At 31.7% G+C, this 121,896-nt stretch overlaps 4 protein-coding genes and 2 long non-coding RNA genes across 12 annotated transcripts; 3 read left to right on the forward strand and 3 right to left on the reverse strand.

Moving 5' to 3' along the window:
• The first annotated feature begins 3,911 nt into the window (after nucleotides 1–3,911).
• LOC139487992 (uncharacterized) lies at nucleotides 3,912–5,372 on the forward strand. Its single transcript, XR_011655908.1, has 2 exons — nucleotides 3,912–4,106; nucleotides 4,549–5,372. It is a non-coding gene; the product is annotated as an uncharacterized lncRNA (long non-coding RNA).
• A 35,970-nt stretch (nucleotides 5,373–41,342) lies between these two features.
• LOC139487994 (glucose-induced degradation protein 4 homolog) lies at nucleotides 41,343–53,059 on the reverse strand. 2 transcript variants are annotated; one of them, XR_011655909.1, is made up of 6 exons: nucleotides 52,856–53,045; nucleotides 51,057–51,224; nucleotides 50,660–50,761; nucleotides 49,179–49,309; nucleotides 44,564–44,802; nucleotides 41,343–44,292 (listed from the first exon to the last, which is right to left on the reverse strand). XR_011655909.1 is itself a non-coding variant. In XM_071273289.1 (5 exons), exons 1-5 carry the CDS (start codon nucleotides 53,030–53,032, stop codon nucleotides 44,739–44,741), a joined length of 642 nt encoding a protein of 213 aa, XP_071129390.1. In that variant the 5' UTR covers nucleotides 53,033–53,059; the 3' UTR covers nucleotides 41,343–44,738. The 2 variants fall into 2 exon arrangements, 1 of the variants encoding a protein (XP_071129390.1); XM_071273289.1 differs by having other exon boundaries at nucleotides 41,343–44,802; nucleotides 52,856–53,059.
• A 15-nt stretch (nucleotides 53,060–53,074) lies between these two features.
• Nucleotides 53,075–61,355, forward strand: LOC139487993 (ATP synthase mitochondrial F1 complex assembly factor 2-like). The gene is made up of 8 exons (XM_071273288.1): nucleotides 53,075–53,217; nucleotides 55,283–55,327; nucleotides 56,211–56,356; nucleotides 56,725–56,822; nucleotides 58,642–58,722; nucleotides 59,632–59,744; nucleotides 60,391–60,506; nucleotides 61,182–61,355. The coding sequence occupies exons 1-8, from the start codon at nucleotides 53,118–53,120 to the stop codon at nucleotides 61,320–61,322; spliced, it is 840 nt and encodes a 279-aa protein (XP_071129389.1). The 5' UTR covers nucleotides 53,075–53,117; the 3' UTR covers nucleotides 61,323–61,355.
• An 8,774-nt stretch (nucleotides 61,356–70,129) lies between these two features.
• Nucleotides 70,130–80,944, reverse strand: LOC139488020 (dynein regulatory complex subunit 3-like). Of its 2 annotated transcripts, none has more exons than XM_071273330.1 (11): nucleotides 80,837–80,944; nucleotides 77,689–77,886; nucleotides 77,047–77,163; nucleotides 76,378–76,544; nucleotides 75,429–75,575; nucleotides 74,664–74,783; nucleotides 73,813–73,925; nucleotides 73,298–73,472; nucleotides 72,790–72,921; nucleotides 71,596–71,790; nucleotides 70,130–70,713 (listed from the first exon to the last, which is right to left on the reverse strand). In XM_071273330.1, the coding sequence occupies exons 2-11, from the start codon at nucleotides 77,864–77,866 to the stop codon at nucleotides 70,462–70,464; spliced, it is 1,596 nt and encodes a 531-aa protein (XP_071129431.1). In that variant the 5' UTR covers nucleotides 77,867–77,886; nucleotides 80,837–80,944; the 3' UTR covers nucleotides 70,130–70,461. The 2 variants fall into 2 exon arrangements, with proteins under 2 accessions (XP_071129431.1, XP_071129432.1); XM_071273331.1 differs by having other exon boundaries at nucleotides 77,689–77,871; nucleotides 80,831–80,938.
• A 96-nt stretch (nucleotides 80,945–81,040) lies between these two features.
• Nucleotides 81,041–117,848, forward strand: LOC139488019 (target of Myb1 membrane trafficking protein-like). 5 transcript variants are annotated; one of them, XM_071273325.1, is made up of 18 exons: nucleotides 81,041–81,194; nucleotides 83,088–83,172; nucleotides 84,068–84,152; nucleotides 84,990–85,136; nucleotides 88,013–88,147; nucleotides 88,581–88,637; nucleotides 89,362–89,391; nucleotides 97,862–98,047; nucleotides 106,583–106,661; nucleotides 106,958–107,109; nucleotides 107,729–107,840; nucleotides 108,338–108,434; nucleotides 108,755–108,827; nucleotides 109,727–109,750; nucleotides 111,046–111,078; nucleotides 113,263–113,328; nucleotides 114,035–114,077; nucleotides 114,699–117,848. In XM_071273325.1, the coding sequence occupies exons 1-18, from the start codon at nucleotides 81,137–81,139 to the stop codon at nucleotides 114,836–114,838; spliced, it is 1,602 nt and encodes a 533-aa protein (XP_071129426.1). In that variant the 5' UTR covers nucleotides 81,041–81,136; the 3' UTR covers nucleotides 114,839–117,848. The 5 variants fall into 5 exon arrangements, with proteins under 5 accessions (XP_071129426.1, XP_071129429.1, XP_071129427.1 ...); XM_071273328.1 differs by lacking the exon at nucleotides 111,046–111,078; XM_071273326.1 differs by lacking the exon at nucleotides 109,727–109,750.
• On the reverse strand, nucleotides 92,044–95,255 carry LOC139488021 (uncharacterized). The gene is made up of 3 exons (XR_011655913.1): nucleotides 95,115–95,255; nucleotides 93,411–93,450; nucleotides 92,044–92,228 (listed from the first exon to the last, which is right to left on the reverse strand). It is a non-coding gene; the product is annotated as an uncharacterized lncRNA (long non-coding RNA).
• Nucleotides 117,849–121,896: the final 4,048 nt, after the last annotated feature.

The raw sequence follows: 121,896 nt of genomic DNA on the forward strand, positions 1-121,896 counted from the left end.
TAGTTCAGACTGAGACACGTGTTACATGAGGCTGGTTTGTTTACAAATAATAATGTCACGTGATCACTCACTGACGTCACAATTTGCATCGATCTTGCAGTACACTAGACAGTTCGCTCAAACAGTACCCATTATCATGCAACGCAAATGTGATTGGTTATCAAATAATACAGAAATAATGCATGTACAGTTTTAGAAGAAATTAGTTCATCAAATAGATTAGATTTTCACTTTTGACACGAATAGGTCGGGTTGACATTTCTGTCATCGGGGATAATATTGAGATAAATGGGATTAAACTGACCGTCAAAGATGTCTAGAGAAGCACATCTGGAGAAATTTAAAATAAATAAGCCATACTTACCAAAATTACTCTATATTAATAAACCCAATGTCAGTGAAATTTCACAATGATTACGATAAACAATTTTGATACTGACGATGATGCTGGTCACGGTTAAATTGGCGCAAAAAATATTCTTACTCCTATTGCTTTACGTAATAAAGTTTGTATAGAATTGAATTTGACTGAAGTTCAGCATACATAAAAACGTGGATATGCAGAAGCATGACAATATATTACTGATAAAGTGTGTATATATTTCTGTAAACGAAGTTGCCTGTATACTTCACTTGAGCGAAAGGATATCTCTATTTGTGAATCGGTTTATTAACCCTTTGAACCCAGGATCGAAGTTCAAGATGTTAACATATTAACGGAAATGTTTTGGGTTGCTTTTACATCATTGAGGCCATCTATTTTCATTGCGGTGTTTCACATATTTCGAATGGAATTATAGAAAAAATAGAATGTTGTTGCCAGAATCAAAACAGAAAATGATGAACACTTGATTATTTTTAGCAATACATAAATTGGATTGAGGGTCTGTGTATTCACATTATTTGTAAAACTCTCCTTACTCCTGTTAAGCGTGTGCTTTACATCGAGGCTTGCTATGCTTTACATCGATGCCACAGTGCTTCAACCAATCAGGGAATGTGTTTAACTGGGCATTCGACCTATTCCAACTCAGATTTTTGCACATTTTAATCCAAATTATAGAAAAATGGAATATTGTTAGTAAATATAAAATAGAAAATGATGAATACTTTTAGTTAAAGATGAATTGAATGGGGGTTCTGTGTATTCACATTATTTGTATAACTCTCCTTACTGATGCCATATTTTGGAATTTCCGTGACCTAAATGGTTCGCGACGATTAATATTTTTATATAGTATAGTAATTAAACTTCAAAAAGTAAATCGGTTTGATTGAAGTATTATACGACAGCTTCACTGTTGTGCCTTTAAAATACACCGGTCTATACTGCATGTACAAACTATGCTAGAGGAAAAACGATGATTTTTCAGTGTTATTTTTAACCCTTTTCAGATGCATAAAGCATTATATTTAGGATTATTTGGAAATGCCCTTAAATTGTATGAAGATCAAGAATACATTTGTAACTGTATTTACCAATTTCATTCACAAATTATTTCTAGAACGGGTTTGTTGTGACGCCTCCGGGTGTGGGAGCTTCTCGCTGCATTGAAGACCCATTGGTGGCCTTCAGCTGTTGTCTCCTCTATGGTCGGGTTGTAATGGGTCTTTCCAGCATAAGCAATTTCACAGAGCAAAATATAATGAACATGTTTACTTTTATATAAAGTTTCTTTAATAAGGGAGTTTATTAGTAAATTGAGTTGTTTTCGCATCACTTAAGTAATGTGCAGTGGCTGATTCAGGGGAGGGTTTTCAGTTGGAACCACCCCTTTTTTGGGGTGATCAATACAATATACAATATTACAATACAATACAATATTTTTTTTATATTCCAAATTAAAGGGCCCATTAAGAGCATAACATTAATTACAACATGACATAAACATTACAGAGTGATTAAAGAAACATAAAATAATAATTGAAATTCAAATGCATGAAGAAAGGATCAGTGGTCAAGGGGATGCATTTGAATGGGTACATGGTTGGACCCCCCTTTTCACAAAATGGCTGGATCCGCCCCTAATGTGTTTCAGTTTAAATTAGAGTAACTGAGAGAGATCCAACCATTTTTTAAAAGGGGGACCTCACCCAGGATAAGCATAGGCGGATTTAGTAATTTTTCAAAAAGGGGGACCTAATGTAAATTGAGTTTTTTCGCATCACTCACTAAATAACATAGGTCCGAGTAGTGTGCAGTGGCGGATCCAGCAGTAGGGTTCCCGGTTGGAATCGCCCCTTTTGTGGGGTGATCAATGCATTTGAATGGGGACATGGTTGGACCCCCCTTTCAAAACGGCTAGATCACAGGGGCTTGTTACAATTGCCGGGTTTACTATCCATACGAACCCCTAAAAAAACACTTGTTTTTTTAGGGGTTCGTATGGATAGTAAACCCGGCAATTGTAACAAGCCCCTGTGGCTAGATCTGCCACTGATGTGTTTCAGTTCTGACTTGACTAGCTGAGACAGATCCAGCCATTTTTAAAAGGGGATCCTAACCCAGGACAAAGGGTCAGTTCCAACTGATATCCATATCCAAATGAATTGATCGTCAACAAAAAAGGGAGGTTCAACCTCCGGAATCCCCCCTCCCCTAGATCCGCCACTGACCAGAGACTTGATCTGTTAATGTGTACAAACCTGACGTAAAATTATGTACTATTGAATAATAAATAATATCACATTACCTCCAAAAATCAATAACTGTTACAGTACATTTCACATGTTTCAATAATCCAAAAACGATGTTTATGTAAGAAGTTCCCGCGCAAATGTCATGTGTTACCGAAACGGGAAACGCACAAAAGAATAGACCACTTTCGAGTTCATCCGTCACCGGCAAAAACTCGTCAATTATGCACGCCTTTATGACGTCATTTACCAGATAGAGGGGGTCGCCTGTATCCCTGCACTATTTACGTTCATCAAGCGTCTTAGTGATCGTCTTTGTGCAGGATAAACTAGAAATAATGGTTGCTCTGTAGGTACTTACTGACAATTCCCTAATGACAGCAGTGTTGATTGTCAATTTTGAGAATTCAATTTGCCGAACAATTCGTATAATATAGAATTATAGTTTTCCAACCACTCGCTCAACATTGGAAGGGAAGTGACGACGCCCCAAAACGCACAAATGACGGTGATAAAAGCGCGTATAATTGACGAGTTTTTTCCGGTGACGGATGAACTCGAAAGTGGTCTATTGTAGGTGCATGTTGTCATTCGCATTCCGATTAATTTACACAGTTCAATAAAATATATATGTTAACATTATCTATATTGGTTCTGAATTTAGTTACTAGATCAGAAAAATGATTTGTTTCTCGCAGACAACACAAAATAATATACATATTAACTCGACACTTAATCTAAACATCCCTACAACAAAATGGGACGACCAAACAGATTTCCTAATTTTGATAAAGGTGAAATATGTAGAATAAGAATTGTGCACTCTGGAATAAGATCATAAATAAAGCCCCATATAAAGTGTAAACCAAAAAAAAAATAATGTATGAAATCATTGTTTATTACATCTGCTTGCATAATAATATTGAAGTTGAAACTAACAACGATCAGGTGTATCCTGTCAACCCCTGAAAAACATAATATTGTCTTCTTGACTACTTCCGCAAACCGTGGTCTGGTAAAATGATATATTGTTATAGTGTATGTTAATTATAGAACCGACTTTTTTTAATTCGTTGTTTCTTTCATTTTAACATTTGTGTGCGGAATTCGTGGCGTGTTGCAGAATGAAAATCCGTCCAACTTCTCAAGCGAGTCTAACGTTAACTTCATGCATGGTGAAATTAGGTATTGTCCATCTTTGTTCAAATGTAAAAATCAGCCTATACCATTTTAAAATAACAAAACTAAATAATATATGAAAATATTGTGGATTAATTCAGTGTGCAATGATCAACCCTTTAAATTGTACATGGCACAAGTACACTTTTGTTCTGGCGTTTGAAGAACTTTTTCTGAGGCACCGCTGCTGTTTATGACGTCGTATGGGAACAAGTGAACAAATAACGTAACAATAAACAATTATGCAAGGTTGGAAACCGAAAATACAAGAGGCTGTGTTTGAGTAGTAGGTGAGTTATTTAGTCGCGATAGCCTTGGTTTTGACTTGAAAATGGACCACTGCAACATTCATATTGTAAAGTAAAGTTAACTTGGCCGTTATTTACGCAACTTCCATTCCCGGATATTTATTTTCTCTTTATTGTCTGTTTTATAGAGTGTTTCAATTCCCCGCCTTCTGTTTTTGACAAGTTGACAATATATCTCTACCAATTATCTTCATGTTTCGAATTACTGTCATTTGTATTGCTCCACAGAGAAACTAGTCAATAACAGTAAAATGAACAATTATCAAAATGACGCATATATGAAGCTGTATAATATTTTAATAAAAGAGAGTGCTCTGGTCATGTATATGTTTTTTACTCATTTGATCCTTTTGATAGATATCAAAATGAACATAATATAAACTTTTGCAAATTGCATTTATATTTATAAATATCTAAATTTTAGAAATGATTCAAAGAAAATGACACACAATCATGTTTATTATTATGGTGGATGTTATCCTGTTCAAACCAGACTTGTTTCACCGAAGCAAGCATCGACATCGACAGATCTGCGGGACGAATCAAGTGATGGAACTAGTATGGATATGAGAAATCTTAATGATTCGGAAACATACAAAATGGCCAGTTATCATCAGAATAGACTACAAAACTATAATGAATTTCAAGAAGAGCCAGCACCGAATAATCCGAGTTCCTGTATGGATAACAACAAGCGTGTGAAGTTAACCCACATGCCACGAGATTCTAATGGTTCATATGAAACTTCAACTCAAAGTAGTTTTTCTAGATCAGACGATAGTGATATGGAATTCGAAATTTATCACACTTCCCTCCTGAAAAACGCATTTGCACCATGTCCACTTCAAGTTCCTCTAGAGGACAACTGTTTTTGTCCGCGTGCAACATCAACACCAACAATGTCACCAGAAAATCCCAAAAGTCTTTCAAACCAACCAATCAGAACAACAACGCAGAGAAAACCTGCTAAACGTAAATTACAATTCTCTTCCGAAGATGACGAAGCAGTGTATTACTTACAAGCAAAATATTTCAACAACCATGAAAACTGATAGTATTTTTTTAGGTGAACAATTTATTTAAAGTTTTTTAAACAACAAATCATGTAGAAAATTCAAAATAATTTGGAAAAAATGATGGTTCAAATTTATATTTTGTATTCATATTTCATAGTATTTATACATTTTTAATGCTCTAATGAAGTGTAATTTTATGTATATTGATATATATTATATTTGATATTTAAAATAGTGTCTTTCTGTTTATCGCATTGCAAAAAGGCGGATAAAATCACCACTGCTTGGAGAAATGAAATCATGACTGATCAGTTATTTCGGGCATATTTTATAACGTCACAAATTATCAGATAGCAATTATTTGACATGAAAGTGACAAATTGACAACTTTGATCCCTAAAAATGTAAAATTAAGTTACTTAATAAAGTTCTAAAAGTGATATAAATATTAAACGTGGTGTCGAAATTAACCTGTCATCATAAACAAAAATATGAAAAAAGCCATCGACACTTCGATGCTGTTGATTTCGGTGCAATATTCCAAGTATATTGATTCCTTTAAAATTTTAATACTAGAATCATCTTAACGAATTTTAAACCTAATTCTTAAAGAGCTATACAGAGACCCCCCTTTTTTAGTGTCTGACAATTTGCCTCACAGAATGAGAACCACATAATTCATTTGCATCATAGTTGAGTGTTTGCAGTGTGTAATAAGTTTTCAATATTTCTGTACAGGTATCAAACGACAGTTGACATTTCACTCTGCTGTTTCGCTATAGTCGTCGTCGGTATATTCCCAATATGATGAGCCAGTAGAGGAGGTATACGATGACCAATCAGAGTCTTCAAAACTACTTGGTTCTTCGTCAATTTCTGAGAAAAAGCGCGGGGTTTCCGAATAATAATTAGATTCGGCGATTGGAGAATTAGAAATGCTGGTTGAAGCAAACTGAGACGTTTTATCTTTCATACTTTCCAAAACTGCTGTAGCTGAAGGTTTTGTAAAAGTTGAAATTAGATCCATCTCATTTTCTCGTGTTTCGTTTACCACATTCTCTAATTTTAACCTATTTGTAACAGATTTTGCACTGCCATTTCTTGAAAGTGAACTGTGTGGTTTTATTGCACTGAGCCTTCGTTTATTCAAATCCTTTATTCCTTTCCCATCGCTATGGTTCCAGGTAGGCATACTATCTTTTCTGAGACTAACAAGAAAGCTTTTTCTTAATTTCCTACTTTTCTTAGTACTATCAATATCCGGTGCTGGTTCAGATGAAAGAGCTATGGCGCTTTTGATCATTTCTAGCCTATCATTATTGAGAGGTGGAGAGCTTTCCTCATGGCGGGAAACAACAGACGGACATGAACGTTCAAAATCTTCTTTCCATTTTCCGATAAAGATATGTCTATCCTCTTTTGGCAGTTTAAGAATCACTGACAATGGTACAGATGTCTGATCCTTCTGTTTGGTTTTCTCATATTTCTCTTTTCTTTTGTATTGGTCGTGAATAGATGGAAGAGGAGGAACATCTGAGAGTCTTGAAAATACCGTCGGTGTAGAAAATGAGTCATATGTGCACGTGCTTCTACAAATGTCGGGAAATACACATTTCTGTTTCACACGACCATCTCCCACTAGATCAAATCGCTTTGTGCCTCTTCTAGCAGCTCTCGCTTCTAGTCCATTAAAATGTATCGTTTTTTTGGATTCCCTCAATGGTAGAAACTCGCTATAATAAACGTTATAAATCTCTTGTTGTACTCTGTTCATGTTTCGTTTGCAAATGTTGTCCAAATCGTTTAAATTGTTCTGCAAATATCTAGCATGTACCATGTTTCTATGATGGACTCGTAATATTTTCTCACTCCCTGCCATAAGATCAACGCTTTTGTTTTTACTTAAAGACTTCATATTAACTAAAATGGTACCAAAAAATTCGTATTATTGATAATGTTTACATTTAAATGCTCTGCATACATGTATGTTAATAATGTACACATTTCTCAAACGATTGTTAATAAGAATAACTGTGAATAATTTATCAAGTTATACCACTTTTGTTTATTATAATAGATTAATTTTTCACAATAATGTTGTTCACACATTTAGCAATACACAAACCAGACAGCAATCCTGATCTTAGTTAAATCACACCATATAGGAGAATTAAAAAATCTTCATATAAGTTGACGCAGTATAACTTCTGTTAATGACGATAAACACATAATCTAAGATATCATGAGTGTAAGAAGAAACATCGTAACTTTAACCAAAATGCTTTACTGTCGACTTGTTTATCAATAAATACAGGAATCTTTTCAAACAATAGATATCCTTTATATATCGTCCTTGGTGTCACCCATAGCCAAAACAATGTCACTCTTAACTGCCTTGAGATGCATGCATATAAGTAAATATCCGATATGGAAAAGGACATATTGTAATATTGAAAATAAAAGGATGTTGTATAATTCGTAACACCAAACGCGGCATAACGCGCAATGAAAAAAATTAAAAGCATGCAGAGGAAAGCGCTTTTATTACTGTTCTTCATCTGAAAGCCACAGTGAGCCATTCAATTTGGAGCCAAAGCTCTATCTCACCACATTACATGTTCAACACGGTCCATTGAAGCAATAATTTTAACTGAACTGTTTGCATGATGTTTGTCATGTTACTTAGCTGTGGGTTATTGTTGAAAAATCGTAAATCATATCTGGCAAAGAAGCAGATGCATAAGAGTCGCTTAGTTATCAAAAGTATGAATACGCCTTTACCGTGTAAAAATAAAAGAGCAAACATCTACGGACTCCACAAAGAGCGAGATGCAAACTTTGTTCGTATAAAGGAAAATAAAGGATGATATATATCAGTTCTTGACACAAAATCATTACACGCACATAAAATTCACTCAAGGCAAAGGAACATCACTTTTCTTAATGCTGTTCTAAGTATCAATGTCTAAGTGTTTACCAACTATTTTAACCTTAGCTACAGCATTTTCTCACTATTCGGGTCTAAATACTTATCATTTTTATCACACTAGGCTAATACTGCGAATAGTAATTTTGTATGAAGCTATTTTCTTATTTTAGTGGAATAAATATACATGTATATATATATATATATATATGTGTGTGTTTCATTTGTTTGCTAGCAGCTTTCCCGTTAGCATGTATGAAATTTGCCACTGTACGTTAAGCAATCAACAATCAATCATTTGTTTACGATAGAGCGTATCACAAACTCTGGTATATTGAATACTCGGTCAAGGTTTGTCATCGAACAAAATTCATCAATGGAACTTATCGTAGGAAGCATGACAGATGCCATTTGTTAAACATGTATTGCTTGCCCTTCCGAATCACATATGTTCTGACATTAGACGGGTTCTGTTTTGTATTTTGTAGACTGTATCTTTTCTTAATAATTTTGTCTATACATTTTCAACTAGCCTATGACATTTAGTGATAGTTTAATCGGGCAATCGAAAATGTCAAAACTGTAAAACTTATTTGGAAATTTATTGGTCGTGTACATATTTCAGTGGCGGATCCGGAAATTTTCATGAGAGGCCCACTGACTGCCTAAGGTAGCATAACACAGTTAGGAGTTTAGTTTCGCATTTTGGCCCCGTGAATTTTTCAAATATGAAAGTTATTGTGTAATAAAATTCATGTTTAGACAGCTGAGTGCTAATTTAGCCTTCAAAGATGGTTAATAAGTGCATCAAGATTATTTTTTACATGATTTATGGGCTATTTTCTGTTTGACAATCCGTATTTTAATAGCTAGACTGGCCATCAACACGAAGTTTTTGACGCAATTTTACAAAAAAAATGAGATGAAAGACATATGATTTTCATTGGATTTGGTGAATGTTATATGTACACAGTTTCAGAAAAGATACTGCTTCAAGCGATTGAAATTCCATCTCCCCCCCCCCCCTTTTTGCACAATTTTAAAAACAAATAAATGGAGATTGTTGCCATGGATACACCTAAAAGAAATTATATTTTACCATTTAATATACTGGATATAAAATCTATGGAAGATTCTGATTACATACATATGCACATATATGACACAAACAGTAAGCTTGATATTGCAAGAAAGCAATGAAAAGGGGATGGTAAAATTTATAAGGGCAAATTATAATATTTTTTCCTAACTGTTTATTGCTACCTGAGAGGGGTCCGCTCCAGTCATGCCTCATTGATTCCCTATAAAATCAATAAAAAATTGTCACACAAAAAGGGGGAGGGCACACTATGCCCCCCTAAATCCGCCTCTGTTTTTCGTATTTGGGATTTAATTTCTCAAAACTAAAAACGAATGCATGCAAATATTAAGTCATATTTTGTATTCACGCAAATGGTATTACAGCGTAAATTTGTGTTAAAACTGTTCCTGTATAGAAAATATGAACACTTTAATAGCAATAAGGGAATATCAAAACTAACCGATTATTCCGCTGCAAAATGGATGATTAGCGTGAGAATCTATTAGTTCGTTTATTAACTTTAAAATGAATATTGCTGTCATTTTCATTTTACTAATGTGCTTTTATTTCTCTGAACAAAGAAAACCAATTACCAACGGCAGATCGTTAAATTAGTTCCTGTTGAAGGTAAACAGAACTTTGTTACAGGTATTCTTATGAATAAATATACAACAGACAGAGCACTGTTATTAATATAACAAGAATAATCCAAAACACTATTCCGTTATCCTGTATTGATTCAGTTGATACATCGATCTTTGTTTTCTCCTCTATTTCTAAAGGCATCTGTCGAACTGGCCTCTGGCGTCTCTGTCCTCTCATTTGTTTCAATGATGCTTTTATTCTTACGTAATCGTTGAAAGTGATGCTACTCCGACGTCGGTCTCGACGGAAATATTGTACTGACGAATCTGTTTCATTCCCGTTCATATTGTAATGTCTTTCCTGAAAAAGATAAAATATAGATGATATATGTGAGAACCTATTTAGACCGAAATGGCTGTGTTTGGAAATTTAAGTCTAATAACTTCCTTTTCTCTATGGAAGAAATTAAATGCTTCGTGTCATACTTTCTTAATTGAAATATCGATTCATGTGTTATTTTGTTTTTTGTTTTCATAGATGATTAATTGTTGTTTGATTGATATCCAGTGGCAAATATCTCATACATTTTCAGAACGAAAAAACAAACACTGACCTGTCCCCATGTGAGGTACTCAACTATTAAGACTAAATACTTTTAAAAAAAATCCAGAGGAGATAAAAACATTTAAACACATGTATACTCATTCAAAACCATGTATTTTTTTCAGTCTAGTTAATATAAAAAAAGAAGATGTGGTGTGATTGGCAATGAGACAAATCTCCACAAAAGAACAAATGACACTCATTAACAGCTATATGTCACCGTACGGCCTTCAATAATTAATTTAGCAAAGCCCATACCGCATAGTCAGCTATATAAGACCCCGAAAGTGCACTAATGACATATATATAGGAGATTTTTAAAAATTGGCAGGTATGTAATTAATAATTTGATATTAATAATAATAAAAAAAACAATAATGGGTTCTGTAAACAGGGTCTTATTTTATACTTTCATGAAAAGAAAGATGGACCTTCTACCAGCATACTAGTTTAAGCGCTTTTGTTTTCCATATACCGTACACCACTGTGGTCAGCACGTAAAAACCACTGATCATCGTATAGACATAGAATATTAAAGGAAAATATGTCAAAGAAATCAAGAATGGGTATAGTAAAAAAATCATAACAAAAAATAATACAAAAATATGAAAAGAAAGATGGACCTTCTATCAGCATACTAGTTTAAGCGCTTTTGTTTTCCATATACCGTACACCACTGTGGTCAGCACGTAAAAACCACTGATCATCGTATAGACATAGAATATTAAAGGAAAATATGTCAAAGAAATCAAGAATGGGTATAGTAAAAAAATCATAACAAAAAATAATACAAAAATATGAAAAGAAAGATGGACCTTCTATCAGCATACTAGTTTAAGCGCTTTTGTTTTCCATATACCGTACACCACTGTGGTCAGCACGTAAAAACCACTGATCATCGTATAGACATAGAATATTAAAGGAAAATATGTCAAAGAAATCAAGAATGGGTATAGTAAAAAAATCATAACAAAAAATAATACAAAAACAATTAACACTAAAAAAGGAGTGGTACATGACCCTAGCGTTTGTTGAAATAAGTTGAAAAGTAAACTACCTTCCGTGCAGAGTAACAATGTCGACATTTGTTTTTGTATCGGTAAAAGGCTGTTTAAAGCTATAATATGTTATCTTTTTTTATTGACTCTAACCTTAAACATTTTAATTATGCATTATATTTCATGTTTTGTTATAAAACTTTTTTTGTTGTTGTTTCTTCGCTGATGTGACTTTTTGTTATCATTGCAACTAAATCTCTTAACAATATTAGTAAATTTTCATTTAAAAAAAGCCGATGTTATTATATAATAACATAAAATTCCTGCTAATTAAAAAACATAAAACTTTCTTACCACTGTTACATTCCAATATACTTAAGGCTTCCAAGAATAAATTCCATTGTGTCGAGAATATTTAACAAACAAAGAATTTAGTAAGTATGGCGACAAGAATTTAATTAATCTCGGTTCCATCTCTCTCTTTCTGACCTTCCTGATGTAAACAAAAAGCACTTACGGACACTCGACTGGCAGTTAAAGGAATTCTCTTGAATAAACACACAGAAAACAGATGAAAACTATTAATAAAACAAATATTATCCAAAACATAATTCTATAGCAATCTTCTTTGCTTCGTTCATTTGGAAATATTCTCCAGTTCGATTCAAAAGAGAGGTACCGTGAAGGTCCTGTGCGTCGCTGATCCTTCATTTGTTTTAGAGAAGCTTTTATCCTGACATAATCATTCCATGTGATACTGCTTCGCCGCCGCTCGCGACGAAAATACTGTACAGATGCCTCCGTTTCGTTTCCATTCATTTTGTGCACCTAGAAAGAAAAACTATTACATCAGTAATGTATCATTAAATTTCAAAGAGTTCCAGTGTAAACAGAAAATTAGAATGAGGTAATTAAAAGTAAGTGTAGACTTGTACAAACTAAGTCATGTTGCCCTTTTATGTCCTCTGTTCAATGAATGCACTTGTTAATAGTAAGGATCAAATACAGCATCTGAAGTACCTGCAAAAAGTGATAAAAAAAGATTTTCATGTAATGTTACTTTATTTTGTTTAACAATCTCAAAAGCCTTATATTAAACTGTTTCTAGAAAATGTTCAAGATTTTCATAAGCCTAACATGGTGTACCTGTAATGTTACGATGTTAATACATACTCTTCTTTTTCAATTGGAAGCATAACTGAACTGCAAAGTTTTTATGACTCAGAATTACAAGAAAATAAAATTAACAGTATAAAAGAAGTTTAATAAATTATTTTTTTATTTTCTATTGTTCCATTTTTACAAATGAAAACTCCTTTTAGATAAAAATTCACGAATCAGCTTCGTGGTGGTCGTTGTTAACTAGCATTTAAATGCTAAACTAATAAAAACCGGATGTGTCTCTAGACTGGATCCTGTTTCTAGACAAAGACAAATGCCGTTTTACAGTTATACCAAGCTACTTAATCTGAACATTCCGAGTATGTATTAGGTATGATAAACATAATTAAGAGAGTCATGAATTGTTCTGATAACAGTAATTTTATATGTCTGCAATCAGTTTGTTATAATTGTTACTTATTCAAAGACCTGAACTATTGGATAAATATTAGAATGATAACACGAACTGGTTGGCAGTTAGGAATATCCGTTTAACAATTGATAGCGCATATGTTCCTCATGTCGTAACTACAATCCCGTTCCATTTTCACAAATGTGACCTACCGAATTAGACTTATTACCTTGTTTGTACTAACACGAGCAACATGACGGGTTCCACATGTGGATCAGGATCTGCTTGCCAGTCCAGAGAACGTTTTTGGTGGGGTTCGTGTTACAAAAATGTACTTTTTTTTTCTATGCGGTGTTTTGTGTACAATTGTCTGTTTGTTTGTCTTTGTTCGCTCTTTTACATAGCTAATACGGCAAGTAAAAAGTCCACTCTGGCGACACTACAGACAATTCAAACGTACAAACGACACATTTAAAAAAAGAAGCTTTCAGTGAGTATTCTTCTTCAAGATTAAGAAAATAGATTCTATTCAAGTCAAAAGTGTAAAAAAAACCTCATATTTTATTGAAACAAAGAATGATGTATAACTACACGAAGGTCATATATATATACGTAGAGGGAGCCTTAAAAAAAAGTCAAAACCGTTATATGTTAACCCCGCCACATTTCTATGTAAATGTAAAAAGTCAGCAGCCTATATAATGGTTGCTATCATATTTGTTTTTTGTTTGTTTTTTAGCATAGTTATCTTGCGTAAAGTATATACATTTTGTCTTACCGTAACATTTTAAAGCTTTGTTTGTTCATTATTGAAGGCCTTTTCGGTGAATCAACTTCATTTAGACTCCAAATGATAGCTGTCTTATTGGCAATCATAAAAATAGTCATTATTTGTTATACTAACGGATAGGCAACAGGTTAAGGTTTTTGTTGTGTTTCCCCACACCTTTTTTTTTTTAGTTTTATATTGGAATACATGCCTCTGTCGTTTTATATCAGCATATTGGCCAATCAGATGAATTTTCTCATTAATCACAATTTATGTACTCTAGTCGATCAATTTTAAACGTATGGACAGTTAAAGATTGAAACAATATAATCATTGACCAAACGTTTTAGGAATACAAAATAAAATGACTTACCTTCAACGTAAATTACAATAATTCTCTGAAAAATATCTGCCTTTCCAAGAGTAATATATTTGTTCCTTTAATATTTCCTCACTACGCCCACGCTAAGACAAAGCTAATCATTGCAAATTCTATTTCCCCTCCGTTGTTTCATATCAAACTATGTAAATTTGTAAATTGAAACTGCTGTTTGATTTAATTATTATAGAATGGTGATGCCATATCTCTTTCCAAAATATTAACACCAATGGGAAATTAAATTAATTGATTATTGATTGATAAAGTCATAAAAGTAGTAGAATTGTATCTTGATCTCTGCACATTTTGTCAATGAAAGTAGTTTTAACCTTTTTTTTTTTTTTTTTATGAAATTGAGTTTTAGTTTTGCAACACACTGTGGAAGTTGTGTCTCATATTTTGCATTTCCGTGATGATAATGTAGAAAAAAAGAAATCTTTTTTTATTCCAAATGTTGAATCTTTTAATTCTGTTTTTTTTTTTTTTTTTTTTTTTTTTTTTTTTTTTTAGCTTTTTTCGTTTTGTTTTGTTTTGTTTTGTTTTTTAATTTTTCGTTTTATTTTGTTTTGTTTTAGGGCAAGGTAAGTTTATCGTATTTTTATTTTTTAGATAAGATAAGATAAGTTTAGTTGAGTTTTAGGTATGGTTAGACCAGGTTAGTTATAAAGTTTAGTTTTAGTTAAGTTTAGTTTTAATTCAGTTCAGTTTAGTTTTAGTTAAGTTGACGTTTCATGTAATTTAGTTTTGTTTACTTCTAGTTAAGTTAATATAGTTAAGTTGATATATAAGTTGATATTAGTTTAGTTTAGTTTAGTTTAGTTTAGTTTAGTTTAGTTTAGTTTAGTTTAGTTGATATTAGTTTAGTTTAGTTTAGTTGATATTAGTTTTGTTTAGTTTAGTTTAATTTATTTTAGTTTAGTTTAGTTTAGTTTAGTTTAGTTTAGTTTAGTTTTAGTTAAGTTAACGTTTCATGTAATTTAGTTTTGTTTACTTCTAGTTAAGTTAATATAGTTAAGTTGATATATAAGTTGATATTAGTTTAGTTTAGTTTAGTTTAGTTTAGTTTAGTTTAGTTTAGTTGATATTAGTTTAGTTTAGTTTAGTTGATATTAGTTTTGTTTAGTTTAGTTTAATTTAGTTTAGTTTAGTTTAGTTTAGTTTAGTCTTTCTGACAACATTTCCCTTCATCTTCTGTTATTGATACCGCGTAGATGTAACACATGTTGTAATACAATCACGGAACATGCATAATATATCGGTTATCGTTTTTTTTTACTCACTGATATCGCAAAAGAGGGACAAAAGATACCGGAGGGACAGTCAAGTTCATAGATTGAAAATAAACTGACAACGCCATGGCTAAAGATAAAAAGACAAATAGACAAATAAAAGTACACAGGACGCAACATAGAAAACTAAAGACTACGCAACTATCAGTCACGAGTCACCCTTGTTGGTGATAGAGAGCGGTAAACGAGCTAAATAAAGAGCGTTAAATTGTGACGAGTCGCTAATATTTTACGATGTCAATCTGTAGAAACTCCGAAATAATTTTGTCGGAAATCGAGACATATAGATAGGGAAGTTGAAGACCTGGATGTTTTATAATCTGTATATAGAAGCCTCAAATTATTAATTTTCTGTTAGTCGTATGTCCATTTTCTTACCTCTTTTCATGGTTCAGTGTCTACTCGAGAGAAAAAAAGTTAAGAATTTAGTAATGTTAATTTCTCTTTTAGTTTGAGTAAAAAGATAACTATATCAGGTATGTGCGAACCTTGCAAGGCATCATGCCTGTCAGAAAGTTTTCACTTGACCTTGACTTCATTTCATGGGTCAGTGAACACGGTTACGTTTTCGTGGTCAAGTCCATATCTCAATACCATATCTCAGTTCTATAAGCATATCATATTTCTGTATGGAATGATTGTAAGGTATTTATGTTCAACTGACATGTGTCATCTTATCCTGACCTTTTAATGGTTCGGTGGTTAATGTTACGGATTTTGTTTTGTGTTCTGGCCTGGGTTTTTGTGTGTGTTCTGTATGCAATAGGTCAACAATATTTGATGTATGAAAATATTCTGCGATGAACATGTCAGTCTGGCAAGTTTTATTTGACCTTCACCTTATTGTCACGGTTCCTTGCTGGATGTTAAGTTTTTGTGTTTTTTATCTGTTTTTTTCTTAAACTATAAGCAATAATTATATCAACTAATTTGGTGTAAGTAATGATTGTTAGGTGTTTATATCTGTATTGCAGGTATCATCTGACCTTGATTTAATTTGCATGGTTCATTGGTCAATGTTAAGTTTTCAAGGTTAAGTATGTTTTTAAAATACCATATGTAATAGATCAAATATATGAAATGCATTGATTGATTGTAAGGTGTCCATGTCTGTGTGGTAGGGTTCATCTGACCTTGACCTCATTTTCATGGTTTATTGGTCAATATAAGGTGTTCATGAGTTGGTCTGTTTCTTGTATCTATTAAAGCAATATAAGTCAACTATACTCGATGTATGGAATGATTGGAAGGTGTAATATTTTTTCTGGCTTGGTTTATCTGACTTTGAACTCATTTTCTTGGATCATGTAAAGTTAATGAGGTACTTGTAGTAAGCTATATATTTTTGACTATCAAAATAAAATCGATGTTCAGTAAAGCAGTCGAGACATTCTTGTGTTTACGATTACGGAGAAAATCGTATAGTTGTATTACAATCGTCCTATTATGTGATATATTAGTTCCAAATATTTTACCATATGATCCACGTTTAACACACATTGTTTGTCACGATATACGGGAATATATTCCCAACAAAATAGGATAAATGTCCCAGAATTTAGTACCATAACTATTATGTGATCAATCAGTTTAAAGAATAAGCATTCATAAGATTGGATTTTTTGCACTGCGGACAATCCTTATGTCCGAACACTTTCTTTAAAATATTGGAAATAGGCATTATTTTTAGCTCACCTGGCCCGAAGGGCCAAGTGAGCTTTTCCCATCACTTTGCGTCCGTCGTCCGGCGTCCGTCGTCCGTCGTCCGTCGTCGTCGTCGTCGTTAACTTTTACAAGAATCTTCTCCTCTGAAACTACTGGGCCAAATTAAACCAAACTTGGCCACAATCATCATTGGGGTATCTAGTTTAAAAAATGTGTGGCGTGACCCGGCCAACCAACCAAGATGGCCGCCATGGCTAAAAATAGAACATAGGGGTAAAATGCAGTTTTTGGCTTATAACTCAAAAACCAAAGCATTTAGAGCAAATCTGACATGGGGTAAAATTGTTTATCAGGTCAAGATCTATCTGCCCTGAAATTTTCAGATGAATCGGACAACCTGTTGTTGGGTTGCTGCCCCTGAATTGATAATTTTAAGGAAATTTTGCTGTTTTTGGTTATTATCTTGAATATTATTATAGATAGAGATAAACTGTAAACAGCAATAATGTTCAGCAAAGTAAGATTTACAAATAAGTCAACGTGACCGAAATGGTCAGTTGACCCCTTTAGGAGTTATTGCCCTTTTTAGTCCATTTTTTACCATTTTTAGTAAATCTTAGTTATCCTTTACAATAATCTTCTCCTCTGAAACTACTGGGACAAATTAATCCAAACTTGGCCACAATCATCATTGGGGTATCTAGTTTAAAAAATGTGTGGCGTGACCCGGCCAACCAACCAAGATGGCCGCCATGGCTAAAAATAGAACATAGGGGGTAAAATGCAGTTTTTGGCTTATAACTCAAAAACCAAAGCCTTTAGAGCAAATCTGACATGGATAAAAATTTTCATCAGGTCAAGATCTATCTGCCCTGAAATTTTCAGATGAATCGAACAACCCGTTAATGGGTTGCTGCCCCTGAATTGATAATTTTAAGGAAATTTTGCTGTTTTTGGTTATTATCTTGAATATTATTATAGATAGAGATAAACTGTGAACAGCAATAATGTTCAGCAAAGTAAGATCTACAAATAAGTGAACATGACCAAAATGGTCAGTTGACCACTTTAGGAGTTATTGTCCTTTATAGTCAATTTTTAACCATTTTTCGTAAATCTTAGTAATCTTTTAGAAAAATCTTCTCCTCTAAAACTACTGGGCCAAATTTAACCACACTTAGCCATAATCATCATTGGGGTATCTAGTTAAAAAAATGTGTCGGGTAACTCGGCCAACAAACCAAGATGGCCGCCATGGCTAAAAATAGAACATGGGGGTAAAATGCAGTTTTTGGCTTATAACTCAAAAACCAAAGCATTAAGAGCAAATCTGACTGGAAGTAAAATTGTTGATCAGGTCACGATCTATCTGCCCTGAAATTTTCAGATGAATCGGATAATCGGTTGTTAGGTTGCTGCCCCTGAATTGGTAATTTTGAGGAAATTTTGCTGTTTTTTTTGTTATCTTGAATATTATTATAGATAGAGATAAACTGTAAACAGCAATAATGAACAGCAAAGTAAGAACTAAAAATAAGTCACTATGACCAAAATAGTCGATTGACCCCCTAAGGAGTTATGGCCCTTCATAGTAAATTTTTAACAATTTTCTTAAAATTTGAAGATTTTCAATAACATTTTCCACAGAAAGTACTCTTATAGATAGAGATAATTGTAAGCAGCAAGAATGTTTAGTAAAGTAAGATCTACAAACACATCACCATCACCAAAACACAATTTTGTCATGAATCCATCTGTGTCCATTGTTTTAATATTCACAAAGACCAAGGTGAGCGACACAGGCTCTTTAGAGCCTCTAGTTTTTGTATTGGAAAGAAATACCCACTTCCGAAACTGTGGTCGCAACAGCTCTAAACCCATTGGGTGCTAGTTTATGCATTAACGGTGAGATATTGGATGGAACTGCATTTTGATGAAATCACATTTGTTACGAAACTATTCACAAGGTCCAAAAATGTTTGTCTGATGAAAAATGCCATAAATTAACTTAGTTGGAAGGTGGTATCAACTTTTTATGATTTGTAGGATGAACATTTATGAGTAGCTTGACACACGTGCGCTTAAAAGAGGGACAAAAGACACCAGAGGGAGAGTCAAACTCATAGATAGAAAATAAACTAACAACGCGATGGCTAAATCAAAAAACAAACAGACAAATAATAGTACAGAAGACACAACATAGACAACTAAAGTCTAGGCAACACGAAACACCAAAAATTGGGGTGATCTCAGGTGCTCAACTAGGGTAAGCAGACCCTGCTCAACATGTGACACTCGTCGTGTTGCGTATGTTATTACAAATCCGGTAAATAGTCTAATTCGGTAGGTCACATTCGTGCAAAGGGAAAAGGTATTGTAGTTACGACATAAGGAACATATCCGATATCATCTGTGAAACGGTTATTCCATAACGGTCAACCAACTCGACGTGATGGCGTCCGTAAAATTTACGAAGGGATGATTTCAACTTCACCATTTGGAACTCTTGGTTTAATAGCTTCATTGTGAGTAGCAATCATCCTCTATCAAAAAAATCATGATAGGAAATACAAGCCCGGAAAGATCGTATCAATTGGGAGATATGTACTCCATATGCAGACGCTACTGGAATGTTGCTACATAGAAATTGAAAGTTCACAATTGGGAAGCTGAAATCCTCGCTTTTGTCGTAAAGTTTTGTTTTCAACCAACCCTCATTGTCAATTTCTAGATGTAAGCCAAGATATGAGGCAGACTTAGCTGTATCTGTAGTATCCTTTATCCCCAGTTCGATGGGATAGATTCGTCAACATAGTCTCCAAATTTTTTATTATTTAGTGAGAGAACATCATCTATATAGCGGAACGCAAAGTTAAAGGATATTGCAAACTTCTTATCTTTCTTCCTAAGAAGTTCCTGTATGAAGTCAGCCTCAAAATAATAAAGAAACAAGTCGACAAGAAGAGGGGCACAATTGGTTCCCATTGAAATTCCGACAGTCTGTTGAAAATCACGTCCTCCAAACGTAGCAAATATGTTGTCAATCAAGAAATCAAACATCTTGATAATGTCAGTTTCAGAGAATTTTTGGTTTGAATCAGAGTGATTCTTTACTAAGTCGGTCTTATCCCTCCCCAAGACAAGATACTGGTATCTACGTTGGCCATTCTTTTTTAATGAATCAAAGTAATACCAACTCTTTTAGTTTGTCTTATAGTTTGGAATGGGGAATACTTTTGTAAAGTGTAGAAAAGTCAAATGTTTTAATACTATTGTAAGATGAGAGAGTCTTAGATTGTATGTACTCTAAAAGATCTATGGAAATTTTTAGTATCCACATCTGATTCACGCCACCTCTAGAAAAGGCAGTTTCACAATAACTTTGGAGTCCGGCTTTGATTGCTGATAAAATAGATGTTAATAATTTAGAAAGAGGTTTCGTGGAGTATTTGGAAGAGCCAGCAATATACCGTTGTTTGTAAGGACACTTATGTAGTTTAGGTATCAAATACAGTGATGAAAGATCCAGTTCTTCATATTTGGTTGAAATTCCAAAGGAACATAGAACAGACCTATGATTATCCAGGATTTCCTTTTTGGTAAGTGTCGTGAGGGTATATATTGAGTTTCCAAGTGAATTGTCAATACCTAATTCATTTATCAAGCAGTTTATGTAATGATATTTACACACAAAAACGATATTGTTTGGGGCTTTATCTGCGGGGACAACAACATATTTGTCATGGAGGTAGGACAAGTGTTTTGCAACATTTGCATAAACAAAAATCTTTAATTTTCTTAATTCGGATTTGTATTAACGACCTCACAGCCTTAATCCATTTGGAAAGAGTATCAACGTCTTCTTTCTCGCATTTAGCCCATTGCCAGGCATAATCCTCGATTGAAACCATTAGTACGTTGAAGTTGATTTGATGGATTTAGGCTCACGATATTTCGGACCTTTGGATAACAAATTTCGTAGAGTGTGACAGAATGAAAATTATCTAAATTTTGATAGCGGTTTTATTAGTTTCAAAACTCTTATATGCATTCAGTTCTGAAATTAAATATTTTGTAAATTACTTTTAGTACGTAAACCAGAAGGTGAATCCTGCCGTTGAAAAAAACCCCAATAAAAATCCTTATAAATAAAAGGCGATGATGGATATATTTCTATGAAACAATCCAGCAAAATCCAAGGCAAACGACTTCTCGAGAATATCATACGGTTTACAACAATAGACAATAACAAGTGTGTCGCAAACTGTCAATTACCATGGTTCTAGAAATGTTGTGAATAAGTTTAATAGAATATGTCAATGTTCTGTCATCTGTTCTGTTCATCATTTCCGTTTTATTGCTGAAGGACAAAACACATTTAGATACCTCTTAAAGATACTGTCAAGGTTCCATATTCAAAAGATCCACGTGCTTCGGCGTTAAATAATTGTTTTAGCACATAAATCTCAATTTCCAAGGGACATTTGATTGTTTTTGTAAAATAAGCTTCGTTGAAACGGCAGCAACATAATCGTATACGGAATCAAGCAATAGATACGGAATATAACTGGCTTATACACGTTAAATGGAGAAAAAAACCATTTGATTGTCATAAGTTATTATCGTGGCCAAACACAAAGCAATAAAGCAATAGACTTACATTTATAGAACGAATTTGCATTATAAAATCAAGTCCTTAAAGACTTCCAGGAAATACGTCTCATATTTCACCATAGTGTCACTGCATAATAATGCTTCCTGACCATTGATTGAGCAGGGTAGATATTAAGTAAAACGTCTGATTGTTAATTTTACTCACCTGTCTATTTTCCATCAGCGTACTTTAGTTCAGAATCTTTATATCGAACATCAATATATACATATAATATAGTATCTAAGTATGATTAAACAATTAAACTACATTGGAAAATCTTTATCCTACCAATCGTTGGGACACTTCAGTGTTTATTCCATACATCTAATTCCATAGGTTATGTCAGTTAAAAGCTCATTAGAGCTTTTGTTATAATAATGCTTGTTTGTATACTATGTCGACTCTAAGTATAGCTTATTTAATAGGGATATCTGTTTGGGATCATGGAGATATGAAATTCACATAAGAAACACTGAAGTATTCATTGTCTAGCATTATATCATTGACTTGTAACCAATCTAAGAACAATAGCATGTTCAAACTGAATTACTCTTACTATTGCGACAGTTGTCATCGTTACTTTATCTGAATGTGTTTTATTTTGTTGATTTAGATAGAAGAGTTTTAAAATTGTGAATTCTTGCATTAAAAGTGAAGATGTTTCGTGTTTTTTGCAGAAAATAAAATATACCACACTGGAGACCATAGGTTTCTTTTCTAGTTTCAGATCTGTAGGTTATTTTTTTATAGGTGTTGATATACAAATACCATTTGAATGTATAAATGATGTTCAGAAGGTTTTGATATTTAACATTTTTTTCTTTGTTGTTCTTTGCTTAAATACTAGGTATTATAACATTTTATTTGTACAGTGGCGAAGCTATAAATATTGGGTTTATGTTGCCGACTTTACTTTTTTTCTGTATTGTACTTTTCTTGAGGAAGTGTTGTTATCGTCATTTTTTTAGCCATGGAATTTAACGCGTTTCTTTCGACTTACGATTCTTAATTACTCCCTAGGGAACCTTTTAGTGTGTATTAATATCGTTTGTCCATTAACCACATTCGTTTTTTTATAAAGATTGATGGCCTTTAGATCTGCCACTTTTATTCAAGTAGAAGCTTTTCTGAATAAAAACATATTTCGCATGAATATGTTTCACCTTAGGAAAGGTCAATATGCGATATTTAATGAGCCCAACACGTTTTAGAAATATGAAACACTATTTAACATTAGCTCAAATAAAGGCAACAGTAGTATACCGCTGTTCGAAATTCATAAATCGATTGAAAAAAACAACAAATCCGGGTTACAAACTAAAACTGAGGGAACGCATCAAATATAAGAGAAGAACTACGACACATCAGAAACACAACATTAAAATATAACACACACAGATACGAACTATAATATAACAATGGTTATTTTCCTGACTTGGTACGGACATTTTAAGAAAAAAAATGGTGGATTGAGACTTTCAGCAAGTTTACATAATTCTGTAACATTTAAAAGATATTCAGCGCTACAAAAAAACTCATCATAGATACCAGGATTGAAATTTTTCTATTTGCGACAGACGCACGTTTCGTCTACAAAAGACTCATCAGTGACGCTGAAATGAAAAAAAAAGTTAAAAACACTAAATAAATAATACTTCAACATAATATTTGGTTTATGATTGTGAGGAACCAAAATTCCTAAAGGTTTGCCTAATTCATCAAATAATACAGTGTTATTACAATTTTGTATATGTTATATGTTGTGAAATTTTGCATTGACGAACATGTATTGCCAAAATGAAATGTGGTCTTCCTGAAAGATGTCTAGCTCTTTTTTTTCATGGAAAGGGTTGAGATTTCAATGAAATAATTGAGTTATTAACAACGGAAACCTCAGTATTGGTTAACTTTTATGTTATATTGCTTTGTTTTTTGTGGACTCTGATTGTTACACGATGATGACTGCTGTACCCATTTTTTGACTATTTTATTTATTATGTCTGTTTAGTTCACGCCTCATTGTAAATATAACGGAATTTGATGAGACTGTCATCAAAGTGATTGGTTGAGCGCTATAAAACCAAGTTTAATCCACCATTTTCTACAGCTGAAAATGCCTGTACAAAGTCAGGAATATGACAGTTCTTGTCCATTCGTTTTTTATGTGTTTTGTCATTTGATTTTGCCATGTGATTATGAACTTTCCGATTAGATTTTCCTTTGAGTTCAGTATTTTTGTGATTTTACTTTTTTCTGATAATTGTATGCACAACAGACACGGGCGATGAATAGAAACCTGTCTGTTAATAAAGAACCTGTGATGACCTCTAAATTACTTTTACTTGTTTGTGATGACTTTTAGGTTGCCGTATAAATGAAGCAAGCTAATTTTAGGTTGTGTATATAATGTCTTTTTTTTTCTATCTATTTTTGAAATCCTTAAACAATTCTTTGAGCCGTCTGTAATCATATGTAATTTGGTTACAAGTTCAGGAATACCATCAACTAATAGTGTTACAAGCCCGAAGATGTGAAGTTGATACTATCTGTAAGTTTAAGATTTAGGAGTGAAGGATCGTTTTGTCTAAATTGCTTTGGTTTGAAATCAATTCTGGGTAAATTATATCTCTTTGAATTTGGACAGGACTTGTCCAGAATGATACTTAGCTTCAAACTTTATCATTAGGCATAGAAGCCAGATAAATGGTACAGACTTCCTCAAACTTTATTATTAGGCATAGCAGCCAGATAAATGGTACAGACTTCCTCAAACTTTATCATTAGGCATAGAAGCCAGATAAATGATACAGACTTCCTCAAACTTTATCATTAGGCATAGAAGCCAGATAAATGGTACAGACTTCCTCAAACTTTATTATTAGGCATAGCAGCCAGATAAATGGTACAGACTTCCTCAAACTTTATCATTAGGCATAGAAGCCAGATAAATGATACAGAATTCCTCAAACTTTATCATTAGGCATAGAAGCCAGATAAATGGTACAGACTTCCTCAAACTTTATCATTAGGCATAGAAGCCAGATAAATGGAACAGACTTCCCCAAACTTTGTATAACTGTGTTATTGGTTGTATTTAAAATTTAATTTTTCTTTGCCCTTCTGCTATCATTTTTTATTCTACTCATGATTTTGTTAACATGTGCACATCAAGCACAATCATGTTCATACAAAATGTACAAAGGTCAACTCTTTTACACACACACATACACGAAAAACCCATCTAAAGCATTCTGTTCTAAAATCAACTGTTTTTTCTAATTATTTTTTTATAGTTTTTATTCATATAGGAAAACATCCTGAGTACTGTACTGAAATTTAAACAGATTTATGATCTTTGCTCTTCCACTTATTATGATGATGTGTGTGTTTTTGTGTTTTTTCTAAGTCTGATATATTAGCAGTGGGCTTGACATATATTGTGGGCACTTGTCAACCTATTTGGGTTGCTGCTTTGTTGCAGTATATCCCAAAGTCTCGTACTTTGTTGTGAGCAAAGTGTTTTCATGATTCTGACTTTCCCTCCTGTTTTGAAATAAGCATCTATCTTTTCTACATAGTCTTTTTCTGTAGATTTAGATATGTATACAGTTATATTCATTTCTATTTCTGTTCCTTTTCTTGTACTGAGAATTTGACATCCTCGTTTTTGAGTTCACCTTGGTTCCTTTTCTCATTTTTTATATAAAAAAATTACACTGTATCTCTATCTTTTTTGTTATAATTTAGGAGTTTTTTATTTCAAAGATAATAAACTAGAGGCTCTAAAGAGCCTGTGTAGCTCACCTTGGGCTATGTGCATATTAAACAAAGGTCACAGATGGATTCATGACAAAATTGTGTTTTGGGGATGGCGATGTGTTTGTAGATCTTACTTTACTGAACATTCTTGCTGCTTACAGTTATCTATATCTATAATGAACTTGGCCCAGTTGTTACAGTGGAAAATATTTTGTAAAAATTTACCAAAATTTACAAAATTTAAGAAAATTGTAAAAAATTGACTATAAAGGGTAATAACTCCTTAAGGGGTCAATTGACCATTTTGGTCATGTTAACTTATTTGTAGGTCTTACTTTGCTGTACATTATTGCTGCTAACAGATAATCTCTATCTATAATAATATTCAAGATAATAACCAAAAGCTGAAAATTACCAATTTAGGGGCAGCAACCCCAAAACGGGTTGCCTGATTGGTCTGAATATTTAAGGGCAGATAGATCTTGCCCTAATAAATAATTTTATCCCGTCAGATGAGTTCTAAATGCTTTGGTTTCAGACATATGAGCCAAAAACTGCATTTTACCCTATGTACTATTTTTAGCCATGTCGGCCGGGGTCATCGTACACAGTTTTTCAACTACATACCCTAATGATGATTGTGGACAAGATTGGTTAAATTTGCCTTAGTAGTTTCAGAGGAGTAGAATTTTGTAAAAGATTACCAAAATTAACGAAAAATTGTTAAAACTTTACTATAAAGGGCAATAACTCCTACAGCGGTCCTACATGTTGACTTCTTTATAGATCTTACAATAGGTTTAGAGGAGAAGAATTTTGTAAAAGTTAACGACGACGGACGACGACGACGGACGACGGACGCCAAGTGATGAGAAAAGCTCAATTGGCCCTTCCGGTCAGGCGAGCTAAAAATAGTACAAGCTTACTTCTTTTTTTATTCATATAACAAATGTCATGTTTAATGATCACATTACTTTAACGTACATTTATACATAAAATGATAAAAAAAAAATGCAACAATGAATTTAATTCATAAAATCACAAAATCTAAGGAAATAGCAACGTTTCATTTTTACAATAATAAATAAAATTCTAAAAGATGGTAAAAGTAAGAATGTTATGTGTGCCAATTAACAGAACATGTATCCTCAAGTACAGTAATTACATTTGCCGCTAAATGTGTTCATTTCATTGATACATTAAATACATTAAATACATTAAATACATTAAATGCACAAGACAAACTTAATTACCAGTCAGCATTGTAATCTTTTCCTCTTTTTGTGACAAAACACATGACCTAAAGTTAAAATAAGGTTACAAATTTCTAGCTTATCCTAGTTGGTTGGTTGGTCTCTGACGTTAGAGCTTTTTTAGGAATAGAATACATAACTTGGTTTCTGACATTGAGCAAGAACATACAGTGCTGATTTTATCTGGGACCTATTGGTTCCAGATTTTATACATTAAAGCTAACTTACTCTTATAAACATCTAAAAAGCCCTTTTAATTTGCCTATCAATCATCAATCTTGAAAAATAATAAGTAAAATATACTTTGAGGATCTAAACCTCTCTTGAAACTTATTGTTGAATTTATTTCTGAGGGGAATGCTTTATGACAATATTTGTCCAATATACATGTAGCATAATATCATGACTCTTATTATCTGTAAATACTTATGGTTCCCATAAATTGAATCATCATTCATTATGCATGACTGTATCAGTGAAATCCCTCTGATTTTTATTCAATTGCAAGATCGTAATGTATGACATTAGATTTATACTACATAGTAGTCACAATCTATTAGTATAGGTACATAAGGATAATTTCATTGACAATTTCCCAACTTAAATCGAAATTTAGAAAAAAAAAAGTATTTAGAACACTTTGCAAAATAAAATGTGAACAAAAATCAGATATTTCCATGAAAGAAAAATAATAAAACAACACTTAAGATCAAGATGAGATATTGTATTTCACTGAAGACCTATTATGACTAACTAATGATTATTTGTCTTGCAGATAATCAGTATTCTGTATAACAATATCCGACAAGTAATACACTTAATATTTGTGAATAATTGATAAACTCATCTTATATAATCTAAAGATCTTTTAACAGGTTACAATGAACTCAAAAATCAATGCTCAGGCTTCAGTGTAGAACCATCATACACAGTTCATAACCTCTGGTTTCTTTATTGTGATTTTTTATATTTAAATTTTCTTTTCTTAAAGATGTTTGTTCCTTTATTTTTTGAATTTTTGCCAGATTTTCGGAATCCTCTGGTTTTATCCATGTATTGCCATTAAAAGAATTGCCCACCCCTACTTTTCTTTTCATAATTTTATTACATAAAGTTTAATAAGCCATATTTCAAAATCTTATAAAATCCTTGTTATTTTTTCGTATTTTTTTTTAAACAAAAAATGTGCCAATGATAAGTGTAAGAAAAATCTAGAGAGAATTATTTCCCGCCAAATTTTCAACGGCTTATATCTCGAAAACGAGACCCTTCATTTTTTCTGCTTTTTTAGTTCTTTATTCATATACTATCATTTCATAACAGTCTTTTAAAAAGCTTGTTATTTTTAAACAGAGTAGAGAACATCCTTAACATGGAGTAAAAAATCCTTGGTGTTTTTTCCATACAATACAATGTAAAATATTTTGCCCCATAACACCCATTTATTTTTTTCATATAAGACTTAATAGACCTTAATAGTTCATGAAAGGTCATTTACCAAAATTTTAGAAGATTCTTGATTTTCTTTCTTTTGTTTTAAGATCCAAATAATACCAATGCAAACATAAGGTAAAAGTCCGAGTCAGCCTTTTCCCGCCATATTTTAAATCTGAAATATCTCGAAAAGGAGGTCCATGACCTATCAATATTTTAAGCTTATTTTTTTCCTTAACAAATGCTCTACCGGCTTACAGTATCAATTTTTAATTCTTGATTTATTAATTTCCACCTAACCTCACCAAAGTACATCCTTAATATCAGCATGATTGTTATTAATTTGTTATATTTTTGCGTTCAGGGTTCACGCATATTTATTAGTTAGAAATATGGTCTATGGAGGAATATTCGGAAACTTTCTTTTTGTTCATTCGGAACATTTTTTCTTCTTATCTGTATAAGCATCCTGCAATTAAGAGCACCTCCATACGGGGTATTCAATATATTTAAAACATGGCAATAAAGAACTTTACACTGATTGCTCACTCACTTATATGACATATGATAATAAAATATACAGTTGAAAATCTTTATAGAAAAAAACGAAATAGCTATCCATACGTATAATTTTTAAAGAATAATAATGATTCAAAACATGGACACATGTACCTCAGTCTTCCAAACATTCATAAAATTCATTTAGAAATAATTAATGAGGCATTTCGAACTGGTCAACTAGTATGATACAATGTACATTAATTAATGTTCCTTACGACCGATAATCAATAGGTGTTACTCTCCCACGAGATGGATTGAGATTGAGAAATTATTTGACCTAATATAAAACCATTATTGAAGAGGCATAACTTTAGAATTGAATTCTAGATACAACGGATTTCATTAATAAAATAGAGTTACACACAAGATAAAAAGGGAATGCTTTCTTATTGCCTATGATCTAACGTAAATGTACACAAATATGATCATGGTTATATCATTTAAAAGAAACTGTTATCAATGCAGTAGAATAAATTGATGCACAAGAATATCCTTTAAAGATTCCCAACAAAAAACTTTAACTGCATTTGTTAAATTATTTCTAAGAAACAATGAATGTGGGTTTAATGGACAGTTATACAAACAAGTTATAAGAGCGCCCATGGGTGGTATATTTTCACCACTATGCACATATATGCATCAAATTAATGGCAATTTTTTTTATGCCATACAACGATAATAAGCAAACAAAAAAAAACAGGCTCCTGATTTCGGACAGGTATATTAAGTATACATGTAGAAGCAGCAAATTAAATGTATTTGCTGGATCAAAACCCATTTCTTATGTGGAACAGGGTTTTACGGCATGCACAAACAAATGATAAGTAAGTTGCTTTTGTCTGATTGGTAGGAATAAACATTCCATATTCTAAGAAGCAAAATAATCGTACTTAATCGTTTAAACCCGCTACAAATGTTTGCACCTGTCCTTAGTCAGGAATCTGATGTACAGTAGTTGTCGTTATGTAGTTCATACGTGTTTCTCGTTTCTAGTTTTTATATAGACCGTTAGTTTTCCCATTAGAATGGTTTTATACTAGTTTTTTTGGGGGCTTTTTTTTTAGCTTGCTGTTCGGTGTGAGCCAAGGTTCTGTGTTAAATGCCGTACCTTGACCTATAATGGTTTACTTTTATAAATTGTTACTTGGATAGAGAGTTGTCTCATTGGCACTCATACCACATCTTCCTATATCTATCTAATATGGTTTATTTTCACAGAAAAGTAAATAAAATGGCTGTTGGACTTAGGTGAAATATTACCTATACCAATAAGAACCCTAGAAGTGTCATCCATTGGTAGTATTTTGACCTTTCACGTTGGTAAAAATAAATATCGAAATACCCAAATTGTCCTGATTTACAATGAAAAGAAAACACAGATGATAATGAAAACACTGAGGTATAATTTACAATTCAGTTGAAATAAGATTTGCATAAAAAAAAAGTTCTGAGGTTCACGTATTGCCTTTTTTTTCTAAAAAAGCAACTTGTTTGGTCGTCTAAGAATAATATGGGATAGGTGCTCCTTTAGGTTATTAGGTTTGTGGAAACTATATTTCCAATGTCTTTAAGTGTGTCATTATACTTTTTGCTAATTAGACGAACAAATTTGTTGTAAATCAAAGAAATTTTATCTCTGCAATTTTGTCAAATTTTTTAGAGTCATGTTATAGACTAAAATCTAATGAGTTCATGTATTTACCAATTGAAAAAGGTCAAGACATGATAAGTAGCCTTCATTTAATAACAAAATCAACTTAATTTTGAACTGACTAACGATTTTCTCAGTCATTTATTATTGACCAAATTCCAACCTGCATATACCTTTTTGTTTACAAGGATACATACAAAGCAATCCTGGAAACACACGAAAGCTTCCTTAATTTTTATTTTTCTCTGCAAATCAGAGTTATATAACACACTTTCTATTCTATAAAAACCAGAATACATGTCCTTGTCGAGTACCAATATATATTAAAACTACACTGGTAGGTGGGTTACATGTAATAAAAGTAACGATACCAATTTTCTTGCACCAGATGCGCATTTCGACAATACATGTCTCTTCAGTGATGCTCGTGGCCAAAATAGTTGAAATCCAAAGCTTATATAAAAGTTGAAGAGCTATAATCCAAAAGATCCAAAAAGTATAGCCGAATCCGTGAAAGGAATCAGAGCTTTGCATGAGGGTGATACATTCCTTAATTATAATAATTTCTAATATTTTGTAACAGCAAATTTTAATAACACAAAAAGTCCGTATTTCATGCCAGTACCGAAGTACTGGCTACTGGGCTGGTGATACCCTCGGGGACTAATAGTCCACCAGCAGAGGCATCAACCCAGTGGTAGTAATAAAAGTAACGGTACCAATTTTCTTGCACCAGATGCGTGTTCGACAATGCATGTCTCTTCTATGTAAATGTAAATGATTCTAAATATTTTTTAAAAGCCTAGTTATCCAAAAATTCTTAAGGGTTCCGCGGAACCCAGTGTCTCGCCTACTTATGCTGTTAATTGCAGGCTCAACAAAAGAGGAATAAAATCAATAAAAATATTCCTCTTGATATTATCTTATGATTCTAAGAAGCTTCTGTCCAAGTTTGGTAAAAATACAGTATGTTTTGAAAACTTTAACTGCAGACTGTCTGTAACGTAAACTGGAAGAAAAACTAAGTCCATTTATAAGTAAAATACAGATACACAGGTACAAAATTTTTTACAAAATTTTCTTATAGATACTAGCTTTTGATCATAAACAAGCTTCTGTCCAAGTTTGGTACAGGTCCAAAATAGTATAAGAAAGTTATTAAAATTTTAAAAACTTTAACCACAGAGAATGCGTTGTTTTCTTGCAGAAAATCTAAGTCCATTTAAAAGTAAAATACACAAAAAAATTGGATTTATTTGTTAACAAAATTTACTTCTGGATACTATGTTATGATCATAAACAAGCTATTGTCTAAGTTTGGTACAAACCCAGGATAGTTTTAAGAAAGTTATTAAAATTTCAAAAACTTTAACCACAGAGTGAATGTTGTTTCCTGGCAGAAAAACTAAGTCCATTTTAAAGTAAAATATGGAAAAATGGAATTTTATTTTTCCAAAATTTCCTTCTTGATACTATCTTATGATCATAAACAAGCTTCTGTATAAGTTTGGTACAAATACAGTATAGTTTTAAGAAAGTTATTAAAATTTCAAAAACTTTAACCACAGAGTGAATGTTATGTTTCCTGGCAGAAAAACTAAGTCCATTTATAAGTAAAATACGGAAAAAATGGAATTCTATTTTCACAAAATTTACTTCTGCACACTATGTTATGAACATAAACAAGCTTCTGTCCAAGTTTGGTAGAAATCCAGTTTAGTTTAAGAAAGTTATTAAAATTTCAAAAACTTTAACCACAGAGTGAATATTTGTTGACGCCGCCGACGACGCCGACGCCGACGGAATGTAGGATCGCTATGTCTCGCTTTTTCGACTAAAGTCAAAGGCTCGACAAAAATGTTAGTTCGATTTTGTTTTGTAACGGAACACATTTGCCAAACATTAAATAATTCTGAGGTTACCCATGAGTTAAACCCTAAATAACAGACTCGCCTAACAAAACAACAGTTCTTAATATAAACAATGTAGATACATATAAGACAAAACAAATAAGGGTTCTAAATATTTGTACAGTTCATGTGTAGTTTATAGTTTAGTTTAGTTTAGTTTAGTTTACTTTGGTTTAGTTTAGTTTACTTTGGTTTAGTTTAGTTAAGTTTAGTTTCGTTTCGTTTAGTTTAGTTTAGTTTAGTTTAGTTTAGTTTAGTTTAGTTTAGTTTATAAGAATGATAATTCAAAGAGATTTGGTATATCTTTCTCAAATATGCTTTTTATCGTTTGATTGTTTGTGTTGTTGAATTTGCCGTCTTTCTGACAACATGTCCCTTCGTCTTCTGTTATTAAAGCCGCGTAGATGTGACACATTTCGTACTGCAATTACGAAATATGTATAATATTTATATAGAGTTTCGAGTTTTCTACACAAATTGCTTCATTAGATAATGTAAAGTCTTACTGTTTAAGTTTGTTTTTAGATATTATATGCGATAGGTCAGCTATATTTGATGCACGAATTGATTGTAACGTGAAGCATGGTTCAACTGACCTTGACCTCATTTTCATGGTATAATGGTTTTATTAGTTAGTCTGTTTCTGCAACTATATTCGATGTATGGAATGATTGTAAAAGAGGGACGAAAAATACCAGAGGGACAGTCAAACTCATAAATCGAAAATAAACTGACAACGCCATGGCTTAAAATAAAAAAGACAAACAAACCAACAATAGTACACATGACACAACATAGAAAACTAAAAAATAAGCAACACGAACCCCAGGTGTACATGTACTATTGGTTTGGTTTATCTGACTTTCAACTCATTTTCTAAGAAATATTGGATCATGCTAAGTTTAAGCAAACTTTGTATTTTGGACTATCAACATAAAATCAATGTTTTGTAAAGCAGGCGAGACATTTCGGCGAGTATACACTTTAGTATTTACGATTACAGACAAAATCCGATCGTTGTACCACAATGAATCGTACTATTATATACCACAGCAGTTCCAATTATTTGACAATACGATCCAACTTGCACACCCATTTTTTGTCACGATATTAGATGATATATTCTAAACACAATAGGATTTTAGTACCACTATTATCATGTTATCAATCAGTTTAAAGAATAATCCGTCATAAGATTATTTGCAGCAGTCATTTCTAATGTCCGAAAACTTTCTTTCGAATATTGTAAATGTGCCATACTGGGATATATTTACTAGATTGGAAGAAAGTACCCACCTATGGTATCGACAGCTTTAAAAACCCTTCGTGTTCTAATTTATGCCTAAAAGTGGAATTATATCGTGATAAGATCAGATTTCTGGCGAAACTATTCATAAGGTCTAAAATGTTCGTCTGAATCTTATCAAAATGCCATACATTTACTAAGTCAGAAGGTTGTAGCAGCTTTCGTATCCCTATTTCGAGTATTTTGATGTTCATGGGAAGCTTAGATTGTGATTTTATTCATAACAATTAGAAAATACTACTTTTGTGATATGATCGGATTTCAGGTGAAAACATTCAGTAGGTCGAAATTTGTCGTAAAATCTGCTAAATATGCGGGTATTTTTTCTTATGATAGATAATAAAATCATATCGAATTTGGAACAAAAAGTCTCAGAATGATTGTTATTTTCTGTTTCGAAAAAAAACACTAAAAGGATAAATAGACAATAATAGTGCATTGACTTGACATATCAATGATATAAGGATGAGGCTTAGAAACGGGGAAATGCGAGGCTGCAATCTAAAAAAAACCATTTTCAATTGTTTTTTAATGCGTTAAGGTTATTTATTTGATTTAAATATTGGGGAAAATACCCTTTAAAAAGGCCTCACATCATGCTCGCGGAGAAATATACAACACAATGAAATTTACATTTACCTGTTGAAACTAACACTCGATGGTGAACGAAATCGTTTGAGTATGGACTTAAATATCAACCATAAGCATAAAACATAATGATTTATCGGTTACAAACAAAAAATATTAACAAATTAAATATGTTTTTCCAATAATTACAAAAGAAACAATGTTGAGTCGTTCCACGCATCGTTGTATACATTTGAAACAAGAACAGGTTGAAGAGGTCGTATGAATAATTCAATATTATTTCGGCAATTTCTATTTAAATATTCATGAGGAAAAGTGATATCGGGTCAGTGACTGTATATGACATAGACATATACAGTCAACGCATTTTGACTGCTTAAATAGAACGAGTGCAGTATAAAATAAAATTATCAACCTTATGAAGTGAAGTTAGCAACCAGTGCAGATGATTTCAACACATTCATGATTGAGGGAATATCTTCAATTCGATAGGACCACACAAGGAACAACAAATGACGCAACATTAAAGAAGGAAAACGTGATCTAAGTAATAACGGTGAAAGGGTTAAAGTTTATTTTGACTCACAAAAGATAACTTTAAGGCATTGATAGGAAATTTCAAATGTATATCATTTGAGCGTTGCAGGTTGTAAATTATAATGTTAAATGGGGTTTCAAAATTGAATCCATACTGTACCAGTACCTTTGTGGTTAATAAATTAGAAAAAAGTGGTAGGAAAATGTCTAGGATATTGTACGCTGACTGTTATTGCAAACTTTAAATACTGATTGCTATATAACATAAAAACGAAGTCTTATGACAGATTAAAGGCACTCAAACTGTTCAGAAAAAAACCCACAATATTGAAGAACTGACAAATGAACAAAACCTTATTTATTTATCTTAAGTTTTATTTGAAAATAATCAAAGAAATACAAAATGATGTAAAACAAGCAGGAAACATGTCATAAACGGAAACTCCATCTTCATCCAACAAATAGCAACAGAAGCCACCAAAAGGGACATCTTAGACGGTGGCGAAATGACATTTAACATATGACGTGCATATGCTAGTAATTATGAAGGGATATATACAAGGTAAAGGATATATCGATTCTTTCAAACTATATGCCAAGCAATAGAATGCGACAGGTGTTCCTTTGGGCACAATTCAGTCAAGGGGAAAATGGTATAGAGATTATATTCCGAATCTTTTGTCAAAAGAGAGAGGCTATGACAAGTGAATTCTTAATTTAGAACTCACAGTTGCAAGTCTTTCCATATCCCAGTATCTGCATTATCAACAATAGGCATGACACTCCACAGATACATTACTGGTTAGGAAAATTCAGACTAAATCCAAAAAAATATTCGGACATTTTATACATCAGTACCATGAATCTGCGGTCATTTATGATTTTGAAAGAAAATGATACTCCATGACGACCCCCCCCCTTTTCCATGGTGTCTCGCATTATAAAGAACTTAAAAATGTATACAAAAATACAAAAATACTCATTAGTCAAATGTATCTATTCAGTTTACTGTTAATCATAGAAGACCTCTAAACACCTAGTACAATTTCTATCAGCCATTCTGTTTGTTTTTTATCCAAGTACCCTAGCATTTCATACCTAGGATCCAGAACTGTAAAGACATGCCCTCCATAACAGAGAATATATGGCATATTTCATAGAGTTTGATAAAAAAAATAACAATCTGAATGTTTTCGCAAGAAATCCGATTCTATCATAATAGTATATGTATCTAATAGCTACAATATTAAAACATTACCAAGGATCCTATGATTTTAGAACTATCAATACACGTGTTCGGAAGAGGGTAGTCTCTTTCAATTTCGAGAATAAGACATATTTTTAAGATTTAGACGAAATTTCTCGTTTAAGCAACTTTTCCGACAGTAATCCGATAAAATTATCCAATAGGAACAAATTAAAAACATTACCTAATATCTAATATATGCATGTGTGTGTTGTGGTTTTCGAAATTATAATTTGTAATTTCTGTTTTATATTTCTTGAAATTTTATATTTTTAAAATTGCTGGATAGCTTGACACACGTGCGTTTTAAAAGTGCCACAGATTGAAAATGATGAATGCGGTTTTATTAGTATGAAAAACTTTTATATGCATTCAGTTCTGAAATTACATATTGTGTAAACTACTATGTAAACCAGTGAAGAATGCCGTCGAAAACAAACAAAATCATATCATAATAGATAAGTGGCGATGATGGATATATTTCTAGAAACAGCAACCCAGAGAAATAAAAAGCAAACGACATCTTAAGAATATCATACAGTTTTTAACAATAGACAAGTCAAAAAAGAGGGGGACAGATACCAGAGGGTCAGTCAAACTCATAGATTAAAAATAAACTGACAATGACATGGCTAAAAAATAAAAAGACAAACAGACAAATAATAGAACATCAAGTGTCGATACAATGTGTGTCGCAAACTGTCAATTGCCAGGATTCTAGAAATGTTGTGAATAAGTTTAAAAGAATATGTCAATGTTTTTACATCTTTTCTGTTCATCACCTCACCTCACCTATCCTCTTCATGCCGGTCGGCATTTAAGGTCCGATTTATTGCTGAAGGACAAAACACATTCAGACATAACTGAAAGACATGGTCAATGTTCCCTATTCAAAACATGACCATGCTGCAACGTTAAGTTATGGTTTTAGCACTAAAATCTCAATTTTCATGGGACATTTTTTTTTATAGAAAAAAAACTTTCTTGTAACTAGCAAAAGAGCACCAACATAATCGTATTTAAGGAATCGAGCAACGGACACGGAATTTTACTGGATTAAACACGTTAAATAAATCATTTGATTGTCATAAACTATTATCGCTGCCAAACATAAGCTATAAACTTGCATTTATAGAATGAATATGGTATATTCCATTATCAAATCAATTCCTTAAAGGCTTCATGGAAATACTTCTCATATTTCACCATAGTGTCACTACAGAATAATGCTTCGTGACCATTGATTGTGCAGAGTAGATATTAAGTAAAACGTCTGATTGTTAATTATTATACCTCACCTGTCTATTTGACATCAGAGCTGCGTACTTTAGATCAGTATCTTTATATCGAACATCAATATATAAATTCTTACATATTATATAGTATCTAAGTATGATTAACAATTAAACTAAAATCTTTATCCTAACCAATCGTTAGGACACTTCAATGTGTATTCCATAGGTCATGTCAGTTAAAAGTTCATTAGAGCGTATGTTATATCCTTGTTTGTATACTACATGCCGACTCTAAATAAAGCTTATTTAATAGGTGGAGGTCTGTTTGAGATCACGAAGATATGAATTCACAAGAGAAAAAGTGAAGTATTTATTGTCTAGCTTTATATCATTGACTTTAGTAACAATATAGCATGTACAAACAGAATTAACCAATCTAAGCAGCACAATAGCATGTTCAAACTCTTATTATTGCGACAGTTGTCATCGTTACTTTATCTGAAGATGTATAATATTGTTGATTTAGAAAGAAGAATTTTAAAATTGTGAAATCTTACCTTTGAGGTGAAGAGGTTTCGTGTAATATACAGCAATGAAATATAACACACTGGTGACAAAAAGTGTCTGTTTTAGTTGCAGATCTGTATTTTTTTTATAGGTGTTATTACACTAGTACTAGTTTGAACGTAGAAAGTAAAATCATGTTTTTTTTAAAGGAACTCTTCCAAGGAACTTTAACTTGAACGGAATAGTATTAGAAATAGTGAAAAGTTTTAATTATCTAGAGATCTATTTGGAGAGGAATGAGAATTTTAAGAGAGCGAAGCAGTCCGTAGCCAATAAGGCTACTAAGGGTTTCTTTGAGGTTCTAAAATTAGGCAGAAACCACGGCCTTGCAATTAAACGCAACTCGAATTATTTGATTAAATGATAACGCATATTTCACGCACAGTATTGGAATTCAGCAATAACGAAATAATAGAAAAAGTCCACCTTGAATTTTGCAAATTGCTTCTGCATTTAAAATCTTCTGCACCATCGGATATGATATATTGCGAACTTGGAAGATATCCTCTAGAAACATTTAAGATCAATCTATTCATATCAGAAGAATCACCAAAAGCTGTAAATTACAAAGTATTCAAAGATAGTTTTAGTTCGGAAGTTTATTTAGATATTTTAGGTAACAAAAATCTTTTTGCAGATTTAGAAAGAAAAATCATAGGTAACCTATTGAAGCTAGTAGATCGTATAATATTAGAAGACAAAAAAGAAACTGTACTATTCGTGGATGAATATCACTTTGTTTTGGAATGTCAATTTTTTTAACAGGAGTGGAACAATTAGATACAAAAATATAGTTATACCAAACCAAATAATATAAAGACTAAGGCTTGTTTGCTCTGAGTTGAAAATTATCTGGTTAGAATGTTCTTGCACGCTGGGGTTATTGCATATACAATCTGATGCATTAGAGTTAAGAGCTAATTGATTTTTAGACTGACTTACTTCTTTGATGAACTTCTCAATTTTCGTTATTCCAATTTGAATCTCTAACTCGTATCTGTCAACTTCTTCAATTTTTTCGTCGAGTTCTTCTTCTTCAATAGATTCTAGAATCTTCTCATTGAGGTCGGACAATGTCTTCTGCTTGGTTTTGATAGGCTCCATCATGGATCTGAGGTTGACAACATCTTGTTGCGGTTCTTCTGTCGGGTCTCCTTTTTTCAGTATCTTTATTACTGCTCGTCGATGTGCGGCTCGTACTGTTTTGAGTTTCGAACTTATCTCTAGTTGTGGTTTTCGTCACGGCACCAATATCTTGAGGGTTATTAACTTTGTAGTACTTGTTGACGAAAATAACGTCTTGCTAGTTGAGATGCTTTATGATCTGAAGAAACATGTCACGCATGCACATCCAAACACCTTTCCAGGCTTAATCTAGTGTGAAGCCACTACTGTTATTTTTTGTAAAATGTCTTGTACTAAATGTATTTATTAAATGTTGTATACATTGTAAATAACGTACATATGTGTATTTCTCTACACCTTGTCAAATTGATGGTTTAAATACTGAGAATAAAGATATAATTTATAAATATTGCCTGGTAGGTTTGTTTTCATAAGCACCTTTTCAGGCAAATGTTGTTCTTTTTAAATTCTGGGTATTTTAACATTAAAATTGCACTGTGGTAAACTACAAATGTTTGTTTTATGTTGGCGACTTTTTTTTTTTTTTTTGTATTGTTTTGTGTACCTTTCCCGAGGATGTTGTTTTCGTCTTTTTTTTAGTCATGGTATTTAACGCCTTTCTTCGACTAATGATTCTTAATTATTCCCTAGGGAACCTTTTAGTGTGTATTAAGATCGTTTCTCCATTAACCACATTCGTTTTTTTTTTTAAGATTGATGGCCTTTAGATCTGACACTTTTATTCAAGTAGAAGTTTTCTGAATAAAAACATATTTCGCATGAATATGTTTCACCTTGATAAGGGTCAATATACGAAAGTTGATGAGCCCAACAAGTTTTAGAAATATGAAAACCTATATATATCATTAGCTAAAAGACTTTTTTCCAGCTAGTTTACATATATCTGTAACATTTAACCGATACTCAGCGCTTTGGGACAGTGTTGTTACAATTTTGTATAATTTTGCATTGAAAGACATATACTGCCAAAATGAAATGTGTTGATCCTGAAACACAATGTCTTGCTTTCCAGGGAAAGGGTTGAGGTTTCAAAGAAACAATCGAGTTGTCACGCACCTGTTCAACAATGGAAACCTCGGAATTGGTTAACTTATATGTTTTATTGTTTTTTGTTATTTGTGGACTTTTGTGCTGAAAACACAGAAATTTCTCCGATGAATGTATGCACAATAAACACAGGCGATAAATATAATGACTATATAACTTTATAAACAAAAATGCACAAGCTGAAATGTATCGCTTTCTTTACTAACCATTGATTCTATGTTGATAGTCCTTAATACATAGATAAAGCTTTACTACAAGTATCACATAAATTTAACATGATCCAAGAAAATGAGATCAAGGTCGAATAAATCAAACGAGAAGTACACCTTACAATCATTCAATACAACAAATATAGCTGACCTGTTGCTTATATTATCTAAGAAACAATCTTAACTATGCAAACTTAACATTGTCCAATGAACCATGAAAATGGGTTCAAGTTCAAATGAAACCTGCAAGAAAGACATATACATCTTACAATTCTTCCATACAACAAATATAGTTGACCTATTGGTTAAAGTTGAAGAAAAACAAACTAAAACACAAAAACTTTACACCAAGCAATGAACCGTGAAAATGAGGCCAAGTTCAAATAAAACCTGTGAGACTGAGTGAAAATATTTCCACACACCTATTATCAAGGATTTGTATAGTGGCACTATACAAATCCTTGCTATTGCATATAGTATTACAAAAATAAAGACCAAACTCAAAAACTTAAGCCTGACCACTGAGCCATGAAATGAGGTCAAGGTCAGATGACACCTGCCAGTTAGATATGTACCAGTTCACCTTTCAATCTTTCCATACACCAAATAAAGTAGACCTATTGCTTATAGTATCTGATATATGGACTTGACCTGGAAATTTTAACCTTTTTAACTGATACATGAAATCAGGTCTAGGTCAAATGAAAACTGTCTAAAACGCATGAGAACCTTGCCAGGAACACACATACTAGATATAGTAATATTATAACACATACTGTGGATTCATCAATTTTCGTGGGTACATGTACCAATTTTTGTGGATTGCGGAAACCTTGCATTTATGGAATATGTGATTTCGTGGTTATGCCAAAGTCTAAATACAACTTTATAGAAATTTGTATCTCGTTGAACATCAAAATTTGTGGTTGACTTGTACCCATGAAACGTTCAAAAATTGGTATCCATTTAATAATAATGAATCCACAGTAATAAGATAGAAATTTACAAAATTTTTATCTTTTTTACAAGTAGTCACTAATCCATGAAAATGAGGTCAAGGACAATTGACACATGGCAGACAGAAACGTTGTATCATAAGGCTACTATATACAAAGTATAAAGCATCCAGTTCTTCAATCTTCGAAAATATAAAACTTTAAAGAAGTAAGTTAACACCACCGCCAGATGACTATCCCTGTATCAAGCTTTCTGTGACAAATTTTATATGTTTAAATGTGGTATTTCCCTTACTTTATTGTTATGATTGTAGGGTTCCTGAACATAAAAAAAGTACAAGATTACTTCTTTTTTTATTACATATAACAAATGTCATGTTTAATGATTACATTACTTTAACGTAAATTTATACATAAAATGATAAAAAATGCAACAATGAATTTAATTCATAAAATAACAAAATCTAAGGAAATAGAAAGGTTTCATTTTTACAATAATAAATAAAATTCTAAAAGAAGGTAAAAGTAAGAATTTTGTTTACTGATTAACAGTACATATATCTTCAAGTAGGGTTATCATATTTGCCATTTAATCTGTTCATTTAATTGACATGACATTAAATAAACAGACCAACAAAATTACCAGTCAGCATTGTATTATAATATTTTTCTATTTTTTTGACAAAACGACAGTGGTCTAAATTTAAAATCAGGTTATAAATTTCTAGCTTATCCTAGTCGGTTGGTTGGCCTCTGTAAGAGAGCCGTATTAGAAAGAGAGTACATAACTTGGTTTCTGACATTAAGTATGAACAGACACATATAATACATTAAAATACAGTGCTGATTTGATCTGCAACCAATATTTTATATATTAGTCCCAGATTTTAAATATTAAAGCTGAATTCCTCTTATGTACATCAATAAAGCCCTTCTTATTTGCCTATCAATCATCAATTTTGAAATATAGAAAAATAAAAGTATACTTTGTGGATATGAAGCGTTTTCGAAACTTGTTGATTATATTTCTCAAGGGGAGAATGAGCATAGTTTAGTAATGCTTTATGACAATATTTTACCAATATAAATATAGCATAATATCAAGACTCTAATTACTGTTAAATACTAATGGTTTCCATAAATTGTATCATCATTCATTATTTATGTATGTATCTGTTAAATCCCTTATTGTAGTCCATTAATTGTCTGATTTTCATTCATTTGCAAGATCGTAATGTATGACATTAGACTTATACTACATAGTAGTCACAATCTCATAGTATATATACATACGAATAAAAAAAACTATGAATTACAAAAGAAAGCAGAGTATTAAGATCACTGACACTAAATATGCAATCTTTATGGACAATTTTCCTAACTTAAATCGAAACTTAAAAAAAAAAATAGAAAAATTTGCAAAAAAAATGTGAACAAAAATCAGATATTTCCATGAAAGAAAATAATAAAACAACACTTAAGATAAAGAGGAATTATTGAATTTCACTGAAGATCTATTATAACTATGTTATAATTATTTGTCTTGCAGCTAATCAGTATTCTGTGTAACAATATCTGACAAGTAATACACTTAATATTTGTGAATAATTGATAACTTCATCTTACATCATCTATAGATCTTTTAATCTGTGTACTCTACTCAAAAAATCAATGCTTGTGCTTCAGTGTAAAACAATCCTAATAAGTACATCGACCTCTGATTCCTTTATTATAATTTTTTTATATGCAAATTTTCTTTTCTAAACATGGAGTTAAAGATTGTTTATGTCCTTTAATATCAACGTGATTGATAATTTATCTTCAGTATTTTTTGGTCTAATAAGAATAATATCAGGCAGGAGCTTAATGTTTTAATGTGTGCCATTATACTTTTTGCAATTTAGATAAAACAAATTTGTGGTAAATAAAAAAAAAACCAAAAAACAGTAAAATATTTTATCTTAGCCATGTTGTTAAATTTTTCAGGGCCATAGTATAGACAAAATCTAACCACAAGTCATGGTAAGTTGCCTTTATCTTACTACAAAATCAACATAATTTTGAACTGACTTAAGATATTCAGTTATTGATTATTGACCAAGTTTCAACCTGCATCAAACCTATTTGTTCACAAAAGATGAATATAAAGAAAGCTTGAAAGCTTCCATAATTTTCTTTTTCTCTACAAATCAGAGATATATTTCTCACATTCTATTCTACAGAAAACAAAATATATGAATTTGCTGACCTTGAAAATGGTTTTTGTCTAAGATAATAGCACCAATATATTAAAACTACACTGGTAGGTGGGATTCATGTAAATGATTCTAAATATCAATAAATAGCCTTATTATACTTAAATGTTAGTTCATTTTTGGTGTAAATGAACACATTTGCTGAACATTACGGTAAATAATTCTGAGGCTATCCATGACCTTCTGATTACAGACTTGCCTAACAAAACAACATTTCCTAATTTGAACTATGCAGATTTGTATTGATAAAAAAAAGTGTTTTTTAAACAAATACATAATTATTGGTTGCTTCAAATTATAATTCAGGAGATATCTCAAATAACTTTCCAAGTATAAAAGAATATACTTTATATTAATTTATTTTGTAATGTAAAAGATTGACGGTGACATTTTTTAAAACAATGTAATTTTCTTTTATTAAGTCACATAACAGTGTTTTCTTTGCCTAAATAAAAGAAGAAAATTGTGCACAGCCTGTAAAAGATCATTAAATCATTACCTTATTTTTTTTTAATTAAAAGCATAATATGAATTTTGGTTACCGGTAAGTACAAAAAATCTTTTGTATTTTGTTAATACTCCGATACTACTTTAACATCCTAAAAGAATCATTTTACCATGTTTACTACACACTGAAACAAGTGTCATACTTCAGAGAACAATCGTTTTTTTTCCCATTAGTACTATCTGTCTAAAATGTACATTTGTATTGGCATTATAAGGGTACAAAAATTGATTAAAACTGTTCATCTTAATAATTTAATATGCAATTGAACTATTAATCAAGTTTCAAAACCATTTGAAAAAATAAAAAAAAGAAATAATGAGTTTTATCAGCACTTAGCCGTCTCTTTGGTAATTGAAATGCTGATTAAATACCAAATTAAACAAAATTTGGCAAATATAGTCTTCTCCCTATAGCAACAAAAAAATTTACTTCATTTAAATTATGAATTGAACACCAATAAAAGAGTGTACTGCAAATTATTTTTTCACCCCTGGAAACAACACTGATAATTACAAATTATCGCTATTTTTGTGCATTTTTCCTTTGATCTTTTTTTGTGATAATTTTCATATGCTACTCGCTTAAGATGGAAAATTATCGCTAGAAACTAAGCATGCACGTGGCGTTGCTAACGAAATTGACATGAAATTGACAACGTCGTCATAGGTAAAATAGCGATAAAAAGATTATCATTGTTCATCTCAACTCGTTTGCCTTTCTCGCTTTCGCCGTCCTGGCTCAAGCGAGAAAAACAATCTCGCTGAGATGATCACCAATAATCTATTATAAGTACATTTGTAAAAAGGTTGCATGTTAATAATATACATACACTAGCACTTCTCATAGTTTCAACATTTTTTGCAAAAATTAACAAAACATATTCATATAACATGTTTAGCATGTGCATTTACCATGCCATGTCCACCATAAATTAAATTAAATAACAACTTTAACTTGTTAATAGATTATCATCTGAACTGGTAGACTGGTATACTGTGGTCTGGAACATGAGTTAAATTCAGGGACTGAAACCTAAAAAAACAAAATATATAATATAACATTGATCATATCGTACTTATTAAATGTAAAATATTAAGAAACTTGGATTATATAAGGGCTGCAAACAGAATTACACTTCATTGTGTATAACACATGTCGACAAGGCCGTAACTACTATTGAGGCAAGTGACTGTTTTTTTGTGTGTGTGTATTTGTTTGTGGTAATTAAATATGAAATATAGTAATTTGTTGTTCTGTCTCAACCTTAATTTCTATAACTTGTCATCAATCCTTTAAAATTATTTTTCCGGGTATAACTTGGCATCTCAATGAGTGATGTTTCTCGATTACATTAAAACCTAGTAACGGTAATCATCATTGATCTCTCGTTAGAATAGGCTCTTGCAGAAAAAGAATAGCCATACTGAAGGTGAGGAAGGAATAATTTAATAAACTAACTGATGTTTGTGATCACAACAGGGGTTAAGAGTTTGAGTATTGAATATAACGTCATTGGAACTAATCCAAAATCTATAAATAAACTGAAAAATCAAGAAGTGGGGTATCGCACTGGTGCAGTCCTGTCTTTTGTATTCATTTCTCCGTTTCACCAACTTTATCTGCTCTCTTTACAGGTAAACAAAATATAAATAATATGAAACCTGCATAAATTAGTTTTATCAATATGTTTCTTTAACCTTAAAAATTGAAAAAAACATCCTGCATTCCAATTTGACCATTTATTGAGGGACGGTAGGACCTTTCAAACGGGATTTTGTCTTTTCTAATTCGGGACTATTGAATTTTGTGTATTTATATTTGGGATTTCAGGATCAAACCCCCACCCCAATCCCTAATTTATAGATTATAGATCTAAAATATCTTACCACTGACTATATTTCCATAAATAACTTGAAATCCCGGACCTACATGTAAACAGCTTATACGCAAGTCAGATTCCCCTGTACCCTGACCCATATCATACAAGTAAACTAACTCTAGATAGAATCATATGCTTCTTTTGTAATTTCATAGGGTTGTAAAAGCTTTGACCATGTGCACATTTTTAGAATGAAGCGCTTTTTGCGCTTCATACAAAATGTACTTTGGTCAACACTTTTCCTTAACACCCCAATGAATTTACAAAAAGAAGCATTCAATTCTTAAATAAATTTAAATAAAATTTGGTGTAAATGTCTTTACATATGAAAAATTTATATAAAAACTGTCCAAATTTAAAACATTGTCAAGCTCTCTGGAAATGCCCAGAATGAAGGATTTTGCACCCTTCATTCCATACCCTGCCATAATTTTTCAATACTTTTGCATCACTGAAATAATAGGTGTAGTTACGGCCTTGGTTGATGTATCAAACTAGTATACTTCTGAATTTGTGCACAGAAGTGCAGAATTTTAACTGTAAGAAAACTATAAGAAGTCTACTCACCACTTGACTACTGACATTTTTTAACTAATTTTTATATCTGTTCTAGCTCTTCATTTTTGATGTTCAAGTTTATCTCTTTCTATATTTAAAATTGTTCAAAATAGTAGACAACACCTCAAAAAAATGGGAAATAAATCGGAAATGTGTCCATAAGACACTGATGAATCCCCTACTATCATACAATGTTATAGAGAGACATAACTCAAAAACTGTAAAAGTCAGGAGCCCCAAAATTGAACTTGAACTGAGTTTTGTGGTAATTAGCTTTGTGTACATTTCCTGACATTTAGTTGAGGCATTCAAAGTAAGAGAACAAAAACGAAAAAATCTAGCAATTTTTTCTTTTGTGAAGGGGCATAACCCTAAAATGGTAAAAGTGACTCCACCAAATATGTAACTTGATATGTGTTTTGTTGTTATCAACAATGTGTTTTAGTTTCATAACGTTTGGTTAAGGCAAACTAAAGTAAGAGTACTGAAACAAAAAAATTAGCATTTTTTTTCATTTGTGAAAGGCATAACTCTAGAACAGTAACAGTGAAACCCCCAAAATTCAAAGGAGTAGGGCAATAAGCCCTGTATTTTGCCCAAAAATTACTGCAAATCTAAAAGTTATCATACATATTTTTAAATTACTGTACAGTATCTAAGGTACAAGGTATTAAGAAAAACAAAGCAATTTTGGACATTGAACAAGTTACCATGGAAACAAATCATGACTTAATTTGCATAATTTGTAAAATTTCCTGATTTTGTTTGTTTTTCATCAAACTTTTAAGTATATTTTAGATTAAAAAAAAATTGTGCACCCAAGAAACAACTTTATATATGGTGAGATTTTGTCAATAATTATAATAAAGCTTCTGTTAAATTATTTTGTTTTTTCTTGGCTGCGCACGTTGTTTCCACAACAGAAATAAAGATAAACAAGAATGTGTCCACAGTACACGGATGCCCCACTCGCACTATCATTTTCTATGCTAAGTGGACCGTGAAATTGGAATAAATTCTCTAATTTGGCATTAAAATTAGAATGATCTTATCAAAGGGAACATGTATACTAAGTTTCAAGTTGATTGGACTTCTACTTTATCAAAAACTACCTTGACCAAAAACTTTAACCTGAAATTTGCACTATCATTTTCTATATTCAGTGAACCGTAAAATTGGGGTCAAAACTCTAATTTGGTATTAAAATTAGAAAGATCATATCGTAGGGCACATGTATACTAAGTTTCAAGTTGATTGGACTTCAACTTCATCAAAAACAACCTTGACCAAAAACTTTAACCTGAAGCGGAACAGACGGACGGACGAACTGACGCACAGACCAGAAAACATAATGCCCCTCTACTATTGTAGGTGGGGCATAAAAACTGCATAAATTCTGTATTTTTCATCATTTTTGTGAAAACAGTACATATCATAACGTAATTGTGACGTCATCACATATAAATCTTAATGATTTTCATTGATATTTCTTGACCCTATGCATTTCTTTACATTATGTCTCACTTTGAAAAAGTTATAAAACATTTTATTTTCTTGGGCCAAAACCAGACCTTAATACCCCTACTCCTTTGATCTGTATTTTGTGGTAATAGACATTATGTTAAAGTTTGATAACATTTGGTTGAGGAAAACTTAAATTAGAGAATGGAAACAAAAAAAAACAGCAATTTTTTCATTTGTAAAGGGGCACATCTCTAAAATGGTAAAAGTGACGCCAACAAAGCTACAACTTGCTCTGTGTCGTTTTCATAATCAGCAATGTGTACAAGTTTCATAATGTTTGGTTGAGGCAAACTAAGTTAGATAACAGAAACAAAACAAAAATCAACAATTTTTCCATCTATAAAGAGGCATAACTCTAGAACAATAAAAGTGACATCACCAAAATTTTAATGTGGTCTGTGTTTTAAAGTAATAAGTATTATGTATAAGTTTTATAACATTTAGATTAGGCAAACTAAAGTTAGAGAAAGAATACAAAAATGTTTGCAACATATCCATCTTTAAAGAAGCATTACTAAAGAATTGCAAAAGTGATACCACTAAAATTCAAACTTGATCTGTGTTTTGTGGTAATAAGCATTATGTTTCAGTTACATAACATTTTGTTGAGGCATACTACAGTTAGAGAGCGATAACAATTTTTGGGACGTAAGTACAGATGGACAAGGGTAAAACTTAACGCCCTATCCATACGACGGGGGCATAAAAAGTGCAATATCTCCTTCAATCTGAATGACATGTATATAAAAGATCTTTGATTGCTGTCGTCTTTAATTTCTACACTTTGAAGTTTCTGGCTATCTATCATAGTTTTCAAAATATACATGTAATGGATAAAATTGGTAAAAAATCATCAAGAACTCTAAACAACAAGTAAGCTGTCAATTCATGTCATATGTATAATAGATAGACCTTGACTTTTTCACCACTTTTTTCTGAATATTCTTATCTAATGTATGGAAGATAGACCTTGGCTTTCTAATCACTTTTTTAATCTATTAAGATTTTTTTAGATTTATGGTGATTATTATTCATGATGACAGTGCTGGTAAATAGACAGAATCAACAGTCACATATCTTCAACTTGATACTCTGATTGTTGCCAACTTTGGTCATATTTGCCCAAGAGTTTCAGAAGAGTTTTTTAAAAGTTAATTGAAGCCAAATGCCAAATGACGACAAAAGTTCAAACTAGCCATTTGGATAAGGCTAGCTGAAAACAAATTTTGTATTGTTTTTTGTTGTTAGGAAGGTTTTTAACTATTTTTTTTCATATATGTTTAATTTTCACAAGATTTTAGATATTTCATTGTCTCTATTCTACACAGGTGCCTTTAGTTTTACTTAAAACTATCACCAACAGAAACTAAGGACATATAAAATTATCCATTCAAATTATTTCCCAAAAAGTGTATCTTTTTTATATCTCTTATAAAAGAATACTTACCATTCAGAACTTCTGTGATAGTAGTAACCTTCAATGGATGCCAGAGATTTTTGGAAACAAATATAGTAAAAGCCAGCAAAAGATGCACCAGTTATGTCTTTGACTGTATGGTCTGGAACCAAAAAATGCTCCTAAAATGGTAAGACAAAAATCATGGATGAAATACTTCTACTTTTCAATCAAATCAGAAATAAAATGTATCCAAACAGCTTTTCACACCTTTCACCAATACTATTTAACTATAATGAAATTTGTGATTTTTTTTTAAGTCTTCAGATTTTAAAAGAACCAAACATATATGTAACACTATAGAATTCTATCCAAAATTAGAAAAAAATCTGTTTTTTTTTGTTTAAATTAATTACAACTTATATATCATTGTATAATTTGTCTGCATAATAGTAAATTCTTGAAATATATAAAAAATATATAAATATTTCCATAAGAGTTGCACCATGAGCGGATGATATGCCCTGTTATTCAGTGGTTGTCATTCATTATTGTATATCATATTTGATTTTCATTTGTTGTTTTGTTCATAAATCAGACTATTAGTTTTCTTCTTTCCTCAGTTTGCATTTTGTTATGTAAGGGCCTTCTACAGCCTGCAATGCAATATTGGTTATGCTCCTTGTTGAAACCTGTACAGTTGCCTATAATTGCTTAGATCCACTTCATTTATTCTCTGGTGGATAGTAGTGACATTGGCAATCAAACCCCTTCTTCTTATTTCATGATAACTGCAAAAGGTGTTTATATTTTGGCGTTAATATTGATTCACTTATAGGGTCTTTGCATTGGAACTAAACACATTTATTCAAAACCAGTTGTTGGCATGACACGGGTTATGTTCTTCTCATATATGTTATGATGGTATGATACTAAACCCCTAATGGGAAGGATTGTGCTTGATATACATATGATGAAATCATAATCTTCCAATCAGTTTAATTGTAGTCTGGAGCTGGCATGTCAGTTAACTGCTAGTAGTCTGTTGTTATTTATGTATTATTGTCATTTTGTTTATTTTCTTTGGTTACATCTTCTGACATCAGACTCGGACTTCTCTTGAACTGAATTTTAATGTGTGTACTGTTATGCGTTTACTTTTCTACATTGGCTAGAGGTATAGGGGGAGGGTTGAGATCTCATTAACATGTTTAACCCTGCCACATTTTTGCGCCTGTCCCAAGACAGGAGCCTCTTGCCTTTGTTAGTCTTGTATTATTTTTAATTATAGTTGCTTGTGTACAATTTGGAGTTTAGTATGGTGTTCATTATCACTAAACTAGTATATTTTTGTTTAGGGGCCAGCTGAAGGAAGCCTCCGGGTGCGGGAATTTCTCGCTACATTGAGGACCTTTTGGTGACCTTCTGTTGTTGTCTTTTCGATGGTTGGGTTGATGTCTCTTTGACACATTCCCCATTTCCATTCTCAATTTAATTGTTTTATAAACTCAACATAATGTTAAGAAGCTTACCTTCCATCTCATAAATACAAAATCTGTGTTGTTTAATTCTTCATAATCAAAAGAATCAGAGTTAAAATTCTTGGCAAATGGATAAAAAGATAAAAACTTCCCCTGAAAGTATTAAAAATATTACATGATTATGATATGAGAAGAATAAAAATATGTTAAGAAATAGTAGATGCTGGAATGATATTATCATTTGTTTCAAATAATTACTGATAGAAAGGAAGTTTGAAAATGTTTTTAAAAATTACGAAAAATATTGGATTTTTCAATTCATTTATTTAAATAAAAAAATATAAAAGATAACAAGGGCAAACAATTGTGAACAGCATATGCATATTGCACATTGATGCATGCAAAGCTTTTTGTTCATTAAAAGTCATTATATTAATTAATTTATTACCCAATGTTTTCTGTCTACTTCTTCATCAGCCTCCCATTTCCTGGTAAGAAATGGATGTTTCTTACTGATTATCTCCCCTTCAAAGAATGTTGTCAATGTTGGGTATTCCTCTGTTAGGCCGTTTATCTTCAAATAACCACAGAGATAAGAATTGTCCATATCAACATACTGAAAAGAAAAAATAATGTTAAATATAAGGCTACATTAATAGGATTAAATTTATGTTGTATTTTTGGTTAATTTATGTTGTATTTTAATTAGGTTAAATTTGTGTTGTATTTTTGGTTAAATTTATGTAGTATTTTTGGTTACTCTCTATTTAAAAGCTTTTCCAATGCCTAAAACTTATCAAGTTGTATTTTCTTTTTTTAAAGCTCAGGCAAATTAACTTAAGTGTTAATGGTCCTGGTGCCTGCAGTTCTGGCATTAAAATTGATTTCGTAATTTATATCACATTTTTCCCCAATTTTTGTTTTTGTGAATCTTTTGGCAAATGTGGCTGTGTATGAACCTAATTTTTTTTAGTACAGACAATCTGAAAAGCTGGGGAAAATTATGGCATGGACTCTAGATAACCATGGTTTAAATACATTTTATGTTTAAGAAAATCAAAAATTTGATTTTAAAGTGATTTTTTGAAGTCCAGACTCCTATAGAAGATGCCATGAAATAAAATAAATTTGGATGTTTTTCAGATTTGGAAATCGCTATACATATAAAAGTTCAATTTTGCATATTAAGAATTATCTCCCTTTAAAAAATTTGAATGAAATTTTAATTTCTCACATATCATAATTTGGTAGAGAAATTCCATACTAACTTTGCAGACATGGCAAATGAAATAATTAAATACTTTTGTGTAAACATTTGCCCTAAGATAAGTTTTAAAAATTATTTCAAAAATTATATAGAAGTACTTCTTAGAACTTTATGTTGGCAAACTTTTTGTTTTCAATTCCAAATCAAAATTTTCAAAAGAAGAACATTTGTACAGCCTATTGTGCATGCCCCATAATATATTTAAGCTCAAACTTTGACTTACAATGTACAAAACCTAATACTTGTCTATATAAACCTTTGGTGAGCCTTTATGTGGTTTGCAAATGAAATGAATTCTAGCTTAAAAAAATAGAATGTGTTATATTTGTATCAACTAAATCAGGCTTTAAAAGTCATTTCCCTTTGGAAATGCACTTCCAGACAACAGCTGGGAAGCACACATTTCATAATAAAAATTGCCATGGGAGATAACTCTGCAATTTAAGTTTCTGTTGTATTATTGAGTTTATATGTGATAGCCAGATCAAGCAATAAATAATGCATCTCATATGAACAGAACCTGATTATGATAATAAGCTAAAGTTTTAAAAATATTGATATTTGTTTTTTTTTAACTGTAGTAGGCACAACGGCCAGAATGGTATAATTTATTTGGTGCAAAAATTTTCTGAAAAAGAACTAGTGAGAGCCCTAGTCCTAACAATTATGACGTCTTGTCTTAACTTTAACTTTGATGTGATGAATGCCAGAATGGCTTTTTAAAAGTATTTTATTTTTTTACTATGACATGCATATGTCTTGAAAGGCTACATACATGTATTTAAATTTCTTGCTGGACCTCTTCAATTCAGCTCCCTGTTGATGGCTGTACCTTGACCTTAAAAGGTAAACTTTTTACTTATTCTGACTAGGATGGAGAATTGTCTCATTGGCACTCATACCACATCTTATAAGTTCTTAAATATCTAGAAACTGAGAATGGATTTACAGTAGAAATCATTTACTATTATTTTCAATACCTGTAAAATAACTTCTACATCATAGCAATTGCCTTTGCTTTTTTGGTGTCCCTGAAACCTTGATCCATTGTACAATAGACTGGTGGTTATTCCAGGGAGGTTGCTATTCGCAGGAGGTGGTGGGTCAAGCTTTACCGGCATTGTTTTGGCATTCCTGTAAATTGTCAAAATGGACATTTCTTTTGACACCGGTGATTGGTCGGATTATTGTTTCCGGATTTTTTCAACCAATCACAGAAAGTTTAACATATTCGTTTAAAAAATGGCTGCGCCCATGAGAATTTATCATTCAGCTGTCAAAAGTTTCTTAAATGTATCAAATTCACATTGCACTTGTTCTGTGAGAAGATTCAACCCAAGAGGCATGTACATTTCAATGTCAAACAACACTAACCATATGAAATCACAATCCAAATAACAAAATTAGCTTCCCCCTTTTTAGAAAATCAATGTTAAAAACTGATATTGTTAGTACTATCTGTTTTCTTTTTATGCATTATAATTACATTTGTTCTAAGAGGCTTAGGGCATCAGTAGTTTGAATTACGTTACATTGAGAACATGTTTATTTACGTACGGTTAGCATTCCAATGGGAACCAAATGAGCTCCTGAGCCTCCTCTTTGTTTCAAATCAATCTCTGGCCCATACCAAACCAGGTTGATATGGCCAATTTCTACAAGTAAAATAGGGTTAACAAGCTTTAAGAAAAAAATCCTTTGTAAATGTTTAAATGAAGGTCATCGGAAATTTTGACATTTAATTTATTCATATGTTATTAATACTAAGTTACAATGTACTAAGAAAACATTTTAAGGCTCGGTGGCAGTCTTATTGTATCACTAGCCTGTCAATTGTGTGAGTTAAAATCTGGAATGTGGCAGGTGAACTTGACTTCAATCTAAATTAACTAGGATTGTCAGCTTTCTAATCCAAGGTCATGGTTTTTTCTTTAGGCACTCTGGCTACCTCTACCAATAAAGACCGACCCCCATGAAGTAAAACGTTAGTGCTGAAAGTTGTGTTAAACACCAAACAATCAATGAATCCACTATAGACCACTTTGAAATGACAAAATGGATGAAGTCTAGGCAAAACCTGTATGCATCAGCAAATTATGAAAATTTGTATTGTTTAATTGACCAGTTATCATGGTTATCTTTCATTGTTTTTGTAAAGCCTGTGACTTTTGTCACATGGTTCATTGGTCAAAGTTAAGTTTTTAAGTTTTGGTCTTTTTCTTATACTATATGCAATAGCTATAAGTCAACTATATTTGGTGCATAGAAATATTTTATGTTGTATATGTCAGTCTCGCTGGTTTTATTTTACCTTGACCTCATTTTCACGGTTCATTGCTAAGTGTTAAGTTTTGTGTTTTGGTCTTTTTTTGTTAAACTATAAGCAATAGGTCAGGTATATTTGTTGTATGGAAGAATTGTGAGCTGTACATGTCTGCCTGGCATGGTTCATCTAACCTTGACCTCATTTTCATGGTTTATTATATAAATAATACATAGCCATGATAGCTGAAAGGGTGATAGAGCAGATTGTTACCCCATGAAAACATTGTCAACCATGGCGAAGCATGTGATAGAGAAAATTAACACCCAATCAAAATATGGCATTTTAACGTGAAGTACAAATGTATAATAATAGTCAATGTTTAGTTTACATGGTAAAGTCTGTTTCTTAGAAACTGTAAGCAATAGGTCAACTATATTTAGTGTATTCAATGATTGTAGTAAAGCTTTATATTTAGGACTAGCAACATAGTATCAATGATTAGTAAAGAACTTTAAGAAGGCGAGACATTTCAGCATGTGCACTCTTGTTAATAAAGAGATGCAAGTAAAAAATGTAATGTTTGCATGAGATTAAGGTTTTTGAAAAATCCAATGAAACATAAATTGTTATGATGACTATACAGCGGGGTGAGCCATAGGATAGACTACATGTAGTAAGATAAATGACATGGAATTTGCTGATTATCCTTGTTTTATAATACATGTAATAGTATTTACAAACAAAAATCATGACCAACAGGTGTTCAGGTCATCAATGTGACAGGAAAATTGTATTTAAAATACTTTCTTTTTTTTATACTTTTTTTCTCCAAAATTTTTATAGTAATAAAATATCATATTAAAAATAAAATATTTTGGCTTTGATGTGATATGTATATTTTATTTATAGTCTAGCTGTTAGAGTAATTAATTTCTATGCACAGTAGCAAGTTATCTTGGATTGAGAAAAAAATGTGCATTGATGGATGTTTCATTTCAAAGATTTGCCACAGTCTGTATTCATGTCACTAGAAAATTTACACTTCGTTAAAAACTTTAGCCTTCAACATCCACAAAAATGTGTATGTACCATAGGTACAGTATGTGCAGCATTAACAACAGTTTTCTTTTTTTCTTTTTAGAGTTAAAGAAATTTTACAAGAATGCAACTATAACTCAGACAAATGGTATGAATAATAATTGAAAGTGGAAATAGTTTTGCGTTATTGTTCAAAAACAATTTGAATAAATAGATGTTTCCATTACAGTGATTACCTACTGTAATATAAAAATGTCTTGTAAGGGTAAAATTAAAATGTCAAAATCTTATACATAAATAAAAATAAGAAGATGTGGTATGATTATTAATAAGACACTTCTCCACCAGAGATCAAAATTAAATGACATAAAAGTTTACAACAATAGGTCACAGTATGGCATTCAGCAATGAGCAAAACCTATATACAGTCAGTAATTAAAGGCCCTGAAATGACAAATGTAAAACTATTCAAACGAGAAAACTAACAGCCTGATTTATGTACAAAACAATGAATGAAAAACAAATATGATATACAGCATCAAAAGATAACCACTACATTACAAGATCTTGACTTTGGACAGGGTGAATATGTAAGTATTTTCAATATATATATATGAAGGCTTCATATATATTGAAAATACTTACATATTCACAAGATCAGATGCATCAACACTTTAAATGTTTGTGATCATTATGTATTACAGTGATAATTATTTGACATATAATTTTTGAATTTCTAAAGCAACTCAGAAATACTTAGCAGATATATGACTGTAGACAAATTGTTGTTGACTATTTACTGGATTTAAATGTTAATGCTCTACATCATTTATCAATCGAAGTCTGTTTATTTTGAACTTAACAGCTAAATGAGTTTGCCAAACCTAAATAACACAACTTAGCAAATGGGAAATAATGATTTTGTGATTTTTTTGTAAAAACTATTACTCCCTACATGGTCATTTCACTGTACTAAATGTATTAAGTTTTGCCTTCATACTAATGATAATTTTTGGTTGCTTGTTTTCTAGGCTGGTTTGAAATAAATTTAGACCAGAAAAAATTGAAGACACCAAATGGAAAGGTTTTCAAAGTTCCAAATGAGGCACTGGCTTTAGCTGTAGCTACAGAATGGAATATGCAACACAAAATAGTCAAGAGACATTATATGCATTTAGTAAGAGCACATACATAAGTATTGAAGCCATAGATAATTTTTTCACAATTAACATGTAAATACTGACTGTTGTTAAAGTTTGTTACATACAAAAATGTATCAATTTTGTTGTCAATCCTTTATAGAATTTATTAGACTTTAGCAATTTTTTTTTATGATTAAGAGATAATGTCCCAAGCAAAATTGTGATAATATATTTGTACAAATTTTTCAGTGTTGATCACTATTTTTTTATGGATGTGATATAAAAACAGTGGAGTAACTCCAGATTATCTGATTTTTTTTCAATTTTAGATAAGGCTCACTTTAGATTGGGCAGTATATTTCAATACTGAGCCACATTTGAAACTTTGTTCTGTTTATTTCAGACATCACTGTGCAATACAGCATTGGATAACCCTACATATAAATCAAGAGAAGATTTAGTACGGAGTACATTACATTATGCAGAGACAGACACGCTATGGTATGTTATATGTTTAATTATAAAGACCATTATGAAAATCTCTAGAATAAATCTCAATGTAATTCTCTAAATACATGTATATAAATAAAAAAATGTTTGTCTTGGATATGTAAGTGTACCTACTGTCTGTACTGAATGAGTTGTTGCATACTTTCGGGTAATCTGTATGGATTTTTTAATTGATAGTTAATCCTGTTAGATATGTTAAATTTTCGAAATCCAGTCATGACTGATTCTTAAAGGCTCATGACTGAAATTATTTTTGGATTAAGTTGAGAGATCTAGCATAATTAAAGGCCATTTGTAAGAAATTGCATTATTTTGTTACTGTTAACTAAGTCCGTATTGCAATTCTCTTCCTGTAAGAAAAACTGCCACTTGTCTTGGTATTGTATCCACAGGGCCCTACAAGTTTCTGTTACATACCCCTGAAATATCAGGTTAATGCATGGTTATTATGTTACCTGTGTTGAAATCTGCTGAAAATATTGACCTTGTATAGATTATTTAATTTATTGAGGAATAACATTTCAGCAAGGGCTATTCAATTTCATAATTCTGGTTTATGGCATATTTTTTAAAGCGCACATCTTTGTAAGAATCAGGCAATTTTGAAAAAAACACACCAACCTAACCATCTATTTTGAACTTACTCTCCTTCTCAGTTAGAAATGGTAGGTCTTTCTTCTCTGGGTGTCTGGTAATTCGAGAAATCTCTTGATCAATTTTAGTTAGAATGATAGCAACTGGGACAACATCCCTAATGCGCCTCGAAATGAGGAACTCAAAAGTCATGTGTAAAGAAAAAATCCCTGTGTAGTGATATTGGACATGTTTCTATTTTTAACAAATGACTGAACTTAATTATTTGTGGTGATTAGGAAAGTAGAGGAACATAGAATAAATGTGTAAAAACTATGGAGCTATTGAATGTGTTCAAAGTATTAAATTTTCAAAGAACTTATTGTGTTAAAAAGGGGATATTTTACCACAATGAGCCGCATCACAAAAGGATGTTCGGGGTTTGCTAATTTACGGAAAAAGTAATCTCACTTCGTACCCCGAAAATTTAACCACATATGTGAAAATGTCACAGCTTCGAAACGAGCTATCATACATATCCAAGTTTACGATATGGACTGAGCTACAGGAAAAAACGTTACCATTACCGCCTATGTAAAAACAATTAAAGATATTGGGCCAACTAATGGAGTAAGCTCCCCTTATTAGTTAATTTCTAGTGTATTTTAACCAAACTATAACTTGAATTAACAGAACAGGAAAAGGAAAGGAATGTTATATTGCACCATTATACATTTTGAACATAAATTAATGTGAACTTGAGTGGGTTTTTGTTTGTCATGTTTTCACCACTGCATGTTTCCTAGGCAGATTGACACTTAATGTTTAAAACAGCTTTTAATGCAACTGTCTCTTCCAATATGTGTAATGTTCCTGTGTTGAGTTGAGTTTCATCTTGCTGGAGTTACACAGCCAATTTCATGTTTTTGTACAGGTTATCTCCCTTGAGTCTTAACCCAATTATGAACTCAAGACTATAATTTGGGTACATTTCTACAATATCTAACCAAAATAAGATGATTTAAGCAATTGTATATCCAATAAGATGGTTTATTCTAATGGATTTAAAAAAACAACTGACAATAAACTAAAATTTAAAACATAATATAATCTTAGTTAGGTAGTTATAATTGTATAAGTATATGCTCCTAAATTTGCCAGCATTTATCTACTGAATGTTGATACATCAGATTAAATATTGATATTTTCATTAATGTAATGTGAACACATATTTTAGTTACAGATTGGAAGAACCAGAAGACCTTGCCAAACTTGAGAAAGTATGTTGGGATCCTATTCTTGAATGGGCAAGAAAAAGGTTAGCTGTTTTCTAGTAAAAGCTGTAAAAATAATCTACAAGAATACTAACAAAATTCTCTGTTCTATGGTACTTCTTTTTTATACCTATATAAATCAAGATGTTCCTAATACAACCTCTAAAAAGTTGCCACAGATGATGTCCTAATGGTTTTCGTCATCTTCATCATCATTGTCCAATGTCATTTGGGTTCCTGGCAATAACTTGAATAACTTGAGTATAAGTGTATGGATCTCCATGACATTATACCACAAGGTTCTATACTCCAAATGGAAAGTTTTGGTGAATATCGAGTGTTATGGCCAAATCATTAAGGGATCAGGGGCCAAAAAGCAAGAATTTTCTCTTTTCCAAACATTAACTTTAATACTGCAGATTCATTTATTTTCGTGGGTACCAATTTTTGTTGATTGTGGAATCCTTGCATTTTTGTGGATATAAGATTTCCTGTTTTTTCAAAGCCTGGATACAACTTTATAGAAATTTGTATTTAGTTTAACATTTAAATTTGTGGTTCACCTGTATCCACGAAACCCATGAAAATTGGTATCCAACGAATAATAAAGAATTCACAGTTTTGGGGCCATCGATTGGTATGAAATTGTACCATAAAGTTTCCATACCAAGAAGGGAAAGTTGGGATTAATTTTGGGAAAACAAAACTTTTCTAATACTTTGTATAGATTACTTATTTCTTGACCAATTTCAATGGGGTTTAATTAAAGTTTTAAATTCTTGGACTTCTTTAATATGTTGAATCTAACCTATGGATTCTGGGCTCTGTTTTTAAATTGATTCACATAAAAGTCCAAAGGGTCCAAAGTTAAACCAAGTTTAAAAAAAGGATGTAGTGTTTTAATGATAGATAGTATGATGAGAGAATTATATGTTTTTGTTAATAATTTGTAGATATGATATTGAAATAGAATCCACAACAGGTCTGTTACCACCTGAAGTGCCATCCAGTACATACAACAAATTAAGGAGACATTTATTATCTTATGGTGACTGGGCATTGTTTGGTAAGTTATTTGTCTCAGTGGTCTGAAAACCATTGATTTGCACATATTGAAACTGAAAAAGTTATTAGTTATTATGAATATATGCTAATTTATTAATCTAGCTATATATATAGTTCCTTCACCTTTGGTTTTAAGGTCACCAATTAGATTTTTTTAAATCTCAAAATGGAAACCTAAAGGCTAAAAAGATTATTTCCCAATCATGTTTATTATAATGTATATTCATATGAATAAAAAGTGATGTAGGTACAATGAGACATCAACCCAACAAAAGTTACAATACAAAACTTGTAGAGGTCAACATAGGGAATTGAACAAAAGACAATTGTCTATAAAATAATAAGTGAAATGGTCTATGTAAGTTGTAAATTTACTTTGTTTGTGTGTATGTTTTATACATCTCTGTAATGACCATTAATTTATTCGCTGGATGGCTAAAATTATTCTAACTTTAATCAGTGACATGAGAATGAACATCACCTTTTAACACATACCGGATTCAAATTCAAAACTTTTAAGCAGTGACTGGCTAGTGATACAGTAGTTCAACTACTAAAACCACTCATTCACTGAGGCCCCTGTTACTGAATTAAAGACAATATGTATATAAACAGGGCAAAAGGACTAAAGATTTTCTTTCTTGTAGGGTTTTTATATGGTACAGAAAACTTAAAATCATTGATTTTAATGTTAGCTGTGGTAGATAAACACATAGATGTCAAAACAGCTGTAACTTTATCTAGGTTGGAACAAAATTATCAGGTTAGTGATGGCAAAACACAGGGTGTGTTGGGTTTGAATTTTAAATTCTGATCTTGTCTACTTAATATTACATGCAACTTTTGCGTTTATTTATCTCCCAGTAGCATTTTCTTGCTTAACACGTAAAGAATGATGTAAATCAGAGAAAACAATAAGAAAAGTAACTTTTGGTGTTGACCAGAATCACAATAGTTGGTAGTGTGTAGGAAATCCAGTAAACAAAATCAAGGAATTGATATTTGTCCATTTGTCTCATTTCTTGCTTGTATTACTGCATAATCAACACCCCTGGATGATAAGTTCAATTTTGTTTAAGATTAAAAACTAGCATGGTTGTTCATGGCTTATTTTCTACCAGAGTACAGTAAACCAACAAAAGATAGAAAAATAATGCGAATATGAATCATCTAGAATATGTTAAACTTATGTCAATACTTCAATGAAATTACGGTAGATAATTTCGAAAATAAATCGGTGGGAATTTGAATAGAAAAGGCTTAACATGAAATTAAAGTATCTGTGAAAATAATCTTTCCTTTTTATGTTTTAGGTTATGCATCTGTACAATTTCAGTACCTTTTTCTTGATGAAAATGCTATAAACATCTACTCAAACTGTCATGTTACAAAAATCTATAAACCTGATTGCCTGAATAAAATTTTCTTCTTTTTTCAGACAACAAAATGGGGTAATGTAGAGTGGTATCATGACCTTGACATTGAAGAGTTACACACCAGAGTAGCAGCAGCTGCATTGTTTATATATTGGTCTAGTGAATCATCATCAATTATAGAGAAAGCCACTATAGAATTTTGAATCATTAAAATCAAAATCAAAATAATAAAACAATCTTGTTATAGCAAAAGTTGTCAAAAAACTGTTTCAATCAATAGTTCTTATAAAGTTGATTTAGAATTTTTAATTTAAGGTTCTTCAAATTTGAACTAGCTGTTAGTAACTGTTGGCACTCTCAGAAATTTACTTAAAGAGTCTTTTTTAGTGGGATGTATGGCTAAACTGCCACATTAGGTCTGTGTTTATCATTAAATGTTTTCTTCTTTGAATCAATCTGATGAGTTAAGCCCTTTTCAACAGATTTTTGTGGAGCCTGCAACTTAAGTCGCAGATAGCTCGACATATATAGGGATAGTGATTCGTCAGTGGCCTTTAGCTTGCTTCTTAAAAGCTTTATATTTTATAATGTAGAAGGCCTTGATGCTTTATACTTAGTATATAGATGCCTTATGTTATGCAGTTCCCATCTTTTGTCTGTCACATGGCCATTATCCTTGACCTCATTTTCAAGGTTCAGTGACTACTTGGAAAAAAAGTTTTTGTAAAATTAATTTCCCTCTTATTATGAGTAATAGGATAACTATATTTGGTATGTGCGTACCTTAAAAGATCCTCATGCCCGTCAGATAGTTTTCACTTGACCTGGACCTCATTTCATTGATCAGTGAACAAGGTTATGTTTTGGTTTTAAGTCCATATCTCAGATACTATAAGGAATAGGTCTAAAGGTTTATGCTCTTATATTATACTAGATTATGGAGTGTGTGTCCGAGCGAGAACTTCTCTATGTTCATTACTTTAGGAATATCTATCAAAAAGTAGTATTTTAATATTCAGCCCCATTCATCTATTTAGTCAGACGTCAGTCGCTACCTTGATATACCCTATCTTTTGTTAAATTTGTCGGGTAACTTATGACAATAAGCATTTGACGTCTTGAGCCGAACAGTTTTATCATTTTTACACAATTTAATCTACTGTGTGATGGTTCATATTCTGGACGCCAGTCTTTGCTCCTTTGTAATAAATCTACATACCAAAAAACAAATATGAAGCTTAGAAATGGAAAAATATTAAATACTAAACTCGTTCAAAGGGTATCTACACGTCTCAATCTTCAGAATCGCTTATCTAAAAATACTACAATAGCTAACGTTTTTAACAATAAAAATCGTGGTTACCCTTCTATCGATAAGTGTCATGCCAAAAAATGACTTACGTGTCCCCGTCTTTCCACCAACAATACAGTAAGGTCCACATTTAATGGTCGCACATTTTCTCTAAATTTTGAAACTGATATTACTTGAAAAACAAACAGTATTATTTATTTACTCACATGAAACAAACCGGGATGCGGTATTCAGTACGTAGGTGAAACTGGGCGATATTTATCTAAACGCACGCAAGAACACCTGTATCGTTTTAAAAGACCCAATAAATTCAAAAGTATCATTTATCAACATCTTAAGAAGCACAGTCATCCTATTAAATATTTAACAGTTCAACCTTTAGAAGTAGTAAATAAGCAGCCTGGTGAATCTCATTCCAAGTTTGTACGATCACGAAAAATAAATGAATTAAATTGGATTAAAAAATTACAGACAGTCTACCCTCTCGGTCTTAATGATAATATCATGGGAATTGGCAATATATCAAGAACCGATTCTGTTAACATTTTGGATATAGTTTCTAAAACTGTTCGTAAAAATCGTTCTCATGGACGCAGAAAAAATCGCAATCAAAGAAAATTTCGGACCAACCATACAAATATTTCGGACCTAATTTCCATTTCAAAAAACAACGGCAGACATTATCTGTTAACCAAGCTTTGTTCTTTACCTATAAATAAATTAAATAAAATTTTAGAGGATTGCAACACAATTTCATATTACAGTCCTAAGTATGAAATTGTCCAAATTATAATGGCATATTGTTATTCTAAACTGTTTCCAAAAATTGATCGCCCTGAAGATCATAAAAAACATTTTATTAAAATAAAGTATGTCAATAAAGGTTTTGATTTTGTAAATATTGCCGGTATTTTTAACGACCATTCTGTTAAAGACCAAATTCCTGGATATTTTGATAATACTGAACTCCCTCTCATTTGTTATATTTACAAGAAATCTACCCGAAAATATGTGTTTAATTATAGCCAATTGTGTAAAGATGTAAATATCACTGAAAATACACCTATGTCGTGTAATTGCAGTAATTCAGAATACACCTATGGACCAATTTCCCATGTTATAACAGGAGACCTTAACATCGTTCGCGACCGAGAGTTAAAATCATTCCTCAGTAAAGGACCTAAATATCGTCCCCCGTCAACTATTAACTGGAATGAGTGTCGTAATATCATCAACGACTCACTCCGCGCCTACTGTTTGAAATGGGTAAAACGGGAAAAAGCTGACAAAAAATCTTTGGACTCTTTTTTTAATTCAGTAATGAAGATAGTTGATATTCGAATACAACATTTTAAAGAACATTTTACCCTCAACAAAAACTATAAAAACCCTATTTCGCGTATCAAAAATAAACTAACAGAACTAGCCAAGGAATTTGTTTTTGTCCCGGCTGATAAAGCTGCTAATAATATCATTATTGTTTGACGTAAATTTTATATAGAGGTTCTGCAAAAGGAAATCACGAATTCACCAACATTCCAACTGACTTCATTTTCAGAAAACGACATCTGTAACAAACATAAACTTTTAGCTACTTCTTTACAAGCAGAACCAAACACAATGAAAGTCCCAACTATGTACTGGCTTCCGAAGCTGCACAAAAAACCTTACAAATATAGATTTATTTCATCTTCCAGCCATTGTTCAACTACTAAACTGTCTGTTTTACTTACTAGTACACTTGGTACAATAAAAAACCTGATAATAAATTGTTCAAATAAGGCCTTTGAAAATAGTGGAATTAATTACTTTTGGAGTGTCAAAAACTCGTTGGAAGTACTTGATAAATTGCATGCATATATTGGTGATTTTGAATCTGTTCAAAGTTTTGATTTTTCTACCCTATATACCACTTTGCCTCATATTCTTATTAAGAAAAAAATCACATCCCTAATTAACTGGGCATTTAAAAAGTCGGAATGCGAGTACATATGTTCAAACTCTTTTAGATCATTTTTTAGTAGCAATAAACAAAAGAACTATGTCAATTGGACATGCTTTGATACTATTTATGCACTTGAATTTTTACTTGATAACATTTTTGTTCGCTTTGGAGATTCCGTATATCGTCAAGTTATTGGAATTCCAATGGGGACTAACTGTGCACCACTTATTGCGGACCTGTTTTTGTATTGTTATGAGTTACAATTTATGACTAAAATTAGCAAAGACCCATCAAAACAACATTTGATACAAAAATTTAACAATACTTTTAGATATTTGGATGATATATTGGCTCTAAATAATGACGACTTCAGTATGTATACTAAAGAAATTTATCCTGTAGAACTTACTTTAAATAAAGCTAATGATAACAATGACCACTGCCCTTTCCTCGATCTTGATATCTATATCATAAACGGGAAGCTTAATACAAAAATTTATGATAAAAGAGATGATTTTTCATTTCCTATTGTTAATTATCCATTTTTAGATGGTGACGTTCCCTTGTCACCATCTTATGGTGTTTATATATCTCAACTTGTACGATTCGCTCGTGTATGTAACAATGTATTAGATTTTAGCGAGAGAAATTTATGTATTACTGAAAAATTATTACACCAGGGTTTTCGATATCACAAACTGGTCAAAACATTTACTAAATTTTATCACCGGTATAAGGAAATAATTCGTAAATATAACTCAACATGCAGACATCTTATACGTTCAGGTATTTCACATCCAAAATTTTATGGAAATATTCTTTTTAAAGCACAAAAATGTCCGTATTCTCCTCAGAAACTAACAAAACCTTTAAATAGACTTATTAAAAGGGGATATAGTTACGATACTGTTGTCAGGTCATTAAAGATTGCATATTTTGGCTTTAACATTGATTCACTGATAGGGTCTTTGCATCGGAACTAAACACATTTATTTCTAAAAAAACAGTTGTTGGCATGACACGGGTTATGTTCTTCTCGTATATTTTATGATAGTATGATACTAAACCCCTAACGGGAGGGATTGTACCTGATATTCATATGATGAAGACATAATCTTTCAATCAGTTTAATTGAGGTCTGGAGCTGGCATGTCAGTTAACTGCTAGTAGTCTGTTGTTATTTATGTATTATTGTCATTTTATTTATTTTCTTTTGTTACATCTTTTGACATCAGACTCGGACTTCTCTTGAACTGAATTTTAATGTGCGTATTGTTATTCTTTTACTTTTCTACATTGGCTAGAGGTATAGGGGGAGGGTTGAGATCTCATAAACATGTTTAACCCCGCCGCAATTTTGCGCCTGTCCCAAGTCAGGAGCCTCTGGCCTTTGTTAGTCTTGTATGATTTTAATTTTTAATTTCTTGTGTATAATTCGGAGTTTAGTATGACGTCCATTATCACTGTACTATTATGCATATTTTAGGGGCCAGCTGAAGGACATCTACGGGTGCGGGAATTCTCGCTACATTGAAGACCCATTGGTTGCCTTCGGCTGTTGTTTGCTCTATGGTCGGGTGGTTGTCGCTTTGACATATTCACCATTTCCTTTCTCAATTTTATCTAGTATATTTGGTGTATGGAAGGATTGCCAGGTATACATGTCCAATTGGCAGGTTTCATCTGACCTTGACCCCTTTTCATGGTTCAGTGGTTATAGTAAAGTTTTTTGTGTTTTGGTCTGTTTTTCTTATACTGTTTGCATTAGGTCTAATATATTTGGTGCATGGAATGATTGTAAGGTGTACATGTCTGCCTGGCATGGTTCATCTACCCGTGACCATATTTTCATGGTTCATTGGTCAATATTTTCCTGGTTAAGTCTGTTTCTTAGGAACTATAAGCAATAGGTCAGATATATTAAGTGTATTGCATGATTGTAGAAGTGAACATGTATTTTTTGTCAGCTCACCTGGCCTAAAAGGCCAAGTGAGCTTTTCTCATCACTTGGCGTCCGGCGTCCGTCGTCATCGTTAACTTTTACAAAAATCTTCTCTGAAACTACTGGGCCAAATTAAACCAAACTTGGCCACAATCATCATTGGGGTATCTAGTTTAAAAAATGTGTCAGGTGACCCGGCCAACCATCCAAGATGGCCGCCATGGCTAAAAATAGAACATAGGGGTAAAATGCAGTTTTTGGCTTATAACTCAAAAACCAAAGCATTTAGAGCAAATCTGACAGAGGTAGAATTGTTAAACAGGTAAGATCTATCTGCCCTGAAATTTTCAGATGAATCGGACAACCCGTTGTTGGGTTGCTGGCCCTGAATTAGTAATTTTAAGGAAATTTTGCTCTTTTTGGTTATTATCTTGAATATTATTATAGATAGAGATAAACTATAAACAGCAATAATGTTCAGCAAAGTAAGATTTACAAATAAGTCAACATGACTGAAATGGTCAGTTGACCCCTTTAGGAGTTATTACCCTTTATAGTCAATTTTTAACCATTTTTCGTAAATCTTAGTAATCTTTTACAAAAATCTTCTCCTCTGAAACTACTTGGCCAAATTAATCCAAACTTGGCCACAATCATCTTTTGGGTTAGTAGTTTGATAAATGTGTCCAGTGACCCGGCCATCTAACCAAGATGGCCGCCATGGCTAAAATAGAACATGGGGTAAAATGCAGTTTTTGGCTTATAACTCAAAACCCAAAGCATTTAGAGCAAATCTGACACGGGGTAAAATTGTTTATCGAGTCAACATTTATCTGCTCTGAAATTTTTAGATGAATCGGACAACCCATTGTTGGGTTGCTGACCCTGAATTGTTAGTTTTAAGGAAATTTTGCTGTTTTTGGTCATTATCTTGAATATTATTATTGATAGAGATAAACTGTAAACAACAATAATGTTCAGCAAAGTAAGATTTACAAATAAGTCAACATGACCGAAATGGTCAATTGACCCCCTTAGCATGCTTAGGAGTTATTGTTCTTTATAGTCAATTTTTAACAATTTTCATAAAATTTGTAAATTTTTACTAACATTTTCCACTGAAACTAATGGGCCAAGTTCATTATAGATAGAGATAATTTTAAGCAACAAGAATGTTCAGTAAAGTAAGATGTACAAACACATCACCATCACCAAAACACAATTTTGTCATGAATCCATCTGCTTCCTTTAATATTCACATAGACCAAGGTGAGCGACACAGGCTCTTTAGAGCCTCTAGTTTGGTTTATATGACCTTGATATCATTCTCTTGGATCATGTTTTGTTTATGTGATAGTTGTAGTAAAGCTTTATACTTAGGACTATCATCATAATATCAATGGTTAGTAAAGAATGCGAGACATTTCAGCTTGTGCACTCTTGTTATTTGTTTTTATGTGTACTGTTAAACCAGTCCTAGGTTAGGGGACAGTTTGGTGTCAGTAAACTAGTTTCTCCCGGCCACATTTTTTATATGACTGTCCTAAGTCAGGCGCCTGTATTAAAGTAGTTGATTCATGTGTGTCATACTGATTTATTTTTTATGGATACCAATTTTTCATGGATTGAGGAAAAATTGTGTTTTGATGAATAATTGATTTTGTGGTTTGTTCTAAGTCTGCTTTCAAGCCTATAAAGAACTTGTATTTATAAAAAAGAAGATGTGGTATGATTGCCAATGAGACAACTATCCACAAAAGACAAAAATGACACAGACATTAACAACTATAGGTCACCGTACAGCCTTCAACAACGAGCAAAGCCCATACCGCATAGTCAGCTATAATAGGCCCCGATAAGACAATGTAAAACAATTCAAACAAGAAAAATAATGGCCTCATTTATATAAAAAAAATGAACGAAAACAAATATGTAACACATAAACAAACAACAACCACAGAATTACAGGCTCCTGACTTGGGACAGGCACATACATAAATAATGTGGCGGGGTTAAAATTTAGTTTAACATTTAAATTCATGGTTCACCATAACCAATGGAATCAATGAAAATTGGTATCCAACTAACAATAACAATTACACAATTTGCTTTGTTGTTTCCTCTATTGAATAAGCTGTTAAACCAAGTGAATAAAGTATTTCACAAAGTAAATAGCATCATTCAAGTGCAACGAGCTATGTAAGGCAGACCTGTTTTGTATACTGATCTGGTTACTTCATACATTACATACATATGCATACAAAACAAGTTGCTCAATCATTTTATAATACTTTAAACAGAATTTAAGATAGTTGTTTATGTGGATGTCAACAAATGACACCTTTCCAAAATAAACATGGGTTTACAGAGGCTATAAGTTTCTCTGTGCTTGAGGGTAAGCTTTTAAATTATACCTTCAATGTAGGAGTGGGAATTATTTTGCATTCTTCCAACAAATATTTCAAAAGCTACTGAACAAAATCATTTCATATTTTGTCAATAGTGATTTGTAACATATAGATGCATTTTGGATCTCTCAGCAGACACTTTGGGTTTTTCAATATAATGAATGAAAATCTATTTTATTACAGTTTCCTCAATTACTGATGAACAAAATGACTTCATATTTTGTCAAGATATTGACATTGATGAGTAATGTGTGAGCGTTTTTTTCAATCTATCCAACACCCACTTCCTGACTGGGGGTATGCATAGCACGTCAAAGCATGCATTTTTGTTTGTGAAGTTATGGTATACTTATTCTTAACATTACTTTCTTATGCGTACTTATTTCTTTATTTTATTCTCTATTTACTTTTTTAAAATTTTTTTTAGGGTGGGGGTGGGTCCAGTTATGGATCATATCCAAATTATATGCTGTCCATATATAATTCCAGCCAAGTAATCTAACATATATCTTGATGTGTTAACTATCCAATGGTTATCTCGATGATTTTATTGATTATAGAAGAATGACAGAATTTGTATGATTTATTTGCAAGATATAGTTTATACTATTCCTCTGGTATCTTTTGCCCCTCTTTTATAATTTGGTGACATTACATTTCTGCTTTTGCTCCATGTTAAAGACTTCAATGTGACTTTGGGATGAGAACCAGAAATAACAGCTGTTTTTTTTGCTTTTGGTTTTGTCTAATGAATGTATGGATTTAATGTAATGAATTAATACACCTATCTTTTTTCTCTCCAAGATATTTCAAAAGCACTAGCTATATATATAGCATTGCCTCTAACATACAAATTAAGGAAAACTTAAAGTGTTGTTTTGGGGTCCAAGAAAACCTCTTTGGCTTGTTTTCATAAAATGTAATTGATTCATGAACAAAACATTTTCAACTTATCATGAAAAATGTCTGAGTTACATTCTTAAAGACAGATTGAACTGAGGTCAAGGGCATTTACATTTTGCAAATAACCCCACCACATTTTGTATGTGCCTGTCCCAAGTCCGCAGCCTATAAACAAGATGTGGTATGATTGCCAAGGAAACAACTAGAGACCAAATGATATAGAAGTTAACAACTATAGGTCTCTGTACAACCTTCAACAATTAGCAAATCCTTACTTCATAGTTGGCTATAAAAGGCTCTGAAATGATAGGAAATACAATTCAAACAAGAAAACTACACACCTGAAAATGTTTTAAAAAAAATGAACAAAAAAACAAATATGATACACATCAACAAAAGACAACCACTGAATTACAGGATCCTGATTAGGGACAGGCACAAGTGACACAACAATTTTTTCTGAAATATTAATAAAACTCAGCAAAAAGAATAGCCTTAAATAAATATTGTATTGTAATTTATTTACAGAAATTAAAAATATACAATTTACAAATAATTATTTTATCACAGTTTAGCTCTTAATTTTGTTCTAGGTTCATATTCTGTGAACAAAATATTCCAGTTTTCCAGTAAACCTGTATAAAAAAACATAAGTTTAAGTTTCTGCAGGCAGAATGTTACTAAGAAAACATTTTTTTTGCTTTTCAGCAAAAACAATAATTTGAAAAATGATAAATGATGAAGTAACTTTCAATGAAAAGAGATGAAAAAGAGGATGTGTAGACCTCTTCAGAGAAATAATTTCATAGCAATGCAGTTTTAAAATTTCAGTTTAGTATCCTCCAGCATTTCCCACTTCCAGATTGTCTATTTCATCCCTTAAGTGGTCAATCAGATGATTAATTTCCACCACACGTAATCTGTTTCTCTGAATTTCTTCTTCATCGTGTATTTTTTCTAAGAGTCCTTTCATCCAATTATTCAGTCTGGTCATCATATCTTCCTCTTTATTGTCTATTTTTAGTAAATGATAGTCATGTGACGTAGAAATGGCATTGATGATTGTGTCTTTATCAACAAACAACTGAAATGAAAAAAGAAATGTGTAAAGTTGGTATAAATAATAATCTATTAAATAATAATATTATAATTAATAAATTTCATTCACTTAAAGGCAGGTATATTTACATTTGTCACCCTTTAACCAGTTTTTTTGTAAGCAGTCAATTCTAATTTTAAAATTGTTAACCTCATTTAAGTTTACATCTGATATTGGATGCTCCAGTGAAACAAGGTGATCGAAATGTAAAATTATCTGAATTAAACTTTCACCTGAGCAATATAGATCTTATTTGAATGGTATAGTTGATAAAATTTAGATTTGACTGTGAAATTGCAAGAAATCAGATTATCACTTGCATCTTTTCTGTTATAAAGATACAAATCTACAACAAAATACTGTTTGAAGAAAATGAATATAATTATGTGAAACAATTTAATACTGAAGTGACAAATTTGACATTGTAACGGTTGGAATAGTTTAATGAATAGGTCAAGATCGCCATAGCTTCTTATATCTAAAAAAAAATCGCTTGGTGTTTTAGAAATAGGTGTTGTTGGGTTGCTGTTTCATTGAAATGTACCTAATATCTCATTTTGTTCAAACATTTCAAATGAAACAAGACTTGAATTCCAACTTCTATTCTTTTATTTTTTAACTTCCATTACTAAAAATCAAGAGCTTTCAATTAGTTTATTATTTAAACAAAGAGCAAAGAACTTTTCAACAATATTCATTACCAGTTCTAAAGTCTTTTTTTTTGATAAAATAACTGGTCACAGACAGACGTGAAGTTTTTGACTAATTTTATTTGAAAGGCAGTTGTTATAAACTGGTTGACTGTGATTTGTTTGATATGAATTCTGTACATAGTCATCCGAAAATGAAAAATAAAACAAACATTACCATTCGCACATCCTCTGAGATTTCATCGTCCATTTCATTCTTAGCCAGTTTGTCTACAATAGGTAAGGCTATTTCACTGAGTTTTTCATGATGTGAGTTCTCCAGATCTCTGGCTGTTGACATGAAAGCCATTATACTCTCAATAAACATAGATACCATGTCCTGTAGGTTTCTCTCAAAATCCTTAACAACTTCCTGTAAAAGATTGTCATTAAATGAGTAAAAGTACATTATTTTGAAAATGTTTGCATTTAAGGTGGTACCCAATATCTTAATTTGGCTCGTTTAATTTTCATAAATTTTTAACAAAATATTTCCTTTGACCCTTTGACAAAAATATAAAAATTTGATAAAATTAGAATCATTTCATCAGAAAAATTTCATTGGGTATTTAGCAGTTTGACAAACACTAATTTTGATCATTGGAAAGCTTAATATTTCCTTAACAATACAATGTGATTAAAACTTTTAGCTGATTTTACAAAGTTATCTCCCTGTAGTGTCAGTTACCACCTTATATGTACAAGGGTGAGTTCCCCACATGTCATTTCTAGCAGAATCATACTCCAAGGTTTTATTTTTGAAAAGAAGCACTATATCCTTGACTCTTAGCAGCATGGTAAGATTTTTGAGAAATTTATTGCCGTTATTCAATAGGGCTAAACATGATGTCACTGTGCTACAATACGTACTAGAATAAAAGACGGGGAATTAAAATGATGGTATAATGTGGTCAATAACTCATGACAGCAAACATTCATATCAAGTATGGTAGATTTATGTCCCAGGTTAGGGTGAGGGTTGGGATCTCGCTAACATGTTTAATCCTGGTCTGTCCCAAGTCAGGAGCCTGTAATTTAGTGGTTGTCGTTTATTGATGTGTTACATATTTGTTTTCGTTCATTTTTTGTACATAAATTAGGCCGTTAGTTTTCTCGTTTGAATTGTTTTAATTTGTCATTTCAAAGCCTTTTGTAGCTGCCTATGCTGTATGCGCTTTGCTCATGGTTGAAGGCTGTATGGTGACCTGTAGTTTCTGAGTCATTTGGTCTCTTGTAGAGAGTTGTCTCATTGGCAATCATACCACATCTTCTATTCTATATCTGAGTAGTTGTGCTTACAAGCTGTCCTTGTGGCAGGAGAGTTAAAAAATCAAGGTCCTAATAGTCTCACTTAGTTTTAATAGCATCTTACCTCTAACTGATCTACAAGTTGTAGCTCATATCCCATAAGTTTGTCCCATAGTTCTGCTATTACTTTGTTATAGTCTGATACTTGTTGTTCTAAAAGTCTTTGGTCACTTATCTGGGTAAGTTCTTGTAATACCTGTAAGTATATATAAATTAAATACCAATTTTACTCTAGACTATTATTGTGTTTAATGTGACACATCATCATCTATATTTTCAAGCTATCACATTGCTTCGAAATAATCTACAGTAGTGGAATTTGACATCAGACCTTTTGAAAAATTATTATACACTTAAAGGATATTCCATCAATTTCAAATGTTTTCATACATGTTATAGACATGCAAATCTATCTCATAAAACTGTTACTTATTAATCACTTATGGCAAACTTGAGCTTCAAAGATAGATTCTGACGAAGTGTTGAAGACTATGTTTCCCCCTTTTGGATGATCCCATGCCATATTTAAAATACAAAGGTAAATGAGTTTATTTTATATCAAATGTGCTTACTTTCTTCTTCATGACCATGAATTCATCAATTGCCTTCATTCCTAGAAGTTTGTTTTCATTCTTTGCTTCTTCAATACATTCCCAGAACTGGTTTACTTCTGCTTGACGTTTATCATGTTCTTTTATACCGTATTCAAAAATCTGGTAACAAACAGCCACAAACTTTTCTCTGAAGGTGAACAGAGTTAAGGAAAAAAGAATGAAAAAATCTCCTTCTTAAAGGTAAGTCCTATTTATTTTAAGTATGAGAAATACATCCAGATTTATACATAGCTTTGAATACTTTAAAAACAAATTATTTAAATTTCTTCAATTTTGATTTAATTTAAACAAATATTAACCAATTTGATAAATTTTAATATTCCATATGTTGTTTAAATTGTTATGCATGATTTTCAAATTATACTTCAATTTTGTATTAAAATAATTGCCATAACAGCAAAAAAGATGAAACCACATACTCAACTATTAATAATTCTACTCTTGAAAATTAAATTTTGATTTAAAAAGGATATCTTTCAATGAGTTCAGAAATAGCAGGAAATTCTGCCAATTTCTTCCCTTCTGCGTCTTCTGTGTACAAACTCTCAAACAAGCTGTCACTATCCATGTTCTCAACATAAGCAATCTAAAATAAACAAATACTATGCTTTACTTATGCCCCTGATTATATTAAGTAACTTAGTTAGTGATTGTAATCCTTCTTTACCTAAATGTATTGAAAAACTACAAATACCTGTACTTGTTAATCATTATAATATTATGTAATTGTATGGGCATCTGAAAATCTATAATTTTTCATTTATCTGTATAAATAAATAATTATTTAAACATGAATTTAAGTATCTCATAAATCCATGAAATCTTCGATTGTGAATAGAATTCAAAACAGTTTAAGTCTATTAAAAAATATTACAGAGCTTAGTTGAGCTAATGACTGTATCATGAAACAAGCACCAACGAGAACTTCGTTGTGCCTATTTTTCTGAAAAGTGATACATGTACAAAATTTACATTCATATTTCTCAAAATGCTTAAATTGAAAGAAAAATCAAGTCAATCGTTAAACAAGAATGTGTCCATAGTACTTGGATACCCCACTCACACTATCACTTTCTATGCTCAGTGGTCTGGGCTGTGAAATTGTGGTCAAAACTCTTATTTGGCATTAAAATTAGAAAGATCATATCATAGGGAACATGTGAAAAGTTTCAAGTTGATTGAACTTCATTAAAAACTACCTTGACAGATGGACAATCAGATGGACAAAGACTGAAAACATATTGTTCCTAGGTGGGGTATAAGAAGAAAAAAAAAGAAGACAAAATATTATCTGAATAAAGGAGAAATATTTTTTGTATGTTACCTTATGTAATTCAACCTCTATCTTTCTCTTGTTATCTTCTTCTACTATAGCATTAGCCTGTTTCTCGTTGTGTAACATTTCTTCTCTTGGAATCATATATTTCTCAATGGCAGCCTCTCTCTGAACATACAAAAAAAATAAATAATAGTTAATATCATGCATTGAATTAATACACTTTCTTTCACAATAGTATAATCTTGATTACAAAAAAAACAGAAACTTAATTCAATAATCAAAATCATTAAAAGAAAATGAACAATTAATTACTTGGTACATTTCATCTTTGTTCAAGTTTAATTGTTAAACGGGTTCAAAGACTCAAATCGCAGTCTTGCACAGAATGAATGTAAAATTATGGAAAAAGGTCTATAATTATAAAGAACATTAAAATTGAGAAAAAAAACCATTAAATCCATTTAATAAGATGAACAATTTCTATACATGTGTCATCTTTGTATAATTTTGTAAGGATCTGTATTGAGATCTGTAGAAGGAGTCGACAGAGTAGATACCACTTTTCCCCAATCCACCACCACACTTTACCATACTTTTAGTCAGTTTTGTAATTGTGTGCAACCCTGCCTATAAGATTAACCAAGTCTTCATACATTCAGAATATTCTGAGATAAATGTTGTTTAATGTTTCATTTCTAATAATAAAAATTACAATAACAAAAATGCACATGAAAAAAAAAATGAGTTGAAAATTCCCTTTTTACTTCAGTCTAAAAGGTTGATTTTTTGTTATCAAAGGATTAAACTTACCGCTTGTTGATGAACCAATTTATAATCCAGAAATCCTATGTCTGAAAGAAATGCTATCACATATTGTTTATAAGTGTCCTCTTCACAAAATGGATTCCCTTTCAGTGTTAATGTTTTAAGTTTCTTAAATTTCCTTAAATATATAACCTGAAAATAAAATAAAACTTGTTCAAGAAAACATTAGATTATTGAAAACCATGGAAATTTCATTGTCAGAAAGTCACATGTTAATGTATAAAGCGAAGCCAAGTTTTCAAAATATTAACTGATTGCCCCTACTATAGTGTTTTTAAGTTGTAAAGATTATCCAATACTTACAGATTCTGGGTTTTGCATTTCCTTCCAGTTTGGAAAAAAGGCAATTATTTGGTTTACGTTACGATTTAGATTAGTTTCAAAGTAAAAGTAAGAGTCAGAGCTACAACTTTTGACAGTGCTAGAATAATACATTGTATGATATCATATGGTCAGGTCCCTGCTCCACAAATAAAACCCCCCAAAAAAACCTAAATAAATTATAGTATTGTCAGTCAAAACTTATGTCATTATCAACACAGCAGTATTGACTAATAACTATCAAACTTACAATAAACAGAAAAAAATCACCAAGGCAGAGTGGCAAGGCAAAATGCTGAGTTACATTGCTATCAATTTTTCCACATACTTCTGTTTGAACATAACAATTGAGCACATGTGTTAATATTAGGAAAAGTAATGAAGGCAAATAACTACATATGGCATTTCATTTCTTTAATGGTTATTTAAAAAAGGTTATTTGGCTGTCAAACTTAGACACTGTAGACACTTTTCATCGATGTACTGAGGAATAAAGGTTAATTTCCTTTTAACTTACAATCAAAGTCATATAACTATTCACTCAAAATTGAAAGATTATTTACAGGAAAAAAGCTACAAAATTTCTTAAACCAAATACAATGCTGATACTTACATTTTCTAAATCTTTCAGGATATTGTTTCCAATGGAAAACACCTGTAAATTTACTAAATTATCCATATTTTCAATCTTTGATATTCTGTTACTGTATAAAGTAAGGTCTTCTAATTTAGTCAGATGACCCAATCCTTCTATTACTTCTATGTTGTTAAAGGACAAATCTGAAAAAACAAATTTGCTGTTAAAATTTAAAGTTAATAGTTATCTCCTCTAATATATAACAAGATTATAAATATATATGAACGATGGTTTTCTTTCTATTGAAATAGTCATATTTCATTTTTAGATGGGGAATAATGATGCATGATAATGATTGATTTCTGTAAATATTGATGGATGAAAGTTAACCAAAAGATGGAGAAAAACTGTTCTTGATGTTTAAACTCCCGTTTGAATCAAATAATTTATGTTTTTGTTCTTTAAAGAATTTGTGTTGATGGCAGTTCTCAAATACTGTATTTAGAAGTCATCTAGAAAACTTGTCATATGCTACAGACACTTGACTATAGTATTGTGGCAGACTATGTGTTTAATTTCTGGTTTATCAATGTTTCCAGTTCCAATCTCAGTTCTGTATACCCACATATATTACTTTGTATTTTTCAAATCATGATAATTATGTATTGACAACACCCTCTTTGATTTACAAATTTATACACTTACCCAACCAAATAAGATTTACCAGTGAGTCTAGTCCTTCTATTTTTTCTATGATATTGTTGTCCAGCTGTAATTTTGTTAAAGCTGTAAATTCCCATAAGTTGTCAATTGTCAAAACATCTGGAAAATAAAAAAAAAAGACTTACTGATCAATTTCTTTTCACATAATATAAAATGAAAGCAGATTTATAGACATATACAAATATATATATATATTTATATATATAATGAACATACGTGCAACAACAAAAAGAGATCTCTCAAAGTTAATTTGTATTCTTAATAATTATAAAATTATTGAGAAAAGTGAAAGAAATTCACTTCAACAAACGTTTAAATCAGGAAAGTTAAGTTTTTGCCAGGAGGCTACAAATTTGAAAAACTATTTTTAAATGGAACAAAAACTATATAAAACTTTTTTTCGATAAAATACCAAAACAACAAGGTATTTACAATATAAATATTACATCCACAAGAAACAATGTAGCAAAGGAACTTTGGAATTTGTTGATAATAAAAATATACATGTAATTTTTTTTAATATTTTTTTAACAAACATTTTCATATATTTTTTCTCATAATTCAGATAGGACACTTTACACGCATCATCTTGTTCAAACACAGCTAAATTATTTGTTAACTTACTTTTGAAGTCTAATCTCAAGGATCTAACATCACCAAAGTCTATCCCCTCAGCTTTAGCTATTTTACCAGCTTCTTCTTTGGGACCTTGTTCTTCAACAGCAGATCTGAGTAAATCTTCATCGATAACTGTTGGTTCTAAGTTATCGTACATACGAGACATAGAATTTACAGCACTCATTTTTGCTGCTTTTGATGGATCTGAATTATAAAATCCACATATTTAATACAATGGAAAGAAACTAAAAAGGATGATTGTCTTATTTTCAATCAATGTTCATTTTTGTACATGTATTATTAGAGTCTTAAAGTTATGAAAATTTAAAACAAATGACATAGGTCCAAGTTCTTGTTTTGTCATCAAAATGGTAATACTGTATTAAAAAAAAACCTAATTCACATATTAAGATTTATGACAAACTACATGTACATTGATTATTAATCAGAAGGAACTCACTCATGCTGTTAAAAACTGACGAAGGTCATGAGATTATGCTAAATTCTATTGAATCGGAGTCTGACAAATTTTAAATAACAAAATATTAAAGTCTAGACAGAAATTTACATCCATTGACAATCCCAGAATATTTTTAAAAAGTGATCTGTCACATTTATGTATGAGGATGAGGATATCAATGTCGTATTTCTTCTACAATAATAATATGAGAAGATAATGGTAGGCAGGTAGATGAAACGGTATCAGGTTTATTCGACCCAAATATACTTTTGCACACTACATATTTGCACCTCGCACATTTGCACCCAATTTTAAATCAAATTCCAGTTGAATTATTAGAAAATCATGATTGTTGTTTTGACTTGCTTCAAGCCTATGATGTAAACACTGCATGTTGTGGGTATTTAGCTTGTCATGAGAAAAGCATTAAAGATTTTAAATGAAAACACACAAAAAAACAATTGTTTTTAACAGCTTGGTTCCTTTGATCTGAAACAACGAACAAAAAAAATTAAGGCAATACATGTACAGTAACCAAAACATGATTAAGATTTATTCAACACACAAAAAAACGTTGTTCGAATCTCACTTGATTTAGAAACAATGTTTTTTTTTATTTACATGTCAAAACTGCCAAAATCTGCTCTGAAATTTTAATTAAGCAAAAATGTATTTTATATTCATGATAGTTGACTTAAGTTGTATTTGTAGTATAATTTAAGAATATTTTTTTTATATCTCTCATAACTCTTTATAGAGTGGCTCTTGTTGTTAATTTGTGTTTTAAAAAACTGTATATTTTATATGTAACAAGTGGTGAGACTTTAATAAAGTATTTATCTTGTCTTCACTCGTGTCTTGTCTTGTAGCAATACACAATCTCAAACATAATTCAGATTTCATCTTTCATTTTTTAATAGATAATAATAATACACTTGCCAAATCTAGATTACAAAATTATTTAACAAACCCAATAAAGAGGGGGAGAACATATTTTTAGGATTCAGATGACACTTACATGAATGAGAAAAATAAAAAAATGAACAAATTGATGACCAATGTATATGGACAATGCAGTCAGTATACTCTATTGTAGAAGCAATGAAGCAGAGCATACATTTAGGAAGTCAAATATCAACTTTTAGATATATCAGACGATCTTGTCTGCCCAAAAATTGCTGTTGGACATCAGAGTAATCTCTGACATGAAAAGATGTATAGATGATAAAAAAAGATTTCTTCTCTCTATAAATTTTAAAACACAAACTACAAATTGTGGTTGTAAGAGATAGACATTTATAAAAATCATTATGATTTAACCCTCTTGCTGCCGGACATGTGTCGACACAAACTGTGTCAGAGGGAGTGGGACACATACATTGTACATGTATGTCCATGCTTTAATTTATGTAAGCTTCTCATCAGTGCTGTACCTTAAACAAAATAAACAAGGGCCCCGAACAATTGGGGCAAGTATGGACACAACATTCATGCAAGCTTGATACGGTATCAGGTCCGTTCGCGCCCAATATACTTTCGCACCTCGCACGTTTGCACCCAAGGTCCGTTTGCACTCTACACGTTTGCGCCCAATTTTTATTCAAATTCCGGTTGAATAATTGGAAAATCATCATTGTTGTTTTTAATTGCTTTCGGGTAAATACTGAATGTATTTATAGCTTGGTATGAGTAAAAGATTGAAGATTATAAATGAAAAACACAAAAGATAATTGTTTTTAACAGCTTGGTCCCTTTGATCTGAAACAATGAAACAATAAAATATAGCAATACACTATTATAACCAAAACATGATAAAATTTATTCAAGACTCAAAAATAAAAAAACATAGTCAGAATCTGACTTCATTTTGAAACAAGTCAATGAAACAAAGTTATGGTAATACACTAACCAAAACATGATAAAGAGTTATTCAACACAAAATAAAATGTTGACAGAATCCCACTTTATTTAGAAAGGAATATTTTTTTTTTTAACAATACACTATCCAAAACATGATTAAGATTTATTCAACACAAAAAAAAATGCTGTATCACTTTATTTTGAGACAATGAAAACAATAATACTTATAAGAATACTACTTGATTACAAAGTTGATATTGGGCGCGAACATGTAGGGTGAGAACATACTTTGGGTGCGAACATGTAGGGTGCGAAAGTGAAAGGGGGCGAACATGAGTGGGTGCGAACGTGAATGGGCGCGAAAGGACCTGGATTCGCTTGATACAGCTCTGAATTTGGATTGTGATCAAATTCTTGACATAATATGAGTTTCTGACACAAAACAAATGTCAAGATCTTACAAATCTATTATGCAATATTTTGCAATTACAGATTTCTTCAAACTTTTCAAAAATTTGGAATTTGAGAAATTTGGAAAAAAATTATAATAGCCTTTCAAGACGTCCATGACGTCATAATTATTTAGACTAGTACTAGGGCAAACGTGAATGACGTCATTGTTTGGCATGTCACACCACAATCATCAAGCGGTCATATTTTCTAACATATGAAATGCAACCCTGAAAAACAGAGGGATATTGTCTTTTTTTTTATTGACTATTTTGGTTTTGTTGAGTGCTTGTTTATTTGTTTTAAATATTAGTAAATGCGAGTGGCAGTTGTTAATTATTAAAACTATATCATTCATTGTAATTTATTGAAGATGACATTAACCTTTTGAGTAGAAACGACTGTAACCTCAATGATTTCTCACATTTGTCGATTTGAAGCTTCAAAAATTGTGGGAAATGGCGTCCTGTTTCTATGTCGACTGTTATTTCCGGTTCTAAAAGTACTTCCGTTCCACGAAAATATGTATTTTAAAATGATGTTTGAATATGAGAGGAAACCAAACATTTTGTAACGTGAAGAAAGAAATTATTATTTTAAATATTGGTCGAAATTTTATGCCAGTCACAAGACTATTCTATAAATAGATCACGCAAATGACGTCACGCAATATTTACAAAAAAAATGGCTGCCCTCTTTGGACATGGGAATCCTCTGGCTACACCTGTAGGCCAGATGATTGGTAAGAGCTTATAGTGAGAAGTAACAGCCCATATTTAAGATGAGACATTACATACACTCCCTTACATAACAACAAAACACAATGTCAATCCAATTTAGGAGAGAAAGGTAGAAAATAGAATGAAAGTCTGAATAAAAAAAAGAGACCATAAATATTTTTTGAGACATAGTTGATACCTTGACCATCATTTTGCTCTAAACTTCTATTCTATATTTTTCTTTTAAAAAATGAACATACTTGAAAATACTGTCATTGCTGCACTTTCATTCCTGACTTAATTTCCAAACCTAACTTCCTTCCATCATCCATGTTTGGATAAAGTTAGGGGTGACTGTTTGAATTTTTTTATTCATGTTTACGGTATCACTATTTGAAAATCACCAATGTATGATCTATTATTTCGAAACACTAACTTTTGCTGTCATGAAAAATCACTTGCATTGTGACATCAGAATTTTTCTCTTATGACACAGACATTTGAAGGAATCAAGTGTGTCTGCAAATCCAGTCTAAACAAAAATTTTATCCCTCTATAGAAGGATTATCCCTCTATACAGGTATAATCACCATATAGAGGGTTTGTTCCCAACCTGTTCAATGAAATCGCAAATGTCAACAAGAACTAAGTAAGACTGTAAGCAAGGTAAGATCATCGTATCTTGCAACAAATTTTAAAACAATTCGCCGTTTCAGAATCTAATGCATTCTGGGTAATATTTTCAAAAGCGTACACCAAAGCGTTTTGATTGGTTTAAAACGTTATAAACAATGGAAATTCAACCAATGACGTAACGTTATTTTAACTTTGGGGTACGAACAATGAAATTACCCATGATGCTTTAGATTCTGAAACGGTCAATTTCATGAAAATAATTTAGTTATAAGTAGTTGTAACTTTATCTTGAACATGAATATAGAGAAATTAAATGCATATTATGAATTAAACACTTGTTTGTGCAATTTTAATTTTGAACTTTATCCACATAATAACATTGATTGTTAGAGTATGCAAAAATAAACTAGCAGTTTCCTGAATTCTGGTGTTTCCCTTGATAAACCAGGGCCTGGATGGTCTTAGAAGTTTATCTACAGCAATCACTAGCCTGTCAACACTGAGTTTGTATGTACATTGTAAAAACCCTGCATGTGGCAGGTGTGCTGAAGGTTGTTCTGACTCCACTCTCCAGCTTTCTCCACCATTAAAACTTGGATGCGTAGCTGTAGCTGATAATGCTTCAAGATGTGTTAAACACCAATAATCAATCAAACGGTGAAACAAACATAGAACAATTATTCAATCACCAAATTTACTATTCAATTGAAAACTGAAATGCATTTATTCCTGAGCAAACTTTAAGGAGTAAGGGGTGGATTTTTTAAAACCTTAATGGGAGAGTACAGAGTAGCACACAGTTTTCTATATAAATGTTTAATTGACATGTTGTACTTGTAAACAAATACAAATGAAAATAGTTTTAGTCTAAGTCAAGTTCCTGTTGGGAGAGTTATTTCCAGATTTGACTCCCTACAGTGTACTGAATCAATTGTGAAATATTTTACAAGTTCCCACTCCTAGAACTTGCTCATTTTCCATGACAGCGTCCGTCGTTGCACCCTGTGTTGACCAAATTTTTGTGGCTACAATAATTACTAACAACAATAAACTTCTTTTGAGTTGAAATGTGTGGTTTGTTAAATTATAATGAATATAAACCAAGAAAATTGTCAGCAGGTGCACTATGAACATCTTTGATTTTAACATTTAAAGGGTATTGCACAACAATTATCAGATTATGGTGCAATCATATTGTATTTTAAACATGATAAAAGAAAAAATTAAAAGAATGAGGTAAAGAAAAAACATGTTTTCTATTGTGATTTTCTTATTTTCAGAAAAAAGCACTGATGGTTCACAAGCATCAGAAAACTGGGGACTGTTTATGGAAATCTGTGATGTAATTAATGACACTGATGAAGGGTATGATACTTATATTAGCTATATAAATTAAAGTCATTTAAAAGTATGTTTATGGCCTCTTTATTTATGTGTTTTGATGTCATATCAAGTCTGGAAATAGAACAGACTGTTTTGATAAGGATGGTCAGCCAGTAGAATGAGTGGATGTCTAATATATCAGGTGCATGATATTTTTTGATAGAAGTTGTCAGATGTATTAACATTTGCTATAATAAAATATTTTACTATACTACATATAGTGACAATGATATGTTCTGGTTGGAAAATTTACAAATTGTAATGTATAAATTTTTTTGATTTTTTTTGGATTTTTCAAGTCTTTTTAACTGTACCATTCCTTCACAATAGTGCTCTCACAGAAGTAATTCTGCAGTAAATATGAAAAAAGAAGATGTGGTATGATTGCCAATGAGACATCTCTTCACAAGAGACCAAATGACACAGAAATTAACAACTTCAGATTACCCCACAACCTTCATTCATGAGCAAAGCCAATACCATTAGGTCAGCTATTAAAGGCCCTAAAATGACAAATGTAAAACAAGAAAACAAGAAAACTAATGGCCTAATTTATTTACAAAGTAATGAACGAAAAAACAATATATGTAACACAGCATGCGCTACAAACAACAACCAATAAATTACTGGCTCTTGACTTCGGACAGGCACATACAGAATGCACGATTTAACAGGTAATGCTTAATATGATTTGAATAATGTGATTGGTAAAGATTTCCATTTTAATGCAACAGTCTGTAGGTCTTATCTCTTGCCACTGAAGAACAACAGTTCCTACTAGTGGTCATCCTAAATTTTATCTCGTGCAACTTTGAGGCTTATTTATGAAGAATTTAGATTTATATAAATTATAAATGTTCTTCTGTATATTTTACAGACCAAAAGATGCTATTAAAGCAATTAAGAAAAGATTGTCACAAAATATGGGAAAGAATCACACTGCAGTTATGTACACTTTAACAGTAAGTTTCTAGACTCCCCTTTCTTTAAGTATTGTACAATGTATGTTAAAAGGTCAAACATGTGACATGAAAAACTTGGCTTATTTAATCTTTATTTTACTTAGATGACATTCAAAGATAATAACAATATATTATATTAATTTGTATTGACATAAAATGTACATGCCTGTTGATGCATTACGAAAACAACATGAAATTTCCTATAATTAAAAAAAACTTATTCCTAAAAATATTCAAACTTCATCATGAAAATATATTAAAAGAAAAAACAAAGGATATGGTGTATCCATCAGTGACACACAATCAGTAAATGTATAGCAAAAAACACTAAAAGCAAAGGGAAAGTGTGTAATTGCTGTTTATGATCTCAGAGTTTGAAAATGAATATTTTTAAAAATAAAACTTGATCATCAAGAAAAAAAATTCTTTCTGATGAAGCCCAATTAAATTAATATTGTGACCAGTCAGACCCAACAAAGAATTTTTAAAACAGTAGTGACTTTGGTATATCATTGAAATGGTTATTTTATAAATCAAATGTTTACAAAACTTTAAATCGATTGTTGAGGAATAGATTATTTTAGCTAAATTTTTTAAAAACATTAAGGAATTTTGAGTCTTTAATACGCTGCTTCAAAATTATCTCTGATCAGTGTCAACCACCAATTGCGACAATATTTCAAGCCCCAATCATGAAAAATTAATTGATGATATTACTAGACCTAAATATTTATATTTTCAGGGTTTTGGCAAATTTTATTTTATTTTTACTTGTTATACAAAATCAGTTATTTGTTTTATTTGTACCTAATGTATATTATTTCTTTGTATATTTAGTGTTTGGAGACATGTGTGAAGAATTGTGGAAAAAAATTCCACCAGCAAGTAGCCACAAAAGATTTTATGGGTGACTTAGTCAAAATAATTGGTCCTAAATACGACCCACCAACAGTTCTTCAAGAAAAAGTCTTAAGTTCTATACAGGTAAAGATAATCTTTAGGGTGCAATCAACAGTTTTTTACGTGACGTCATTCTGTAAAAGGGCATGTAATAGTGGACCCATCATGCAGAAGTCAGATATTCATAGTTATATAGATATCTATACATCAATGGAAAGATAATTCTATGAACTTTCTGAATAAATAAAAAAAAATCCAACATCTCTTGTTTAAACATGCAAATTGGTACAAGTTATCAGCTGGAAATTAGGCATTTTCCCCCTAAAAAACCTTAAAAACAGACCACCTTTGGACACACGGATCAGTAACCTGTGCATATATTTGAGATTTCTTATAATATGCATTTCGAAGAGCTTATCCGGCTGATTTAAGAAAATGTAGTTTCAGCCTACGTTCGCCTGCTCCGAAAGGAGCTATCTTACCTGACAAATCAAAGTGCTTTTTACAACAGGTGAAAATCAGCTGTTTATGGAGTTGCCTCCCATATAGTAGGAAGTCACAAAAACATTTTTTTTTTTTTAAATCTTGACAAAAGTGGCATTTTAATTGAACTTCAATATATGTTTTTCACATTGAACATAAAAAACAATCAACTTTTTCATTTAGTGGTATATAAATAGCAGGGAATTCCATCAGTATGTAAATCTCACTGGGGAAATACCCCTAGTTTTTAGTACGAAACTGTTTATAGCACCCTTAAGCAAAACCTTGTATGTGATATATAAAAAATTCTCAGCTTTTCTGAATCTGTACACTATACCGATTAAAATGATGTCTTACTTTAAGGATTGTGACCACAAATAGTGAAACTACAGCTCTTTTTTTAAGTCGCGCGGTAGTGGCATATTGGCCAGTGGCAAACAGTTTAACTGGCAAATCCCAAACATTTCCTGTATCACATTTTCATCAGTTTTACAAAGAAAATAAATCATAAAATAGGGTTTCTTTTAAATAAATAGAATAAAAACTATGAAATAGGCATGAATAAAGTTACTTTAAATAGATTTTGTTCCTAGTACTATATGAACTAAGTTATAGCTGAGTTGAGAAAATATTGAAATAGTGTTTTTCTTAGGAATGGCATGTGTACCTTTTTGACTATAAAAAGTACCAAATATATATTATAATGAATAAAACTTTATGTAACACTGATCAGGAGTAAAGGTCAAAGTAGAAAAAATCTACACTTTTCATATGCAACTTTTGGTTCCAAATATATGAGAGATTGAATAAAAATATCATGACGTCGCAAAAAATTAAAAAACTTCAATATTCGCACAGAGTCTGGTTTTCTTATATCTGGTTGCTATGTACAAATCTGTAATATTTGCATTAAATATACCAAACTGATGCTTTTAAATTAATGTATACATGCCGTACAATATTTTTCAGAATTATTTTACTCCATTCCCAAACACATTTCTATGCTAAAACATCACTAATATTTTGTATTTGTCCCTTAAGGGTGCAATCAACAGTTTTTTACGTGACGTCATTCTGTAAAAGGGCATGTAATAGTGGACCCATCATGCAGAAGTCAGATATTCATAGTTATATAGATATCTATACATCAATGGAAAGATAATTCTATGAACTTTCTGAATAAATAAAAAAAAATCCAACATCTCTTGTTAAACATGCAAATTGGTACAAGTTATCAGCTGGAAATTAGGCATTTTCCCCCTAAAAAACCTTAAAAACAGACCACCTTTGGACACACGGATCAGTAACCTGTGCATATATTTGAGATTTCTTATAATATGCATTTCGAAGAGCTTATCCGGCTGATTTAAGAAAATGTAGTTTCAGCCTACGTTCGCCTGCTCCGAAAGGAGCTATCTTACCTGACAAATCAAAGTGCTTTTTACAACAGGTGAAAATCAGCTGTTTATGGAGTTGCCTCCCATATAGTAGGAAGTCACAAAAACATTTTTTTTTTTTTAAATCTTGACAAAAGTGGCATTTTAATTGAACTTCAATATATGTTTTTCACATTGAACATAAAAAACAATCAACTTTTTCATTTAGTGGTATATAAATAGCAGGGAATTCCATCAGTATGTAAATCTCACTGGGGAAATACCCCTAGTTTTTAGTACGAAACTGTTTATAGCACCCTTATAGATATATATATAAATAATCTAATTGCAAATCAATACATGCTTCAAACCTGTAGCTGACCATGTTGTTTTTTAAGGGGTTGATAAAACTGAGTCAACATCTAAATATACAAATCATTCTGTCATAATGAGGTTAGAGGATTTAGTCTACCTAACAGGGCTTTCAAGGCGGACTAATTGTCTGGTCAAGCCTGACGAATCATACACTGGACTTGGTTGTTCAGAGCCTGAACCGGACATATTTGCTATTTTACATAATTCAGAGAGAGAGAAATGAAGTTTACGCAATCTTCTTGCCATGACCTTGCCTTTATTAAAATCAAGGTTAATTAGTTTGACAGCTATAATTTGCCTGTTCAAAGGACAGGTAAACTATTTTATATGGGATATTGATCTGTCTTTTTAAAGTTGTTTTCCTTAAATTCACTGATTTGTATCTTCTTAATTTAGGGCTATTCCAGAAAAAAATGTATGGGGGTTTGGAAGGCAGTGTTTGTCATCACCCGCCACCCAGACAATTGTAATTGAGAATTATAGTGCATTATAGTGTGAAAAGTTGCTCTGATACCCATCACCCATGTATTATTAATACAATGTGCCTTCCAACCCCCATACATTTTTTTCTGGAATAGCCCTTAGTAAAAAAATATTTGAATTTATTTAAAAAGAAAGTTACAAAGGTTTAAGTGAAAAATACAAAATATATAGAAATGTATTGCTAGAATATTTGATTAAAAGAGTAGTATAACAGTAAATAATTAAATTAATTTTTTTTTATAGTCCTGGTCAGATGCTTTTAAAGGGCAACCAGACCTGAAGGAAGTAGAGAAATGTTATAATGATTTGAAAGGAAAAGGAATTGAATTCCCAATGACAGATCTAGATCATATGGCACCAATTCACACACCAAAAAGGGTATGTATAGAGGACTTTTGAAATGAAATTACACACATTATAATCAATATTCCTTAGTGAAATATTTGCATTGAACAATACATAAGTTTGTAACCTTGTTAATGAACGTGCTGTTATCAAGTGCAACTGCTCTAAGTACTAAAACAAACTAATGGATTTCAAGTTAAAGAAAAAATTGTTACAACTTATGGAGATTTGCATGAAAGCCAAATGGTCCAGTCTGATATTTTAAAAAAAAGGAGATGACTTAAATTTGATATGAATCCAGGTAGTTTCATTTTGTGAACTTGCAAGTTAATGCTTTTTTCATCTTTGAAAGGCAGTTTTATAAGATGAGTTATTCTGGAAGAAAATGATTATAAAGGATAAAAACCAAAAAAGAAATATAAGAAACCAATCTTAATCTACCTTGACATCTTATTATATTTTTCAGAGTCAACCAGAACCTGAACCTGTTATCAGACAACAAAGACAACCAAGTTTACGAGCAGTGAGTTATCTCCCTTCATTTTATAGTCTTACACATATCCATATTCATAACTACTACATTGTATTAATACTGCATTACCATTTTTCATTCATATTTGTACAGTGTAATTGAATGTTTCAAATTGGCTTTTGGAATACTCAATCAATTTTCAAACCAGTGTTTAATTTTTGCATGATAATATTTTTCTCAAATCTGTGCTTAATTTTATTTACATAAAAGAATTTTTAGTTGAGTTGTGTCATGTCCTAACCTTGGAGAAAAGGCTATTATTGATTTTAAGGTAACAGTAACAATAAATTAAAAGTGCTCTGATTTGAATCTGTAATTCTTTCTGGTAATGATAAAGTGAACATGAAAATCCAAAAATTGTGGATCAGGGGAGATAACTGTTTACACCAAAATGAATGTCCAACTATAAGTTTTCTTTATTGCGATTTTGTTATAATGGAATCTAATCAAAGGACTATATATTTTAGAAATTAAACAAAGATTCTTTTTATTTTTTTCAATTTAACAGTGAAGTAAATATTTGTATTTTGTCATGGTTGCTCCCTACATTTGCACTGTATTTTAAATTTGACAGTAGACATTTTTAACTTTTCTAAATGCTGTTTAGAAGGTGTTATAAATGTGTGTCTACATCTCTTTGTATTCACTTGATAGCATCTAATTAAGACATTAAGCATACTGTGATTTTCTTACCAATGATAATTTTTCCACGCAGATGAAATATGTTGTAAGAGAAGAAATTCAGGTTTGGTTTGTTTGAATTGTTGTTGATGCATGTATCTTATTAGTAAACTCTGTTAGCGTCTTTTATCCCCAAAACAAAGATTGAAAGTAGTCCCTATCTGTTTTCTATTTGTCTTGTTAGGTGTCAACTGTAGCATAGGTCTAATAAATAGGTCATGTTTAAATTCTAAATGTTAATGTTAATGATTAAAAATAATGGATAAATGATTGAAATTAGGAAGAGAGAAATACTAGTATTAACCCTTTCCTCCATGGATTTTTTTTTTAATATACTTGATTCGCATAGTATTTTTTAAGTTAAAAAAAATCATCAGTTTTAAAGTGTTAATGCATTGTGAAAACCAATATTTCATCAATGAAATTCAAGTCAGATAATTCTCATGAATATCCTTTTCGTATTGGACACATTTTTTTTTAAAGTCTGATGCAGACATTTTGTAGTCAAAGCATTTCAACTGAGGTACTACACAGGCGTCAAAAGGCGTCATCATGGAGTAAAGGGGGTGGCGTCAAAAGGCGTCATTATGGAGGAAAGGGTTAAAGGAATTTGGAAAGTATCAAATATCAATAAATAATAAATCTAGGATTGGAAACATTTAAGTGACTATAATTTTTAAAGCAATTGCTTTTATGCCGTCGCGTATGGCCATCTTTGTGACCCAGATCAGAGACTCCGCCCAGATCAAGCCATAGTATTTTGTTAAACAGGCTCCTGGTCAGTCATTCTTTAACACCTATGTATGTTTTCTAATGCAATACATAGCTTGAAACTTTAAAAAAAAGTTAGTGGATTTAAGAAGTTTCAGAATATGTTCTTGTAGATGTATTTTTGTATTTAAAGGGTCAACCGTTTGACTATCAAATAACATAGAAGTCCGAGTGAAAAAAAGTACATTTTTATAAATGCGATTCCGTTTTCCGCCGTTCGTATGATGTTTCAACAAAATATGGATTCATTTCAGTTGTTGATTTAGTATTGAAAATTTAACTGAATTATCTCCTAATAAATACGTTTTTTTATGTTTAATTTGTGTTTCTTTAAGAGGTCAGGTGCTCTTGTTCATTCATAAAATTATCGTTCATTCATACATTTATCGTAAAATCAAAATCACTACACAGGTTAATGCGTAGTGTCAAATTATTACCTGTAATCTAAAAATAGACAAACTTTATTTGCGCAAATAATTTAGCGGAACGAAACCCTTGTTGAAAACACATAACAATAAGTTCGTTTTCCTTTTCTGTCAAAACTCCGTAATAATTATCGATCACCTTACTAATGAAATGGACCCGTCCAAACGTAGTAGATGCCTACTTGGTCCAGATGAAGAGATATTTGCAATTTGGAATTTTCTAGTTTATTAATACATAGATTGAAAAAAAGTATGTCTTTTTAAATATCATGATCAAAACTGGGTTTGCATAACAAATGTCAGATGAAACCATTATCCTCGTCTTTTCAGTGAACAAGTCTACTACGTTTGTTGACACTCGACGGTCCACCGTGTTAGCAATTTTATTTCACATGTTTTGGAAATATTGAAGATCATTTTTCGCAATGTTTCCTGAAAATTGATAAATATCAAAGCAACGTAGAGCAGTTTGTTCTTGTTCGTATAATAAAATTGAGAATGGAAATGGGGAATTTGTCAAAGAGACAACAACCCGACCATGGAAAAACATACAACAGCAGAATTAAGGTCACCAACAGGTCTTCAATGCAGCGAAAAATTCCCGCACCCGGAGGCGTCCTTCAGCTGGCCCCTATACAATATATATACTAGTTCAGTGATAACGATTTAATGTCATGTTTGTCTGTGATGACCCCCCTTTTCGGGATTGCATGAGAATTGTAGTTATCTCGTACCCACATGCACTTGTTTCTATCCATAGGAAGGTCGACTATCCATATAAAACTATTTATATGGATAGTCGACCTTCCTATGGATAGAAACAAGTGCCTGTGCTCGTACCGCATCAGAAGGACACATATCAACTGAGCAATAATGTTTGGAACTTAGTTTTAAAAATGATGACAAAGTAACATTATGAAAATATTTTTATTAAGCTGAAATATACATTTATTCTTTACATGTTTATGTCTTGTAAGATATTTTATTTCTTTCCCGTTTTTTAACATTTGCGTCTGGAAAGTTGAAATGTTTTAACTTAATCATTTGTGTTAATGGACCATCATCCAAACATCCATAGGATGTGATGGATGATGGACATTCTGTAAGGAAGCCGAAGACTTCGCGGGTTAAAGATGAATATCTTATTCTACAGGCTAGTAACGACCTTGTTTTACAGTTGAGTGATTTTAAATCATAATCACCTGTACAAATCCACTCATGCGTGCATATATAAACCCGTGCACACCTGTATTCTGTCTCATTTTAAAGTATCCCGAAAAAGGATGTGAGCGAAAAAACTCATTTAATTGTATATAAAATGGGTGGGCCATAAATCAAGGGCGGGTCTTTAACCCGCGAAGCCTTCGGCTTCCTTACAGAATGTCCATCATCCATCACATCCTATGGATGTTTGGATGATGGTCCATTCTATTACAGAAGCCTACAGCTTCTTGGTTAAAGATGAATCTTTAAAGCAAATAGATCAATTAAATGAGATAAAAATGGCCACAAATATAAGATTTGAAACATCCACATTTAATGCTGTCATAAAATATTACAATTATCATAATCACATAATCATGACACAAAGTCCATAAAGTTCATTTATATATCCAACACAACATCCTGAACACAATCCTGGAAAAATCGACGGCTCTGGTCAATCCACGTACAAAGTTATCGGTTTCTGTAAAGAATGGAACTCCTGTAAAATATTATTTAGGTTGTCATTAAACAGACAAAACAGCATTAATAAATTTCTTTTTACCTGTCTTTACACCTCTTTTAGCTTCAACCTCTCTTAGATAAAATTTCTTAAATGTTTTTGCAGATTTCCAATTTGCTGTTTTCATAATTATATCTAAAGTGATACCAGCACTAAAAGCTGCAGATGTAGAGGCGCCTCTGAAAGAATGCGCCTGAAATTTTGTAACATCAATACCAGATGAAGTCAAGACAATTTTTAACCATCGAGCTAAAGTTGAGGTTGATATTTTACGCCATGTTCTAAAAGACACCAGGAGATAATCATCTTTGCGCAATTTTTTGGTAGCCTTCAAATAATATTTCAATGTGTATACTGGGCAAAGTTCTTTTTTCTTGTATGTATCCAGAGTTATGTTCTGGTTAATCCTACCAATTCTGTCTGTTTTTTGTAAACAGTTCATAGTAAAAACAACAGTTTTACTAGATGTTTCCATGTAATTCAAATTCAAATTTGTCAAAGTTTGAGCTCTTTGAGCAGTAGTTAAAGCTAATAAAGTTGCAATTTTTAAAGTTAACATCTTGAGACTTAAACTTTCCAGTGGAAATAAAGTTTCTAAATAACGAACAACTTTACCAACATCCCATGTGATGGAATATTTAGGCAAAGGTGGTCTTGCATTAAAAATTCCTTTCATAAATCTGGAAATGAGATTACTATTGATTACTGTATTACAGCCAATTGATGCCAGAGTCTGGCCAATAGAACACTTGTTCATATTAATGCAACTATAAGATTTGCCATCATCATAGAGTCTAGCGAGAAAATTCAATACTTGTACTTCATTTGGTGAAGTGGTATTGATTTTTTGTGTATTACACCAAAGATACCATTTCCGCCAACTATATTCATATTGTCGCGAGGTAGAGACTCTCCATGACTGAGTGATGATGTTTCTAGCTGATTTTGAAATTCCCTTCTTTTGGAGGGAATGCCTGATACTACACAAGCGACTAGGAATAACTTTCTCATGTTTAGCGGGTGCTTTTGATTGTTGTGTACAAGTCTTAAAAGATCTTGACAAAAAGGGAGAATAACAGGATAATCGACCAAACAATTCAATAATCTTGGAAACCAAGGTTGGGATGGCCATGTTGGAACTATCATTAAAACCATTCTCACCTGTTCCTCTTCTACCTTGTTCAAAATTCTTGCTATGATACTGAAAGGAGGAAAAACATATGGTAAATAATTTTTCCAAGAAAAAGAAAAAGCATCAGAAGCCATAGCATCTGGATCTGGAAACCATGAGACATATTTACTTAACTGTTTATTAAGTCTAGAAGCAAATAAATCAATATTTGGTTGAAAGAAATGCCCACAAATATTTCTAAATATATTTTCTTTCAACTTCCATTCAGAAGAGTCACTAAAATTTCTTGACAATTGATCAGGAGTAATATTATCTTTCCCTGCAATATGGACTGCTGTTATAAAATTGTTTTTATCAGCAGCCCAGAACCATATTTCTCTTACTACTTCCAATAGTGCTACAACACTACCTCCCATGTTATTTATATATTGAACTGCTGTAGAGCTATCAGATTTAATGCAAATATGAGAATTTGAAATGTTTTTTCCTAATGAAAAAAATGCATATTTTATAGCTAAAAGTTCTAATATATTAATGTGTGAAATGCTTTCAGATTTCATCCATCTTCCTTGAGTCTTATTTTTACCATAAACCGCTCCCCATCCAATTTTAGAAGCGTCAGTTTCAATATACTCAGTAGGAGTACCAAAGCTTATACTTTTCCCTTCATTCCTATCTACATTTTTAATCCACCATAAAATTTCATTTCTTGAATTCTCGGAGAGACTCATGATACCATCATAATTGTCATTGTTTTTGCTCAAAGCTAAAGTTTTCTCAATATCTAAATATCTATGAAAAATTGGTGCTAATAAAACTGCACATGAAGCTGAAGTAAATAAACCTATTAAAGAACTTACTTCCCTGATAACAGGATTGTATAAACTATAGATTTTGTTTGCACTTTTCAAAATCTTTTGTATTTTTTCTTCTGTCAGAAACACTTTAAATTGCACAGAATCAATCAAATATCCTAGAAAAATTATTCTCTGTGTTGGAATGAATACTGATTTTTCTTTATTTACTAAGAACCCTAGAGAGTGTAACAGATTTCTCAACATGACAATATTTTCATAACAAATGTTCTCATAGGGACTATGTAATAATGAATCATCTATGTAGAAAAAAGACCCTACTCCTTGGTTCCTTATATGAGAAAAAACTACTTTCATAAGTTTTGTAAAAATTCTAGGTGCACTTGCTAACCCAAAACAAAGACAAGTAAATTCATAAATCTGATCTTTCCAAACAAATTTCAAATATTTTCTACATTTTTTGTTCATTGAAATTGAAAAATATGCATCGCATAAATCTATTGATGTAAAATAATCATTCTTTCTAATATTCAACAGAACAGACTGTAAATTTTCCTGTTTGAAATGAAAATATTTCACATATTGATTCAGACCTTTCAAATTTATTACAGGCCTATATTTCCCATTCTTCTTCTGAACAAGAAAAATATTTGATATAAATTCATCTTTCTCATGATTCGAAATTTGTATTGCACTTTTTGACAATAAAATTTGAATTTCATTATCAATTAGTTCTATTTCAGTTTTGTCAAAATTCATAATTTTTGGCATAAAAAATTGAACCGGTTTATTTTCAAATTCAATTTCATAACCGTTTTGAACTAGACTAAGAATCCAAGGATCGTATGATATTTTTTCCCAATTATGTAAACCAAAACGAATAGACCCAGCTATAAAAGTGGGAGATAGATTTTTTACCTCTAATATCTCCTGCCTCTTTGGTTTCTGTAACCAGCTCTCCCTCTGTAGCGGGAGTTTCTCATGCCTCTTTGGCCATAATTGTTGTTTTGGTATCTTCCTCTGCCCCTGTTTATACCTGGGGGGCAACCATAGCTGCAACCCCCTTGTCTCCAGTTTTTTGAAGTAGCTGTATTTACAACTCCCTTCATCTTCTGGGCATCATTAATATCTTTAACTTTCTTGGACACATCATCTCCGAACAAATATTCGGTAACGTCTAAATGTCTTGTACACAGTTGATGGTACTTCTGATCCATATTGTTTTTCAGTGTCATGCGTCTAACATATGATATTTCAAAAAATGCTGCACAAAGCATTGACAGGGCATTATTAATGTTGACCCTCATTTTAGCCACCATTTTTACTGTATCTGGTTTGGTCAGTGCTTCTGCAGTACGTATTACTGGTACAATGCCAAAACCCAAGATCCTTTGTATGGTTTGAAAGGACAGATCATCACTTCTGGCTTGGCGATTCAATAGATGCCAAATCTCAGGATTAACTTTAGGAGGTGCCAAAGACTTGCTATTTGAAGGAACTTTATAATCCTTAGCTATTTCTGTAATAACAGACTTACGATTTGTCACAGCGTTTACAAGAGCAGCGATACTCTTATGTGTTTCGTCACCAAACTTGTCATCATCTTCAAAAATTTTTGGTATAGCATAAGCGACTCTTCCTCGCTGTTTACCTCTGACTCAAACTCATCATCTGCATTGTTTCCAAAAATGTCATATTGACTAAAGTCAACTTCACCTTCACCTTCGTCTTCTTCCGGTGCAACCGGGTGTTCCGGTGCACTCGCTAATTCATATCTGTCGGCATTACTATTTTGCCTGTCTAACAAGAGTTCTAGTTTAGAATAAATTCTTCTGAATTCATCTTCTCTTTCTTTATCTTTATCTGAAGGTTTTGCAATGTTTCCCCGTTTTACGGGAGCCTTTCCTTTCCTGTTCTTGCCAGGTCCCTTACCCGGGCCTCTTTCATTGTTTTGTTTACTTGTGCTAGTTTTCTTTAATTTCTTAACACTTTCTGGGGGAACCACGACCGACTTTAATTGTCTCTTTTTGGGTGGTGAGAAGTGTACTGACTCATCAGCCACTGCAGAAAACCCAGAGAAACTAGCTTCGTCCCCCGAAGCCAGAATGGACATAATGTCCGCCGCCACTTGGCTGGACTGGGAAAGACCCGAGTCGGAGTCTTCAGTACTAGACATTATAAAGTATAGACACGAGTCGTGTCTGCTGATTCAGCAATTTTATTTTTACTTTACTTTACTCGTTCTAGCCTTAGAATAAAATGAGACAGAATACAGGTGTGCACGGGTTTATATATGCACGCATGAGTGGATTTGTACAGGTGATTATGATTTAAAATCACTCAACTGTAAAACAAGGTCGTTACTAGCCTGTAGAATAAGATATTCATCTTTAACCAAGAAGCTGTAGGCTTCTGTAATAGAATGGTTAAATATAAATTAATAATGAAAATTGTTAAAATTAAATCAATAAAGGAAATTATTGCCAAGGAAGTTACAAACACTACCAGGGGATAATCCATGATGATTTCTTTTTGAGTTATATGTTTCAGCACATGTATATTTGACCCCAACTTTAGCCTGGTAAACGTGTTGTCTCCTTGTGAAATATAAAACATATTAAAATGACTTTCTGCTAAAGTCTTTTATTTATATAAAGTTAAAACCTTCTTACTTTTAACTAGACAATACTCATGTCAGGTTTAATTCTTGTATATACATGTATGTGGATGAAAAATAAAAGTCCCCAAACATTAACATGGCAGCAATTGCTTTTACAGCCTTTAAGGCTTTGATTTCGTCTACTCATCTCTTATTTGACAATATTAGTTTTAAATTTTGGCTGAGTATATAAGACATGTGCTGTTCACTTTTGACAGTTTGACCTTCTGCATCTGTCTGATATTTTTTTAAACATCACATTAGATATGCACCTATGAAGGAAAGTTTTATAGGTATCTAATGTTACATAACAATCCATCATTATGACATTAATTTATGAAAGAGATTGAGGTTTTAAAATTGTAGCTGATGATCAATATGTAATTGAAATTTTGCAAGATTTGTAATACATCTTATTGAATATTGTTTTTTTGTTAGTGAAAGTTGCATGTAATGCTTCATACATTTCATGTTTTCATACAACAAATTTGTATAAAATGATTTTGTGAGTGAAAAAAGCATGTGCAGGTTAATTCATTTTTATTTTTCATTCAACTTCCAAATTTTATGATGTTATTTGTGAGTGAAAGTTACATTTGTAACTTTAAATATTAGGAGTCAATAATGTATATTAAGCTTGTGAACTTTTAAAACATAGAATGGGTTATTATTGAAAAATTCAGGAACTCAAAATTGTTGATAGAATGTTCTGGTTTTGTTATGTTTATTCCAAAATGTCCTTTAAATCAAGATGTTCTTCAAATTTTTTGTCAACTTGTATTATTTTATTTTCAGAATATATCAGTTTCACTAAATATTTTTTCTTTCTTTCTAAGAAATATTTATATCAAATCATTCAAATTACAGGAGCATATATAATAACAGAAAAAAACTAAATTGAAATATAAATAAAACACAGTAGCTGTTAGAAGTTATAGAAAAAACTATATTGTATGAGTATTTTATAGATGATTATATTTTCATCATGCTTTGTTAATGTTTGTAGGACCAACCACCACAAATAGCACAAATACCAGTAGTTCCAGCAGGTCCCATTAATCCAACAACTGAACAAATGGGAAAGTTAAAAAGTGAACTCACTGTTGTCAACGCAAATATTAAAGTAATGGGAGACATGTTAACAGAACTTGATCCATCGAGTGTAGATCCATCAGATTTAGAATTACTACAGGTAACTACAGGATTTGTAGCTTCTACATGACTTTGTAAATAGACTTAATCCATTCAGTATAGATCGGTCTGATAAAGGGAGATTACTCTGTATTTGCTTTCAAAATACAAGTGCATTCTATTATCATGCCCTGTCAAAAGAAGAGACCAATAATGCTTTCTGGTTTGTGCATCTGCATCTTAGTCTGTCCATACATCCATCTTAACCCTTTCATGCCAAATGTATCCTTTTGGCACCCTCGTGCCCATGCCGAATGTATCCTTTTGGCACACTGCTGTAGATGCTGAATGTATCCTTAATACATAAATTTCGATTTTTAGACGGTCACAGTGCAAACAGTAAAACTAACGTTTTGACATGTTTCTTGGCCCAGTTGGTTCATAGATAAATTAATAAACACCAACTGCAATCGATATATAAGTATCGGGCGTAAAAACGCTGTCAAAAACTGTTTTTTTAAAGATTGTTGAGGAAAAAAAACCTTGTGAAAAACAAAATGGCAGAATTTAAAACAATCGCGGTCAGGAGTTTCATTTCGAGTTGAAACATTTAGAAAACTTAACCTGCGGTCATGAAAGTCTTTTAACTTATACAAAAGTAATGTATGTACGTATATTTTGGAGTTGTGAGAAGGATATTTGCAAAACAACCTGAAATCAAGACTTTGGTTGTTGTCAGCAGGTGCACGACTGTAACTTATTATTTCTCGCTGCCGTTTGACAGTCAACCTTTCATTACCGATTGGATCAGAGTTGTTTGCTATCGTTTTAGACACCCTTGGGAGTCTGTGGTGCCGCTGAATATTTGCTTATCTGTATTACATTTATTTGTTTTAAATATTTTTAAGCAGTTAAGCTGCTTTATGCGAGCACCCTAGATTTATGTTCTACCAAATAAATGCTGAAATATGTCCCACTTTTATTATCTGGCTGGCTATCATGTTATTTATAACTAATTGGGCACTTTTTTCATACTTTTTATTTTGGAATATAAAAAATAATACCATAAAAACGTTAAATGGTCGTCGATTTTCCCAAAAGTTTTGAAGTTGCACATAGGAAGTAGTGCTCGATAGAAATCCTTCTATTGTTTATTACCCCCTGTGCTGTGGGCTAAGATGTCAAAGAACAATTGTATGAAATATTTGATCGCTAAAAATCTATAAAGATGAGTCGTTTACATTTCCCAGATGGCAAAAGTCGTAGGAATATTGTTTGTCATCGATACGTATTACATACGTCAGTAGTCTATTAATAAGCTGATATAAGTTGGCTGTAATTTCAAATTACATAGAAGACGAAATTTACGTACCTTTTATATTGGGAGAATTCTGATGATACATGTACATCGGTACTTTATTATTAATCATTTTATTCGGTTTTTTGTCTGATTGAGATTATTTAAATCATCTTTATTCAGTAATCTTTAATGTATGCTCATTTGTTTTTTTGTTAAAATTATTCCGATTTCTAGCAAATCACCTTCATGCTTGTCAAATTAAGTTGTTGCTATTGTAGTTTTCTGATTGGTTGATGTCAAGGTCATGTTAAGATTGTTTCGCTTTGGTGTTACACAATGTAACATAATGCTACACATGCTTTGATTAAGCTCCATGTGGTTCAATAAATATTGTGATGTAAACTTTAACAACTGTTTTCTAAAAGACGACATTATTTAACTTAAAGTCGCATACTTTGTAAAATATTAAGTCCGAATCTGTGACGCGTATCACACCGTAATTGTTTTTGATTAACAAGGACTTTTCGATTTCCGGTACAGAAAAATACGACTTTTATATGTTTCTTTTTATAATTTTTCACATTTAAACACTCGTTAAGTGTTATTGAATCAATTCTCTGTGGTTCCTTCAGCAACTTTATGCTGGTAAACGATTTCCCCATGAAAATAATAAGAAAAGAAATCGCATGATACGATAAAAAGGTAACGAGTCGACTAACGAGACTCTAGAAACGTTTAATATGTTTTCAACAAGTTGAAGTTCCAAACAAGTTTTTCTTAATTCTTACTAATACAGTTATTGAAAGTATAAATAAATGTTTTTATGCCCCGTCTACGATAGTAGTAGGGGCATTATGTTTTCTGGTCTGTGCGTCCGTTCGTCCGTCTGTTCGTTCGTCTGTTCGTTCGTCCGTTCGTCCGTCTGTCCCATGTCAGGTTAAAGTTTTTGGTCGAGGTAGTTTATGATGAAGTTATAGTTGCATCCATTTGTAACTTTACATACATAGTCATTATAATAGGGAATTTCTAAAAAGTACCTCAAATTTAGGTTTTGGTCCTCATTTCATGGTTCATTGAACATGAAAATGAGATTGTGTGAAACAGCTCTTTGCCAGGTTAAAGTTTTTGGTCGAGGTAGTTTATGATGAAGTTATAGTTGCATCCATTTGTAACTTTACATACATAGTCATTATGATAGGGAATTTCTAAAAAGTACCTCAAATTTAGTTTTTTGGTCCTCATTTCATGGTTCATTGAACATGAAAATGAGATTGTGTGAAACAGCTCTTTGCCAGGTTAAAGTTTTTGGTCGAGGTAGTTTATGATGAAGTTATAGTTGCATCCATTTGTAACTTTACATACATAGTCATTATGATAGGGAATTTCTAAAAAGTACCTCAAATTTAGTTTTTTATGCCCCACCTACGATAGTAGAGGGGCATTATGTTTTCTGGTCTGTGCGTCCGTTCGTCCGTCTGTTCGTTCGTTCGTTCGTTCGTCTGTTCGTTCGTCCGTCTGTCCCGCTTCAGGTTAAAGTTTTTGGTCAAGGTAGTTTTTGATGAAGTTGAAGTCCAATCAACTTGAAACTTAGTACACATGTTCCTTATGATATGATCTTTCTAATTTAAATGCCAAATTAGAGTTTTGACCCCAATTTTACGGTTCACTGATAGAAAATGATAGTGCAAATTTCAGGTTAAAGTTTTTGGCTTCAGGTTAAAGTTTTTGGTCAAGGTAGTTTTTGATGAAGTTGAAGTCCAATCAACTTGAAACTTAGTATACATGTGCCCTATGATATGATCTTTCTAATTTAAATGCCAAATTAGAGTTTTGACCCCAATTTTACGGTTCACTGAACATAGAAAATGATAGTGCAAATTTCAGGTTAAAGTTTTTGGCTTCAGGTTAAAGTTTTTGGTCAAGGTAGTTTTTGATGAAGTTGAAGTCCAATCAACTTGAAACTTAGTATACATGTGCCCTATGATATGATCTTTCTAATTTAAATGCCAAATTAGAGTTTTGACCCCAATTTTACGGTTCACTGAACATAGAAAATGATAGTGCAAATTTCAGGTTAAAGTTTTTGGTCAAGGTAGTTTTTGATGAAGTTGAAGTCCAATCAACTTGAAACTTAGTATACATGTGCCCTATGATATGATCTTTCTAATTTAAATGCCAAATTAGAGTTTTGACCCCAATTTTACGGTTCACTGAACATAGAAAATGATAGTGCAAATTTCAGGTTAAAGTTTTTGGTCAAGGTAGTTTTTGATAAAGTAGAAGTCCAATCAACTTGAAACTTAGTATACATGTTCCCTTTGATAAGATCATTCTAATTTTAATGCCAAATTAGAGAATTTATTCCAATTTCACGGTCCACTAAACATAGAAAATGATAGTGGGAGTGGGGCATCCGTGTACTGTGGACACATTCTTGTTATGCCCCACCTACGATAGTAGAGGGGCATTATGTTTTCTGGTCTGTGCGTCCGTTCGTCCGTCCGTCTGTTCGTTCGTTCGTTCGTTCGTCCGTCTGTCCCGCTTCAGGTTAAAGTTTTTGGTCAAGGTAGTTTTTGATGAAGTTGAAGTCCAATCAACTTGAAACTTAGTATACATGTGCCCTATGATATGATCTTTCTAATTTAAATGCCAAATTATAGTTTTGACCCCAATTTTACGGTTCACTGAACATAGAAAATGATAGTGCAAATTTCAGGTTAAAGTTTTTGGTCAAGGTAGTTTTTGATGAAGTTGAAGTCCAATCAACTTGAAACTTAGTATACATGTGCCCTATGATATGATCTTTCTAATTTAAATGCCAAATTATAGTTTTGACCCCAATTTTACGGTTCACTGAACATAGAAAATGATAGTGCAAATTTCAGGTTAAAGTTTTTGGTCAAGGTAGTTTTTGATAAAGTAGAGGTCCAATCAACTTGAAACTTAGTATACATGTTCCCTTTGATAAGATCATTCTAATTTTAATCCCAAATTAGAGAATTTATTCCAATTTCACGTTCCACTAAACATAGAAAATGATAGTGCGAGTGGGGCATCCGTGTACTGTGGACACATTCTTGTTTTATTATGATATTAGTAATGGAAGACAGTTAAACCGTAATCAACATATTTTAATTCAGTTATAATTTGAGACGTAAAAAAAAATCGAGAGTGAAAATGGGGAATGTGTCATAGAGACAATAACCAGATCTTAGAGCAGACAACAGTCGAAGGTTACCAATGGATCTTTAATGCAGGGAGGAACTCCTTCACCCAAAGGATTGCTTTTGCTGGCCCCTTAACACAATAACCATGATAACAAAAATGTAAACTATTTCAACTAGTCACTTGTTCAGGTGGAACTTTTAAACCAGAGGAAGAACAAAGTAACTACAATGTAGTTAATTAGCTTTTCGGCTAGTTAGTTCTTTCCGCCTGGAACTTTCCAACGTCGGAACAAAAGAGCATTTACAATAACTTGGAAATCATACTAAAATCAGAAGTATACACAAGAATTAATAAAAAATTTTAAAATGTACAAAACAATTATGAAAAATAAATATGATATACAGCAACAATCACCGCATAAGTGGGTCATCACTATGGACAGGTACATACAGAATGTGGCGGCTTAAACATCTTAACTGGCCCAAAACTCTCCCTTAACATAGGACAGTGTATGTGTATAATCTCAGACATTGAATCTTTATAAATATAAATTGGAAATAACTTTTGAAAGTGGTAGGATTGCATAACATAAACATTACTGTACAAGCATTATTTGATACTTTAGAAATAGCTGAGAACAATGCCTGAGATAAATATTGTGACTAATTCTTTACACTATTCATCTGAACATGGCCAAGTTTGCCTTTGGGTTTTTGATTAACTGCCTATAGCACCCTTTGGTGTGATTTTTATATTATACTTCCCCCATGACACAGATCACATTCATTGGAAATTTTATGGATTTAGAACTTTAAAAAAGTGCACTTCTTGGCTTCATTTGCTTTTATTTATTGGAAAGCTTTATCTCATTTACATATGGAAGAATTGAGGCATTACTGGAGTGAAGTCATAAGTAAAGAAGTCCCATTGATTATTATTGCAGTTAAAATTTATTTTTAATTAGTTCATGATCGCTCATCAATGTGTGGGATATTATACAACTCATCTGGAAGAGTTATTGTCCTTTATCGAGCTCGAGTTATCTTTCTTCTTTCCAAACCGTAAACAAATGGCGGCCAAAATCTACGTGAACGACAGTCTTGATTTACAAGTATTTTTGCCAAGGAAACGGAAACGCTTTTTAAAGTATAATAATTTAGTGGCGCATAGAAATAGCATTTTGAAACTCACGTTTGCTTAAAAAATGTTGCCGAATGTAAGTCAAAGCGATATACAGTAAGCAATGCCAAAAATTATCTTCCGACTCAGTCAACCTACGTTATCGACACACGCTGCTTATTACTCTATGAAAAGTTTATGGGCGTTCAACCTGTGATATTTTTCTACAATTTATCAAAATTTGACCGCATAACTCGCTACGGTTCCTGAGATTTCAATGTCCAAAACTACGAGGTCGTTTTTGCTGTAGCACATGTTCAATTAATTTCGGCCAGGAAATCCTGCGAAAAAAATTCAGTAGTGAAAGTGTTAATAAAAAAAGGTAAATTTTGGTGTAAGGTATGGTAAATGTTTGGAAAGTAGACTAATAATATTTTGTTGAGAACAAACAATCTGAATAAAATTGATAAAAAAATATATTAAATGTTTACTTCAGCGATATTTTATGATTTTTTAACAGTATTTGTAAGAAGAAAATATTCACCACCAAAGTCATCTCAAAAATATTTTTAACAATAAAGTACTGCATATAAATATTTCAATCTGATATAGGAGTGTCTGGATGACAATCTGATATAGGAGTGTCTGGATGATATCATATAAATATCTCAATCTGATATAGGAGTGTCTGGATGATCTCAATCTGATATAGGAGTGTCTGGATGATCTCAATCTGATATAGGAGTGTCTGGATGATATCAATCTGATATAGGAGTGTCTGGGTGATATAAGAGTGTCTGGATGATATCAGACTTGATTGAATGCTATCTGATATAGGAGTGTCTGGATGATATCAGACTTGCTATGCAATTGGCATTAAAGACATCAATATTGAAGTAATAGTAATTTTTATACGACCGCAAAATTTGAAAAAATTTTCGTCGTATATTGCTATCACGTTGGCGTCGTCGTCGTCGTCGTCGTCGTCGTCCGAATACTTTTAGTTTTCGCACACTAACTTTAGTAAAAGTGAATGGAAATCTATGAAATTTTAACACAAGGTTTATGACCACTAAAGGAAGGTTGGTATTGATTTTGGGAGTTTTGGTCCCAACATTTTAGGAATTAGGGGCCAAAAAGGGCCCAAATAAACATTTTCTTGGTTTTCGCACTATAACTTTAGTTTAAGTTAATAGAAATCTATGAAATTTTGACACAAGGTTTATGACCACAAAAGAACGGTTGGGATTGATTTTGGGAGTTTTGGTTTCAACAGTTTAGGAATTAGGGGCCAAAAAAGGGCCCAAATAAGCATTATTCTTGGTTTTCGCACAATAACTTTAGTTTAAGTAAATAAAAATCAATGAAATTTAAACACAATGTTAATGACTACAAAAGGAAGGTTGGTATTGATTTTGGGAGTTTAGGTCCCAACAGTTTAGGAATTAGGGGCCAAAAAGGGACCCAAATAAGCATTTTTCTTGGTTTTCGCACCATAACGTTAGTATAAGTAAATAGAAATCTATGAAATTTAAACACAAGGTTTATGACCATAAAAGGAAGGTTGGTATTGATTTTGGTTGTTTTGGTCCCAACAGAATAAGGGGCCCAAAGGGTCCAAAATTAAACTTTGTTTGATTTCATCCAAATTGAATAATTGGGGTTCTTTGATATGCCGAATCTAACTGTCATGACTGTGTATGTAGATTCTTAACTTTTGGTCCCGTTTTCAAATTGGTCTACATTAAGGTCCAAAGGGTCCAAAATTAAACTTAGTTTGATTTTGACAAAAAATGAATCAGTTAGGTTCTTTGATATGCTGAATCTAAAAATGTACTTAGATTCTTGATTATTGGCCCAGTTTTCAAGTTGGTCCAAATCAGGGTCCAAAATTAAACTTTGTTTGATTTCATCAAAAATTGAATAAATGGGGTTCTTTGATATACCAAATCTAACTGTGTATGTAGATTCTTCATTTTTGGTCCTGTTTTCATATTGGTCTACACTAAAGTCCAAAGGGTCCAAAATTAAACTTAGTCTGATTTTAACAAAAATTGAAATCTTGGGGTTCTTTGATATGCTGAATCCAAAAATGTACTTAGATTTTTTATTATGGGCCCAGTTTTCAAGTTGGTCCAAATCAGGATCTAAAATTATTATATTAAGTATTGTGCAATAGCAAGTCTTTTCAATTGCACAGTATTGCGCAATGGCAAGAAATATCTAATTGCACAATATTGTGAAATAGCAATTTTTTTTTTAATTAGAGTTATCTTTCTTTGTCCAGAATAGTAAGCAAGAAATATCTAATTGCAAAATATTGTGCAATAGCAAGATTTTTTTTTAATTGGAGTTATCTTTCTTTGTCCAGAATCAACTTAAATCTTTGTTATATACAATATACAATGTATATTCACTTTTTACTACCAACTGATAAATTAAAATAATCTTTACCATTCAGTGATAACCAGCAGTTTTTTTACATCTTAATATTTTATGATGTATTTAAATGAGTAGTTATTGTTGCAAACTCCATTAGAAATTTTAGTTGAGATTAGTTTTGGAATAAGGGAAAGGGGGATGTGATTAAAAAAATTGGGTTCAATTTTTCTCATTTGAAATTTCATAAATAAAAAAGAAAATTTCTTCAAACATTTTTTTGAGAGGATTAATATTCAACAGCATAGTGAATTGCTCTAAGAGAAAACAAAAATTTTAAGTTCATTAGAACACATTCATTCTGTGTCAGAAACCTATGCTGTGTCAACTATTTAATCACAATCCAAATTTAGAGCTGAATCCAGCTTGAATGTTGTGTCCATACTTGCCCCAACCGTTCAGGGTTCAACCTCTGCGGTCGTATAAAGCTACGCCCTGTGGAGCATCTGGTTTTACTTGGTATAGCTCATTTTGAACACCAGTACATCACTAATTAAATATGACCATACATGATATCCATATTATCAGTAAATGCCTTATAAAATAGTATATTTTATTGTTTCCTTTCAGGAATTGAATCGTACAAACAGACAAATGCAGCAAAGATTAGTGGATTTATTAGATAAAATAGCAAATGAAGAAGTTACTAGTAAGTTACTGTTATATCAATGTTATTTTCCTGGATACAATTTTTACATTAACTTAACCTGTAATCTGAGTCAACTTGGACTGTGATGTCACAGCAAATCATACAAACAAACTAAAAATCAGTTTGAAAAGGGGGTGACTCATCAGATCAGCTAATTCAAGTCTATTTTCAACTATTAGATAAACTGTAGTTTCCCCAGACTAAATTATCAATTAGTAACTTTAAATGGATTTAATGTTAAGACAGACTGAGAAAAACATAGTTGTAGTTATAAATTTTTGTCCTTTATATTTCAGATGAACTTCTGAGAGTGAATGATGATATAAATAATGTATTTTTACGGTATGAACGATTTGAACGATATAGAACTGGCCAATCACAAACAGACCTGAAAAAATTAGATACACCAATTACAGAACCAGTTATGTCTCCACCTTCTTATAATCAGGTAGGATTTACTTAGTATTCAACCTATCTACACTCTATTGTTATGTGTGGGATATACTGCAATCACTGTGTCCATCTGTTGGTCCAACAATAATATTTTTTTTGCAATCACAGAAACTATGAAGTCATGTTTAGTCAGAAGTGGGACAGTGATAAGTTATAACATGTAAGCACTATTTAGATTTGTCAGATACCTACTTCTTGTTTGCCCATTCTTTTAATTTTCAATATGTTGAATGAACTTTCATTAACCAGTTCTCTGTTAGTATTGAACAGAATGACTTCAAATTACGGCAGCAGTTAACAGTGATACAATGGAAGGTGTTTTGCCTTCTTAGGTTGGTCAGAGAACAACTTCTTGTGAAGATATTTCAAATTATTGATTCAGGGTATGCTTGGCATGACAAAAACTGCATTCCTGTTTAAAATATACAGTTAGTCTTAATACAGATGATTTTTTCATTTGGATTTTTTTACCAGAATTTCATTTGGTAAGCAGGAAGCACACATAACAGTTTTCAGAGGTGATTGAATGTTGTAGGTGCAGACAGTCATAAAATATTTTATTTGGGAGACAAAGTATCAGATTCCTTGTAAATATCCAGAACTTTATTTTGTAGGTAGAAGATACATCAAATCCACCTATTGCTAATCTGATAGATCTGGGAGACGATGGAATGGTACAGGCCCCAGGTCACTTACCACCAATAAATACACAGATGCAGAATATGAGTAAGTCTACTGTCTTTAGACCATAAGTCATGTATTGGATTATTGATTAAATGTAAGTCTTAGTGGTGGTATTTAAAAATGTTGATTCAACTTATGGCGGCTTAAAAGTTCAGTAGACCTATGTTGTGTCTCTTTGTTTGTAAAACCATGCTGTCTCTGAATCAAGCTTATTTATTAGTATAATTTGTCTTTATTGTTCCAATAAGATGAACATTTGATTGTCACCTAATAAAATCAGGTGCTATCCGACATTCCTGGATAAATAGTGAAATTGGTTCAAATGGAAAATGATTTATTTTGTGTTTTTTGACACTTTTTGGCACAAGTTTTGTTTTGTGAATGATGTAGATTGGTCCTATGAGTGGTTATTTTATTTTCAAAGTGATTTTTCTGGGTACCTTGTATGCATTTATATACAGCCTTGTTCTTAAATCATAAGGCATTTAACGGAGATGTTATTTCTTTGAACTAATCTATTTCTTATTGCTTTATTTCAGACATTGGTTCCAATCCTGCAGCCAAACAAAGTGATGATTTTGACATGTTTGCTCAATCACGTCAGTCTTTTGAACAGAATAAAGTTAAGACACAAGAGTAAGCATATACCATAGATTTCAACATTATTCAGATATATTCTGCAATTTAAAAGGAATTAAAATAAAAAAAATTGTTTTAAGAAATTAAAACTTACATGTTAAAACTATTTAAACTGACTTATAGTATTTTCAAACAAATCACCTCATTTTAGTGATTGAAAATAGTCCTTGTATGCCGAGTTAACTTTCATTAAAAAAAATACATATGAAACACTAAAGCAGGTATTGGTATGGAAGACTTTGATATTTTAACCAACATGTTTCACTGAAAACAGTTCACGATCTAAATGTATTATAAATGTTTTATGTTTGTTACAGTGCATATGCAAACCAACAAGAGGACCAGTTTACTGGTGGTGGGTTAGGCCAGGCTGTCAATGCCAAATCAGGGGTAACTATTTAATATATAAAGTAGTCATTTCTTATTATTATAATTATTTTTGATAAGTTGATTTATTATTTCCATTCGTATCAAATTATATCTATCACAATCTCACCATCAGCAGATCATCCTCAGATGTAAAAAATTATATTGATGGCTTCAATGAAAATTCAAATAACCACTGAGGAATATCCCTGTAACAGTTTTGATTCTTTAGCTAAATCAGATTTTCCAACAGTTATCCATTTGAATATATGAAAGAAAATAATCAGTTTTTCATCTGACAGTTTATATTAAAAAAAAAGTTGGAAAATATTTCCTATGAAAATGCAATCTGAAATATGTATTACAAATAGAAATAACTTTTGATATGAGTTTTGAATACCAAATTAAGTAACTCCTTTAACTCATGTGTAATGAAAAAGTGCATTTCAGTTAATCATTCCTAATTTTTAGGATATTAAAGCAAGCAACAATCAATCGACCAATCCAGTATTATTTTTAATAAAACTTGTTTATATTTATATAGACTTAATAAAATGCTTTATAAATACTGTTTACCAAGTAAACTACACTGTCCAATTAACAGACTGTGGATTTATTATTTCCATGGGTATTAATTTACAAAAATGGGGAAAAACTTGTAATTTTGTGGATAATTTGGTTTTGCCTAAATCTGCATTTTAAGCATAGAATATTGCTGCTTCGTTGAACGTTTAACTTCATGGTTTACCTTTACCCAAGACATCTACAAAAATTGGGATCCAAACAATAATAACAAATCCACAGAAGAAGTATTATAAAACCCATTTAACTATCACTGGTATAAGTGTATCAAACTGATAGTTAATTGGCAGATGGTGCAATTTTCTTATCATGTGATTATCATGTGATCTTGATTATAACAGGCCTCAGAGGAGGAAACATTACAGGTAACATTCAGAGTTCTCTCTCTTATATGTCAATCACTTAATCAGTTAGATTATCTTTAAGTTTGCATGTAGGGATACAATCACAACTCTCAGATAATTTATAAACTAGATAAATGATGGCTGAATATAGATATTGTTTCCACTACAACTTTTAGATCTGTAAAGTAATTACATATACAAGTATATAAAGAAAAGTAATGGAGGGTGGGATAGCAGTTTCAAGCCATATCTATGTCTTAAATAATGATCTTTTAAATGCTTTTCAAATTTTAGTATATTGTTACAGACGAAAAAGTTGAGGTCTGGTTCGTTGGTGAAGATTTTCAGTTTTGCCTTTTATCAGAAATAAACTAGATATGGCTAATAATTTTGAAACTGTCACACTGTTACCAGCTTCTTAGTGGATTCAAACTGTGAAAGAAGAATTATATGCCAGGAAAAAAATTGATTTTTGTCACAAAATCTCACAAAGTTTGAGCTTTATATCATATTCAGTCATTTAGAAGTTATCTGAGATTGGTGTGTTGGAATGGTTATAGAACCACACTGCTTGTTACAACGCTTGTTGCTGGTGGGATATAAATATAGAAGAGCTTACAAATTCATAAGATAGTCTTTGTCTATAAATCCTAACTTACAAACACCACTTTTTGCTGTCAAAGCTGCCATGATTTTCAATATTTTCTGTGACATCACTATTACACTTTTAAACTTTGTGTTACTCCATTACTATACTTTTGACTTTTCTCTTACTTCATTAATAATATTATAATACTTTTAGACTCTTCAGTCATTTCAATACACTTAGACTAATTGTACCCTTTATATATGCATTGAGTAACATGTATACACTGTAATGGACTTTATATATATTTATATATATATATATACTTAGCTATGACAATTATATTTAACTGTGTATTAGTTTACTATTCACTGTTAAATGCAATACAATTTTAATCTGCATTCAGTGTTCATCTTAAGCACATGACAAACTTCTGTTTTAAAACTGTATGTATACTTACACTTATTTTAAGTTGTAATTGATTGATGGTGTTTTACATATTAGAAAGTAATGATGATAGCTTATTTCTGTTAAACATTTTAAAGCACATGTTTCAAATTTATTTTCATTTGTTTTTGCCACGTTTATGCTGGTTTTTACTGTATTTGTGACAATGACTGAAACATACAGCTATCACTATTTTTCAGCAAGTTTTTACATGGCATGATACACAGATAGTATATTTAGAAGATTAGATGCATGTGTTAATCTGTTTTCTTTTGTTATGTAGGAATTAAACAAAGAATTTGGTAATGTTAATAAGGTTAGTGTTGTAATATTAGATATCTGAATGTTTGTATTCTTCTTTGACTGTTTGATTTTCAGGATAAAAGTGTAATAATATTAACTAAGTAAAGTTACTTTTTATTCAGGTGTTATATTTCTTGGTATAAATCATGTATTAGTAATCTATTGATTATTTTGCAGGAATCTTTTGTCTGTCTGTCGGTCTGTCTGTCTGGTCATAATCAAACTTTGAAGGAATGATATATATTTAGTGACAAAGCAAACACTACATTTAATGCAAAGTAAAACTGCAAAGTTGGAAGCTACTGAAATATTTGTTTCTGACAGGATGAAATTAAAATACCATCTTGTTTTGAAGCTATTGAAACCTGTTTTTAAAGAGAATCTCTCTCACAGGCCCACTTTATTGCAGTTAACCTCAAATGTTATTTTTGTTCTAGCAGTCTTTTCACAGATATAAATTTGTTCATAGATTTTCCTCTTTATTAATGGGTAGATTGGTTTATCTATCAATATCCTAGAAATCTTCAGTCAGAAACCAATATGAGATCACACAGGCTTTGATAGCATTGCATGTACGCTAGCATGGGTAAAGAACACCATTATATACATTATTGATAACCAGAGATTACAATTATTTCTTATATCCTTTTCATTGATATATTTAATTGTAAATACCAAGTTTTTTTTGTGTGATATCTGTCAATGTTTTCTAATCCTGTCGAATATGTCTTCGTCGTCGTCCGAAGACAATTGGTTTCCGGACAATAACTTCAGTATAAGTATAAAGAAACCCATGAAATCTATACACAAGGTTTATAACCTCAAAAGGAAGATTGGGATTGATTTGGGGGATTATGGAACCAACAGTTTAGGAATTAGGGGGCCTAAAAAATGGCCCAAATCATCATTAGTAGTTTCCAGACAATAATAATTTGTTTTTAAGTGTATGAATCTCTCTGAAATTATACCACGAGTTTCCATACCACAAAGGGATGGTTAGGATTGACTTTGGAGGGTTAAGGCTCAAACCATTTAGAGGGGAAAAACAAGGGTTTCCTGGTCAATGGACAATTAAGACAATTTTTGAGCAGTGTAAGGGAGGTAATCCAATTACATTTAAAGTAGAATGTATTTAAATGAGTAATAATGGTTGCAAACTCCATTAGAAATTTGAATTGCCATTTTGACCATATCTTGAGGGTAAGAATTATTTTTTGGAAAAAGGGAAAGGGGGGAGTAATAAGAAATTAAAGGAGGGGACAATTTTTTCTCATTTCAGATTTCAGAAATTAAAAAGAAAATTTCTTCAAATATTTTTATACTTGCAATTCGCAACAGCATAGTGTATTGCACAAAAGCAAAAAATTGAATATAAACTCAAATCATATAACCAATTCCAAGTTCTTTGACTACAGTTATTCTTTGTCAGAAACCTATTATGTGTCAAATATTTAATTACAATCCAAATTCAGACCTGTATCAAGTGCTAATATTGTGCCCATTTTCGCCCCAACAGTTCAGGGTGAGACCTCTGGTCGTATCTAGCTGCACTCAGCGAAGCAATTTATTTTACCTATATCAGGCTCATGTCTTCCAATACAAAAAGTTGAATCAATAGAAAATATGGCAGACATGCTGCATATTAATGCACACATCTAGTTTTATAGACAATATTGTAAAGAAGGTGTTTTGATAAGAATACAAATTCTTTTAAAGACCTGAAGTCTAAACAACTTATATTGCAATTCTGGTACACTGATTTTTTAAAAGTTTATATCTATTTTTGCTGAAGAAGCAGATTTTCTATTTTACTAAAAAAAAATTTGCTAAATATAGAAATTACTTTAAAAAAAAAAAGTAATCCAGCTTTGTGCTTTATATCCTACTTTTATTATTGACAATGTTAATTTATATCTTACTTTTATTATTGACAATGTTAATTTATATGGGACAAATGAAAAGCTTTGTGATCATATTGAAGCGAAGGTTCACTCCAGAAGAGCATATTATCAGAGAATAATAAAAATCTGATTTATATATCTAATATAGATTCCTTTTCAAACAATTCATCTCAAATTGTCTGATAAACAATGTTATTCTAGTTTTGAGAACTTTAAATTGACATCAAACATGTGACATTATATGATGTAAATTGTCTACAGAATTAACGAGTATTATTTTCAAATCTGCTTTACAGTTACAGAGTAAAGATACAGATTATGATGAAATGGAACAGTGGTTAACATCTGATCAGAAAAAAGATGTAGGTTTCTCAATTCACTGTTCTTAATTTTCAGTTATACAAATAGAAGAAAAAATGAAAACCTGTTTGCTCCACCAGTAAATAAGAGCTAGTGGACGACCTTGAAATAGGAGTGCGGTGTGCACATTTTCTCCATCTTTAATGCTGCTCTGTGATTTTCAAAATGAGTAACAACAATAAACTCCATGTTTCTTAGCTGAGGGAATTGCTTCACTTCTTATAAGATATTGTGTCTTTGATAAATACATCATATCCCTTCTATTTATATTATGTTAAAAGAATAATGGAGAATCATCAAAAATATTAGACATTACAACAGACAACATCAATCTACATCACCTGAATCCTCCCCAAAAAATATGTACAACATAGATCAACACATGGTTCAGATAAGTGGACTTAGTATTGCCACTAATTATATGGGCTTAAATCAACCTCCAGTATCTTATAAAGTGACCTGTAATAGTTCAAATCTTTGTACTTTGGTCTTTTATGAATAGTTTTGTCATTGGCTCCATAGCACATCTACATATTTTTACATTGATACACATATATTTGATATGGTCAGTCGGTCTGTGGTAATATTATGTAAAAAAATGTTTATAAAATCATCCAATATAAGTTATCAGGGGTAGATGATATGATATATGATAATTTTGGCATGCCCTAACATAATTTAAAGTTGATATGAACCTTCTATTTGCAGCTTGAAAAGTATAAGAATCCACAAGACCAGCTATCAAGCTCAGGTTTGTAAAGAATATAATGAAACATTTAATAAAAAGCTGATTTTGCATATTAGTGAACAGATATTTTGATATAGTATCAGATATAGGCATCAATAAAACAATTATTCTACACTCCTTTTCTGTTACGTGATAATTATTTACACATTTACAACTGGATAATATACTTTGAGAATTTGTTTCTGATAGGAAAGATAAGGATACAAACATTTATTTAGTATTGCCTTAGATTTGTTAACTATTAATTCAGAAATATTTTCGATGTTTTATTATTGCAAAAATTGTGACAGTAGAAGTTAAGCAAAAGTGAAAACTCTCATCTTGTATTTTTATGGCATTATCAGTGATGCAGGATTTCCTGAAATTGCTGTAAAAATCTGATTATAAAGTAAAACAGACTAAATTTTCATGACAATCAAATGAGACCCCCTGTAATGGCATTAATATTATAATAATATTGATGCCAGTACAGGGGGGTCTCCTATAACTGTCATGAAAATTTAGTCTGTATTACATTATATTTTGAATTTCACTGCAATTTGCTGATTGTAACATATAGTAAGAATACTCTATAGATATTCCTACTCTATAACCCAAAAGTAAATATCTTTTAAAATATTTCAGAATTTGACCAGTTCTTGGCAGAAAGGTCAACAGGAGCTAATTCAGTACCTACCATTGCTGCAGCTGCAGGTCAAAGGTCGGGAAGTCGAAATCGTCAACTACAGAAAGACGAGGAAGAAAATCCATTATTTGCATTGTAACATCCAGTTTGTTTGTGTTAAAATGTGAGATATTGTATCCTTGTACATCCTGATGTATGTATGTGTTAAACTGTGGCTTGACTGATTGTGACAGGAGGGGAGATGCAAGGAGAGTGAAGGAACATTGTAGATTTTATATAAGTAGGGAGGACAATTTGGAGAAATTGCATAATCAGTGTTCTGCCTTTATTGAGATCTTAAACTGTTAGTGTTAACAGTATGGAAAGCAGGTTCCTGTTTCATTGTTTGTTTTTTTCAAAAAAAAAGAACAGATTTTTTTCTCTTAACCCAAAACAATATTTGTGAATATATCTATTTAAATTAAAAACTATATCTTTAGAGTAAATTTTTTTTGTAATGTGTTTAATAGAGTAAGATAGTAACCTCCTGTTTCTCATGTGATGTGTATATTTTCGTATAATTGGTCAATCTTTATATCTTTATGATATATCAGCTTTGCATATTACATAGTACACATGTATACATTTACAACTAACATTGTAGCCATTTGGTATTGGTTAATTATGTTTTGCTTCATCCAAGTTCTGCTAAAAATTACTAGCTTAATTTTTCCTTTATTCAGGTTATATATATTTATGGGATGATAATTATGGTTAATTACAAAATATTTAGCTTATAATGTACCTGAATAATATAAGATATAAATAACTAGGTGCAGAATAACTTTATAGCATTGTTTATTTAATTGGGTTTTCAAATAGGCTTTAGCATTAATTTACAGAAGAAATTTTCCTGGAAATATGGCAGACATGAAACGTAACTAGATTTAATTCAAATCCTTTTTGATAGGTATGAAAATTTTATTATGCATGCATAGCTTTTTTTATAAATGTAAAACAAGGTCATGAAATTAACAAATTGTGTTGATTTTATGTTGAATGTTGGTTTTGAAGATGTTGATACATATATTAATATTTCTTTTGATATGGTATGTATTATATAACAAAATCAAAAAGATATTCTTTCATTTTAAAGGATAGAGAAATTTATATTCTAGTGTGTTAACGAAATTATTGGCTGTTTGGTGCATGAATGAAAATTTATATGAGAGAGGAACTTTAATTATGTAAATGAGAGTCCTAAGTTTATGTATGTGACCTGTAATTTGAAGTAGATTTCTACATACCTATTTAATATTTTTCTACAATGCATATAAAGTTTATATAAAAAAAATGATTAAGGTGAAGCATCATTTGATATATTCCGATTTTTTAAGGTGCAGAATTAAAAATGAATATTTTTTATCAGTTCGTTTTAAAAGTTAAGAGTTTGGTACCTATTATTTTGATGGATGTCGTGTCTTTACTTTACTTCCACAAAATTTTGCTGTTGGTCTGTTAAATCTTTAAGGTTATCTCCTTTAAGTAGGATGGCAGTGTAACATGTAATATATGACCAAAGAGCATATTTCTCATACTTAAAAAAGTTATGACATTAGTCCTCCAATTATTTTTGGACACCTTGTAATTCCACCCTATAGAACTAATATCCCAACTGACACAGTTTCTTAAGGCAAAATAATTAAGTTAACAAAATAATCTCAATTTAGTTTGTGCAATAAAATTATAATGTTACTATACACAGTGATGATATTTTAATGTGTTGTAAGTTTGTTCTTTAAATTTTCCATTAAACTAGGAAATAATTGTCTAATTTTATAGGGAATGACTTGTACAGATTCTACTAATTACCACAAATTTAAGCTAATGATTTCAGTACTGGAATGGTTTATTCATTCAGTAATTTGTATTGAAGCTAAAATTGGCATATATCTCAAATACATGTAGCAAGTCAAAACCAGAACGATTGCCTCCAATTATATCCATTTGTTATAGGCTGTGAGACGCACTGTATATATATGTGTTAATAACTAGACTATATAAAGATCATGTAAATCTACAATCCTACTATAGCTCTATTTATTTGATAACCCTTTATAAAGGATGGCATTTAGCTTTGTTATATAACATTATGGTGTAGTTATACATTAATTCGTTATTACATTTGTTATTTATATGTAAATAATAACTTTGATTGTTTGTAAACTACTGTGTTAAATTCAGTTACACCAAAATCAATTTCAGATTATGAAAATTTTACACTTTATAATCAATGTAGTTCGACAAAGCAACTCAAAAAACCTGTTTGAAATATCTTGCTCTTAATAAACAGCAGCAAATAAGCATTTTTGTAGTTAGATTTGTTACAATTGTGTGTAGTTATAAATTTATCTATTTTCATTTGCAAGAAAACATTTAATAATTGAGATTGCAATAACTGCATTTTAAAACACATTTTAAAGCTAAAAATCATTCACAGCTTTAGGCTTAGGCTTTGATTTCATACAATTTTTCAATAAATTTAGCTTTTTGAATTTTTATAAAGTTAAGTGTCATTTATTTAAATCCTTAAAAGTTAATAAGACCAATTTTTCAAATAGTTGTGTCCTCGTCTTAGTAAATATTTACAGAAGATTACTATTTATTCAGCTGTAAGGTGAAAGATGAAAAGTGAAGAATAAAAACATTGCAGTGGCGGATCCAGGGGGAGGGTTCCGCGAGTTGGAACCCCCCCCCCCCCCCCCCCCTTTTTTTTTTGGAAGATCAATGCATTTGAATGGGGACATGTTGTTAGAACCCCCCTTTGTCCTGGGTTATGAACACCCCTCCCTTTTTTTTAAATGGCTGGATCCGCCCCTGCATTGCTTATTTTAGATTTAAATAATTGCATAATTACTATCATTTTCAGCAACTTTATTTAAACACTTAGTAAAAGTTGGATTTTTTTTCATCTCAGTTTTTCATTTACATCTAAGAAGTAATTGCAATTATTTGTAATTGCATAGAATAACAGTACTGAATATAGCAATGAATCATTACTAAGTATTCCAATGTTAAATGAACAGTAGATAAACACAACTCTTCAATGTTTTTTGCCTGTAAAATTGTAATGAGAGGAAAAATGATAATAAACAGTATTGTTGATTAACTATATGATTTGTTTTGTGTTGCCTTGAAGGAGTGAGACTGGGTATGCGTCAGTGTTAGTATCAACAATGTATTACTGTGGATTCTTATTATTTGTTGAATACTCATTTGTCATGGATTTCGAGGTAATCTGGTAACCACGAATTCCAATGTACAACAAATTACAAATTTTTCATAGGAATATCTGCTGATTCTGGCAAAACCTCAAAATCTAATAAAGACGAAAATGCAAGTTTTCCTCAATCCACGAATGTTTGGTTCCCGCGAAAATAAATGAATCCACAGTAATTTGTGATTAGGTCAGTTTATGGGGAACCACTAGGTCAATAATAATTGGTATGCAGTTGTATTAGCATTGACACATCTTATTTCCATGGAGATTATTTGGCCCCATCTTGTCAGTCATTGTTTAAATGAGTTCCAAAATTTACATGTTACAGTTTGTGAATAGATTCGTTTAAAAGGAACGCCTCACAGTAATTCAATGATATTTGATATGTAGCTGTACATTTGTATTAGTATTTACAAGTCTCTTTTCCATGGAGAATATTTGGTCCTAAGGTAGCTATAAACAGTTAGAAAAAAATATTAAAATTTGCCCTTATAAATTTTACCTTCCCCTTTTCATAGCTTTCTTGCAATATCAAGCTTACTGTTTGTGTCATATATGGGCATATGTATGTAATCAGAATCTTCCATAGATTTCATATCCAGTATATAAAATGGTAAAATAATTTCTTTTGGGTGTATCCATGGCAACAATCTGCATTTATTTGTTATAAAATATTGCAAAAAGGTGGGTAAAAAAGATGTCACATATTTCCCCAAAATTTGGCTAAAAGTAGAATTTCAATCGCTTGAAGTAATACCTTTTCTGAAACTGTGTACATATAATATCATTCAGCAAATCCATTGAAAATCATATGTCTTTCGTCTCATTTTTTTGTAAAATTGCGTCAAAAACTTTGTGTAGAAAAAAGTGTTTGTAAACATTACATTAATTTCTGGACCGATGGCCGGTCTAGCTATGAAAATAGGGATTGTCAAACAGAAAACAGCCCATAAAATATGTAAAAAATAATCTTAATGCTCTTATAAACCATCTTGGAAGGCTAAATTAGCACTCAGCTGTCTAAAAATGAATTTTATTACACAATAACTTTCCTATTTGAAAAATCAACAGGGCCAAAATGCGAAACTAAACTCCTAACTGTGTATTGCTACCTAACCCCTCATCATTGTTCATTGACTTGATATTTTAATTTTGTTTACAAGTTAAAGTGTGTGTTAAGGTAAGTGTAAAGGGGAAAATTACTCAAAACTGTTAATTGATTTGTACTCGGACTATTGTATAATAGTCACAGATTTGTATTAAAACTTATTTAAGTGGACATAAACTATGTTTCTGGAACAACCTTCCAGTGATCTGAATGTGTCCCTAGTAAGAGCTGGATTATGTAAGGCAACTCAGGATGGTAGAGGAGATCTCTTTGTGTCTCAAGCTGAATGTTGTTGGGCAACACTAAAATGACAGCAGAAGATGACACAAGTGATATCTATGTTTTTTGTCTTACTTCCTAATCTTTCTCTGGTAAACATGTGGAAGGTTGTTCCAGAAACATAGTTTATGTACACCAAAATAAGTTTTCAAACAAATCAATTAACAGTTTTGAGTAATGTTCCCCTTTTCCCTTACCTTAAAACAAACTTTAACTGGTAAACCATATAAAAAATTCAAGTCAATGAACAATGATGAGGGGTTAGGACCAAATATTCTCCATGGAAAAGAGACTTGCAAATACTAATACAGCTCTTGCTGAGACACAGAGATTTTATCTATCACCTAGTCGATACTACTGCTGGTGGACATTTCGTCCAAAAGGGTAGCACCAGCCCATTAGTCAGTACTTCGGTGTTAACATGAATATCAATTATATAGTCAGTTTTATAAATTCACGGTTGGCAAAATTATGAACTATTCGAAATACTAATGATTTTCTTGATCTTTCTTATCCCAGGCATAGATTACCTTAGCCGTATTTGGCACAACTTTTTGGAATTTTTGGTCTTCAATGCATATCAATTTTATACTTGTTTGGCTTTTTAACCATTTTGATCTTAGCGTCACAGTGCCCCTGGTGAGTCTTATACAGACGAAACGTGTGTCTGGCGTATCAAATTACAAGCCTGGTACCTTTGATAAATATCATCTTGTGTTGCCTTATATAATCCAGCTTTTACTAGGGACACATTGAGATCACTTCTGTCATCTTGTGTTGTCATAATAGCGTTGCCTAACAGTATTCAGCTCTTGCTTGGGACACATATGGTACATATCACTTCTGTAATCCTGTGTTGTAACGGTTAAACCATTGTGTTGCCTAAAATGATGTAGCTATTGCTGACCTCTGCTTTATTTGCGAAGTTCATTAGTCGACTACTTGCTTTTGTGGTTATGTCTATTTCTTGGATAATATTTTTTTAGTAGTATTCTACCATTTTAAGTCCACTTTATTGGTTTATGGAATGATGGTACGATGTAGATGACCGTCTGACAGGGTTCGTCTGACCTTGACCTTTTTTCATTGCCAACTTTGTCCTGATATTGACATTTCGTTTTCAATCATCGTCTTTACCAAACTTGTGCTAATGATCGTTAGGATGAGTTAGTTCTCTATTAATGTTGGAAGACTATGCAAAGACAATAACAATCAAAACCAAGGAGTAAACAAAGACTCATAAAACCAAAAGACATTTACATCAACAGTTACAAATAATAAATAAGAAACAACACGAACTCCACTAAAAACCGGGAGTGAAATTTTGTGCTCCGGAAGGGTTAAGCATTTCCTGCACCGTATACGGCACCCGTCGTGTTATTTTTTTGTTCAGTTCGGTAATGATGGAAGGTTGTTATGACTGAGGAAGAATATGATTTCTGACACACTTTGGTCATAATGGCCAATCAGCTCATGATGGCGACCGTAAAATTTCTTGAGTTTTGACTTTAATTTGATTGATTCATAGCCCTGTCTTAGCAACTTTTGAGAGAGCAGTGTTCCTCGTTCAACAAAATCATTAATCAAAAGATTAAAGTCACATTGGCTATTAAACTCATATTTGATTTTTTTTGTTTGTTTCTGAATAATGTTTTCATAACCACAAGGCACAGGCGCTTGGGTATATATGATACAGATATTTTTTGTTGTTGATTAAAATGTTCAATTTTCTATATTTATAATATATATCTATCACTTCTGTGCATGTCTCAGCTAGTTTTGCGTGATTTAAACGACTCAGAGAAAATACCTAATTTTACTATCCACACTAAGAAACAAAATAAAGTGATGCGATGATTTCCAAACTAATACTAAATGTAAACAAACAGAAGAACGAACAAGATCAAGACTTTATTTTGATTGTTAGTGGTCATAATCTTTTAATTTTCTAGAGCTATATGCTGTTGAGCAACACTATAATGACAGCAAAAGATGGAACAAGTGATTTTAATGTGTCCCTAGTGAGAGCTGGATTATGTAAGGCAACACAAAATGATAGATGAAATCTCTTTGTGTCTCAAACAAGAGTTAAATGCTGTTAGGCAATACTATAATGACAGCAGAAGATAAAACACGTGATCTAAACTGATGTGTCTCTAGTGAGAGCTGGATTATGTAAGGTAACACAAAATGATAGATAAAATCTCTTTGTGTATCAAACAAGAGTTAAATGCTGTTAGGCAATACTATAATGACAGCAGAAGATAAAACAAGTGATCTAAATGTGTCCCTAGTGAGAGCTGGATTATGTATAAAGGCAACACAAAATGATAGATGAAATCTCTTTGTGTCTCAAACAAGAGTTAAATGCTGTTAGGCAATACTATAATGACAGCAGTAGATAAAATAAGTGATCTAAATGTGTCCCTAGTGAGAGCTGGATTATGTAAGGCAACACAAAATGAAAGATGAAATCTCTTTGTGTCTCAAACAAGAGTTAAATGCTGTTAGGCAATACTATAATGGCAGCAGAAGATAAAACAAGTGATCT

This window comes from Mytilus edulis, chromosome 9 (assembly GCF_963676685.1).
Source record: "Mytilus edulis chromosome 9, xbMytEdul2.2, whole genome shotgun sequence".
In the NCBI taxonomy this organism is placed as follows: domain Eukaryota; kingdom Metazoa; phylum Mollusca; class Bivalvia; order Mytilida; family Mytilidae; genus Mytilus; species Mytilus edulis.

What these genes read in the sequence shown, in the direction of transcription:
- LOC139487994 (XM_071273289.1), bottom strand. Translation starts at nt 53,032, where the DNA reads ATGTCCATTTTGACAATTTACAGGAATGCCAAAACAATGCCGGTAAAG. An exon ending in ATGTAGAAGTTATTTTACAG is followed by an intron (nt 51,225 to 52,855) that starts GTATTGAAAATA and finishes TTTTCTTTTCAG; the next exon opens with TATGTTGATATGGACAATTC. An exon ending in TATCACAGAAGTTCTGAATG is followed by an intron (nt 44,803 to 49,178) that starts GTAAGTATTCTT and finishes TTGTTTTTTTAG; the next exon opens with GTTTCAGTCCCTGAATTTAA.
- LOC139487993 (XM_071273288.1), top strand. Translation starts at nt 53,118, where the DNA reads ATGGCTGCGCCCATGAGAATTTATCATTCAGCTGTCAAAAGTTTCTTA. An exon ending in TGGTGACTGGGCATTGTTTG is followed by an intron (nt 59,745 to 60,390) that starts GTAAGTTATTTG and finishes TCTTTCTTGTAG; the next exon opens with GGTTTTTATATGGTACAGAA. An exon ending in GGTTGGAACAAAATTATCAG is followed by an intron (nt 60,507 to 61,181) that starts GTTAGTGATGGC and finishes TTCTTTTTTCAG; the next exon opens with ACAACAAAATGGGGTAATGT.
- LOC139488020 (XM_071273330.1), bottom strand. Translation starts at nt 77,866, where the DNA reads ATGAGTGCTGTAAATTCTATGTCTCGTATGTACGATAACTTAGAACCA. An exon ending in CTTGAGATTAGACTTCAAAA is followed by an intron (nt 77,164 to 77,688) that starts GTAAGTTAACAA and finishes TTTATTTTCCAG; the next exon opens with ATGTTTTGACAATTGACAAC. An exon ending in TCTCAGAGGATGTGCGAATG is followed by an intron (nt 70,714 to 71,595) that starts GTAATGTTTGTT and finishes TTTTCATTTCAG; the next exon opens with TTGTTTGTTGATAAAGACAC.
- LOC139488019 (XM_071273325.1), top strand. Translation starts at nt 81,137, where the DNA reads ATGGCTGCCCTCTTTGGACATGGGAATCCTCTGGCTACACCTGTAGGC. An exon ending in ACCTGTAGGCCAGATGATTG is followed by an intron (nt 81,195 to 83,087) that starts GTAAGAGCTTAT and finishes TCTTATTTTCAG; the next exon opens with AAAAAAGCACTGATGGTTCA. An exon ending in AGACCAGCTATCAAGCTCAG is followed by an intron (nt 114,078 to 114,698) that starts GTTTGTAAAGAA and finishes AAAATATTTCAG; the next exon opens with AATTTGACCAGTTCTTGGCA.